The 144,179-nt window shown below is 39.0% G+C and overlaps 2 protein-coding genes and 1 non-coding gene across 3 annotated transcripts; 2 read left to right on the top strand and 1 right to left on the bottom strand.

Moving 5' to 3' along the window:
* Positions 1-22,801: 22,801 nt before the first annotated feature.
* LOC132492865 (U6 spliceosomal RNA) lies at positions 22,802-22,909 on the top strand. The gene has a single exon (XR_009532918.1). It is a non-coding gene; the product is annotated as a U6 spliceosomal RNA (small nuclear RNA).
* Positions 22,910-48,798: 25,889 nt separating this feature from the next.
* Positions 48,799-49,446, top strand: LOC132492432 (small ribosomal subunit protein bS6m). The gene has a single exon (XM_060101946.1). It carries the CDS (start codon positions 48,907-48,909, stop codon positions 49,279-49,281), a length of 375 nt encoding a protein of 124 aa, XP_059957929.1. The 5' UTR covers positions 48,799-48,906; the 3' UTR covers positions 49,282-49,446.
* An 8,282-nt stretch (positions 49,447-57,728) lies between these two features.
* On the bottom strand, positions 57,729-143,040 carry TMEM38B (transmembrane protein 38B). Its single transcript, XM_060101606.1, has 6 exons — positions 142,852-143,040; positions 121,796-121,952; positions 95,506-95,690; positions 94,597-94,684; positions 88,820-88,937; positions 57,729-58,016 (listed from the first exon to the last, which is right to left on the bottom strand). The coding sequence occupies exons 1-6, from the start codon at positions 142,961-142,963 to the stop codon at positions 57,801-57,803; spliced, it is 876 nt and encodes a 291-aa protein (XP_059957589.1). The 5' UTR covers positions 142,964-143,040; the 3' UTR covers positions 57,729-57,800.
* Between the last annotated feature and the right edge of the window lie 1,139 nt (positions 143,041-144,179).

The following is a 144,179-nucleotide window of genomic DNA, read 5'->3' as shown; positions in this document are numbered from 1 at the left end:
GCGGTAGCTGCTACAGAATAGGGCTGTTCATCTTCAGGATGGGAGTAACAGGCAGAAGGTTAGCCTCGGGACAAAGGTTCCTGACTCTGATTCACAGCCAGGACTAATAGCAATAACCATAATGCCCAACACTTACAAAATAAGGCTTCAGTACTCACCTCTAATAAATTACCGACTGCCTCTCTTTTCCCACCCCCAGCTTCCATTGCTCACTCTTATCTCCTCTGTGGATTCCCAGCACCTGAGGATTGTATAACACCACAGCGCCCAATTTCCCAAACCTGATTGCTGACATGAATCACCTGGAATGCTTGCTAAATGTAAGATTACCAGGCCTCTCCCCTGGAAATGCTAGTTCTGGGAAGAAGCCCAGCAAGCTGTATTTCTAAGCAGAGTTCCAGGTAATTCTTACCTTCGGGAAACGTTGAAAAACTCTGATAACACATAAGGCCATGATAAATAATTTCTGAAAGTTTCTCAGCTAGAAAACACAATTCTATGTAGCGTTTAATGCCACTGCCTTAGAGTTTTGTTAAACAGCTGATATTTGTGCATTACTTAGCAGCGATTTCATTTGACTCCTTTAATCACCAGGGGGGTTAACGGGACATTGGAAGCAAAGAAGGTAAGTGACTTACTTAAACTTGTCCAGGAGAAAATGATGAAGCTGATGACGAAGCCAGGCTTCCTGACTCCAAAGTCAGCCGTGCTCTTGCCCCTTCGTTTTCCTGCATTCCTTCATTCAGTGACTCTTCATCAAAGGCCTTCTATCTCCCAGCGGTGCACTGGGTAGAGACTACGGAAAGGATGGGAAGGCAGGCCACGCTGTCTAAAGCAGCGGGGAAGGTTCTTCACCGACTTCCCATCCTCCTGGGGCGGGGACGGGGCGGGGTCAGGAGAGGGGAGGACAAAGATGCAGCTGGGGTGGTGGTCGGGAGGCTGGGCAGAAGCTACCGGAGACTGTGACACCGGCCGCTTATCGGGAGGGGCTGGGGCCTGGACTCCAACCACACAGGGTGGCTTAGAAATGATTAAAGGTCGAAGAAGGCAAGCAACGAAGTTCACAGAGGTCAGCCAAAGTATTGGTGACCCCCGACCCCTCGACCAAACTCTTGGCTTCTGTCCGGTCTATGCTCCTGCTGGGTGTGAGGTGTCTGTTTCCCACCACCTGCCCCCCACCGCAGCTGCTGCCCCCTCCTCCTGAAAGCCTCCTTCCCCAGTCACCACCTTTCCCCGTTCTTCTTCATACCCCAGGCCGAATGCCTGCCCCTCCAGGAAGCAGGCATTTGTCTGCAGTTCCCTTGAAGTCGTTGGCATTGAACCCTTCATTAATGTTCTCTGCCACTTAGACTACGAGTCCCATGAGGGTGGGCGGGAGGCCAGACACAGCCCTGTAGCTCAGGACTGAGCAGTCAATGAAGTGGCAGCATATGCTCTCTTGACACCCGGGGCGAGGCCCACTCAGCCCCACGAGGCGGCCAGAGCACGGCTGGTCTTTACCTGCTTTCTGGATTGCGTGCTCTGGTTTGCATTCTCTTTCTCTCTCCCTCACTCTCACATGCTTTCTCTTCCTCCCACCTTCTCCTCTCTCCCTCCCCTCTCCCCTCCCCTCCTGACTCAAATCTCTTCCAGTGGGGTTTCTCTGAAGCACACTAGGTCTCAGCACGCACCCTCTCTCTCCATCCCTCCCCTCCACAGGCTCACGACCATCACAGGCTGAGGTTCCGGCAGGAGGTGAGACCAATCCCACCACTGTCCCGTCTCCAGGTGGCACACGCGTTGCCAGTCACCACAACCAGCTTTTGTCAGGAGCTGGTTTCCTCTTTATCGTGGGTTTATGGACCACAGTGGACAGCGGGCATCACTTTAATCCACCCCACACCCTTTCCATTCGATCGCTGCTCTCCACTGGTTTCCCTCCAGATCCTATGGCTCAAAATGTGCTGATAGAGACTCATCGCAGCTGCAGGAAGCAGCCCAGGACATAGCAGCTGCAGCGACAGGAGCTTCCCCGAGGAGTGAGGGAGTCTCGGTTCATGAACCTGAACAGTTCAAGTTCACACAGATGGGCCTATTCCTGTCTGGTACATTTTCTCAAATGAAACAGTCCACGGCGTGTCTCTGTTAAACGGGAACTTTGCTAGTGTCTCAGAATTTTCTTTGAAGCCTGAAGCTCACAGGTGGCCACAAATGGGTCCCGGGTCCCTTTGTTCATCACCCACCTTCAGCCTAGACGAGCTTAGGAGAGTCAGAGTAAAAGGGATTTTTGGACGAGAGTTGCCCATCTGGCAGGAAGTTGCCCATCCCCTCTGCATGAAGGAAGAAGCGGGGGGTGTGCTCACCCCACCTCAACCCCCAGGGAGCTGCCTGTGGCTGCAGAGTAGAGGGAGAGCCCCCTCCTCGGAAGGTGAGGCACGGGTGAGTGTAGGTTTCCCGTGGGTTACGTGGACTCCACCAAGAGTACGTAAGCAGGGGCCATCCTGCAAGGACCTCCGCAGGAGGACTGCCTGTAGGCTGAAGAGAGGCCTGCAGGAAGAGTCTGGAGGCGTTCCCTCTGAGCCAGAGACTACATCATCCATGCCAGAAACCCCTGGGGGTTGTGGGGTCAGGGCTGGGGCTTCAGGGGCTCACAGAATCTCTCCTTGAGCATTTGGGCATCTGCCACACTGAGAACATCAAGACCCAATTAGGCCAGCAGCTGTCAAACAAGAACTGATATTTCCCTCTAATTACCCCTCCCCAGAAGCAGTAGGTGAATGGACAGGAGAGAGCAAGAGCTGGGAGTCAGGGTGAAAGGACAGACCTCCCCTCTCTTCTCCAAGGCAGGAGGCTGAGCCTGAGTCTGCCCTGAGCTGGGGACTGGAGGGCAGAGAGAATTGGGTAAGAGAGTGAAATTTTAATTTAAATCAAAGTGAACTTTTTAATACTCTAAAAATGAGTCTGTTCTGATACCTGAAATTGCCAGAAAAGCTAATATCTCTTCTTGACATATTATCCACAGATAGGAAAGGGGTTCCTAATAGAGCTGGTTTAAAGAGTGCTGGCTGGGGAAAAAATGATGTGGGGATTTTACTCTACCACATCCAGCCCATTCAACATATAGGTAAGTTATACTTGTAGTTCAGTTGTGCTCAGATGTAAGGTATGCTAGAACTCTGCAAGAGATGGGGGTTAAATGCAGACTAAGAGTGGGGAGGAGAATCCAGAAGATGGGGCCAAAGAGAAGGGGTCTGGGGAAGCTAACCTGGCTCAGGACCAGGCTGGTGTGGACTGGTAGGTGGGCCCCAGCCCAGCTCCCAAAGTCTGGTTCTTCACATAGCTGTGTTGGGCAGTCTGACTGCTCGGGAAGATGAGGCAGCAATGGGAGCCCAAGGCTCAGAGGTCAAACACTCAGGAGGTAGTGAACCTGGCTCTGGAAGGTCCCAGGCAATGGGTGGGGCAGGCATGTTCCATCACCTGGAGGGGCGAGGAGTGCCAGTGGGAACTAAGCATGGTACCTGGGCTCTAACCAAATTCACTGAGGTTCAGGGAGGGACTTCCAGCCAGGGGTGGGACTGGAGAACCAGAAAGGGCAACCAGTAAAGTAAGTACAAGGCAGAGAACCAAGGCAGAAAAGAGTCCCATGGATGGAGGCAGAAGGGCTCCATCGTGCAGATGGTTCCATGAATTTGCTTCCAGGGAAATGTCTCCGTACAGCCCCCTCTCTGCTCTCTGCTCAGTCCCTGACTGGGTTAAAAATCTCTTCTTTGCTTCATAGCATTCTGTGCTTCCCTCTAATTTACGCTTTATCATACTATTGTGTAAATGTCCCATAACCTTTCTGTCTCCTTCACAGGGCCTGGGAGAGAGTCTGTCTGGAGCAGGAATCCAGCAAATGTTTCACAAGTGAATGAGTGAATGAATGAATGAATAAAGAGCTACCTTCATAGGTACCTTGAACTAGCTCCTGGTGGTGCATAGGTCTGAAATTTGGCTACCAAAGAGACTTTAGTAGGTGGGTTAGGGGGTGGGTCAGAGATGAAACTGAGAGTGGTGGCTAGCTGCTGGAGCCTGGATCTGGGGTAGAGGCTGAATTCCTTTTAAGGACCGTGGTTAAGGGAAAGGAGAACAGGAGCTTTCTCAACCATGGTGAGCTCAGGACTTGAGGAAGGGGAATCCTGTAGGTGGAAGATGTCAGGGAACCCAGTGGGAAATTGTTGAGGAAGGCAGAGGTCAGGGAAGCAAGATGGCACCTAATACTGCGGTCTTTCTAGAGTGCTTCACAACTGACCCTGAAGTGTGTACAGCATAGGGGCCATAACAATGTGAGTATATCTTCCGTATTAAATAACACAAGGACCACCATTCGTCACTGATGCCCTGCACTGTGGCACTACATCTTGTAGGTAGAGGAATCACATCCAAGGGGCAATGATCCAGCTCCTACTGAATCTAGTTCCCACTGAATTACAGCTACAGAAGAATAATGTCATTTGGGAACATATGCTAAGAACACCTTCCCAATAAAATTCTCTAAATTAAAAGGCAGTATTTAAATCAGAGTTAGCATATCAATATCAATGAGATGCAATTGGTTCCAACTGCCAGAGGGACACATCAAAACCCATATCACCATGTATATCCATATTATCACGGAGAGTAAAGCTGGACAGACAGGGAGAGGATGGTCAGACATCACACCCAACATAATTTCAGATCTCTGAGCTCCATGCCAAGATTCTGCCAAACCTTATGGCATCCAAGAGATGGGAGTTAGATAGAAAAAGCATATGGCTAGGGTGGGAGGGGGCTGGGGATAAATTGCACAAGAAACAGACTTGCTTTTCCAGAGGAGGTCTGCTTCAGCATCAGACTGTTGAGACAAAAATATGCTGTTTGAAATCCCCCCCAAAATGTCCTTAGTATTGCCTTTTAACACCAGGAATTTTGTCCTGGTGGATGGGGGCTGCATTCAGCCTACACCTTACATACTCAAAAAGTACAGACATGTGGACGGGTACACACAGGGAATGTAATTCCCAGAAATCTAGACCTTCTTGGGTGCTGTCAGAGGCATCTGGCAGGAGTAACTTGATTACTTGATTCAAGACCCACACTACATGTTTTGCAAGTATAATTTTTTTTTTTATTATTTCTTAGGGGGTAAAAAAAGTACACACATAAAATTAAGGTTTGGCATATTTTTAGTGTCTTTGCCAACTGTTACATGGGGGAGGGGTGTTAGCTTCGGTTCTTTAAATTATGTATAAAAAAACAAGTGGTCATAAGTAATTTGAAAAGAAAAAAAGGAAAAGTAAGCTATCACAGAAAGCCAAAAGGCTATTACTACTGAGTGAGGAAAAGCCACTGTAGAAATTTCAGAAGTGGATGAATATGGAGCTCAGAGAGAACTGGGTCAAGCATAGCACATCCAAGCAACAGCCTGTCTTTCCGTATTTAACATGAGACGAGGCCATAAATCTAACAACCGTTAGACATAGTGCCCAAGGGCATTCCTTGATTCAATAAGATATGTGACATTGAGCAATCACACTCTCTCAAAATTAATTAAGAGTTTTGGAGGACCTACAATACGTCTGGTACTATGCTAAATTTAGTAATCATGCACTTTTTAAAATCCTCATTACAACTGGAATGTAAAATTGTTATTCCCAACTTCCAAGTGAGGACACTGGAAGAAAGAAAAGAGTCATAACATTCCCAATGTCACACAGGGCCCTGACACATCAGGACTGGCCAGGGGATGGAATGTCTGAGTTAGGGGGAGTAATCCCAAGCCAGGAAACCAGCAGAGGGAGGAGAGGAACCAGAGCAGAACAGCAGCAGGGACATGTGATGTTCTGCCCAATCTGACCTCATTTCAGCTCATCCACCTAAGCTTCTGACCCTCAGAAAAGCTGACTGAGGATTCAAACACAGGTCATGATGATGATAAAGAAGATTGATGAGGATGGGGATGATGGTAATGATCCATGATGAGGATGATGACAATGAGGATGTCAGTGATGATAAATAAAACAGTACCATTTATTGAGCCCTTTCTATGTGCTAGGCATTGTTAGGTATTTTAAATCCTTTATCTCATCTTATTCTCACTACAATCTTGTGAGGTAGAGATGATCATTATACTCCATGTTACAGATGAAGAGACTGAGGCTCAGAGGGAAACGAGTTCCCCAAGGTAACACAGCTAGTAGGTAGTCAAGCTGAAAATCACACTCAGGCCTAGAGACTCCAAAGGCCATGCTCTTAACCAGTACACTTACCTGATGGCCTTCCCATAGTAAGTTAGCCACAAGTCCAGAATGGATCTACTATCCCACACTGTGCCTAGGGAGGAAGGTGACCAAAGTAATTCCAAAGGTTCCATGCAAATATGAAATGCTACGATCATGACTTTGTCATTATCAACACAAATACATTCAAAGTATGTTTGCCTTTTAAATTTTGGTTATTTTTGTTGATGGACAGAAGTTTTCATTTTGTGGACCCAAACTTGAAACTCTTTCTTTTATGATTATTTTTCTGTGACCTCAATGCTTGGTAAGGTATTCTGCTGCAGGGAAAAAAATGATAACAACTGTATTTTACTTTAGTCTGTTTTCTTACTATATATTCTTAAAACTCTTGAATCCATCTGGAATTCATTTTGAGTATGGTAGCAATCAAATTTTAGATCTACTGGTCTATGTAACCCTATTTCTGACAAAAGTCTTCTTATTGCTTCTTCCCGCAGTTACTATTGCAAGATAAGGCATTCTTCTCTCAACGTTGAAGTTTTCCAAATGCTCTTCCAATTATTTGAATTCCTACCAATACATCCATGACTCTCAATCTCCCTAAGTTATGTAGAGGTAACTCAATATCAAACTTTTTAGCAGATAAATTTGACCAGAAAGGGAACTGGCTAATATAGCAGATATTTGATATTTTATAGCAGATATTTGATATCCCCACTCCCAAATTTCCATGAAAATGGCAACAAACTTTAGTTAACATTCCATTAGCAATTTGTAGACTGACCCCAGCAAAGACCACTAAGACTGGCATTACCCCAGGGGTTGTACAACATTTAGCAAACAGCTAATTAGTGTTAATTGTGGAAGGACAGGCAGCGCTGAGTTTTGGAGATGGGATGCTCCAAGTGGAAACAGTAAAATCACATCTATGAAATAAATAATACTGAAGGTCAGAAGAAGAAAACATCTTTTTTAAAAAAATCCTTTTATGAAAGAGATTTACTCCAAGTAGCAGGAGAAATTTTAAAGCATTTATGTCATACTCTCAGCAAGATTCAAGAATGTATTGCATCTATGAAACTAAAGCGAAGAGTCATGAAGAAGTAATAATTTGACACCAAGAAAGACTAGATAGAGATAAAAACAAAACTGTGGAATTAAAGCTGTAATGGAAGCAAATAGATACTGCAGAAACTCAGATTGCTGAAGTGGAAGAGGAAAGTAGAAAAATAAACTTTTTTTTAAACATAAGAAGACATGGAGGATAGATTGAGGAGATTCAGACTATGTATGATCCTAATGTCTGCAATATTCTAACCTTTATAACAGATTTATTGAGATATAATTCACCTACCATGTAATTCACCAATTAAAGTGCACAACTCAGTGGTTTTTAGTATATGTGCAGAGATGTGCAGCCATTATCACAATCAATTTTAGACTATTTCATCAACCCAAAAAGAAACACCATACCACTTAGGAATCCCTAAGCTCCTCATCCCCCACCAGCCACTAGTATAGGCAACTAGTAATATTCTTTCTGTCTCTATGGATTTGCCTATTTGGATATTTTATATAAATGGAATCATAAAATATGTGGCATTTGTGGCTGGCTTCTTTCATATAGCATATTTTTGAGATTCATTTCATTCAATACTTTTCATGACCCAATAATGGACATTTGGATTGTTTCACCTTTTGGCTATTATGAATAATGTTGCTATGAACAGTCATGTACAAGTTTGGGGTTTTTTGTCTGTTTTTGGCAGAATTGCTGGGTCACATGATAACTCTATGTTTAAATTTTGAGGAATTGACAGGCTGTTTTCCAAGGCAACTGCACCATTTTACGTTCCTACTAGCAGTATATGAGTGTTCTAATTTCTTTACATCCCTGCCAACACTTGTTATTATCTGTTTTTTTAATTATAGCCATCCTAGTGGGTATAAAGTGGTGTTGCATTGTGATTTTGATTTGCATTTTCTTTAATCAACTAATGATGTTGAGCATCTTTTCCTGTGCTTATTGGCCACTGGTATATATTGTTTGGAGAAATACCTATTCAGCTCCTTTGTCCATTGTTGATTATGTTGTCTTTTTATTATTGAATTGTAAGAATTCTTTAAATATTTTAGATATAAATCCTTTATAAAATATATGATTTGCAAATATTTTCTTTGGCTCTGTGGATTATCTTTTCATTTTATTGATGGTGTTCTTTGAAAACTTTTGAAGGACAAAAGTTTTTAATTTTGATGAAGTCCAATTTACTATATTTTCTTTTGATGCTTGTGCTTCTGTTTCCATATATAAGAAACTATTCCCACATCTGAAATCATGAAGATTTATGCCTATGTTTTCTTTAAGAATCCTATAGTAGTTCCTCTTACATTTAGGTCATTAATACACTTTGAGTTAATTTTCCTATATTGAGTGCAATAGGGGTCAGCTTCATTATTTCACATTTGGATATCAAGTTGTCCCAGCACCACTTCTAGTCTTTTGAGTCACTGTGTTCTTTAATAGCAAGAGAAATAACTCAAAACCTCAACCTGCATAGCTGCACGAAGTTCAGTACTATCACCACTATTTTTAAGGATTCCTGCATGGAGAAATGTGTCATGCTTCAACATCTCTCTTTCTAAACTCTTGCTCCTGGGTTTTTTCTTTTCTTTTTTTTTTTTTTGCGGTACGCGGGCCTCTCACTGTTGTGGCCTCTCCCGCTGCAGAGCACAGGCTCCGGACGCGCAGGCTCAGCAGCCATGGCTCACGGGCCCAGCCGCTCTGCGGCATGTGGGATCTTCCCGGACCGGGGCACGAACCCGTGTCCCCTGCATCGGCAGGCGGACTCTCAACCACTGCGCCACCAGGGAAGCCCACTCCTGGGTTTTTTCTATCATAGATGCTGTATGGCTCAGAAAGTAAGTGCCCATGAACTGCACATATTGCAAAAGAAATCCAAAGAATGCCTTCCAGTTCACTTTCCTCCTGAGGAAAGGGATCCCAAGCAGGTCTCTCCCACAAGCATACCCTGGCTGGAACCATATGTGTCACATATACAACCTTGCCATTCCAGCCATAACTGATGGCACCAGGGAGCAGTTGCAAAGGTATGAAGAAGGCCACGAACTTTTAAGATGTCTTGATACAGACACTGATTTAGAGGTATATTCCACATGCGTGAGGGCAAACTGAACCAGGGAAGTCCTGAGCTATACTTTTATTTACATATTTTCTCTATTTCTTCTATTGTGACTAAAATTTTGAGAAGTTTGCCTTTTTTTAAAGAACCAGTTCTGATAATTATCGACAAATTCCACTGTCTTCTACTTTTAAGTGTATTTCTTTATAATTGCCCTATTTACGCTTTTTTAAAAGTAGTTTTTGTCCTTTTTCTAGCTTCTATTAATTAAAAAATTAATACTCGGGCTTTCCTGGTGGCACAGTGGTTAAGAATCCGCCTGCCAATGCAGGGGACACGGGTTCGAGCCCTGATCCAGGAAGATCCCTCATGCTGCAGAGCAACTAAACCCGTGTGCCACAACTACTGAGCCTGCGCTCTAGAGCCCGCAAGCCACAACTACTGAGCCCGTGTGCCACAGCTACTGAAGCCAGCACGCCTAGAGCCCATGCTCCGCAACAAGAGAAGCCACCGCAATGAGAAGCCTGCGCACCACAGCAAAGAGTAGCCCCCGCTCACCGCAACTAGAGAAAGCACAGGCGCAGCAACAAAGACCCAATACAATCAAAAATAAATAAAAATAATTTTTTAATTAATAATTTTTCCAAAAACTTTAATTATATATTTTTTGTATCTCAATCTTTATAAATGGATTATTTATAAAGGTACATTAATTTGTGGTTAAATCTACTATTCCATGGATCCTTGAAAGGACATGTTTTTTATTTGTATAGTATTAATATAATAATGTTAATTAAAATATTTAGATAAGCTCATCCCTTTTTAAATTACTTCTGTTTAAAATTAATAATGTGTTGAAATTTGTTGTTTTTTCTTATATTGCCAATGTTTTTTGCTCTGTATATTTTGATGCTTCCTTAGCACATACGTTCGCATTACTATTGAATCTCCACTCCCAGTCAGTGTTTCTCATCGACTGGCAGCACCAGCCTCACCTGGGAATTGGTCAGAAATGCAAATCCTCATGCCCCAACCCAAACTTAATGAATCAGAAACTCTGTGGGTGCAGCCCAGGGATCTGTTTATTAACAGACCCTCCAGGTGATTCTGATGCACCTTAGGCAGAGAACCACTAATCTATATCAGCTCTTCTAGCAGTACAAGATGATTCCAAATGACTCAGTTAATTACTATAACCACTCTGCTTTCTTTTTTGTTTCTGTTTTCCTGACATATTTTTGCCTTTTATTTTATTGTTGAACATAGCAAACCACTGGATTTTATTTTGTGATCAAATTTCAGAAATTTTAACTTTTTTTAAACAGGAAAGTTTAAACTATTTACATTTATTCTCATACTTACTATGTTTGGTCTATCTAATGCCATTTTATGCTTTCTGGGTTTTCTTTGGTATTTCCTTTCTATTCTAGTTTTCTATAGGTTAAACCTTATTTTACTCTTCTAAAAATATTTGAAATTCTAGTAGTAAAACTTCTAGCATGTAAAACTTCCAAAAGCACTCTCAAATCTGTATTTATTTATCAAATACAAAGACTGTAATTTTTACAGTAATTTATTAAAAACATGAAAATTAGCAGTTGCATTTTCCTTTGGCCTCTATTCTTTCTTTTCTGTTTTCTTTTATTTTGAATTCAGATAATATTATTTTCTCTTTTAAATGTATGTAATATGTATAATTTAATATACAGTCCTTTGCCTTCTGTGCAACTACATTTATCACTATTATTTAAATTAATATATTCAATATTCACCACAGTGAAATACCTGTCTCAATGATCTAGAACACCTTGTTACTAATTTGTTAAGCAATATTATGTGGGTGGTATATTTCTCCAGGTACCAAACATACCTGAAGTTGTCTTTCTATTCCCTTCATATGGGAGGCACAACATTTACCAGTAAGTTCTACATATACTACTACATTGTTTTCTGGCATTTAGTGTTGCCAAGAATTCTAACATCAACCTACTTTTCCCTCATTTTTCAGAATTGGGTTTTTTCCTTTCTTATCAGGATGCTTGCAGGATTATTTCTTTTTCTTTGAAATCCAATTTAAGAATTTTTTTAAGTTTTTTAAATCCAGAAATCCTTTTTTTCCATATTTTTCTTTATCTCATCTACTCCATTTATTCTGGATTCTTTTTCTAGAATGCCTATTAATCATGAAGTTAATTTCTGCTTTCTATTGCTTATAGCTGTCATCTTCTTTGATACTGTTTTAATATCTTTGTCCCTTTCCTCTGCATTCTAAGAACATCTAAAGTTTATCTTCCACCTCACTTAATTGCTTTTTCTTTATAGTATATGGTCTCTACTTTCTTGAGTCCTATAATGATTTTATTTTAGCTACTTTATTTGTTCATCTGTAGGCATCCTTTTATCTTCTTACTCCTTTCCTTCCCCGTAACAGCCTGGTCAGTTAAATAGAAGCAAGTACCTTGTGTATCTTGTTAGGAATTGATATTTTTTTAATGTATTTTCAGCTTCTTGTACGAAATCTATTTCAGAGGAAAGTGAATTTGCTTAGTCACAGTACATTACCATGCTTCTCTTGTTCTGAGAATTTTTACATAAACCTTATATTGATTTTTCTCTGTTTTCATCTTTATGAAGGAGGTATACACTTGTCCAGGATTGAAGCATTACCAAGAAAGAATTGCTTCGGGACTAGTCAGAGTTTGGGTAATGAGTAGTAAAAGAGGGTGCCCTTCCAACTCCTTCACTTTCCCAGGTTCAAATCCAAAGGAGAAAAAAGTTGCAACAGGTTATAAATGCAGACATTAAACAACCTAGAGATTAAACAGGGCCACCTGTAGAATTAACATCTGTAACATCAAAGACAGGAAAAGACCTCATGCTGTGCCCTCATTAGGTACATTCCTGATCCCACAATATTTCAGAACCAAAAGGAAACTAAGATCCAGAGAAGTCAAGCTATCTCCCCAGCTGTGACATAGTCTACACTTGAATCTTGGTGCCTGACCTCCAAACTCAGCTTTTCTTCTTTCCCTTGAATTATCCCTGTTTTCTCTGGGGTCAGTTCTGTTAGTTCATTCTCATTTTTTGCTTCTAGTCTTCATGAGTCTGGCAATCAGTAGTTGTCCATTCATATTGCTGAAGAAAAGACTAGGTTGATTAATGGAGAGATGGGTGTATCTTTGCTCAGCTATGACCAGCATCGCCCCTGAGTGAGAGGAGTGAATGTGGGCTCTCAGTCTGCAGGTGGAGTGTGTTCACTAGGAAGCATCTCTTTAGGGTGTGAGAGTGGGGACAGGCAGGCGGCATCACCCCCAGTGCCCGCTTACCCCAATGTCTATATAAAGAAGACTGTATTCTGGGTTACAATAGTCCTTTTGTGGGGCCTGACCTCTTGCATAGAGATTTCTTGATTTCTTTAGAAAATATTCCTCTCTCTTCAGCTTTAGATGGAAAGGACACCCACTCTTCAGGGGAATTTGAGGAGTAGAATAAAGAGGGAAGCTTGAGAAGTTAAGCAAGGCAGCCATCCCACAGGCAGTTTGTTCATTATCTCCATACTGTTGACTTTGGGAGATGGGGAGGCTCCCCTTCCAATGAAACCTGCCTATCCTCTGCTCTGCTGCTTTATCCAGGGCCAGACTGAGTCCTGGCCCTCTCCACTCTGGCTTGCCCACAAGTTTAAACTCAATCTGCCTTCTATATTCTCAAAATTCTTCAAAATATTTGATGCTCTAATGTGCCACACCACTTTCTCATTGTAACAAATCGATTAATTTTATTACTTCTTTACACTGAACTAACTTATTCATGTTGATACTCTTAAGGGTGAAAGAGGTTGAATGCTTGTGCTCAGTCTGCCTCTTGAACTGAAAGCTGGGTAGAAAATTTCCAACAATTAACGTAAGAGGTGGAGAGCTACAGAGAATATTAAGAATATTATTTTAATGTAACTTGGTGCAGCCACTATGGAGACCAGTATGGAGGTTCCTCAGAAAACTAAAAATAGTAGAGTTGCCATATGATCCAGCAATCCCACTCCTAGGCATATATCTAAATAAAACTATAATTCAAAAATATACTTCCACCCCTATGTTCATGGCAGCACTAATTACAATAGCCAAGACACAGAAATAACCTAAATGTCCACCGACAGAGGAATGGATAAACAAGATGTGGTACATATTTATAATGGAATACTACTCAGTCACAAAAAAGAATGAAATAATGCCATTTGCAGCAACATGGATGGACCTAGTGATTATCATACTAAGTGAAGTAAGTCAGAAAGAGAAAGACAAATACCATATGATATCACTTATATATGGAATCTAAAATATGACAGATGAACTTATCCACAAACTAGAAACAGATTCATATAGAGAACAGACTTGTGGTTGCCAAGGGGGAGGTGGGGTGGTGGAGGAATGGGTTGGGAGTCTGGGATTAGCAAATGCAAACCATTATATATAGAATGGATAAACAGCAAGGTCCTGTATAGCACAGGGAACTATATTCAATACCTGTAATAAACTATAATGGAAAAGAATATGAAAAATAATGTATATATATATGTATAATTGAATCACTTTGCTGTACAGCAGAAATTAACAACATTGTAAATCTACTTCAATAAAATAAATTTTTTTTAAAAATGAATCTTATTTTAAGATACTTTCCTTAAGTGCCTTAAAATAATATATTTTATCCTAAAATTTAAAAATTTATGTTTATGTGTCATAATCCTAAATAGTCTATACAATTCTATATGCTTGTTCTATAAATTCTATAAGTTTTATAATTTATACATTTTATACATTTATAATTTATATTTTATGTAAATTATTTAAAAGTCTATATTTTTTAAAGTATCATATATTTTTTCATAATGATAAAAGAATGTTTTAAGAGTGTGTTAGGAAAATATACTTATCAGAATAGTGGTTTAAAACTCTGTCCCCAAAATTCTGTAACTATGTATGGTGACAGATGTCAACTGGACTTATCGTAGTGATCATTTCATGATATATACAAATACTGAATCATTATGTTGTACACTTGAAACTAATATAATGTTGTATGTCAATTAAACCTCAATAAAAAATAAATTTTTATGTCAGACAGAGAAACACAAATACTGTATGATATCACTTACATGTAGAATCTAAAATAATACAACAAACTAGTGAATGTAACACAAAAGAGGCAGACTCAAAGATATGGAAAACAAACCAGTGGTTACCAGTGGAGGGGGGGAGGGGCAATATAGGGGTGGGGTAAAAAGAGGGTTATTATAGAATACATTTAATAGATATAACCTGTAATTTATGCAAATAACCTGAGATATTGACTGATCAAATTTAAATGAAGCTATTTTCTTACAAAGAACCATTTGGTAAAAAAAAATAAATAAATGTTTTAAATAATAATATAAAAAAATGAAACTCTGTCCCACGAAGCCCTGAGGTTCAGCAGAGGTGGCACAAGGATGAAAGAGGAGGATGAGGGAACAGACGCCCAGTGTCCCTGCTCTACTTCAGAAAGACTACCGCTCTTTCTGTCACTCTCATTTATTTCATGTATTTGAGGTTTTGTATAAGATTTCATCTGAAAAATGATTGCTGTTGCCTAAAAAACTGTTTGAAACACAGTTTTGTAAGCTTTATATTTGGTTTATTCAGGGACACTGTGATTTATAAATAAGCTTTTTTGTTTATTTAATTATCACTGAAGAGTTGGCTGCTCTTAACAATCACAATGTATTTCATTCTAGCTCTTGGAATGTTTTTCCTCCTTGATTGCATCACAGGTTTCTCCTGCCACCTGGTGGCCACACATGTCTATTGCAGGGGCAATTTTTAAATTTAGCTGGTATCTGCTGAAGTTGCAAATACAACTCACAAAGCAATGAAGATCCGTAGAGGGCTTTTTAAACACCCAATTACAGGTTACAGACAATTCTATTGTTACTTAGGTTCCTTAGGCTCCTAGAACTCTGGAGCTGGATGGGCTTATAATAATTATTTGTCTTCCATTTCAGATGTAATCTCTATGAGGACTCAATTAATATTTATGAAGCTGTTTATTAAATGATTTCTTAAATTAATTAATCAACAAATGGATGTGCAATGCTAACAAATGCACAAACTTCTCACTGTATTCCCTGCCACCATCTCTATCACCTGGATTTTTGTGATAATTCTTAACTGTTCTCCTTATATCTGCCTCCTTTTCCATCTTTCCTCCTTTTAAAACTTAAGACATAGTATTTATCACTCCTCTGATCAGAGCTCTCTGGAGTAAAGCCAGAGCTTTATAATGGTTTACAAGCTCCTGTATGGTCAGGGCCTCTGACCTCATGCACCACGCTCTGCCTCCATCACTCCACTCCAGCCACACTGCTCTCCTTGGTGTCCTGCAAACAAGCCCTAGCTCCAACTCTTCTGGGACTTTGCCCCAGACACCTGCCTGGCTCAACCCCTCACAGCCTTCCACTCTTTGTTCCCATGACATTTTCTCATGGAGGGTTTCCCTGACCACTGTATTTAAAATTGTTAACATGGAATTCCCTATCTCCCTCTCCAGCTTTACAATAGATGATGTGATTTACATAATGTATTTACTTTCTATGTCTTCTAATAAGCTCCATGAGGAGGAGTTTTTGGTCCATTTCATTCATTGCTGTATCCCCAGTAGTCAGCACTCAATATTTATGGAATGAAATCCCTGGTTCCCAAGTAGTTTGATTCCAGAGTGATGTCTCATTCAAGTAAGATAATCCAGCAGCCAAAAATAATTTGAACCTTTTACTGTGGTCTTAAAAAAAACTCTAAAGAAGATTGCAGTCATAATCCAAGCAAAATGTCTTAAAATTTTCCTTTCCACCCTTAATTCTTACATTCCAGCAGCTGCTTCCTCTAAAACCTTCCCTTCCACATCTCTCCCTGAAACTTCCCCAAGTGTCCTATCCATGTAGGTTTTTTATTTTCCTTCCTCATGGGCCAATTCGCCCACATCCTCAACAGGACTCACTGCCAGGACTTCTGCTTCCACCGCCTCTGAGGCACACTAGGATGACTCCCTATGGAGGGAAGTGGACCAAGTCCTCTAAGAAGCAAGGTTCCCTCACTCTGAGTGCTCTTCCCAAGGTAATTGTAATAAAGAAGTTTTTTGGTGATGATTTTGTCCATTTGTTACAAATGCAACCTCAGAGAGCAAACAGGCCAGGGATCCCAAAATTTTCCCAAGGAGTCACTATATGTGTTTGTTAGTTGAGGCACTTGTAATGCTGTTAACTTACCTATGACCAGTGGGGTAGAAGTTAGAGACTTCCCTTCCCTCTGAACTCTAGTCTGCGAATCTTGACTGTTCTGGAGAGTTTGGAGGCTGGGGGACTGGAGCACCAGGGGTCACTCTAGAAGAGAAACTGAGTCAATCCCTGACAGCCCCTCCTCCATGGTCAGGTGCTCAGCTCTCTGCTAGTAAAGTCTGGCTACCTAGAGAAGCATATTCCAGGGACATCCAGGCTACAAAGTTCTCAGTTCCAGGGACCTGGTTATCGCAGTTGGTGGCCAAGACCCTAGAGTTAAGAGAAAAGGCACTTATTTGGAGAAAAACCCAAGAGTGACAGGACCCCAGAGCTTCTGTCCTTGAATCAGGGGAACTAAAGAACGAGGACCAGAATTACCACCTGAGCCATCACCAGAAGGGAGAAGGAAGAGCTAGGACCAAAGGTGAGCCAAGCACCCAGGAATTCCCTTGGGAGCAAGTCTTATGAAGGAAAGGAGATCAGGGGAGCAATACTGGGATCAGTCAATGAGTCATGATGGGGTCACTTGGTCCCAATCTGGCCTGAGGGTCCTGACTCTAAGCACACGAGGCCCCTACAGCAAAGCCATCCGGGGTCGAAATGGGCACAAGATCTGGAGCAGAATGAAGCCTGCAAGTGGGGCCATCAGAGGACACAGAGTAGTCAGAAAAATCATTCATTCATTCATCCCACAAATATTTATTGAGTGCCTACCATTGCCAGGTACTCTTGGGGTTGACATCCTAGTCAAGTGACAAATCTCTATTTGGGACAAGTCACAACCACAGAATGTCCCCAGTAACCACTCAGCTGGCTCCCCCATGGACCCCACAGGTCCATGCCTGTGGTTAACTCTTACAACAAACTGCTTACACTAGATATTTATTTTAACCCTAGAAAAAGTTTAGCAACCAAACCAAAATCATCGTGCCTTGAAAAATAAAACAACGTCCATAGCTGATTTTATTATTGTTATTTCCTAGAGCTCTAGGCAGCCTACTCAGGATTCCAGGATTCCACAGAGCACAATTTAAAATCCTTTGTCCTCTGTCAGGCTGACCTTCCAAAAAACAGGTGGGCACACTCTCTATCCCCGAAGCAGCAATAGTAGGGAGATATATCAAAGTAGAGTGAGCCAGGCTTCATTACCGGAGCTCTGAGGACCGAACTGGGCCTCCCAGAGGGTCCACGTGGACTTATAAATAGATACAGTAAAAGACTAAGTAATGAATTTGTGCAATTGGAGGAAAAAGCTCTAAAGCAGTTCTGGCAATGTGGAGACAAACATTTAAAAAACAGTGCCTGTGCACGCATCTCACCTGGCAGATATAATGGCTTCATGTACATTCATGAGCTTTGGTCTCCCAGCTCTTCCTCTTTCTCAATCACAATCATAAAAGACAAAGGAAAAGTGAGAGGGGAGAGAAAGATAAACTTTAAGGGTCCAAACTGCAGACACAACCTACAGTTTGTAAATTGCTTGGAGACCTTTGGAGGGAGACTCAAGGAAATGAAAAGTAGAACATACAGGAATATTGCTGTTTAGGGGAAAGTCTCTGCTCTGGGCATAAAAGTCTTGTCTGGAGAATGGCTGAGAGGTGCAATACTGACTGAACGTGAGATTGCTTTGTATAAAGGACGGAACTCGTTCTTTACTCTGCATTCTTCTGCCTGTCTCCTGTGGCCACCTCCAAGGTCATTTACTTGTGGAAGAACCAAGGTTCTATGGTTTTTGCTATATTAAACAAGCAAGGGCCCAGGAGTCCTGGCTGTGCTTGTTGGCCCCTGCTACCCGCACCTTCCCAGGTAGATCTTTTTCTTAAGTGAGGTATAGTTGATTTACAATATTACATTAGTTTCAGGTGTACCAGGTAGATCTTCTGAGAGGTCCACCTGCCACAAAGCTGTGGGGGTCTCAGAGCTCAGACCATGGAGTCAGATTTCCTGAGTTTAAATCCCGGCTTGGCCACTTTTTGTTTAACCTGCACTTTCTTCCATAAAGGATTTAAGGTCATCTGCAAAAAGGCTTTTCAATTCTGTGCATTTGTGCACGTGTTGCCTGGTGATTTGGGTAGGGGAATTTGTTTTTAGAAATAAACATAAACACACACACACACACACACACACAGAGTGAGGAAGTCAGCTGCCAGTAACCTGAGGTCAATTTATTGTTATGTGCTGGGGTCTTGTGTCCTCAAAGCCAAGTGCATGTTCTAACTTAAGCTGGAAGGAATGCAGCAGTGCGGCGGAAAGGAATGAACGGGAGATCACAGGCCAGCTTCCGTTTCCACACCAGGCTCTGTGCTTAGACCAAAGGCAGCGGAGAGCCAAGCAGACAGTTCAGCGGGGTCATGGGGCTCGGCTGCCCCTTCCCTGTGAGTGAATCTGACCCCAGGCCCCGGCAAGCTGTTAGGGAGCTCGGGGCTGCCGGGGGAGCAGCTTTTCAGAAGGGATGTGAGATGAAGGTCGTACCCATTTGTGTTTCGCCCTGGCCTCGCTGCAGCGCTGAGAAGCCTTGGCCCAGGGCCAACTTGGATAATTACATTTCACCTGCCCGAACTCCCCCATGGCTTCCCCCAAGAGGTGTATTCCTCTTCCACGGCTGCAGTGATCCAGAACATAAATACTCTCTCAAAGGCAGTAGTCTATGACTGGGCAGCTGAGGTTTTGTTCCTTAAAAGGAAAATCCTCTTAAAACGACACACTTACTCTCATTCCTCCATTCCTTTGGCAAACATTTATTAAGCAGCTACTTAATAAGTGCTAAGCATGGTGCGGAGTGCTGGAGTGCAAAGATGAATAAGACAATAAATTCTCTGGCCCTGAGGAAGCTCACAGTCTAGTAGGAAAAGCATCAGTATGGGTGGTAAATGGCTTTTAAAATGGAGTATAGCTGGAGAACCGAAAAGAAAGATTCCAGATCTCCTTAGAAGAGTCAAGGATGATTTCCAGGGTTGGCAATGTGGGAACTGAGCTGTTAAATAGAAGCTCAATAAGCAAATAAGGAAGAAGAACATGCAAAGCAGGGGACAAATACATATGCAGAGCAAGGGGGTAGGAAAGAGCTTGGAATCGACAGAATAGAAGGCAGAGTGGTAAAAGTAGATGGTACCGGAGGGGTAGGAAGTGGAGGAGGCTGGAAACGTAGTCTCTGGTCAGACTGTGAAGAGCCTGGAATATCATGGTAAGGATGTGTCTGCAGTGTTTGAAGATTTTGAAACCTTGGAACAACCGGTCCATCTGTTTTTTAGTAAAGTCACACTGTGGCAGTGTGGAGAGGAGAGTGGGGAAACTAAAGAGCAAAGGTCAGAAACAAAAATATGGCACTATCATCCTAAACCCAAAAAGAGATAGTGGGAGAGAGGAGCAGACAGATACAAGCATTCAGGAAGGGGAATCAACAGGTTCCTAGTGCCTGGTTGGATGAAAAGTGAGAGTAAAAGAATCGAGAAGAGTGGGCAACTGGGTGGATGATGGGACTATTAACCAGGATGCCACAGGAGGAGGCAGGGCAGGGGGTGAAGGGCTAAGGCAGTGACCACAGAAGGCAGCTGCAAATGCAGGTCTGGGCTCATTAACTCTGGTAAGTTCTCTGCAAGCACTGCCAGCTGCATTTTATCAACAAATTTATCCCTGCCGGCTCTACGCCTGGGTCCACAAACCTGAGCTTACAAATCCCCTAGAGGGCTTGTTAAAACACAGATTTCTGGGCCCCGCCCCAGAGCTTCAGAGTGAGTAGGTCTGGGGTTCCCAGCCCAAGAATTTGTATTTCTAGCAAATTTCCTGTGACGCTGATGTGACTGACCTGGAGCTCACACCACGAAAACCTCTGCTCTAGACTTTTGTTTGGGCTGTTCTCCCCACTTGATCTGAGATTTTCTCTGAGTGGGTAACTAAAAGGACTGATACAGGTGGAGATGATCAAAAATGTTCCCTTTTACCAGGAGAATTTCAAGGATTCAGTTCTAACCATTAAAAACAAGTGTTTGTATTTGGTGGCTGATTTATCTCCCATTTTTTTCTTACTCAGATGACAGGTTTTTAAAAAACCTTAGCCTATAATATATGTTTTGAAGTAACATAATTTTTGAAGGCCAACTATATGCCAGGCATCATGCTAAGCATTTTTCCATACACTGTCTCATTTACTTAGTCCAATCAATAACCCTATGGAAGTCAGTACCATTAGAATTCTCATTTCTCAAGTGAGGATACTTAGGCCCTGAAGTAGTTTAAATTAGCCCAAGGTCAAGTTGCCATTAAATGGCAGATTAACTAGAATCTACGCTCAAATACTATAGTATACAGCATCCTTTACCATCCCATATTTTGTAGGCCAGCTATTTCATAGAACAAGACCAGAATTTTCCACATCCTATTATGTCATTAGTCTACAGTGGTTTCCAGAATCTGTTTTCAAAAATCTGCCAGCACATAGCTGGCAACCACGATGGAGTGTAATAATCATCTTTCAGCTTCTTAATAACCCTTGTGCATTGAACAATCAAGAGAACAGAAGGGTCAAGTGGAAGGCAACGCCCTGTAGTGCTATGAATGTGTTTGAGGATTTTCTGTGATGATGCCTGGGGGATACGTGGGTATTCTCAGCATATTAGAGTGTAAGAGCCTCTCACAACATCTGTTCCAACAACATCTCTAGACAGTACATGCAGTATCATCCTTAAAAGACAATGTTCAGAAAGCCCTGAGCAAATGTTAAGATTTTCTGCCCACCTCCAAAGAGGAAAGCAAACAAAGCAAGTAATTCATGTTCCAGCTCTCTATATACAATCATTTAGTATCTAGTAGTTATTTAGCCCCTAGGTTACATGCCTAAACTGTGAGACAGAATGTGTCCTGTGAGACCACAGGACATCAGAAATTTATGACCTGTGTCCCAGAGTTATTTTAATGTAAATTCCTAAAAGCTGGGGAGTAAGAGTATGGCTGCTTGAGGAAGCCACATGTACCAGGACACCTTTCTTCTGAGGATATGAAGCTCTTTGAAGGGCATATATGAGTGCCCTTCTGGAAAAGATGGTGCTAAAGAAAATCAGGAGGAGGGCTCTCCCCAAACTATCCAAGAACCAAGCCTGACCCAAACAGTCCAAACCCCAATAGCAGGGGGTACTTGGAATTAAGTTTTGCTGTCATAGGCAAAGAATCTGCAAGGTAAGCCCTCACACGTAAGCCTTCTCCCAAATCTCTGTCCATATTACTGGATTTTAATGTCACCACTAGAGCCTGGACTTGAATCTCAGTTCTTGCGGTTCAGGTCTGGGAATCTCACCCTACTTGATTCCTGGAGCCCCTTTTTTCCAGGGCCTGGACACTCACGTGCATAACTGTCCCAACACCAAAACCATCTCCACACCTGCAGCTGGCTAACATCTTACTTCAAACTGGGCAGAACAGTGCGAACAGCATGCTAGCTCCTGTCTAAATTCCAGCAAAATCTTGGCTTTAGCCCCTGCTGCCCTGCTCCAGACACCAGAACACTGTCCCTTGGATATAGATGCTGTGTCCAACATTGCTAGTCCTCACCAAATTTATTTCCTCTTCTTGGGCTCAGAGCCCAGTCTCTCTTGCAGTTAGATGTGACTATATGATTTAGTTTTACCAAAGGGAAGTAAGAAATGGTATTCCAAGTTTAGCCCATAAAAACCTCATATGTGCCTCTTTCCCCTTCCAGGGCAACCTTGAAAGTCGTTTATTAAAAATGGCAAAGTGGGGCTTCCTTGGTGGCACAGTGGTTAAGAATCCACCTGCCAACACAGGGGACACGGGTTCGAGCCCTGGTCCAGGAAGATCCCACATGCCGCAGAGCAACTAAGCCTGTGCACCACAACTACTGAGCCTGCGCTCTAGAGCCTGTGAGCCATAACTACTGAGCCTGTGCTCTAGAGCCTGTGAGCCACAACTACTGAGCCCACACGCCTAGAGCCCATGTTCCACAACAAGAGAAGCCTCCGCAATGAGAAGCCCACGCACCACAACGAAGAGTAGCCCCCGCTCGCTGCAACTGGAGAACACCCACGTGCAGCAACGAAGACCCAATGTGGCTAAAAATAAATAATAAAATAAAATAAATTAATTTAAAAAAAGGCAAAGTCGTGTTCACTTCAGCAGCACATATACTAAAATTGGACCAATACAGAGAAGATTAGCATGGACCCCTGCACAAAGATGCCATGCAAATTCATGAAGCATTCCATTTTTAAATAACCTATAATGGAATATAATCTGAAAAAATTAACTGAATCACTTTGCTGTACACCTGAAACTAACACAATATTGTAAATCAACTATACTTCAATTTCTTTAATTGCCAAGCCTTTCAGCCTGGCTCCCTGAATGCCTGTGCAGGGCATAGTTCCCCACCAACTTGAAATGTCTTGAACTCTTCTGTGAGTGAAAATAAACTTGAATGTATTTGAACCATGATACATTATGGAGACTTTGGTTACTACAGTTGGCCTATCCAACTAATACAAGTGGAGCAAGCCCCAATCCACAACACCCTTTAGAGAATCATCCACGAGGACCCTCCTCATTGATGAGTTAACTTCCTTGGCCCTGTACTCAGTCTTAGCTTGCTGGTTTCTCTCACCCTGCATGGCTGAGATCCCAGCTTCTTATCTGCCAATTCCATCTAAATAAGCACAGCACTCTATGAACTCAGGGATGGAAAAAGCTGGATTTATGGCAAGGAGATGCGGGAGTGTACACATGCACAGCCCTGAGCCTGTTTCTCTCAGCCTGCTCACCCAAGGGTGGCTTGAATGGCATCCCTCAGTGAGGGAATGTAAGCCTATAACTTCAGTGTCACTCTGTGAAGAGATGACAGGATCCAAAAGAATGCCAATCAATATATTACTCACTTTCCTTGCTTTTCTAGAGTAGATTTTTTTTTCATTCGTTCTTGTGATAGTAGATGTGGAAATACCTTCTTTGGGGTAATTAAGAACTTCTGAAACCAGGTGGAACTTCTGTTAACCCAGTTTATAAACAATGTAAGGGGTGTTCTGGGTCCCTATCTGATATGTGCTTTTCTTGCAATGCTTAAACGAGGCTTAGAACTTGAGCCCTTGAACCAGCAGAGGGCAGAGATGAGACACAAGAGAGAAGCTTGGGGAACATAGTAAGACCAGTGAATTATCATGAGCATGGGCCAACTGTTGCACTTTATTTGCTGTGAAGGGAGTTCCTTTATCAGAAGAAATGCTATGTGGAATACTATGATGATATATAAGGCATTCTGTAAACCCAAGGATGACAGTTTTAGCAGAAGCATTGCATTCAGGGAAATCAAATCTATGTCCAAAGTGTCTATTCCAATAAGAACAAAGTGCTGCCCCTTCCAAGATGGAAGCAGTCCAGTGTAATCAAACCAGTGCCATACTGGAGGCTCAGTATCGCTCTCTACTGCTGGCAGATTGGGCACTCAGCATCAGTATAGCTAAGTTGGCCTTGGTGAGAAGTCCATGTTGTTGAGCTCATAACCTCCATATGAATTTAGGACCAGCCTTTCCATTTTTTGCATAAAAAGGTTATTGGAACTTCTATAGGGACTGCATTGAATTTGTAGATTGCTTTGGGACATACTGCCATCTTAATATTAAGTCTTCTAATGCATGATATCTTTCCATTTATTTGGGTCTCCTTTAATTTCTTTCAGCAATGTTTTGTATCTTCTTAAACTTGTTGAGACTTGTTTTGTGGCCTAACATATGATCTATGATGGTGAATGTTCCATATGCTTTTGATGCTTTTGAGAAGGATGGTCTTCTGCTGTTAGATGGAATATTCTGTATACATCTGTTAGGCCCATTTTGTCTATAATGTTGTCCAAATCCACTGTTTTCTTATTGATTTTCTGTCTGGATGATCTATGCATTGTTGAAAGTACAGGATTGAAGTTCCTACTATTGTTGTAGTGTTTCTTACTCCGTTCAGATCTGTTAGTATTTGCTTCATATATCTTGGTGCTCTGATGTTGGGTGCATATATATTTACAACTGCTATATCCTCTTAATGAAGTGACCCCTTTATCATTAGTTAATGACCTTCTTTGTCTCTTGTTGCTGTTTTTGACTTAAAGCTTAAAGTCTATTTTGTCTGATATAAGTATAGTTACCTCTGCTCTCTTGGTTTCCACTTACATGAAATATCTTTTCCCATCTCTTCACTTTCAGCATATGTGTATCCTTAAAGTTTAAGTGAATCTCTTGTAGGCAGATATAGATGGGTCTTGTTTTCTTATCCACCTAGCCACTCTATGACTTTCCATTGGATAATTTAATCTATTTACAAGTAGAGTAATTTTGATGACTTACTAATAAAGTGAGGACTTACTAATGACATCTTATTGTTTTCTGACTGTTTTGTAGTTCCCTTATTCCCTTCCTCTTCTCTTACTACCTTCCTTTGTGAACCGATGATTTTTCATTTTGATATGCTTTCTCTTCTCTTTACCTTTTGTGTATCTACTGTAGGTTTCTGTTTTATGGTTACCATGAGGTTCACATAAAACATTTTATAGATATAGCAGTCTATTTTACACTGATAATGACTTATCTTCAATCACATACAAAAACTCCACCCTTTTACTTTCCCCCTTTTATGTTTCTGATACCACAATTTATCCCTTTTTATATTGTGTATTCATAAATTATTATAGCTACAATTATTTTTAATACTTTTGCCCTTTAACATTTATACTAGAGTAAAGTGGTTAGCACACCACTATATTATAGTATTAGAGTATATAATATATATATATTATATATATAGACTATATACTTTACTATATACTTACCTTTTCCTGTATATTTTCATGCTACTAATTAACATCTTTTCATGTTTTCATGTTATTCATTAGCATCTTTTCATTTCAGCTTGAATAACTTCTTTCAGCTTTTCTTACAAGGCAGGTCTAGGGGTGATCAACTCCATCCAGCTTTTGTTTGTCTGGGAAAATGTTTATATCTCCTTGATTTGTGAAAGACAGCTTTGCCAGTTAGACATTATTGGTTGGAAGTTTTTTCTTTCAGTTGTATATATCTCACTTTGAATATATCATTCTACTCTCTCCTAGCCTGCAAGGTTTCTGCTGAGAATTCTGCTGGCAGGCTTATGGGAGTTCCCTTGAAAGTTACAACTTTCTTCCCTCTTGCTGCTTTTAAGATTCTCTTTTTGTCTTTAATTTTTGACAGTTTTATTATAATGTGTCCTGGAGAATAATCACTTTTAATTTGAGATCATTTGATGACCTATGAGCTTCATGAACTTGAATATCCATATTTCTCCCCAGATTTGGGACATTCTCATCCATTATCTCCTTAAATGAACTTTCTTCCCTCTTCTACCTTTCTTCTTCTTTTGGGACTCCAATAATTCACAGATAGTTTCTTTTTATGGTTAATTTTGGTCAGTTTCAGCTCTTAGCACAGTAGCAGCTACCCATTCCCCCACCCCTAGCCCTCTGGCAAGCAGCTGTGCATGTACTGCAGGAACAACCTGCACATAACTTGCAGGAGCCAGGGTTGGCCAAAAAAAAAAAAAAAAAAAAAAAAAAGAGGGAGAGAGAGAGAGAGAGAGAGAGAGAGAGAGAGAGAGAGACCCTGTCCTCCAATTATCAGGGATATGTGCTTTGATTTCTGATTGATGCTTTTGATCACAAAGGTGCAGACAAAGAGGTAGGGAGCCATTTTTGTTGCACCACCCCCCATTGTTGGAAGTCCCTCCCCCTATGGATTAAATGACTTCTAGGGGATATGAAGGTCCAATGCCCTGTTTTCTAGGACATTCGAAAACAATTGCATCTGTGGAGGAAATGAGAAAGTGACTGTGCATGCCCAGGAAAGGGCACAGGCTCAAAATAGACATTAGAAGACATTACATTTATTCCTCAGGCTAATCCTTGACACAAAAATAATCTGCAACAAACAGAAGACAAAAAAAAGTAATAAAAACATTTTTTTATAAACCAGCAAACCCTAGGCAAGGGGGAGAACCTGATTTGCATTTACAACATTATTAGATTCAAACGACCAGCTGTCAACAAAATTCACAAAAGAAAAAGAAAAGTATGACTCATTCAAAGGAAAAAATAAATAAACAGAAATTGTCCCTGAAAAAGACCTGGTGGCAGATCTACTAGATGAAGACTTTAAAACAACAGTCTTAAAGATGCTCAAAAAACTAAAAGAAAATGTGGAGAAAGCCAAGACAACAATGTGTGAAAAAAATGGAAATATCAATAAAGAGACGGAAAACCTAAAAAACAGAAAAGAAATACTGGAGCAGAAAAGTACAATAAATGAAATTTTAAATTTACTAGAGAGGGTCAAAGACAAATTTGAGCAGGCAGAAGACATAATCAGCAAAACTGAAGATAGGACAATGAAATTATTAAACCAGAGGAACAAAAAGAAAAAAGATTGAAGAAAAGTGAACACTTACTTCAGGAAACAAGAAAAATCTCAAATAAAAACCTAACCTTACAACGAAAGCAACTAGAGAAAGAAGAACAAACAAAACCCAAAGTTAGTAGAAGGAAAGAAATCATAAAGATCAGAGCAGAAATAAATGAAATAGAGACAAAGAAAACAACAGAAAAGATCAAAGAAATTAAAAGCTAGTTCATTGAAAAGATAAAGAAAATTGATAAACCTTTAGCTAGACTCATCAGGAAAAAAAGGGAGAGGGCTCTCAATAAAACTAGAAATGAAAAAGGAGAAGTTAGAACTCACACCACAGATATACAAAGGATCATAAGAGACTACTACAGGCAACTATATGTCAATAGAATGTACAACCTAGAAGAAATGGACAAATACTTAGAAAAGTACAACCTTCCAAGAATGATCCAGGAAGAAATAGAAAATATGAACTGATCGCAAGTACTGAAATTGAAACTGTGATTTAAAAACTTCCAACAAACAAAAGTCCAGAACCAGATGGCCTCACAGGCAAATTCTATCAAACAGAGAAGAGTTACCACCTATCCTTCTAAAACTCTTCCAGGGACTTCCCTCTGGTGAAGTGGTTAAGAATCTGCCTGCCAATGCAGGGGACATGGGTTCAATCCCTGGCCCGGGAAGATCCCATATGCCACAGAGCAACTAAGACCGTGTGCCACAACTACTGAGCCTGAGCTCTAGAGCCCACGAACCACAACTACTGAGCCTGCATGCTCTAGGGCCTGCGTACCGCAACTGCTGAGCCAACTGCTTCTCCTGCAATGACAAGCCCACTTACGACAATGAACAGTAGCCCCTGCTCACCATAACCAGAGAAAGCCCGCACACAGCAACGAAGACCCAACAGAGCCAAAACAAACAAATAAAAAAACAAAAACAAAAAAAACTCTTCCAAAAAACTGCAGAGGAAGGAACACTCCCAAGCTCATTCTATGAGGCCACCATCACCCTGATACCAAAACCAGAGAAAGAAATCATAAAAAAGGAAACTTACAGGCCAGTATCACTGATGAACATAGACGCAAAAATCCTCAACAAAATACTAGCAAACCGAATCCAACAACACATTAAAAGGATCATACACCATGATCAAGTGGAATTTATCCCAGGGATGCAAGGATTCTTCAATATGTGCAGATCAATCAGTGTGATATACATCAACAAACTGAGGAATAAAAAACATATGATCATCTCAGTAGATGCAAAAAAAGCTTTTGAAAAAATTCAACACCCATTTATGACCCAAAGGAAAAAAAAACTCTCCAGAAAGTGGGCATAGAGGAAACCTACCTCAACATAATAAAGGCCATATATGACAAACCCACAGCTAACATCATTCTCAACTGTGAAAAACTGAAAGCATTTCCTCTAAGATCAGGAACAAGACAAGGATGTCCACTCTCGCCACTTTTATTCAACATAGTTTTGGAAGTTCTAGCCAATCAGAGAAGAAAAAGAAATAAAAGGAATGCAAATTTGAAAAGAAGAAGTAAAACTGTCACTGTTTGCAGATGACATGATACTAGGCATAGAAAATCCTAAAGATGATACCAGAAAATTATTAGAGCTCATCAATGAATTTAGTAGTTGCAGGATACAAAATTAATACACAAAAATCTCTTGCATTCCTATACACTAACAACAAAAGGTTAGAAAGAAAATGAAACAATCCCATTTACCATCACATCAAAAAGAATAAAATACCTAGGAATAAATGTACCTAAGGAGGCAAAAGATCTGTACTCAGAAAACTATAAGGTGCTGAAGAAAGAAATGAAAGATGACACAAACAGATGGAGAGATATACCATATTCTTGGATTGGAAGAATCAATATTGTGAAAATGACTATATTACCCAAAGCAATCTACAAATTCAATGCAATACCTATCAAATTACAAAGGCGTTTTTCATAGAATGTGAACAAAAAAATTTTACAACTTGTATGGAAACACAAAAGACCCCCAAATAGCCAAAGCAATCTTGTGAAGAAAAACGGAGCTGGAGGAATTGGGCTCCCTGACTTCAGACTATACTACAAAGCTACAGTAATCAAAACAGTTTGGTACTGGCACAAAAACAGAAATATGTATCAATGGAACAAGATAGAAAATCCAGAGATAAACCCACACACCTATGGTCAGCTAACCTATGATGAAGAAGGCAAGAATATATAATGGAGAAAAGACAGTCTCTGAAATAAGTGGTGCTGGGAAAACTGGATAGCTACATGTAAAAGAATGAAATTAGAACACTTTCTAACACCACACACAAAAATAAACTCAAAATGGATTAAACACCTAAATGTAAGGCTGATACTATAAAACTCCTAGAGAAAAATATAGATAGAACACTCTCTGACATAAATCACAGCAATATCATTTCTGATCCACCTTCTAGAGTAATGAAAGTAAAAACAAAAATAAACAAATGGGACCTAATTAAACTTAAAACCCTTTGCACAGCAAAGGAAACCATAAAGAAAATAAAAAGACAACCTACAGAATGGGAGAAAATATTTGCAAGTGAAATGACTGACAAAGGATTAATCTCCAAAATATACAAACAGCTCATGCAGCTCAATATCAAAAAAACAAACAACCCAATCAAAAAATGGGCAGAATATCTGAATAGACACTTCTCCGAAGAAGATATACAGATGGACAGGAAGCACATGAAGAGATGCTCAACGTCACTAATTATTAGAGAAATGCAGATCAAAACTACGAGGTGTCACCTTGCACTAGTCAGAATGGCCGTCATCAAAAATCTACACATAGTAAATGCTGGAGAAGGTGTGAAGAAAAGGGGACCCCTCTAAACTGTTGATGGGAATGTAAATTAGTACAGCTACTACAGAGAACAGTATGGAGCTTCCTTAAAAACCTAAAAATAGAGCCACTATATGGTCCAGCAATCACACTCCTGGGCATATACCTGCAGAAAACCATAATTCAAAAAGATACATGCACCCCAATGTTCATTGCAGCTCTATTTACAATAGCCAGGACATGGAAGCAACCTAAAGATCCATTGACAGAGGAATGGATAAAGAACATGTGGTACATATACACAACACAATGGAATATTACTCAGCCATAAAAAAGAATGAAATAATGCCATTTGCAGCAACATGGATGGACTTAGAGATTGTCATACTGAGTGAAGTAAGTCAGACAGAGAAGGACAAATATTGTATGATATCACTTATACGTGGAATCTAAAAAAAAATGGTACAAATGAATTTATTTACAAAACAGAGAGTCACAGATGTAGAAAACAATCTTATGGTTACTGGGGGGAAAGTGTGGGGGGGGATAAATTGGGAGATTGGGATTGACATATACACACGACTATATATAAAACAGATAACTAGTAAGGACCTACTGTATAGCACAGGGAACTCTACTCAGTACTCTGTAATGACCTACATGGAAAAAGAATCTAAAAAGGAGTGGATATATGTATATGTATAACTGATTCACTTTACTGTGCAGCAAAAACTAACACAGCACTGACGATCAACTATACTCTAATAAAAAAATTTTAAATAACATAAAATATATGCTCAAATAATTAATTAAATTTACTAGAGAGATTCAAAGACAAATTTGAGCAGGCAGAAGAAATAATCAGGAAAATTGAAGATAGGACAATGAAGTTATTAAGTCAGAGGAACAGAAAGAAAAAAGACTGAAGAAAAGTAAACAGAGCCTAAGGGATCTGAAGACTATCATGTAGCAGAACACCATGCACACTGTAGGAGTCCCTGAAGGAAAAGATAGCAAGAAAGAAGAAGAGAGAATATTTGAGGAAAAAATGGCTGAAAACTTCCCAAGTTTGATGAAAGACATAAATATAAACATCCAAGAAGCTTGATGAACTCCAAGTAAGATTAACTCAAAGAGACTCATACCAAGACACATTATAATCAAACTTTCAAAGACAAAGAGAATCTTGAAAGCAGCAAGAGAGAAGTGACACATCACATATAAGGGATAGTCAATTATATTATCAGCAGATTTCTCATCAGAAATTTTGGAGGCCAGAAGGAAGTAGGCCAACATATTCTGAGTACTAAAAAAAAAAAAACTGTCAACCAAGAATCTTACACCCAGCAAAACTGTCCTTCAAAAGTGAGGGAACCACTGGCATTTTTCACAGAACTAGAACAAAACATCTCACAATTTGCATGGAAACACAAAAGATCCTGAATAGCCAAAGCAATCTTCAGAACAAAAAATGGAGCTGGAGGAATCAGGCTCTGTGACTTCAGACTATACTACAAAGCTACAGGAATCAAGACAGTATGGTACTGGCACAAAAACAGAAGATAGATCAATGGAACAGGATAGAAAGCCCAGAGATAAACCCACGCACGTATGATCACCTTACCTTTGATAAAGGAGGCAAGAATATACAGTGGAGACAAGACAGCCTCTTCAATAAATGGTGCTGGGAAAACTAGATAGGTACATGTAAAAGTATGAAATTAGGACACTCCCTAACACCATATACAAAAATAAGCTCAAAATGGATTAAAGACCTAAATGTAAGGCCAGACACTATCAAACTCTTAGAGGAAAACATAGGCAGAACACTCTTTGACATAAATCACAGCAAGATCCTTTTTGATCCACCTCCTAGAGAAATGGAAATAAAAACAAAAATGAACAAATGGGACCTAATGAAACTTCAAAGCTTTTGCACAGCAAAGGAAACCATAAACAAGACGAAAAGACAACCCTCAGAATGAGAGAAAATATTTGCAAATGAAGCAACTGACAAAGGAGTAATCTCCAAGGTTTACAAGCAGCTCATGCAGCTCAATAACAACAACAACAAAAAACCCAATCCAAAAATGGGCAGAAGACCTAAAAAGACATTTCTCCAAAGAGGATATACAGATTGCCAACAAACACATGAAAGAATGCTCAACATCACTAGTCATTAGAGAAATGCAAATCAAAACTACAATGAGATATCATCTCACACCAGTCAGAATGGACATCATCAAAAAATCTAAAACAAGAAATGCTGGAGAGGGTGTGGAGAAAAGGGAACCCTTTTGCACTGTTGGTGGGAATGTCAATTGATACAGCCACTATGGAGAACAGTATGGAGGGTCCTTAAAAAACTAAAAATAGAAGAACTACCATATGACCCAGCAATCCCACTACTGGGCATATACCCTGAGAAAACCATAATTCAAAAAGAGTCATGTACTAAAATGTTCATTGCAGCTCTATTTACAATAACCAGGACATGGAAGCAACCTAAGTGTCCATCATCGGATGAATGGATAAAGAAGATGTGGCACATATATACAATGGAATATTACTCAGCCATAAAAAGAAACGAAATTGAGATATTTGTAGTGAGGTTGATGGACCTAGAGTCTGTTATGCAGAGTGAAGTCAGAAAGAGAAAAACAAATATCGTATGCTAACACATATATATGGAACCTACGAAAAAAAAAAGGTCATGAAGAACCTAGGGGTAAGATGGGAATAAAGACACAGACCTACTAGAGAATGGACTTGAGGATATGGGGAGGGGGAAGGGTAAGCTGGGACAAAGTGAGAGAGTGGCATGGACATGTATACACTACCAAACGTAAAATAGATAGCTAGTGGGAAGCAGCCGCATAGCACAGGGAGATCAGCTTGGTTGTCTGTGACCACCTAGAGGGGTGGGATAGGGAGGGTGGGAGGGAGGGAGAGGGAAGAGATATGGGAACATATGTATATGTATAACTGATTCACTTTGTTATAAAGCAGAAACTAACATACCATTGTAAAGCAATTATACTCCAATAAAGATGTTAAAAGAAAAAAAAAATGTGAGGGAGAGGGACTTCCCGGGTGGTTCAGTGGTTGAGACTTCACCTTCCAATGCAGGGAGTGCGGGTCCAATCCCTTGTCAGGGAGCTAGGACCCCACATGTCTTGTGGTCAAAAAAAGACCCCAAAACATAAAACAGAAACAATATTGTAACAAATTCAATAAAGACTTTAAAAATGTTCCACATCAAAAAAAAAAAATCTTAAATAAAAAAGTGAGGGAGAAATTAAGACATTCTCAAATAAACATAAGTTGGGAGAGTTCAACACCACTAAATATTCCCTAAAAGAAATCTCAAGGGAGTTGCTGTGTGAAATGAAAGGACACTATAAAGTAACTTGAAGCAATATAAAGAAATAAAGATTTAATAAAGGTAAATACATGTACAATTATAAAACCTGGTATTATTGTAACAATGGTTGATAACTCCACTTTTTGTTTTCCACATGATTTAAGAGACTAATACACTTTTTTAAAACAATTATTAGTTTAAAAGCTAGTATTACTGTAACTATGGTTTGTAACTCCACATTTTGTTTTCTTACATAACTTAAGAAGCTAATGCATTTAAAATAATTACTAGTTTACGTTTTGGGGCACACAATGTATAAAGATATAATCTTGTGACATCAACAACCAAAAGGGGTGGGAACAGAACTGTTAAAAGAACAGAATTTTTATGTCATTGAAGTTTAGATGGTATAAATTCAAATTAGAGTGTTATAACTTCAGGATGTTAAATGGAATTCTCATGATATACAGAAAGAAAATAGCTGTAGAATATATACAAAAGGAAATGAGAAAGGAATTTAAATGTTTCACTATAAAAAATCAACTAAACACAAAAGAAGACAGTAATGCAGGAAATGAGGGACAAAAAAGCTATGTGGCATAGAGGAAACAAATAGAAAGTGACAAGAGTAAGTCTCTTTATATCACTAAATACGAGCATACCTCATTTCATTGCACTTCATAGATACTGTATTTTTTTACAAATTGAAGTTTGGTGTTAACTCTGTATAAACAAGTCTGTCAGCACATTTTTCCAAGAGCATTTGCTCACTTTGTGTCTCTGTGTCACATTTTGGTAATTCTCACAATATTTCAAACTTTTTCACTTTTATGTTATGGCAATCTGTGATCAGTGATCTATGATGTTACTATTGCAAAAATATTACAAGTTCCTGAAGGTTCAGATGATGGTTAGCATTTTTTAGCAATAAAGTATTTTTTAATTAAAGTACGTTCATTATTTTTTAGACATAATGCTGTTGTACTTAATAGACTACAGTATACTGTAAACATAACTTTTATGTGCACTGGGAAAAGAAAAACTTCCTATGACTCACATTATTGCGATATTCACTTTATTGTGGTACTTTGGAACTGAACCCACAATATCTCTGGAGTATGCCTGTCCTTTAAATGTAAATGGATTAAATTTCCCAATAAAAAGACAGAGATTGGTAGAATGGATTTTAAAAATGATCCAACCATATGCTCTCTACAACAGAATCACTTTAGATCCAAAGACACAAACAGATTCAAAGTGAAAGGATGGAAAAATATATGTAATGCAAATAATAATCAAAACAGAGCATGACAAAATAACTTTAAATCAAAAAGGTTACAAGAGACAAAGAAGGGCATTATACATTAATAATTACACATTAATGCAAGATTCAATATAGAATGAAGATAAAACAATCATTATTGTGTTCATTATACTTACACACCTAATAACAGGCCATCAAAATACATAAAGTAAAAACTGACAAAATTGAAGGGAGACATAGACAGTTCTACAATAATTGTTGGAGACTTCAATACCCCACTCATAATAATAGATAGAAAAACCAAAAAGAAGGTAAGGAAGGAAATAGAAGAATTAAACAGCACAATAAACCAACTAGATCTAACAGACAATACAGAATACTCTACCCAAAAATAGCATACACATTCTTCTCAAGTGCACATAGGCCATCTTCCAGGATAGACCATATCTTAAGTCACAAATTAAGTCTCAATAGAGTGAAAAAGATAGATATGCAATGTATCTTTTCCAACTACAACAGGATGAAGTTAAAAATCTGTAACAGAATTAAATTGGAAAAACCATAAATTTGTGGAAATCAAACAACACATTCTTAAACAGCCAATGGATCAAAGACTAAACCACAAGAGAAATTAGAAAATACTTAGAAATAAATGAAAACAAAATATAACATACCAAAACTTATGGGACATATAGTGAAAGTCATGCAAAGGGAAAATTTTATAGCTATAAATGTTTACATTCAAAACAAGAAAGATTTCAAATCAACAACCTAACTTTACAATTTAAGACACTATAAAAAGAACAAACTAAATCCAAAGCTAGCAGAAGGAAATAATAAAGACTGTAGTAGCAATAAATGAAAGAGAACAGAAAAACAATAACAAAAAGCAATGAAAACAAATTGACAGGCCTTTAGCTAGATGAACTAAGAAAAAAAGAGGACTCAAATTACCAAAATCAGAAATGAAAGGGAGGACATTATCAATGATTCTAAAGGGATAAGAAAGAATTATAAGAGAGTACTATAAGCAACTGTATATCAACAAATCAGATAACCTAAATGAAATGGACTAATTCCTAGAAACACAAAACCTACCAAGACTAAATCACAAAAAAATATAAAATCTGAGAACACCTGTAACTAGAAGTAAAAAAAAAAAAAGAAAAAAAAATCCCCCAACAAAGAAAGCCCTAGATCCAATGACTTCATTGGTGAATTCTACCAAACATTAAAAAAGAACTAATACTAATCCTTTTCACACTTTTCCAAAAAACTAAAGAGGAGGGAACAGTTCCTAACTCATTCTATGAGGCCAGCATTATCCTGATACCAATGCTAGGCAACACTACCAGGAAAAAACGAAACAAAACAAAACTACAGACCAATATCCCTTATGAACACTGATGCAAAAATCTTCAATAAAATACTCCCAAACCAAATTCAACAGCATATTAAAATGATTATATACCATGACCAAGTGAGATTTATTCTTGGAATGCAAGGTGGTCGAACATATTGTAATTGATCAATGTAATACACCATATCAACAGAACGAAGGGAAAAAAATCCATATAATTACCTAAACTGATGCAGAAAAAGCATTTGACAAAATTCAACACACTTTCATGATAAAAAATTCAATAAACTAGGAATAGGAGGAAACTACCTCAAAATAATAAAAGCCATATATGAAAAACATACAGAGAACATCATACTCAATGGTGAAAGACTGAAAGTTTTTCCACCAAAGATCAGAAATGAGACAAAGACGTTTGCTTTTGACACTTCTTTCAAACATAGTACTAGAAGTCCTAGCCAAAGCAATTAGGAAAGAAAAAGAAATTCATAATGGAAAGAAGTAAAATTGTCTCTGTTTGCTGATGGCGTTATATGTAGAAAATTCTAAGTATTACAACAAAAAAAGTGAAAAATAATCAATGAATTCATCAAAATAGCAGGATACAAAGTAAACACACAAAAATCAGTAGCATTTCTACACACTAAAAAGGAACGATTTGAAAAGGAAATCATGAAAACAATTTTATTTACTATAGTTAATGTTTAGGAATTAGCTTAACCAGGAAGGTGAAAGACGTGCACAACAAAAACTATAATATATTGCTGAAAGGAGTTAAAGAAGACATAAATAAATGGAAACACAATCTCCTGTTCATGGATTAGAAGTTTTAGTATTGATGTCAATACTACCCAGTGATCCGCAAATTCAATGCAATCCCTGTCAAAATCTTGATTTTTTTTTTGAAAAAATAGAAAAACTCAGGACTTCCCTGGTGGTGCAGTGGTTAAGACTCCACACTCCCAATGCAGGGGGCCCAGGTTTGATCCCTGGTCAGGGAACTAGATCCCACATGCATGATGCAACTAAGAGTTCACATGCCAAAACTAAGGAGCCCACGTGCTGCAGCTAAGAAGCTGGTGAGCCACAACTAAGGAGCCAGCCTGCCACAACTAAGACCTGGTGCAACCAAATAAATAAATAAATATTAAAAAGAAAAAAGAAAAACTCATCCTAAAATTTATATGGAATCTCAAGCAACCCCAAACAACCAAAACAATTTTGAAAAAGAACAAAGCTGGAGTACTCACACTTACTGATTTCAAAACTTGCTACAAAGCTACAGTAATCAAAAGAGTGTGATACTAGCAGAAAGACAGACATATACACCAACTGGATAGAATTGAGAACCCAGAATTTAAAACTTACATATATGGTCAAATGATTTTTGACAAGGGTGCCAAGACCATTCAATGGGGAAGGAACAGTCTTCCCAACAAATGGTTCTGGGAAAACTGAATGGCCACATGCAATAAAAAAAAGCTGGGGCCTCCTAACCCTATATACAAATATTAACTCAAAGTGGATCCAAGGCCTAAATATAACACCTAAAACTATAAAATTCTTAAAAGAAAACATAGGGCAAAAACTTCATGACACTGAATTTGGCAATTATTTCTTTAATAGGACACCAAAGGCAAAGGCAACAAAAGAAAAAATAAACAAACTGGACTTCATGATAATTTTTAAATGTGTGCATCAAAATATGAACAGAGTAAAAAGGCAACACACAGAATGCAATAAAATACTTGCAAGTCATATATCTGATAAAGGATTAATACACCGAATATATAGAGAACTCCTAAAAACTCAATGATAGAAAAAAGAACAACCAAATTAAAACATGAACAAATGCCTTGAATAAATATTTCTGCAAAGATGACATACAAATGGCCAATAAGCTCAGGAAAAATATGTTCAACATCACTAATCATTTGGGAAATGCAAATCAAAGCTACAACGAGATGCTACGTCACACTGATTAGGATGGATACTATCAAAAAAAAAAATCTGTTGATGAGGGTGTGGAGAAATTGGAACACTTATGGACCATTGTTGGGGGTGTAAGGTGGTACAGGTAGTGTGGAAAACATTACAGCAGATCCTCAAAAAATTAAAAATAGAATTACCATATGACCCAGAAATTCCACTTCTGGGTATATACCCAAAATAACTGACAGCAGGATCTCAAAGAGATATTTGTGCATCCATGTTCACAGCAGCACTCTTCACAATAGCTAAGATGTGGAAGAAGCCCAAGTACCCACTGAGAGATGAATGGATAAGCAAACTGTGGTATGTACACGCAATGGAATATTATTCAGCCTTAGAAAGACAGGAAATTCTGATATGTGCTTCAACATAGATGAACGTTGAGGACATTACGCTAAGTGAAAGAAGCCAGTCACAAAAAGACAAATACTGTATGATTCCACTTATATAAGGTACTTAGAGTAATCAAAATCATAGAGACACAAAGTAGAGTCGTGGCTGCCAGGGGCTAGGAAAGAGGGGAATAGGGAGTTATTGTTTAACGGGTATAGAATTTCAATTTTACAGGTTATGAAGATGGATGGTGGTGATAACTGCACATTAATGTATTTAATACCACTGAACTGTACAATTAAAAATGACTAAGATGGTAAATACTGTTTTGTGTACTTTACCATAATTTTTTAAAATGAGGGAATTCCAATTTCCAGTTCCACATGTAAGGAGCTTGAAAGCCACCACTCTGTCCTAACAACAAGTAAAAAGCTGAATAGACTGAAAAACCAAAAACTCTTCTTGGATCCATGAGAAGGGAAGGCACAGGGTAAACCACTGCCCCCAAGAATGCAGAGACGGACAGGCGAATGGAGGGACTTGCAGTATACAGGAGCAGAGACTCACCAGCGGAAAACACCAATTAAACCAGTGCCAGTTGGGAAATCCTGAACGGTAACTGATGAATTGCCGAAGGCTGAGTGTAGACAACTCTGAGAGTTAAAAACTGCAGAGGGACCTAGTCATAAGTTGTCCCCCACAATATTGTGAGACTTAACCTGCAGAACCTCGATTAGGTTCCCATAGTAAATACTGGAGAAAAAATCCCCTTGGGCTTACAGCAAGGGGCTGGTGGGGGGGCAGGGAGGAACCATTTTGAAATAAGAGCACTCTTTCCTTAAAAAGATCTGCCCTAAGAGGAATGTAACCAGAGCCTAAACTTATGGGGTATCATCAGAGCCTAACTGACCTGGGGAAGGGAAATACCCAATTTCAGCCCCCTCTAGCCATCCTATCAAACTGAGAAACACTTATGAAGTTCACAGTCCTGAGGCACAGGCTCACTAAAAGACTGAGACCTAATCATAAATCTACAAAATGCTTCCCCCCACCCACCTCACCACCACATTCCTAAAAGCCAATTTACAGCAGTTCCTTTTACTCAATACATGATGTCTGGCTATCAAGAAAAAATTAGAAGGCATACCAAAAGTCAAAAAATACAATTTGAAGAAACAGAGCCAGCATAAAAATGAGACATGGAAGGGATGCAGGAATTATTAGACTGGGAATTTAAAATAACTATGATTAACATGCTAAGGGCTATAGTGGATAAAGCTGACAAAATGCCAGAACTGATGGGCAAGCAATGTAAGCAGAGATATAAAAATCCTAAGAAAGAACAACAACAACAAAATGCTACAGATCAAAAACACTATAACAGAAATGAAGACTGCCTTTGAAGAGCCTATTTAGAAGACTGGGCATGGCTGAGGAAGGAATCTCTTAGTGGATATATCAATAGAATCCTCAAAAACCAAAAAGCAAAGAGAATAAAGACTGAAAAAAAGGATCAGAATATCCAAGGACTGTGGGAAAACAACAAAAGGTATAACATACATGTAATGGGAATACCAGAAGGAGAAGAAAGAGAAAAAGGGACAGAAGAAATACTTGAAGTAATAATTACTGAGAATTTACCCAGGTTAATGTCAGATGCCAAACCATAGACTCAGGAAGCTCAGAGAATACCAGTTAAATGTAAAAAAAAAAAAAAAAAAAAAGCCCTCAAAAAAACAAACAAAAAAAATCCCCAGAGTTAGGCCTATCATTTTCAAAATAAAGAAAACCAAAGATAAAGAAAGAATCCTCAGAGAAGCCAGTGGGAAAAAACACTGTAACTATAGAGGAATAAAGATAAGAATTACATCTGACTTCTTAGAAACCATGTATGCAAGAGAGATGGAGTGAAATATCTAAATGTTGAGAGAGGAAAAAAAACAAAACACCAACCTGGACTTCTGTACCTTGAAAAATTTCCTTCAGAAGTAAAGGAAAATAATTTCTCAGATAAACAAAAATTGAGGAAATTTGTTGTCAGTAGATCTGCCTTGCAAGAAGTGTTAAGATAACTTGTCTAAGGAGAAGGAAATAATATAGGTCAGAAACTCAATCCATATAAAGAAAGGAAGAGCATTCAAGAAGGAATAGGTGAAAGTGAAATTTAAATCTTTAAAATTTAAATAAATTTGTTTAAATCCTAATTTTTTTAATTTCAATAAAGACTCCAGCAAGTTATTTTTGTAGAAATTGACAAGATAATGCCAAAATTTATATGGAAGCAAATGGGGACAAGGATAGACAAGAAAACTGTGAAAACAGATCAAAGTGGAAGGATTTACTCTACTGGATATTAAGATTTATACAGCTACTGTAGTTAAGCCAATAAATGTATAGCACATATGCAGATAGAATAATATAACAAACAGGGTCCAAAGCATTTTAATGCACATATGGATCTCTGATTTATGACAAAGTGGCACTTTTCAATAAATGATGGTGGACCAACTTGATATCCATAGAGAAAAAGAAAAAAGAAAGAAAAATTGACCCCTTGCTCACATCATACAAAAAAATAAATTTTCAGGTGGAATACGGATCTTAGAATAAGATAAATACAGCTTCTAGAATATAGGAAAATATGACCTTGGAATAGGGAAAGATTTCTTAAATAAGATAAAAAAGGCATTAATCAATCATAAAGGGAACATTGTTAAATTGGACATTAAAATTCATAATTTATGTTCATGGTACTAAACTATTGAGAGTGAAAATGCAAGCTGACAGAGTGGAAGAACATATTTGCAATCCAAGGAACTGCCAAGGAGTTCATATCCAAAGTACCCATTTACACACACACACAAGCACATACACATGACCCTATACCCAAACACAAGGACAGACAACCCAACAGAAAAAAATGGGCAAGAAACTGGAACAGACACTTTGCAGAAGAGTATATCCAAATAGCCAATAAGCTTATTCAAAAAGTGTTCAACTTCATTAGTTATCAGGGAAAAACAAATTTTAAAACACAAGATACTACTATACCCTCACCAGAATTGTTAAATTTAAAAGATAGAGAATACCTCACATTGGTAAGGAAGTGGGGGAACTGGAACTCTCATACACTGCTGGTGGGAGTGCAAATTAAGCCAATTATCTTGGAAAACTTTTTGGATCTACAACAGGTGAATGTGTTCATACCTCATGACCCAGCACTTTAACTCCTAAGAATGTAAGGAACAAAAATATGTGTACCTGGGCACCAAGACATGCAAAAGAATATTTTCATAGCCTCAAACTAAGAACAATCTAAATTTCTATCAACACAATGGATTGGTTACACAAATTGAGTATATATAGTCATACAATGCAATACTGGCAATGAAAATGAGTGAATTATAAGTTATACAAAGTACCTTGGATGAATCTCACAAACATAATATGTACAAAATAAGCCAGACACCAGGATAAACAGTCTAATTCCAATTATATAAAATTCAAAAACAGTCAAAACCAGCAACTAGTATTAGAAGTCAGGATATTGGTTACCTTTGAGAAGGGAAGAATAGTGATTAGAAAAGGAAAAATGCTAATGTTTCATTTCTTGAGCTGGGTTGTGGCTGCATGGCTATGTTCTCTTTGTGATCATTTAACAAGACAAACGCATCATTTGTGCACTTTTCTAAATGGTATATATCAATTAAAAAATTTAAATGCAAATCTGAGGTTATTTTGAGGAAATATTAGTTTCTAACAAAGGTTACTTGCCTTGCTAGTTCGCTTTCATCCCTGACTGAACTTCTGTCTCCTTTAGGTAATGGAGCTCCTTCTGAGGGAAGTATCCAGAGTTTAAATGTGTGTTTTCATTTCTCTTCTACAGTGGGTGTCAGCTGCATTTTGATACAGTCAAGGACTAAAAGTCACCTTGAAGCAAATCTTCCTTTTTCTGCAAGGAATCTCTTCAGTGGGCTCCTGTCCTTGGATAGAGGCTTAGCAAAACTACCAGTATTTTGAATGACATTAAATATAATCTCTTGTGGAGGCAGTCAGTCACCAAGAAGGAAGCAGGAATAAGGGGTTCCAGGTTTGTGTGCTACAAGGTAGTATTAAGTGAAACAAAGAGAATCGATTGCTAAGAGGTCTGTTAGAAATTAAAACACCTCAGTGGCATATGAAACAGGATGACTGTCCCTCTTTACACAACTGCCCTGAAAGAACTTCACATTGGCAGTCTTGCTGGCAGCTGAAAATTTAGCCTCTGCCACCTTACTTCAGACCTGATTCTTGTGGGTAACTGTGCCAGCACAAAAAGCACTTGTTCGCTCTGGAGACTTTTTTGAGGAGCCTCATCTTCCAAGGAAATACTCAGCCTTATTCCTGCTGCCCACACTTCCTGCCCCAGCGTTTTGCCCCAACCTACCACCTGTTCACTCAGATCATGGCCACCTCTGAGGGGCGACCATCAACTCAACCTGTGCCATTCCCACTGCCCTGGGCTGGCCTAGAATCCCATGGATTTGGTCCGGACAGGGATTGGAAATGAAAGATTCTGGACAGTTTTGGCTTCAAGTCTCCTTTACAAAGAGCAACACATTGCTCAAGATTAAGGAGGCAGGACCAAACCTGAAGCCTCCTGAACACATAACCACTTTAGAGGGAGAGAGAAGGGTTTTAAAAGATTGTGTTCAAATGGATTTAATTACCACAAAACTTATCATAATACAAACTCTCAATCAGAGGGAAATATAATGTGAGCTTCTGAAAACTTGTATTCAACTGAGAACATGAAAGATCAGACACAGGTGAATCCGATAATCGGCATAGTAGTGCGGTGATAGCAATGATACAATTACTTAAGTGCATGAGTCAGAATGCCATACAGAGTGACTCAGCTCCTCCATAATAATACCATTATAGCGGGCTTCCCTGGTGGCGCAGTGGTTGAGAGTCCGCCTGCCGACGCAGGGGACACGGGTTCGTGCCCCGGTCCGGGAAGATCCCACATGCCGCGGGGCGGCTGGGCCCGTGGGCCATGGCCGCTGAGCCTGCGCATCCAGAGCCTGTGCTCCGCAACAGGAGAGGACACAACAGTGAGAGCCCGCGTACCGCCAAAAAAAAAACCCCCCAAAACAAAAAAACATTATATCACCACAGCATAACAATAAAATAAAACACAGTAACAGTGTAATGAGGAGAGTAGACTTCTGAACTTCCTGTCTTACTGGCTTGTGGTATTTAAATATTATACCTAAGAAATGACTGGGGCACATTATTCTTCACTCCAAACTGCAGAACTCTGGTTTTATCTGTAAAATAACTAGACTCTTCTCTATAAAATCATGTGTCAAACACATTTTCATATACATTATCTTATTTTCAAAACAGTCCTTTAAGGTCATGGCAAAGACAGCAATGTGTCCTCTAACATGAATTGCTCTTTCCTCAGTAATATAACCCCCAAAATATCAGCTGCTCAAAATAAAGACTATAACATGCTAATGTTTCATTAATTTTTGTTATTCATATTTTTACAAAATGCATGCATTTTTCCTTAGGTTTGGGCGTTATATAATTCTCCCCAGCTGTATAATTCAACATTTTTTAACTGAATAAGTTGAATCATTTTCCAAGCATACCATTAGTCCTTTCCTGTCACTTACACAGGCTTTCATTATACCGAATGTCCTTTGCAAATTTAATCACGATATTATGTACTTCTTCTCACATCTCATTAAGATGTCAATATAACAACATTTCTTATCACCCACTGTACCCTATTCCTTTCACTTCATATTATTCTCAAGAAAGGTTTCAGTCTACAGTCCACTTTTACTGAGATTATACTGAATTTTTAAGTCAAACTTTACATTACGTAAAATATTTATAAAAATACAAATATTCATTATCAACTTTATTCTCTTTAGTAATACAACTCTACAGGGGTAAAACTACATCTGAAGTTACTTTGTCTGGCAGGAGTCTTCCCCACTTCCTCTTCCCCATAGCAAACCATAATCCCACCATACAAATTGTTTATTTTTTTATCCCAATTAAATCTTAATTCTCTTTATCAAATGTAGGAAGAAAGCAATAGTTTTCAACTTCAATTCAGTGTGCCACTTTGTATTGTCATGGAATATCGGACAATCAGCCATGTAAATTAAGCTGTACTCATTTTCATACCAGATCACTGGTCCACATTTTGTCACCACAAAGATGCACTTGGATTATATATTTCAATATGGACCACTACCTTCCCAACCAATCCCACACCTAGACTGAGCTTAGAAGATTTTTTATTTTGTTCTAAATATATTTTGTTGTCACATTCTTATTCACCATCTCTTTTAAATATCAGAGTTGTGATAAACCAAGGACAAGCCTACATACAGAAACTCCCTAAATAGACATACATTAAAAAAGTCTTCAATTCCTATAATGTATTACCTTTAGCACAAGCACAGAAAAAGTGACCACATATATAAGATGTGCAGTGATTTTTTGAGAGGCAGAACAAAAAATTAGGCCTGAGCGACTTGCTGAGTAACATAATCATTACTTTACATAGTAGCATAAAGTGTTTCTCTTTTAAGTGTTTCTCAGAATAAAACTAGGTACTCCTTTATTTGGGGTTCCTTGATGGGCAAATATATTTATGACTTGGAGGTAGGAAAACGTTTCTTAAGACACAGAAAACAATAACTGTAAAATAAAATCCTGGGAAATTAGACTTCTTAGAAATTAAAAATGTGTGCTCATTAAATGACGTCATTATAAAAATGAAGAGGTAGTCCACACCCCAGAAAGACAATATGTACAAAACACCTATTTAACAAAGAATGGATGTCCAAGATACATGAAGAACTCCTACTACTTAATAATAAAAAGACAAATCCAATATAATATGGGCAAAGGTCTGAAGAGACACTTTACTGAGGGAGATACACAAATGGCCAATAAGAACACACACAAAAAAGTGTTCTACACCACTCCTCATCAGGGAAATGCAAATTAAAACCGTAAAAACTACAAGCCACCCATTGGAAATGGACAAAATTAAAATGCTTCACAACGATAATCCTTGATAAGAATGTAGAGCAACTGGAACTCTCATACATTGTTGTGAAGTATAAAATGGTACAACTACTTTGGAAAAGAGGTCTAGTGGGTTTTTTTTTACAACTAAACATAGTTCTACTCCTAGGCATTTGCTCGAGAAATAAAAAACATATGTTCCCCAAAAGAACTGTACAAAAATGTTCATAGTAGCTTATTCAGAATATCCCAAACTAGAAACAGCCCTGATGTGCATCAATAGGATAAACACACTGCAACACATTCATATAGTACAATGCTACCAAGCAACTAAAAGGAATGAACTACTGATAAATACAACAAGATAAATTTCAAAAACATTATGTCATTTGAAAGAAGTCTTACGCCGAAGAGAATATATTGCATGATTTTATTTCTATTCAGTTGTGGGGGAGGGTGTGCATTAATTAGAAAGGAACTTCCTGAGGCACTGGCAATGTTCTATCTCTTTTTTTTTTTTGTGGTACGCGGGCCTCTCACTGCTGCGGCCTCTCCCATTGCAGAGCACAGGCTCCGGATGCTCCGCGGCATGTGGGATCCTCCCGGACCGGGGCACGAACCCGTGTCCCCTGCATCGGCAGGCGGACTCTCAACCACTGCGCCACTAGGGAAGCCCTGTTCTATCTCTTGATAGGAGTTTAGGCTGTATAGTTGTATGTATTTGCCAACTCTTTAAATATACACTTACAACTTATGCATTTCATTGTATGTGAATTTTACCTTAAAAAAAGAACGAACTGTAGAAACAAAAATAAATTCTCTCAAAGAAATATGTCTCTTAAAAACTACAAGTGTGAAACTATACTAAATAAGAAAAAGAAATTAAGTAAATTTTTGGAAAAAAGTACATAATCAAAGTCAAGTATATGAAGAAACAGAATGACCCTTGCACTTAACACAGATGTCTGCCAGGCCTGCCCCACCCACTTCCTTCAGGTCTCTGGTAAAATACAATTTTAACAGAAAGGCCTTTTCTAACTCCTAATTAACAAGTACCCCCAATTCTCACTTTCTATCCTTGTGTCCTGCTTAATATATATTCATAACCTTTAGTATTACCACAAGAACACATCTGTTTGCTCATTGTATGTCTCACCACCAGTAAAATGTAAACACCAAGAAAGCAGTGGGGGAGAGGGTATTCTTGTACACGTTATTCCATTTCTAACATATCACTCAATTGCAATCAACTTGTGATCTGAGGTAGATTTTAATGGAATGATGTAGGCCTCACAGGAATAAGACCAAAACAATACACTACAGAGGGAACGTCTCCCCTATTCTCTCCTTTTTGGTCTCTGCCTACAAGAAAGCTGGAATTTCCACTGAAATCCACTCACTCTACATTATCTGGTCCCTCTCCAGGCCCTGCACACTCAGCAAGGAAGAGTGACTAATCTGATAAATCAGTTTGATATTAATTGGGCCATATTATACTAGAGGGTGAGATCACTGAGTTAGCCAGCCCATGTTTTTGCCACCTTCTTCTCTCCTTCTATTTAACGAGACCTACCAGATCTTGACTTTCTCAGTGCCGCCTGTGACTGTGTGAAGCAGGCCCACAGGCTTCATTCATGCTACACGTTGGGTAAGGAGTCTAACAATCTGCTTTGCAAATCCAGTCAAGTCTCTGCAGGCAGCATGAATAGATTAAGGGTGGGAGGTTTCAAACCTAAGCTATGTACTCCAGTACAGCTTTTTCCTAAAAACCTTGAATTAAAGGTTATACGAGGGGCTTCCCTGTAGGCGCAGTGGTTGAGAGTCCACCTGCCGATGCAGGGGACATGGGTTCGTGCCCCGGTCCCGGAGGATCCCACATGCTGCGGAGTGGCTGGGCCCGTGAGCCATGGCTGCTGAGCCTGCGCAACCGGAGCCTGTGCTCCGCAACGGGAGAGGCCACAGCAGTGAGAGGCCCGCGTACCGCAAAAAAAAAAAAAAAAAGGTTATAGGATACTTGCACAGATTAATAAAAGTTTGTTCCATAAAGGTTGTACATCTCATTCGGGCAGTAATCACTGAACATATACCATATATCAGTCAAAAGGCCAAAGGAGTTATAAACTCCTAAATCAAGAAAAATAGAAAAAACATAAAAATGATAAAATATTCCATTGGTGCTAAATAACTTATTTTAATAAATTTGTCTTTAATACAAGTGTAAAATAAGATTCCTAACATTTCAACTACAGTTAAACCCAAACTTCAAAACTAAGTCAGTAATTAGCAACATGTTAACTGGGAAAAGTTTTTAACTACAAGAGTGTCAAATGCAATACAGAACTCTTAAATATTTCATGCCTTCTGTCAGAATATTAAAAATAAACTTCTTAGCATCCCAAGGCTATCAAAGGTCCTCCACCCCCCAAAATTTTTTTAACAAAAGTATAATCCCTGCTGGTGTTTATATTTGTTAAAAATTTTAAAAATCAAGACTTCTAACTTGAATATGATTTGAGTAGTTCTATACCATCCAAAGATGCCTGATACATACTAACTTTTTGCAGGCTCATGGTCTTGGTAGAAGAAATCATGTCAGTCACAAAGTTTTAAAATTATAACTGGGCTTTTAAACTACACAATAAAATAAGAAAATCTAACATGATTTAGTACCTTTTCTTCTTCTTCTTCTTTTAATTATTTTTGCCAATAAGGTACCAAATTTCACTTCATCATTCTTCATTCAAATAGACTACTACCATACAAGATTTTCGTTTGTTTCTTCTTAATTAGGTGGTTGTTATCAAATGCCCGAGGACAATTCTCATTAGAGCTGAGCATTTTTACATAAGGGTAACTAGTTTTAATTTAAAATAATACTAAAAATATATGTACATGTACATTAAAATATAACCTATGTAAACTAGTAAGAGACATTCAACTAGAAAACTGAAAAATACCCATTAAAAAGAAGACAAAGGTGAAATTTTTAAATTGAAATAATACTTAAGAATATATGAAATGCTGAGAAGAATAATTTCTCCTACAGTTAAAACAAATGTATTTTAAGGAGAGAGAAAAAAATCAGCTCCTCAAAACTTGCAAAGCAAAACATGGACTTAGTAACTTATTAAAAACTATACCTTTGATTTTCTTTTGAGAAAAAAGAAATAGTTTAAACAAGGGCATGAAACACACTTAAGATTAAGACTAATAATACTCTGCTCTCACTGAAAAATAATACTAGAAAAAAATTAAATAAAATTTCAGATATTTCCATTTAATGTGGGCAAAATATACAATGTTTATTTCTGAAATATAAGCTAATAATTTATTTTCATTCATAATATAAAGTGATTTAGGTAAAGTTTACTTTTCCTAGTACTCAAAATTAAACAGGAATTGTTTTCCATATCTAAGAATTATAATGGTAATGTGTAATAAAAGTTTAATTTTGCTAAACTAAAGCTCAAAGAGATTCAAATAAAAAACATGTATGGGCTTTCGCCGCCTGGGAGCCTTCCGGCCCAGCTGCCTGTCCGGTCCCCGCGGTCCCCGCCCTCCTGCGATCCGGGAGCCGGCTCGGTTCGGAGCCGAAAGCTGTGCGTTCGGGCATGCCCCGCTACGAGCTGGCTTTGATCCTGAAAGCCATGCAGCGGCCAGAGACCGCTGCTGCTTTGAAGCGTACGCTAGAAACCCTGATGGACAGAGGGGCTGTGGTGAGGAACTTGGAGAACCTGGGCGAGCGTGCACTTCCTTATAGGATCTCCGCCCACAGTCAGCAGCACACCAGGGGAGGGTATTTCTTGGTGGATTTTTATGCACCGACAACAACTGTTGAAGGCATAATGGAGCATTTGTCTCGAGACATTGATGTGGTTAGACCAAATATTGTAAAACACCCTCTGACCCAGGAAGTGAAAGAGTGTGAAGGGATCGTCCCAGTCCCACTTGAAGAAAAGCTGTATTCCACCAAGAAGAGGAAGTGAGAAGATTCACCAGATTTTAGCCTCCTATTTAATTCTCTCACTTTTGAGCACCATGGATTAATAACTGACCAGCTTGATCTTTATGTAAGAGGGTGCTTTCAGTGCCCTTTGATTTTTCTAAGGTACTTTTAGTTCTTGATCCCCTTTGCTGTGAGAAGTTGGGGAATGGCCTCCTTAGAGCCACTTTGTAATACATGGCATCAGCGCTCCCTGCTCGATTGCGTTTCACAAATGTAATTTGTCAGTGAGGGCTTTGCCCTACAGCAGCACTAATGCCGCTTAGAATAGCAGAGATTATAAAAACCACTTAGGATTGCACGCTAGTCATTGGGACTGTATACCACCATAAAAAATAAAATGTTAAGACCATCGTAAAAAAAAAAATGTATGAAAATATCTAGATTAAACAATAAAACTTTCATTTTTGTTATTTTGCAATGACAATAGGTTTACTTTTTCTTTTTTTTTATTATTAGTTTCTGCTTTATAACAAAGTGAATCAGTCATACATATACATCTGTTCCCACATCCCTTCCCTCATGCATCTCCCTCCCTCCCACCCTCCCCATCCCACCCCTCCAGGCGGTCACAAAGCACCGAGCTGATCTCCCTGTGCTCTGCGGCTGCTTCCCACTATCTATCTACCTTACGTTTGGTAGTGTATATATGTCCATGCCTCTCTTTCGCTTTGGCACAGCTTACCCTTCCCCCTCCCAATATCCTCAAGTCCATTCTCAAGTAGGTCTGTGTCTTTATTCCCGTTTTACCCCTAGGTTCTTCATGACATTTTTTTTTAAATTCCGTATATATGTGTTAGCATACGGTATTTGTCTTTCTCTTTCTGACTTACTTCACTCTGTATGACAGACTCTAGGTCTATCCACCTCATTACAAATAGCTCAGTTTCGTTTCTTTTTATGGCTGAGTAATATTCCATTGTATATATGTGCCACATCTTCTTTATCCATTCATCCGATGATGGACACTTAGGTTGTTTCCAGCTCCGGGCTATTGTGAATAGAGCTGCAATGAACATTGTGGTACATGTCTCTTTTTGAATTATGGTTTTCTCAGGGTATATGCCTAGTAGTGGGATTGCTGGGTCATATGGTAGTTCTATTTTTAGTTTTTTAAGGAACCTCCATACTGTTCTCCATAGTGGTTGTACCAATTCACATTCCCACAAGCACTGCAAGAGTGTTCCCTTTTCTCCACACCCTCTCCAGCATTTATTGTTTCTAGATTTCTTGATGATGGCCATTCTGACTGGTGTGAGATGATATCTCATTGTAGTTTTTTTTTTTTTTTTTTTTTTCTTTTTGCGGTATGTGGGCCTCTCACTGTTGTGGCCTCTCCCGTTGCGGAGCACAGGCTCCGGATGCGCAGGCCCAGAGGCCATGGCTCACGGGCCCAGCCGCTCCGCGGCATATGGGATCCTCCCAGACCGGGGCACGAACCCGTATCCCCTGCATCGGCAGGCGGACTCTCAACCACTGCGCCACCAGGGAGGCCCTCTCATTGTAGTTTTGATTTGCATTTCTCTAATGATGAATGATCTTGAGCATTCTTTCATGTGTTTGTTGGCAGTCTGTATATCTTCTTTGGAGAAATGTCAATTTAAGTCTTCTGCCCATTTTTGGATTGGGTTGTTTGATTTTTTGCTATTGAGCTGCATGAGCTGTTTATAAATTTTGGAGATTAATCCTTTGTCAGTTGCTTCATTTGCAAATATTTTCTCCCATTCTGAGGGTTGTCTTTTGGTCTTGTTTATGGTTTCCTTTGTTGTGCAAAAGCTTTGAAGTTTCATTAGGTCCCATTTGTTTATCTTTGTTTTTATTTCCATTTCTCTAGGAGGTGGGTCCAAAAGGATCTTGCTGTGATTTATGTCATAGAGTGTTCTACCTATGTTTTCCTCTAAGAGTGTGATAGTTTCTGGCCTTAAATTTAGGTCTTTAATCCATTTTGAGCTTATTTTTGTGTATGGTGTTAGGGAATGATCTAATCTCAAGCTTTTACATGTTCCTGTCCAGTTTTCCCAGCACCACTTATTGAAGAGGCTGTCCTTTCTCCACTGTACATTCCTGCCTCCTTTATCAAAGATAAGTTGGCCATATGTGCGTGGGTTTATCTCTGGGCTTTCTATCCTGATCCACTGATCTATCTTTCTGTTTTTATGCCAGTACCACACTGTCTTAATTACTGTAGCTTTGTAGTATAGTCTGAAGTCAGGGAGCCTGATTCCTCCAGCTCCGTTTTTCGTTCTCAAGATTGCTTTGGCTATTCGGGGACTTTTGTTTTTCCAAACAAATTTTGAAATGTTTTGTTCTAGTTCTGTGAAAAATGACAGTGGTAGTTTGATAGGGATTGCATTCAATCTGTAGATTGCTTTGGGTAGTAGAGTCATTTTCACAATATTGATTCTTCCAATCCAGGAGCATTGTATATCTCTCCATCTATTTGTATCATCTTTAATTTCTTTCATCAGTGTCTTATAATTTTCTGCATACAGGTCTTTTGTCTCCTTAGGCAGGTTTATTCCTAGATATTTTATTCTTTTTGTTGCGATGGTAAATGGGAGTGTTTTCTTGATTTCATTTTCAGATTTTTCATCATTAGTGTACAGGAATGCCAGAGATTTCTGTGCATTAATTTTGTATCCTGCTACTTTACCAAATTCATTGATTAACTCTAGTAGTTTTTCGGTAGCATCTTTAGGATTCTCTATGTATAGTATCATGTCATCTGCAAACAGTGACAGCTTTACTTCTTCTTTTCCAATTTGGATTCCTTTTATTTCCTTTTCTTCTCTGATTGCTGTGGCTAAAACTTCCAAAACTATGTTGAATAAGAGTGGTGAGAGTGGGCAGCCTTGTCTTGTTCCTGATCTTAGTGGAAATGGTTTCAGTTTCTCACCATTGAGGACAATGTTGGCTGTGGGTTTGTCATATATGGCCTTTATTATGTTGAGGAAAGATCCCTGTATGCCTACTTTCTGCAGGGTTTTTATCATAAATGGGTGTTGAATTTTGTCAAAAGCTTTCTCTGCATCTATTGAGATGATCATATGGTTTTTCTCCTTCAACTTGTTAATATGGTGTATCACATTGATTGATTTGCGTATATTGAAGAATCCTTGCATTCCTGGAATAAACCCCACTTGATCATGGTGTATGATCCTTTTAATGTGCTGTTGGATTCTGTTTGCTAGTATTTTGTTGAGGATTTTTGCATCTATGTTCATCAGTGGTATTGGCCTGTAGTTTTCTTTCTTTGTGACATCCTTGCCTGGTTTTGGTATCAAGGTGATGGTGGCCTCGTAGAATGATTTTGGGAGTGTTCCTTCCTCTGGTATTGTTTGGAAGAGTTTGAGAAGGATGGGTGTTAGCTCTTCTCTAAATGTTTGATAGAATTCGCCTGTGAAGCCATCTGGTCCTGGGCTTTTGTTTGATGGAAGATTTTTAATCACAGTTTCAATTTCAGTGCTTGTGATTGGTCTATTCATATTTTCTATTTCTTCCTGAGTCAGTCTTGGCAGGTTGTGCATTTCTAAGAATTTGTCCATTTCTTCCAGGTTGTCCATTTTATTGGCATAGAGTTGCTTATAGTAATCTCTCATGATCTTTTGTATTTCTGCAGTGTCAGTTGTTACTTCTCCTTTTTCATTTCTAATTCTATTGATTTGAGTCTTCGCCCTTCTTTTCTTGATGAGTCTGGCTAATGGTTTGTCAATTTTGTTTATCTTCTCAAAGAACCAGCTTTTAGTTTGGTTGATCTTTGCTATCGTTTCCTTCATTTCTTTTTCATTTATTTCTGATCTGATCTTTATGATTTCTTTCCTTCTGCTAGCTTTGGGGGTTTTTTGTTCTTCTTTCTATACTTGCTTTAGGTGCACGGTCAGGTTGTTTACTCGAAATGTTTCCTGTTTCTTAAGGTGGGATTGTATTGCTATAAACTTCCCCCTTAGAACTGCTTTTGCTGCGTCCCATAGGTTTTGTGTCGTCATGTCTCCATTGTCATTTGTTTCTAGGTATTTTTTAATTTCCTCTTTGATTTCTTCAGTGATCACTTCGTTATTGAGTAGTGTATTGTTTAGCCTCCATGTGTTTGTATTTTTTACAGACCTTTTCCTGTAATTGATGTCTAGTCTCATAGCATTGCGGTCGGAAAAGCAACTTGATAAAATTTCAATTTTCTTACAAGGCTTGATTTGTGACCCAAGATATGATCTGTCCTGGAGAATGTTCCATGAGCACTTGAGAAAAATGTGAATTCTGTTGTTTTTGGATGGAATGTCCTATAAATATCAACTAAGTCCATCTTGTTTAATGTATCATTTAAAGCTTGTGTTTCCTTATTTATTTTCATTTTGGATGATCTGTCCATTGGTGAAAGTGGGGTGTTAAAGTCCCCTACTGTGAGTGTGTTACTGTCGATTTCCCCTTTTATGGCTGTTAGTATTTGCCTTATGTATTGAGGTGCTCCTATGTTGGGTGCATATTTACAATTGTTATATCTTCTTCTTGGATTGATCCCTTTATCGTTATGTAGTGTCCTTCTTTGTCTCTTGTAATAGTCTTTATTTTAAAGTCTATTTTGTCTGATATAAGAATTGCTACTCCAGCTTTCTTTTGATTTCCATTTGCATGGAATATCTTTTTCCATCCCCTTACTTTCAATCTGTATGTGTCTCTAGGTCTGAAGTGGGTCTTTTGTAGACAGCATGTATATGGGTCTTGTTTTTGTATCTATTCAGCCACGCTGTGTCTTTTGGTGGGAGCATTTAGTCCATTTACATTTAAGGTAATTATTGATATGTATGTTCCTCTTCCCATTTCCTTAATTGCTTTGGGTTCGTTATTGCAGGTATATTCCTTCTGTTGTGTTTCCTGCCTAGAGAAGTTCCTTTAGCATTTGTTGTAAAGCTGGTTTGGTGGTGCTGAACTCTCTCAGCTTTTGCTTGTCTGTAAAGGTTTTAATTTCTCCATCAAATCTGAATGAGATCCTTGCTGGGTAGAGTAATCTTGGTTGCAGGTTTCTCTCCTTCATCTCTTTAATTATGTCCTGCCACTCCCTTCTGGCTTGTAGAGTTTCTGCTGAGAGATCAGCTGTTAACCTGATGGGGATTCCCTTGTGTGTTATTTGTTGTTTTTCCCTTGCTGCTTTTAATATGATTTCTTTGTGTTTAATTTTTGACAGTTTGATTAATATGTGTCTTGGTGTATTTCTCCTTGGATTTATTCTGTATGGGACTCTCTGTGCCTCCTGGACTTGATTAACTATTTCCTTTCCCATATTGGGGAAGGTTTCAACTATAATCTCTTCAAATATTTTCTCAGTCCCTTTCTTTTACTCTTCTTCTTCTGGAACTCCTATAATTCGAATGTTGGTGCATTTAATGTTGTCCCAGAGGTCTCTGAGACTGTCTTTTGTTCTTTTCATTCTTTTTTCTTTATTTTGCTCTGCAGCAGTTATTTCCACTATTTTATCTTCCACCTCACTTATCCGTTCTTCTGCCTCAGTAATTCTGCTATTGATCCCATCTAGAGTATTTTTCATTTCATTTGTTGTGTTTTTAATCGATGCTTGATTCATCTTTAGTTCTTCTAGGTCCTTGTTAACTGTTTCTTGCATTTTGTCTATTCTATTTCCAAGATTATGGATCTTGGAAATAGAATCTTGGATCAGCTTTACTATCATTATTCTGAATTCTTTTTCAGGTAGACTGCCTATTACCTCTTCATTTGTTAGGTCTGGTAGGTTTTTATCTTGCTCCTTCACCTGCTGTGTGTTTTTCTGTCTTCTCATTTTGCTATGTTACTGTGTTTGGGGTCTCCTTTTTGCAGGCTGCACATTCGTAGTTCCCGTTGTTTTTGGTGTCTGACCCCAGTGGCTAAGGTTGTTTCAGTAGGTTGTGTAGGCTTCCTGGTGGGGGGGACTAATGCCTGTGTTCTGGTGGTTGAGGCTCGATCTTGTCTTTCTGGTGGACAGGTCCACGTCTGGTGGTGTGTTTTGGGGTGCCTATGGCCTTATTATGTTTTTAGGCAGCCTCTCTGCTAATGGGTGGGGTTGTGTTCCTGCCTTGCTAGTTGCTTGGCATAGGGTGACCAGCACTGTAGCTTGCTGGTCGTTGACTGAAGCTGGGTGCTGGTGTTGGGATGGAGATCTCTGGGAGATTTTCGCTGCTTGATATTATGTGGAGCTGGGAGGTCTCTTGTGGACCCGTGTCCTGAAGTTGGCTCTCCCACTTCAGAGGCACAGCACTGGCTCCTGGCTGCAGCACCAAGAGCCTTTCATCCACCCGGCTCAGAATAACAGGGAGAAAAAGTAGAAAGAAAGAATTAGTAGAAGAAAGAAAGAGAGAGAGAAAGAAAGGAAGAAGGGAAGAAAGGAAGGAAGAAAGAAAGGGAGGGAGGGAGGAAGGATGGAAAGAAAGAAGGAAAGAAAGGAGGGAGGGAGGGAGGAAGGAAAGAAAGAAAGAAAGACAGGAGGGAGGGAGGGAGGAAGGAAAGAAAAAGAAAGTGGAAAGAAGAAGGGTGGGAGGGAGGGAGGGAGGAAAGAAAAAGAAAGAAGGAAAGGAGGAGCGGAGGGAGGGAGGGAGGAAGGGAAGGTAGGAAAAAAAGAAAGAGCAGGTAAAGTAAAATAAAGTATGAAATATAGTAGCGTTATTAAAATTAGAAAGTAATTATTGAAAAAAAAAACGGACCCATAGAACCCTGGGACATATGGTGGAAGCAAAGCTATACAGAGAGAATCTTACACAGAAGATTACACATACACATTCACAAAAAGAGAGCAGGGGGAAAAATCAAAAATCTTGCTCTCCAAGTCCACCTCCTCAATTTGGGATAATTCGTTGTAAAAAGAGGAAAAGGGCGAGAAGTCTGAAATCTTGCTCTCTAACTCCACCTCCTTAATTTGGGATAATTCGTTGTAAAAAGAGGAAAATGGGGGAAAGTCTTAAATCTTGTCCTTAAAGTCCACTTCCTCAATTTGGGATGATTCGCTGTCCATTCATGCACTCCACAGACGCAGGGCACATCAAATGGACCATGGAGCTTTAATCCGCTGCCTCCGAGGTTGCACAGAGAGATTTCCCTGTCTCTGCTCTCACAGCTCCCGGGTCTCAGCCTTGGACCTGGCCCCGCCTCTGCGCGTAGTTCGCCGGAGGGCGTCCGTTCTTCGCTCAGACAGGACGGGTTTAAAGGAGCCGCTGATTCGGGGGCTCTGGCTCACTCAGGCAGAGGGGAGGGAGGGGTGCGCAGTGTGGGGCGGGCCTGCGGCGGCAGAGGCCGGTGTGACGTTGCAGCAGCCCGTGGCGCTCCGTGCGCTTTCCCGGGAAAGCCGTCCCCGGGTCTCGGGACCCCAGCAGTGGCGGGGTGCACAGGCCCCCCGGAAGGCGGGGCGGACAGTGACCCGCGCTCGCACACAGGCCCCGCGGCGGCGGGCGGCAGCGGCCCGCGGCGGCGGCGGCGGCGGTGGCGGCGGCGGCCCGCGCCCGTCTCCGAGTTCCGCGCCTTACCCGCGGCTCGCGCCTGTCTCCGGCGCTTCCCCAAGCAGCCCTCTTAATGCCCTGTCCTCGCGCACCAGGAAAGAAAAGGCAAAAAAGTCTCTTGCCTCTTCAGCAGCTCCAGACCCTTTCCCCGGACTCCCTCTGGGCTAGCCGTGGTGCACTAACCCCTTCAGGCTCTCTTCCTGCCGCCAGCCCCAGTCCTCTCCCTGCGCTCCGACTGAAAGCTGATACCCGAGCCTCAGCTCCCAGCCCTGCCCGCCCCGGCGGCCGAGCAGACAAGCCTCTCGGGCTGGTGTGTGCCTGAGGGCACCGATCCTCTGTGCCAGAATCTCTCCGCTTTGCCCTCCACACCCCTGTTGCTGCGCTCTCCTCCGCTACTCTGAAGCTTTCCCCCTCCGCCACCTGCAGTCTCTGCCCGCGAAGGGGCTTGTAGTGTGTAGAAACCTTCCCTCCTTCACGGCTCCCTCCCACTGGTGCAGGTCCCATCCCTATCCTATTGTCTCTATTCTTTTTTTCTTTTGCCCTACCCAGGTATGTGGGGAGTTTCTTGCCTTTTGGGGGGCCTGAGGTCTTCTGTCAGCGTTCAGTAGGTGTTCTGTAGGAGTTGTTCCACGTGTAGATGAATTTCTGATGTATCTGTGGGGAGGAAGGTGATCTCCGTGTCCTACTCTTCCGCCATCTTCCTCCAATTTTTCTAACATTTCTTCCTCTACTTTTTCTAACATTCAAAAACACTAGCCTTTTATCAATATAAAACTATTTTAAAAATCACAGTTGAATCCTTTATATATAACTTAGAAAAACCATTTCACATACACTCATAACACTCAGGAAATTACAATCCAGAAAGGGAGAGTCTCCCTGAAACAGAAAGAAATTCTCTTTTGGTCACCTCTAATCCTTATATATAATCTTTATTTTATATCAGTTGCATAGAAGTATTTATCACAATCTGACAGGTAGATAAGAAAAAGAAAATTTTTTGCCTTCTAAAGCTCATCAAGTAAATTTAGTCAGTCTTCTTAGTATGTTTCTTTTGAACTTTATTTGAAGCATCAGCTATAGGTTTTGAGGTCGGTGAACCAGTACCACTGAGAGATGATTCTGTTTCACTTCTCTTTTCACATGACGAAAACCGCTGCTGCCAGCCAAACAGAATCCTAAACAATGTATCCTCAAAACAAGCAAAAGGCGTAACATCAGTCCCTGTAATCATCATGGTTATCTGAAAAAAAAAGTTCAATTTTGAATTTAAATACAAACGTTTTCTGTTTCCTAAAACTGAGAGGGGAAAGTGAAAAAGAAGAAAAGATTCAAAACACTTTTTTTTTTATTGAGGTGTAATTGACATATAACATTATACTAGTTTCAGGTGTACAAAATGATTCGATATCTGCATATATTATGAAATAACCACCACAATAAGTCTAGTTAACATCCGTCACCATTCACAGCACACAAAAATTTTTTTATGTGATGAGAATTTTTAAGATCTACTCTCTTAGCAACTTGCAAATATGCAATACAGTATTACAACAGTTACCATGCTATACGTTACAAACTGATGACTTATTTGTTTATAACTGGAAGTTTGAACTTTTTGACTCCTTTTAACCCATTTCACTGAGCCCCCAACTCCACTTCCGGCAACCACTAATCTGTTCTCTGTATCTATGAGCTCGCGTTTTTTTAAATTTTAGATTCCACACATAAATGAGATCATACTGTATTTGTCTTTGTCTCATTTTTTTCACCAGGCATAATGCCCTGGTTATGATGTTAGCAGTGGGCTTGTCATATATAGCCTCTATTATATTGAGGTATATTCCCTCTACACCCACTTTGTTAAGAGTTTTTATTGTAAATGGATGCTGAATTCTGTCAAATGCTTTTTCTGTATCTATTGAGATTATATGATTTTTATCCTTCATTTTGTTAATGTGATATAGCACACTGATTGATTTGCAGATGATGTACCATCCTTGCATCCCTGGAATCAATCCCACTTGATCACGATGTAAAATCTTTTTAATGTATTGTTGAATTTAGTTTCCTACTATTTTGTTGGGGGGGTTTTGCATCTATGCCCATCAGGGATATTGCCCTATAATTTTCTTTTCTTGTGGCATCCTTGTCTGGTTTTGGTTTCACGGTAATGTTGGCCTTGTAAAATGAGTTTGGAAGCATTCCCTCATCTTTTATTTTTGGAAGAGTTTGAGAAGGATTGGTATTAATTCTTGTAATGTTTGGTAGCATTCACCAGCAAAACTGTCTGGTCCTGAATTTTTATTTGTTGGGAGGTTTCTGATCACTGATACAATCTCCTTACTGGTAACTGGTCTATTCAGATTTTCTATTTCTTTGTGATTCAGTCTTGACAGGTTTTATGTTTCTAGAAGTATGTCTATTTCTTCTAGGTTGTCCACGTTGTTGGCATATAAGTGTTCATAGCAGTCTCAATCCCTTGTATTTTCATGGTGTCAGTTGTAACGTCTCCTCTTTCATTTCTGATTTTATCCACTTGAGTTCTCTCGTTTTCTTTCTTGGTGAGTCTAACTGAAGGTTTGTTAATTTTGTTTATCTTTTCAAAGAACCAACTCTTAGTTTGGTCTTTTCTATTGGCCTTTTAGTCTGTATTTCATTGATTTCTGCTCTATGTTATTTCCTTCCTTCCATTAACTTTGGGCTTCATTTGTTCTTATTCTAGTTCCTTAAGGTATAAAGTTAGGTTATTTGAGATTTTTCTCATTTCTTGAGGTAGGCATTTATTGCTATGAACTTCCCTCTTAAAACTACTTTTGCTGCATCCCATAAGATTGGAATGTTGTATTTCCATTTTTGTCTCAGGGTATTTTTTTGATTTCTCTGTTATTTCTTCACTGACCCACTGGTTGTTCTATAGCATTATGTTTAATTCCCACATGTTTGTGATTTTTCCAGTTTTCTTCCTAGTAAACAATTTCCAGTTTCATACTATTCTAGCTGGAAAAGATTCTTGATACGATTTTCATCTTCTTAAATTTATTAAGACTTGTTTTATGACCTAACATATGATGAATCCTGGAGAATATTCCATGTGTGCTTGAGAAGAATATGTATTCTGTTGCTTTTGGATGGAATGTCCTGTCTATATCTTTAGTTAAGTCTATCTAGTCTAATATGTCCTTTGGGGCAATGTTTCCTTCTTGATTCTCTGTCTAGTGATCTAACCATTGTTGTAAGTGAGGGGAGTTCAATAAGTCCCCTACTATTATTGTTTTGCTCTCTATTTCTCTCTTTAGGTCTGTTAACATTTGCTTTATATATTTATGTTGGTACATAAATATTTGCAAATGTTATATATCCTCTTATTAGAAATGACCCCTTTATCATTATGTAACGCCCTTCTTTCTAATTAGTCTTTGTTTTAAAGTCTATTTTGTTTGATATAAGTATAGCTATCCCAACTTTCTTTGGGCTTCCATTTGCATGGAATATATTTTTCCATCCCTTCACTTTCAGTCTATTTCTCTCCTCACATCTGCAGTGAGTCTCTTGCAGGCAGCATATAGATGGGTCTTATTTTTTTTTTATCCATTCAGCTACTCTATGTCTTCTGAATAGAGAATTCAGTCAAGTTACATTTAAAGTAATTAATAAGTATGTACTTATTGTCATTTTGTTAATTGTTTTCTGGCTGTTTTGTAGTTCCTCTCTGGTCCTTTCTTCTTCCCTTGCTCACTTCCATTATGGCTTGATGACCTTCTCTAGTGCTATGCTTAGATTACTTTCTTGTTATCTTTTGTGTATATACTACAGGGTTTTGCTCTGTAGTTATATTTTCATATAACAACATATGTTAGTGACAGTCTATTTTAGTTGATAATAACTTAAGTATAAATGCATTTTAATGTTCTACATTTTTACTCTCTCCCTCAATGTTTGTTGTTTTTGATGTTACATTTTACATCTTTTTATCTTGTGTGTATCCCTTAATTATTGTAGTTACAGTTATTTTGACTACTTTTGTCTTTCAACATTCGTACTAACTTTATAAGTGATTAATCCACTACCTTTCCTATATATTAACCCTTACCAGTGAGCTTTATATTTTCATGTTTTCTTGTTACTAATTAGCATCCTTTCCTTTCAGCCTAAAGAAGTCCCTTTAACATTTTGTGTAAGGTCAATTTAGTGGTGATAAGCTCTAGCTTTTGCTTGTCTGGAAAAATTCTTTCTCTCTCCTCTAACTCTGGATGTAACTGCCAGGTGGAGTAACTTAGGTTGGGAGTCTTTTTCCTTCAGTGCTTTGAATATATCATGCCACGCCATTCTGGCCTGCAAAGTTTCTACTGGAGATATCTGCTCATAGTCTTATGGGGGTTCCTTTATACCATAACACACTGTTTTTCCATTGCTACTTTTAAGAATCTCTCTTTGCCTTAAACTTTTGACATTTTAATTATAATGTGTCTTGGTGGGATCTCTTTGGGGTCCCCTTATGTGGAACTCTCTGGGCTTCCTGGATCTGCATGCTTGTTTCCTTCCCCCAGATTAGGGAAGTTTTCAGCCATTCTTTCTTCAAATAATTTTTCTGCCCCTTTCTCTCTCTTCTTTCCTTCTGGGAGCCCTGTTATGTGAACGTCAGTCCTCCTGATGTTGTCCCGTAAGTTCCTTAACCTATCTTCACTTTCTTTCATTCTTTTTCCTTTTTGCAGCTCTGATTGGGTGAGTTCCACTGCCTGGTCTTCAAGTTCACTGATGCTTTTTGCTTCTTCTAGTCTGCTGTTGAACCCCCCTAGTAAATTTTTTAGTTCAGTTATTATATTCTTCAGCTCTGTGACTTCTATCTAGTACTTTCTTATATTTCCTATTTTCTTTGTTGAAGTTCTCACTGTGTTCAATATGCATTCTTAATTTAATCTTCAGCAGAAGCAAATTAAGTTAGGTTCTGGAAAAAAAAATCTGTTCTCTATAAGTTTACACTTAATTAATGGAAAAGAACATAACTCATTAACAATAATACAAAATACCACATTCTTGAGTGCCAAATGAGCAGCATAAGCAAAAAAATACATTTAGTATTGAAAGGAAATAAGAAGATAAAATATCATTTACAGTCTACACCAAACGACCGAGAATACCTATTATTACTATGCACTTTAACATGTGCCAGAACTGTGATAAGTGTTTTGTATTACCTTATTCTCTTTAAATGTAATCCAAAAACTACTCTATTATTACTCTCATCATAGAGATGTGGAACTGAGGTTCTGACAGCTTAAGTAACTTGCTCAAAGTCACAGAGCTAATAAGTGGTTAAGCAGTTTGGAACACTCAGATTTTGAGTCTGATCACTAAATACACTGCAGTCTATCATTATCTAAAGTCACAGACTTCCAGTAAATTGTAGAATCCTGCCAGTATGAGGGACTGTAGTAAGTCTCTAGCCATCCAATTTTTTCCATATATATTTATATGTATAAGCAACTGAGACACTGAGAGACAGAATGGAGTGCCACCAATCTTTTATCTGGCAAAATGTACAGTGTTCAGAGATATTTAGATTTGCTCAAGAAATTATACTGGTGCCAAAATGAACTTGGGACAACGTTATGGACTAGAATGGTTCCCAAAAGCCCATGAATTTCCAAGAGGCAATTCCTCCAGCAGATCTCAGATCATGAATCAAACTAGATATTTTTGGAATTAAATTTTCACAAGAGGTCCCTATATAATCAGCTTTCCTGAGGACATTGGAAACAAGAGTAAATTCTTATTATCTGCAATATAGTCTAGGTAGTGGGGAGTTGGAGACAAAGTGGGTGTCCATCACAAGAGGATTGGATAAGTGAAATGTATACTGTGTAATTGTTTAAAATAATAAATTGTAAAGTTATATGGAAAAATTCTTAAAATATACTGTTAGGTGAAAATGAGACAAAGAACAAAAGCTATAACGTACTATCACTTATATAAATATAAAAATGCATGCACACAGCATTGTGAATGTACTAAACACCACTGAATTGCATAAACAGCTGATTTTGTTATGCCAATTTGACCACAATAAAAATAAACAAATAACAAATAAACCTTTTTTTAATGCATGCACATAAACTACAGGCCAGCCATGACTAAATAGCTTATATCAGACTCAGTATCTCAACAAAATCAATATAAAAGACACAAATACATAAAACAACTGTAAAAAGACACTGGAGAACAACCAATACGGGTATAACCTGGTGGGGTTATGATCCCTAAAAGAAAGGAAGTTGAACAAAGTGAACTCCACATTTATCCTGGCTTTTTCTTTTAAGGACATGTGTCAATTCACAGCATAGGGAAATGAAATGCAGAAGTCCCAAATGGGTTAAAGAGACAGAGGCTGGAGTCTGAGAAGGCCAAAGCATCTAGCACTTGAGAGCAATAACAGCTTAAAGAGGAGTGAACCACATTAAGTAAGCCCCCAAGTCCATGCGTAGTCTGTGCTGGAGGAGTTTACCAATGCTAAACTGTGCAAACATAGAAACAGATTTCAAAAACCTAGCATAGAACAACAGCTGGGAGGCCAAAGAGCTGAGCAGCCCACTGCTTGGTTCTGGGAAGACAGGTTGGAGTTCAAAGCCAGGCAAGGTGGACCTGCCCAGGGGTACACCTCGGGCTTAAATTGAGACCCCCAAAAGGGTCACATTCTAGAAGGGCAAATCTGAAACAGAATAGCACTAACAAAGCCTAAAATCCACAGGATTAAAATAATCTGCTTGTGCATTACACCTGACTGCCAAAAGAATGTTGAATGTAATCCCTGCCATCAAAAATCTTACAGACTAACCAGAGACAGCCAAGTAAATCAGTAATTACAAAACCATAAAGAGTAAGTGCAGTAATGGAGGTTTGCCCAGAAACGTTAAGTAAGGGATATGGATTTGGAAGTCATTACCATGCAAGTAAAAGGTAAAGGCATGAATTAGAATGTAATCACCTGGAGAGAATATAGAGTGAGAAGAGTCCAAATATAATGTTAACCTCCAATTTATACCATTACTGGTTAATATCTAAGAAGAATTTCTTTGGATTAAATTATTCTTTAGAATTAATAGTTACAATGAGATGTATTAGCATAATTATCCTGGTCATAGCTTGACTTCATGGACGGCCAACAAAAAACAAAAGAATTCAGGTCAAACAATGGTCCACTGTCAGGAAAACAGCAATGTCTTTTTACAAAATCCAAAAGAGATGAGTGTCAGGATCTAAAGTACTTCTGGAGAACATGAACTATACTAAGCATTTTTCAAGTTGAGTTTTAATAGAATCTCCACTCCCAGTAGATTCATCACTCAGCTAAGGAGTACTGCTGGCATCATAAATTACTGCTGAGATAGACTTATGAGGTCCATGGATGGATTTCTGTGAATTCAGCCTCTTCTTAGGGCTTAATTCAATAAGGTGACACAAATATAATGGTGACAAATGGAATGAACCCTTATTTTTCTATAAATAAAATATAAAACTGTCTCCCTACTTAGCAAACTATTAAAAGAAAAAGCATATTACCTAAATTAAACAGCATTTGACTTCATAGTCTCTTGCTTAAAAAGAGAAGTAAACCAAAGAATGTAGAAGCCCTAATCTGATATTTAAACATATCCTAAAATACAAATTAATTCCAGTAAAGAAACTGTTTGAGCTCTGCCACATTCTTTTTTTTTTAACATCTTTATTGGAGTATAATTGCTTTACATTGTTGTGTTAGTTGCTGCTGTATAACAAAATGAATCAGCTATACATATACTTATATCCCCATATCCCCTCCCTCTTGCGTCTCCTTCCCATCCTCCCTATCCAACCCCTCTAAGTGGTCACAAAGCACCAAGCTGATCTCCCTGTGCTGTGAGGCTGCTTCCCACTAGCTATCTATTTTATAGTTGGTAGTGTATATATGTCCATGCCACTCTCTCACTTCGTCCCAGCTTACCCCTCCCCTTCCCCGTGTCCTTAAGTCCATTCTCTATGTCTGGGTCTTTATTCCTGTCCTGCCCCTAGGTTCTTCAGAACCATTTTTTTTTAGATTCCATATATATGTGTTAGCATACAGTATTTGTTTTTCTCTTCCTGACTTACTTCACTCTATATGACAGACTCTAGGTCCATCCACCTCACTACAAATAACTCAATTTCATTTCTTTTTATGGCTGAGTAATATTCCATTGTATATATGTGCCACATCTTCTTTATCCATTCATCTGTCGATGGGACACTTAGGTTGCTTCCATGTCCTAGCTATTGTAAATAGTGCTGCAATGAACATTGTGGTACATGTCTCTTTTTGAATTATGGTTTTCTCAGGGTATATGCCCAGTAGTCGCATTGCTGGGTCGTATGATAGTTCTATCTTTAGTTTTTTAAGGAACCTGCATACTGTTCTCCATAGTGGCTGTATCAATTTACATTCCCACCAACAGTGCAAGAGGGTTCCCTTTTCTCCACACACTCTCCAGCATTTATTGTTTGTAGATTTTTTGATGATGGCCATTCTGACCCATGTGAGGTGAAACCTCATTGTAGTTTTGATTTGCATTTCTCTAATGATTAGTGATGTTGAGCATCCTTTCATGTGTTTGCTGGCAATCTGTGTATCTTCTTTGGAGAAATGTCTATTTAGGTCTTCTGCCCATTTTTGGATCGGGTTTTTTTTTTTTTTTTTTGATATTGAGCTGCATGAGCTGCTTGTATATTTTGGAGATTAATCCTGTGTCAGTTGTTTCATTTGCAAATATTTTCTCTCATTCTGAGGGTTGTCTTTTCGTCTTGTTTATGGTTTCCTTTGCTGTGCAAAAGCTTTGAAGTTTCATTAGGTCCCATTTGTTTATTTTTGTTTTTATTTCCATTTCTCTAGGAGGTGAGTCAAAAAAGGATCTTGCTGTGATTTATGTCAGAGTGTTCTGCCTTTGTTTTCCTCTAAGAGTTTTATAGTGTCTGGCCTTACATCTAGGTTTAAGCCCAGGTTTATCTCTGGGCTTTCTATCCTGTTTCATTGATCTATATTTCTGTTTTTGTGCCAGTACCATACTGTCTTGATTACTGTAGCTTTGTAGTATAGTCTGAAGTCAGGGAGCCTGATTCCTCCAGCTCCGTTTTTCTTTCTCAAGATTGCTTTGGCACATTCTTTATATAACATCTCATGTTATATCATTTCAAAATATGCCCAGAAAAATGTGACCTAAAATATAAGTTCCTCAAAGGCACAAACAGTACTCATGTACTTTTATATCCTCTATAGTGCATAGCAATGAGAGTATCATGAATGAACATAACTTCTACCTCATATGAATAATTCAAAGACTATTACAATATATCTATAGAAGCAAAATTTGCATAATTAATTTTTCTCTCCACCCAGAACATACTTCTTCCTGCCTCCATCTGCCCAAATCCAAACAATCCTTTGCAGGGCAACTGCAAAGTGTCTACTCCATTAAACCTCCCCCAATGCCCTCCAATAATTAACTTCTGGCACATGGCATATTCAGCCTGGTTTTCTGGTTACTCTATGCTTTCTTCATTGATGACATCACTCACTCAGACATTAATAATTATTAACCTAAATGACTGTCAAATAAATCTTCAGATCCCCATTTTTATAAATCTCTTCAATAAGTTGGTTAAATAAACTGTTCATCTGGTAGTACACTCTTAGATAAATAAGTATGAGAGAATTAAATACAGAGAGACCTATGAAAGAGCATTTTAGTCATTTATCACTCAGTCAACAAATATATATTAAAAATCTACTACATGCACCAGACACAATGCTAGGGATACAGTGCTGAATAAAAGTCCGTATCCTCATAAAGTTTAAAAGTACAATGCCTCATATTTCTTTTTAGACAATAACATATTGAAGACAGAGTCTGTGTCTTATTCAAAGTTTACATGTCCAATTGTATCCCCCAAAAGGGCCTAATACCATTGTCCCTCATTCATGTATTCAACAAAATACTCTACTATCTGAATACACCTCTCAACAGCATGCAGCATAACTGACCAGTCCATCCTTCTTAATACCATCTCCTTGTTTTTAGCAGCTTCTTTCCCGTTTCTCATTCTGGATCTTCCTTATCTAAATATTAGAAAATCTCATGACTCTGTCCTCTCTCCTGTCTCACTCTATGCTTTTGTCCCTATGTAATGGAACTGCCACCCTAAGTTAATTTATAAACTGAATATAATCTCAATAAAAATACCAACAAATTTTATTATGGAGTTAGACAAACTGCCATTAAAGTTCGTATCAATATGCAAAAAAAGCGGGGAAAAAAACTGAAAATAAACAAACATGCCAGAATATCCAGATAAGACTAAAAAAGTGCCCGATTCTCTCTCTAAATAGGATATGCAACCAGACTTTAATTTTTGCCAATCTGATGAGAAATGGTATCTGAGTGTAATTCTCATTAATATGTTCCCAAATGAGCGTCACATGTTTTCATATGTTTAAGGGACATCATATCTTTGTTGTGTGAATTGTCTGTTGATAAATTTCTTTCAATTTTTTATTAGGTTTTTAATCCTTTATCCCTTGATTTTTCTTAACAGTTCAAGAATGTTTATGAACTGCTGAATATTCAGGGTTCTACTAGAGATATTTTTTACTTTTTAAGGCTAAAATCTTGTTATGAAATATTTCTTAGAAATAAAAAGTATTTGGAATAGAGGAGTTTTTTTTCAATTTTTTTTAACTGAAGTATAGTTGATTTATTATGTCGTGTTAGCTTCAGGTGTACAGCACAGTGATTCAGTTTCTCATATTTATATATATATGTGTGTGTGTTTATATGTGTGTGTGTGTGTGTATATTCTTTTTCCGATTCTTTTCTCTTACAGGTATTACAAAGTATTGAGTATAGTTCCCTGATACATACAGTAGGTCCTTGATGGTTATCTTTTTTATATATAGCAGTGTGTATATGTTAAACTTAAAAGCTTTTGTGCAGCAAAGGAAACCATAAACAAAACAAAAAGACAACCTACAGAGAGAAAATATTTGCAAATGAGGCACTAAGAAGGGATTCATCTCCAAAATATACAAACAGCTCATACAGTTCAATATCAGAAAAACAAACAACCCAATCAAAAAATGGGTAGAAGTCTACATAGACATTTCTCCAAAGGAAACATACAGATGGCCAACAGGCATATGAAAAAATGCTCCATATTGCTAATTATCACAGAAATGCAAATCAAACCTACAATGAGGTATCATCTCACACCAGTCAGAATGGCCATCATCAAAAAGCCTATAAATAATAAATGCTGGAGAGGGTGTGGCAAAAAGGAACCATCCTACACTGTTGGTGGGAATGTAAATTGGTACAGCCACTATGGAGAGCAGTATGGAGGTGCCTTAAAAACTAAAAATAGAGAGGAGCTTCAAGATGGCAGAAGAGTAAGATGAAGAGATCACCTTCCTCCCCACAAATACATCAGAAATACATACACATGTGGAACAACTCTTACAGAACACCTACTGAATGCTGGCAGAAGACCTTAGACCTCCCAAAAGGCAAGAAACTCCCCACATACCTGAGTAGGCTAAAAGAAAAAAGAAAAAAACAGAGACAAAGAATAGGGACAGGACCTGCACCAGTGGGAGGGAGCTGTGAAGCAGTAAAGGTTTCCACACACTAGGAAGCCTGTTCGTAGGAGGAGACTGCCAGTGGCGGAGGAGGGGGGAGCTTCGGAGCCATGGAGGAGAGTGCAGCAACAGGGGTGCTGCGGGCAAAGCGGAGAGATTCCCGCACAGAGGATCGGTGCCAACCAGCACTCACCAGCCCGAGGGGCTTGTCTGCTCACCCGCCAGGACGGGTGGGGGCTGGGAGCTGAGGCTCGGACTTCGGAGGTCGGATCCCAGGGAGAGGGCTGTGGTTGCCCACGTGAACACACCCTGAAGGGGGCTAGTGCGCCACAGCTAGCCGGGAGGGAGTCCAGGAAAAAGTCTGGAGCTGCCGAAGAGGCAAGGGACTTTTTATTGCCTCTTTTGTTTCCTGGTGCATGAGGAGAGGGGATTAAGAGCGCCGCTTAAAGGAGCTCCAGAGATGGGCATGAGGCACGGGTATCAGCGCGGACCCCAGAGACGGGCATGAGACACTAAGGCTGCTGCTGCAGCGATCAAGAAGCCTGTGTGCAAGCACAGGTCACTATCCATACCTCCACCCCCCTCCGGGAGCCTGTGCAGCCCACCACGGCCAGGGTCCTGTGATCCAGGGACAGCTTTCCCGGGAGAACGCATGGAGCACCTGCTGGCCTCTGCCGCCACAAGCTTGCCCCACGTTCTGCACTGTTACCGCCGCCTCCCCCCCCACCGGCTGAGTGAGCCAGAGCCCCCGAATCAGCTGCTCCTTTAACCCCGTCCTGTCTGAGCGAAGAACAGACGCCCTCAGGCAACCTACACGCAGAGGCGGGTTCAAATCCAAAGCTGAACCCCAGGAGCTGTGCGAACAAAGAAGAGAAAGGGAAATCTCTCCCAGAAGCCTCAGGAGCAGCGGATTAGACCTCCACATCAACTTGATGTATCCTGCATCTGTGGAATACCTGAATAGACAACGAATCATCCCAAATTGAGAAGGTGGACTTTGGGAGCAAAGATATATATATAATTTTCCCTTTTTCTCTTTTTGTGAGTGTGTATGTGTATGCTTTTATGTGTGATTTTGTCTGTATAGCTTTGCTTTAACCATTTGTACTAGAGTTCTGTCTGTCCGTTTTTATTTTATTTCTTAAAAAAAATTCTATTCTTAATAATAATTTTTTTATTGTAATCACTTTATTTTATTTTATTTTATCTCCTTCCTTCCTTCCTCCCTCCCCCCCCCTTTCTTTCTTTTCTCCCTTTTATTCTGAGCCATGTGGAGGACAGGTTGTTGGTGCTCCAGCCAGGCGTCAGAGCTGTGCCACTGAGGTGGGAGAGCCAACTTCATGACACTGGTCCACAAGAGGCCTCCCAGATCCACGTAATATCAAATGGCAAAAATCTCCCAGAGATCTCCATCTCAACACCAACACCCAGCTTCATTCAACGACCAGCAAGCTACAGTGCAGGAAACCCAAGGCCAAACAACTGGCAAGACAGGAACACAACCCCATCCATTAGCACAGAGGCTGCCTAAAATCATAACAAGGTCACAGACACCCCAAAACACACCACCAAACGTGGAGCTGCCCAAGAGAAAGACAAGATCCAAACTCATCCACCAGAAGATAGGCACTAGTCCCCTCCACCAGGAAGCCTACACAACCCACTGAAACAACCTTAGCCACTGGGGACAGACACCAAAAAACAATGGAAACTACGAACCTGAAGCCTGTGAAAAGGAGACCCCAAACACAGTAAGTTAAGCAAACTGGGAAGACAGAGAAACAGAGCAGATGAAGGAGCAAGGCAAAAACCCAACAGACCCAAGAAATGAAGAGGAAATAGGCAGTCTACCTGAAAAAGAATTCAGAATAATGATAGTAAAGATGATCCAAAATCTTGGAAATAGAATGGAGAAAATAAAAAAAAACATTTAACAAGGACCTAAAAGAACTAAAGAGCAAACAAACAGAGATGAACAACACAATAAATGAAATTAAAATTCTCTAGAAGGGATCAATAGCAGAATAACTGAGGCAGAAGAACGGATAAGTGACCTGGAAGATGTAATAGTGGAAACAACTACTGCAGAGCAGAATAAAGAAAAAAGAATGAAAAGAACTGAGGACAGTCTCAGAGACCTCTGGGACAACATTAAACGCACCAACATTCGAATTATAGGGGTCCCAGAAGGAGAAGAGAAAAAGAAAGGGACTGAGAATATATTTGAAGAGATTATAGTTGAAAACTTCCCTGATATGGTAAAGGAAATAGTTAATGAAGTCCAGGAAGGACAGAGAGTCCCATATAGGATAAATCCAAGGAGAACCACGCCAAGACACATACCAATCAAACTATCAAAAATTAAATACAAAGAACAAATATTAAAAGGAGCAAGGGAAAAACAACAAGTAACACATAAGGGAATCCCCATAAGGCTAACAGCTGATCTTTCAGCAGAAACTCTGCAAGCCAGAAGGGAGTGGCAGGACATATTTAAAGTGATGAAAGGGAAGAACCTACACCCAAGATTACTCTACCCAGCAAGGATCTCATTCAGATTTGACAGAAAAATTGAAAGCTTTACAGACAAGCAAAAGCTAAGAGAATTCAGGACCACCAAACCAGCTTTACAACAAATGCTAAAGGAACTTCTCTAGGCAGGAAACACAAGAGAAGGAAAAGACCTACAATAACAAACCCAAAACAATTAAGAAAATGGGAATAGGAAGATACATATCAATAATTACCTTAAACATAAATGGATTAAATGCTCCAACCAAAAGACACAGACTGGCTGAATGGATACAAAAATAAGACCCATATATACGCTGTCTACAAGAGACCCACTTCAGACCTAGGGACACATACAGTCTGAAAGTGAGGGGATGGAGAAAGATATTCCATGCAAATGGAAATCAAAAGAAAGCTGGAATAGCAATTCTCATATCAGACAAAATGGACTTTAAAACAAAGACTATTACAAGAGACAAAGAAGGACACTACATAATGATCAATGGATCAATCCAAGAAGATATAACAATTGTAAATACTTATGCACACAACATAGGAGCACCTCAATACATAAGGCAAATACTAACAGCCATAAAAGGGGAAATCGACAGTAACACAATCATAGTAGGTTCACTCTGAAACCAAAACCAGACAAAGATGTCAGAAAGAAAGAAAACTACAGAGCAATATCATGGATAAACATAAATGCAAAAATCCTCAACAAAATACTAGCAAACAGAATTCAATAGCACATTAAAAGGATCATACATTATGATCAAGTGGGGTTTACCCCAGGAATGCAAGGATTCTTCAATATATGCAAATCAATCAATGTGACACCATATTAACAAATTGAAGGAGGAAAACCATATGATCATCTCAACAGATGCAGAGAAAGCTTTTGACAAAATTCAACACCCATTTATGATAAAAACCCTCCAGAAAGTAGGCACAGAGGGAACTTTCCTCAACATAATAAAGGCCATATATGCCAAACCCACAGCCAACATCGTCCTCCATGGTGAAAAACTGAAACCATATCCACTAAGATCAGGAACAAGACAAGGTTGCCCATTCTCACCACCATTATTCAACATAGTTTTGCAAGTTTTAGCCACAGCAATCAGAGAAGAGAAAGAAATAAAAGGAATCCAAATTGGAAAAGAAGAAGTTAAGCTGTCATTGTTTGCAGATGACATGATACTATACATATAGAATCTTAAACATGCTACCAGAAAACTACTAGAGCTAATCAATGAATTTGGTAAAGTAGCAGGATACAAACTTAATGCACAGAAATCTCTTGCATTCCTATACACGAATGATGAAAAATCTGAGAGTGAAATTAAGAAAACACTCCCATTTACCACTGCAACAAAAAGAATAAAACATCTAGGAATAAACCTACCTAAGGTGGGCTCCCCTGGTGGCGCAGTGGTTGAGAGTCCGCCTGCTGATGCAGGGGACACGGGTTTGTGCCCTGGTACAGGAAGATCCCACATGCCGTGGAGCGGCTGGGCCCATGAGCCATGGCTGCTGAGCCTGCGCGTCCGGAGCCTGTGCTCCGCACCGGGAGAGGCCACAACAGTGAGAGGCCCGCGTATCGCAAAAACAAAACAAACAAAAAAACCTACCTAAGGAGACAAAAGACCTGTATGCAGAAAATTATAAGACACTGATGAAAGAAATTAAACATGATACAGGGACCCCAGAGGAAGATGGTGGAAGAGTAAGACGCGGAGATCACCTTCCTCCCCACAGATACATCAGAAATTCATCTACACGTGGAACAACTCCTACAGAACACCTACTGAACGCTGACAGAAGACCTCAGACCCCCCAAAAGGCAAGAAACTCCCCACATACCTGGGTAGGGCAAAAGAAAAAAGAATAAACAGTGACAAAAGGATAGGGACGGGACCTGCACCAGTGGAAGGGAGCCGTGAAGGAGGAAAGGTTTCCACACACTAGAAGCCCCTTCGCGGGCGGAGACTGCAGGTGGCGGAGGGGGAAAGCTTCGGAGTAGCGGAGGAGAGCACAGCAACAGGGGTGTGGAGGGCAAAGCGGAGAGATTCCGGCACAGAGGATCAGTGCCCTCAGGCACACACCAGCCCGAGAGGCTTGTCTGCTCGGCCGCCGGGGCGGGCGGGGCTGGGAGCTGAGGCTCGGGTATCATCGGGTTTCAGTCGGAGCGCAGGGAGAGGACTGGGGCTGGCGGCAGGAAGAGAGCCTGAAGGGGTTAGTGCACCACGGCTAGCCCGGAGGGAGTCCGGGGAAAAAGTCTGGAGCTGCCGAAGAGGCAAGAGACTTTTTCTTCCCTTTTGTTTCCTGGTGCGCGAGGAGAGGGCATTAAGAGAGCTGCTTAAAGAAGCACCAGAGACGGGCGCGAGCTGCGGCTAAAGGCGCGGACCCCGGAGACGGGCGTGGGACGCTGGGGCTGCTGCTGCCGCCGCCACAAGGCCTGTGTGCGAGCACAGGTCACTGTCCACCCCGCCTTCTGGGGAGCCTGTGCATCCCGCCACTGCTGGGGTCCCGGGACCCAGGGACGGCTTTCCCGGGAAAGTGCACGGAGCGCCTCGGTCTGGTGCAATGTCACGCCGGCCTCTGCCGCTGCAGGCCCGCCCCACACTGCGCGCCCCTCCCTCCCCTCTGCCTGAGTGAGCCAGAGCCCCCGAATCAGCGGCTCCTTTAAACCCGTCCTGTCTGAGCGAAGAACGGACGCCCTCCGGCGAACTACGCGCAGAGGCGGGGCCAGGTCCAAGGCTGACACCCGGGAGCTGTAAGAGCAGAGAAGAGACAGGGAAATCTCTCTGTGCAGCCTCGGAGGCAGCGGATTAAAGCTCCACGGTCCACTTGATGTGCCCTGCGTCTGTGGAGTGCATGAATGGACAGCGAATCATCCCAAATTGAGGAAGTGGACTTCGAGGACAGGATTTAAGACTTTCCCCCCTTTTCCTCTTTTTACAACGAATTATCCCAAATTAAGGAGGTGGACTTAGAGAGCAAGATTTCAGACTTTTTGCCCTTTTCCTCTTTTTACAACGAATTATACCAAATTTAGGAGGTGGACTTGGAGAGCAAGATTTTTGATTTTTCCCCCTGCTCCCTTTTTCTGACTGTGTATGTGTATCCTTCTGTGTAAGATTTTCTCTGTATGGCTTTGCTTCCACCATATGTCCCAGGGTTCTATCTGTCCGTTTTTTTTCAATAATTACTTTTTAATTTTAATAACGTAATATATTTTATACTTTATTCTTTTATACTTTACCTGCTCTTTCTTTTTTTCCTACCTTCCCTTCCTCCCTCCCTCCCTCTGCCCCTCCTTTCCTTCTTTCTCTCTTTCCTTCCTCCCTCCCTCCCTTCTTCCATTCACTCTTCCTTTTTCTTTCATTCCTCCCTCCCTCCCTCCTTTCTTTCCTTCTTTCCATCCTTCCTCCCTCCCTCCCTTCTTTCTTTCTTTCTTCCTTCCTTCCTTTCTTTCCTTCTTCCTTTCTTTCTCTCTCTCTTTCTTTCTTCTACTAATTCTTTCTTTCTACTTTTTCTCCCTTTTATTCTGAGCCGGGTAGATGAAAGGCTCTTGGTGCTGCAGCCAGGAGTCAGTGCTGTGCCTCTGAAGTGGGAGAGCCAACTTCAGGACACGGGTGCACAAGAGACCTCCCAGCTCCACATAATATCAAGCAGCGAAAATCTCCCAGAGATCTCCATCTCAACACCAGCACCCAGCTTCAGTCAACGACCAGCAAGCTACAGTGCTCAACACCCTATGCCAAGCAACTAGCAAGGCAGGAACACAACCCCACCCATTAGCAGAGAGGCTGCCTAAAAACATAATAAGGACCCAGGCACCCCAAAACACACCACCAGATGTGGACCTGTCCACCAGAAAGACAAGATCGAGCCTCAACCACCAGAACACAGGCATTAGTCCCCCCCACCAGGAAGCCTACACAACCTACTGAAACAACCTTAGCCACTGGGAACAGATACCAAAAACAACGGGAACTACGAATCTGCAGCCAGCAAAAAGGAGACCCCAAACACAGTAAGATAACCAAAATGAGAAGACAGAAAAACACACAGCAGGTGAAGGAGCAAGATAAAAACCTACCAGACCTAACAAATGAAGAGGTAATAGGCAGTCTACCTGAAAAAGAATTCAGAATAATGATAGTAAAGATGATCCAAGATTCTATTCCCAAGATCCAAAATCTTGGAAATAGAATAGACAAAATGCAAGAAACAGTTAACAAGGACCTAGAAGAACTAAAGATGAATCAAGCATCGATTAAAAACACAACAAATGAAATGAAAAATACTCTAGATGGGATCAATAGCAGAATAACTGAGGCAGAAGAACGGATAAGTGAGGTGGAAGATAAAATAGTGGAAATAACTGCTGCAGAGCAAAATAAAGAAAAAAGAATGAAAAGAACAGAGGACAGTCTCAGAGACCTCTGGGACAACATTAAACGCACCAACGTTCGAATTATAGGGGTTCCAGAAGAAGAAGAGAAAAAGAAAGGGACTGAGAAAATATTTGAAGAGATTATAGTTGAAACCTTCCCCAATATGGGAAAGGAAATAGTTAATCAAGTCCAGGAGGCACAGAGAGTCCCATACAGAATAAATCCAAGGAGAAATACACCAAGACACATATTAATCAAACTGTCAAAAATTAAACACAAAGAAATCATATTAAAAGCAGCAAGGGAAAAACAACAAATAACACACAAGGGAATCCCCATCAGGTTAACAGCTGATCTCTCAGCAGAAACTCTACAAGCCAGAAGGGAGTGGCAGGACATAATTAAAGAGATGAAGGAGGGCCTCTCTGGTGGCGCAAGTGGTTGAGAGTCCGCCTGCCGATGCAGGGGACACGGGTTCATGCCCCGGTCTGGGAAGATCCCACGTGCCACGGAGCGGCTGGGCCCGTGAGCCATGGCCGCTGAGCCTGCGCGTCCGGAGCCTGCGCGTCCAGAGCCTGTGCTCCGCAACGGGGGAGGCCACAACAGTGAGAGGCCCGCATACCGCAAAAAAAAAAAAAAAAAAAAGAGATGAAGGAGAGAAACCTGCAACCAAGATTACTCTACCCAGCAAGGATCTCATTCAGATTTGATGGAGAAATTAAAACCTTTACAGACAAGCAAAAGCTGAGAGACTTCAGCACCACCAAACCAGCTTTACAACAAATGCTAAAGGAACTTCTCTAGGCAAGAAACACAACAAAAGGAATATACCTACAATAACGAACCCAAAGCAATTAAGGAAATGGGAAGAGGAACATACATATCAATAATTACCTTAAATGTAAATGGACTAAATGCTCCCACCAAAAGACACAGAGTGGCTGAATGGATACAAAAACAAGACCCATATACATGCTGTCTACAAGAGACCCACTTCAGACCTAGAGACACATACAGATTGAAAGTAAGGGGATGGAAAAAGATATTCCATGCAAATGGAAATCAAAAGAAAGCTGGAGTAGCAATTCTTATATCAGACAAAATAGACTTTAAAATAAAGACTATTAGAAGAGACAAAGAAGGACACTACATAATGATCAAGGGATCGATCCAAGAAGAAGATATAACAATTGTAAATATTTATGCACCCAACATAGGAGCACCTCAATACATAAGGCAAATACTAACAGCCATAAAAGGGGAAATCGACAGTAACACACTCATAGTAGGGGACTTTAACACCCCACTTTCACCAATGGACAGATCATCCAAAATGAAAATAAATAAGGAAACACAAGCTTTAAATGATACATTAAACAAGATGGACTTAATTGATATTTATAGGACATTCCATCCAAAAACAACAGAATACACATTCTTCTCAAGTGCTCCTGGAAGATTCTCCAGGACAGATCATATCTTGGGTCACAAATCAAGCCTGGGTAAATTTAAGAAAATTGAAATTGTATCAAGTATCTTTTCCGACCACAATGCTAAGAGATTAGATATCAATTACGAGAAAAAATCTGTAAGAAATACAAACACATGGAGGCTAAACAACACACTACTTAATAACCAAGTGATCACTGAAGAAATCAAAGAGGAAATCAAAAAATACCTGGAAACAAATGAGAATGAAAACACAACAACCCAAAACCTATGGGATGTAGCAAAAGCAGTTCTAAGGGGGAAGTTTATAGCTATACAAGCCCACCTTAAGAAACAGGAAACATCTCGAGTAAACAACCTGACCCTGCACCTAAAGCAATTATAGAAAGAAGAACAAAAAAAACCCAAAGTTAGCAGAAGGAAAGAAATCATAAAGATCGGATCAGAAATAAATGAAAAAGAAATGAAGGAAACAATAGCAAAGATCAATAAAACTAAAAGCTGGTTCTTTGTGAAGATAGACAAAATTGACAAACCATTAGCCAGACTCATCAAGAAAAAAAAGGGAGAAGAGAAATCAATAGAATTAGAAATGAAAAAGGAGACGAAACAACTGACACTGCAGAAATACAAAGGATCATGAGAGATTACTACAAGAAACTCTATGCCAATAAAATGGACAATCTGGAAGAAATGGACAAATTCTTAGAAATGCACAACCTGCCAAGACTGAATCAGGAAGAAATAGAAAATATGAATAGACCAATCACAAGCACTGAAATTGAAACTGTGACTAAAAATCTTCCAACAAACAAAAGCCCAGGACCAGATGGCTTCACAGGCAAATTCTATGAAACATTTAGAGAAGAGCTAACACCTATCCTTCTCAAACTCTTCCAAAATATAGCAGAGGGAGGAACACTCCCAAACTCATTCTACGAGGCCACCATCACCTTGATACCAAAACCAGGCAAGGATGTCACAAAGAAAGAAAACTACAGGCCAATATCACTGATGAACATAGATGCAAAAATCCTCAACAAAATACTAGCAAACAGAATCCAACAGCACATTAAAAGGATCATACACCATGATCAAGTGGGGTTTATTCCAGGAATGCAAGGATTCTTCAATATACGCAAATCAATCAATGTGATACACCATATTAACAAGTTGAAGGAGAAAAACCACATGATCATCTCAATAGATGCAGAGAAAGCTTTCGACAAAATTCAACACCCATTTATGATAAAAACCCTGCAGAAAGTAGGCATAGAGGGAACTTTCCTCAACATAATAAAGACCGTATATGACAAACCCACAGCCAACATTGTCCTCTATGGTGAAAAACTGAAACCATTTCCACTAAGATCAGGAACAAGACAAGGCTGCCCACTCTCACCACTCTTATTCAACTTAGTTTTGGAAGTTTTAGCCACAGCAATCAGAGAAGAAAAGGAAATAAAAGGAATCCAAATCGGAAAAGAAGAAGTAAAGCTGTCACTGTTTGCAGATGACATGATACTATACATAGAGAATCCTAAAGATGCTACCAGAAAACTACAAGAGCTAATCAATGAATTTGGTAAAGCAGCAGGATACAAAATTAATGCACAGAAATCTCTGGCATTCCTGTACACTAATGATGAAAAATCTGAAAATGAAATCAAGAAAACACTCCCATTTACCATTGCAAGAAAAAGAATAAAATATCTAGGAATAAACCTACCTAAGGAGACAAAAGACCTGTATGCAGAAAAGTATAAGACACTGATGAAAGAAATTAAAGATGATACAAATAGATGGAGAGATATACCATGCTCCTGGATTGGAAGAATCAATATGGTGAAAATGACTCTACTACCCAAAGCAATCTACAGATTCAATGCAATCCCTATCAAACTACCACCGTCATTTTTCACAGAACTAGAACAAAACATTTCAAAATTTGTTTGGAAAAACAAAAGACCCTGAATGGCCAAAGCAATCTTGAGAACGAAAAACGGAGCTGGAGGAATCAGGCACCCTGACTTCAGACTATACTACAAAGCTACAGTAATCAAGACAGTGTGGTACTGGCATAAAAACAGAAAGATAGATCAATGGAACAGGATAGAAAGCCCAGAGATAAACCCACGCACATATGGTCAACTTATCTTTGATAAAGGAGGCAGGAATGTACAGTGGAGAAAGGACAGCCTCTTCAATAAGTGGTGCTGGGAAAACTGGACAGGGACATGTAAAAGTATGAGATTAGATCATTCCCTAACACCATACACAAAAATAAGCTCAAAATGGATTAAAGACTTAAATGTAAGGCCAGAAACTATCAAACTCTTAGAGGAAAACATAGGTAGAACACTCTATGACATAATCACAGCAAGATCCTTTTGGACCCACCTCCTAGAGAAATGGAAATAAAAACAAAGATAAACACATGGGACCTAATGAAACTTCAAAGCTTTTGCACAGCAAAGGAAACCATAAACAAGACCAAAAGACAACCCTCAGAATGGGAGAAAATATTTGCAAATGAAACAACTGACAAAGGATTAATCTCCAAAATTTATAAACAGCTCATGCAGCTCAATAGCAAAAAAACAAACAACCCAATCCAAAAATGGGCAGAAGACTTAAATAGGCATTTCTCCAAAGAAGATACACAGACTGCCAACAAACACATGAAAGAATGCTCAACATCATTAATCATTAGAGAAATGCAAATCAAACTACAATGAGATATCATCTCACACCAGTCAGAATGGCCATCATCAAGAAATCTAGAAACAATAAATGCTGGAGAGGGTGTGGAGAAAAGGGAACACTCTTGCACTGCTGGTGGGAATGTGAATTGGTACAGCCACTATGGAGAACAGTATGGAGGTTCCTTAAAAAACTAAAAATAGAACTACCATATGATCCAGCAATCCCACTACTAGGCATATACCCTGAGAAAACCATAATTCAAAAAGAGACATGTACCACAATGTTCATTGCAGCTCTATTCACAATAGCCCGGAGCTGGAAACAACCTAAGTGTCCATCATCGGATGAATGGATAAAGAAGATGTGGCACATATATACAATGGAATATTACTCAGCCATAAAAAGAAACGAAACTGAGCTATTTGTAATGAGGTGGATAGACCTAGAGTCTGTCATACAGAGTGAAGTAAGTCAGAAAGAGAAAGACAAATACCGTATGCTAACACATATATACGGAATTTTAAAAAAATGTCGTGAGGAACCTAGGGGTAAAACGGGAATAAAGACACAGACCTACTTGAGAATGGAGTTGAGGATATGGGGAGGGGGAAGGGTAAGCTGTGACAAAGCGAAAGAGAGGCATAGACATATATACACTACCAAACGTAAGGTAGATAGATAGTGGGAAGCAGCCGCAGAGCACAGGGAGATCAGCTCGGTGCTTTGTGACCGCCTGGGGGGGGTGGGATGGGGAGGGTGGGAGGGAGGGAGATGCATGAGGGAAGGGATGTGGGAACAGATGTATATGTATGACTGATTCAGTTTGTTATAAAGCAGAAACTAATATAAATAAATAAATAAATAAATAAATAAATAACAACAACAACAACAAAGATGATACAAATAGCTAGGGAGATATATACCATGTTCTTGGATTGGAAGAATCAACATTGTAAAAATGACTCTACTACCCAAAGCAATCTACAGATTCAATGCAATCCCTGTCAACCTACCTGTGGCATTTTTCACAGAACTAGAACAAAAAATTTCACAATCTGTATGGAAACACAAAAGACCCCGAATAGCCAAAGTGATCTTGAGAAAGAAAACGGAGCTGGAGGAATCAGGCTCCCTGACTTCAGACTATACTACAAAGCTACAGTAATCAAGACACTATGGTACTGACACAAAAACAGATATATAGATCAATGGAACAGGATAGAAAGCCCAGAGCTAAACCCACGCACATATGGTCACCTTATCTTTGATAAAGGAGGCAAGAATATACTGTGGAGAAAAGACAGCCTCTTCAATAAGTGGTGCTGGGAAAACTGGACAGCTCCGTGTAGAAGAGTGAAATTAAAACACTCCCTAACACCATACACAAAAATAAACTCAAAATGGATTAAAGACCTAAACGTAAGGCCAGACACCATCAAACTCTTAGAGGAAAACATAGGCACAACACTCTACAACATAAATCACAGCAAGATCCTTTTTGAAAGAGAAAAACAAATACCATATGCTAACCCATATACATGGAATCAAAAAAAAAAAGAAAGAAAGAAAATGGTCAGAAGGACCTAGGAGCAAGACGGGAATAAAGATGCAGACCTACTAGAGAATGGACTTAAGGATACAGGGTGGGGGAAGGGTAAGCTGGGACAAAGTGAGACAGAGGCATGGACATATATACACTACCAAACGTAAAACAGAGAGCTAGTGGGAAGCAGCCACATAGCACGGTGATCAGCTCGGTGTTTTGTGACCACCTACAGGGGTGGGATACGGAGGGTGGGAGGAAGGGCGATGCAAGAGGGAAGAGATATGGGGACATATGTATATGTATAACTGATTCACTTTGTTATAAAGCAGAAACTAGCACACCATTGCAAAGCAATTATACTCTAATAAAAATGTTACCAAAAAAAAACAGCTAAAAATAGAGCTACCATATATGATCCTGCAATCCCACTCCAGGGCATATATCCAGAGAAAACCATAATTTGAAAAGATACATGCACCCCAATGTTCACTGCAGCACTATTTACAGTAGCCAAGACATGGAAGCAACCTAAATGTCCATCAACAGATGAATGAATAAAGAAGATGTGGTATGTGTGTGTGTATACACACACACACACACACACACACACTATAATATTATTCAGCCATAAAAAAGAATGAAATAATGCCATTTGAAGCAACATGGATGGACCTAGAGATTAATATATTAAGTGAAACAAGACAAAGACAAATATCACATGACATCGCTCATATGTGGAATCTAAAAAAAAAATGATACAAATGAACTTATATACAAAACAGAAACAGACCCACTTCTTTGTATCATTTTCAACTTTCTTCATCATTGTTATAAGAGTCTTTCACCTGCTTGGTTAAGTTATTCTTAGGTATTTTGTTCTTTTTGATGAGATTTTAAATGGGATTGATTTCTTACTTTCTCTTTCTGATAGTTCATTATTAGAGTACAGAAAAGCAATAGATTTCTGTATATTAAGCTTGTATCATGCAACATAAGCTTTCCATGTTACCCAACAATTCCACTCCTATTTATCCAAGAGAAATGAAAATATATGTGTACGCAAAGTAAACATGTTTATAGCAGCTTTATGCATAATAACCATATTCAAATAATCAAAAGCTGGAAATAATCCAAAATCCATTAACAGGTAATTACATAAACAAATTGTGGTATATAATGTTACTCAGCAATAAAAAGGAATATGCAACAACATGGATAAATCTCAAAAACATACTGAGCAAAAGAAGCCAGACAGAAAAAATATATACTATATGATCCCACTTACCTGGAAATGGGTGGTCCACCCTGGGGACATGGGTGGTGGTTGGGATTTACCTGATTAGAGCACAAGGAACTTCTTCAAGTAATGGAAATATTCCATATCTTGGTTGTGGTGGTGGTTACATAGGTACACAAATTTACTGAAACTCTAGAATGACTATATTTTATTATATGCAAATTATACTTCAGTAAAGTTGATTTTTTGGTTAATTTGAAAGGAGCTCATTCCTAAGTTTTTAGTAAATGAATATTAAATGCTAAAACATTTTTTAAGAGATCCTGATGAAGCTGGGTTCTGTATTACACCTTGGGAGACTGATATAGGTTATACCTAGAAACGGAATTACTAGTTCACAAGATACATAAATCTTTTTTTTATATATAAATTTATTTATTTATTTTTGGCTGAGCTGGGTCTTCGTTGCTGTGCACAAGCTTTCTCTAGTTACGGAGAGCAGGGGCTACTCTTTCGTTGCGGTGCACGGGCTTTTCACTGTGGTGGCTTCTCTTGTTGTGGAGCACGGGCTCTAGGCGCACGGGCTTCAGTAGTTGTGGCACGCGGGCGCAGTAGTTGTGGCTCACGGGCTCTAGAGCGCAGGCTCAGTAGCTGTGGAGCATGGGCTTAGTTGCTCCACGGCATGTGGAATCTTCCTGGACCAGGGCTCGAACCCGTGTCCCCTGCACTGGCAGGTGGATTCTTAACCACTGAGCCACCAGGGAAGTCCAAGATACATAAATCTTCAACTTTATCAGATATTGCCAAATTCCCCTCCCAAGTTGTTTTTCTTTAGACTCTAAATCCCTTTAAAGTAGTTTATACTCCTCATCTTTACTTCCTCTTTTTCATCTCAGTCTATCAAAAACTTTTTTCCATTCTCTAACAGTCCATTTGAAACTACTTTTACCAAGGTCTCCAAATACCTCAATTTCAAAATCCAACAGCCTCTTTTCGGTTTTAATCATTCTTGACCACTCAAGTCTCCCTTTGCTTTATTTATTTCACAATAACTTCTTACACTGAGGAGCCAAAAGATATTCCATGCTTCTGAAACTTTTCTCAAATCATCTCTGATGGGAGAGACTGACGTTAGGTGCAGCTAAACTAACTGGAATCCTCAGGCAGGGTGTCAGGAGGAAGATAGGCAGGCATGGGGCAGGGAGGAGACTTCAATGTCTACATGGGATGGTGCCACAAGTCCATAGCTAGGCTGCACATTTCAACAGTGAGAATACCTGAGTTTTACCACAGAGCAGCTTCTAGTGGGTGAGATGACAACCGAGATACTAGAGGTCGAGCAATACTGGTGGCACTTACTTTCTGTTACTATTTTTATACTTGTATTATAGATACCTGTGCCCTTGTCTTACTTGTGGGAGATATTCTCTTTGAAAGGAGAAATCATATTTATTAGCATCTCTGTATATGTCAAAACACTGGATTATTATCCAAAACAAACACACAATGCAAATTTCCTAACTATATAAATAATACAAGAAAAGCAAGGTAAAGAAAAATAATTAGTGCCAAATTTTTCTCTGTATATTCTGTCAATTCATTATTTTATACCTAAGAAATGAAAAACTATAGTAGCTACTCAAACAAATCACAAGCTATTTAAAAATCAGTATAAATCTAAAGGGAATCTGGGCAAAAGGATGAGCTAAAAATGAATATATGTTTAGAAGTTGGTGAATATTTAGTAAAATGTTGGGGAATATTATTCTAAATTATTAGAATATTATTAGAATATTATTCTAAAATGTTAGGGGAATAATAGTCTAATAAGGAAGATTTAAGGAATACTATGAGAAAAGTTCAATACTGTATGTTATTCTACTTTAAAATATCTTTTTATTATCACTTTGTGATATGGTATTTAAGTTTAGGTGCTATAATAAACAACTCTATGTCTGGCAGTAATTGTAAGAAAAGCTATCATTTTTATTCCACAAATTAGGCCTTCAACAAAAACTGATCCTTGCAATTCAAAAAATTTAACAGATACCAGTACCGGTTAATCTAACTAAACCCACAATACACATTCATTTTCTTTAAGGATTAAAGTTAGAAACTCTCAAAAATTATATAGCTCCCAACACTACTTCATGATAAAAACACTCAACAAACGAGGAGGAGAAGAGAACTAACTTACTCAATCTGATAAAGGGCATCTATAAAACATCCTCAGCTAATATCATACTTGTTAGTGAAAGACTGAATGCTTTCTCCCTAGGATCAAAAAGAAGATAAGGATGTTCATTCTCTCTGTTTCTATTCAACACTGTACTGGAAGTTCTAGACAGGGCAACTGGGCAAGAAAATGAGATAAAAGACATGGAGATTGAAAAGGAAGAAGGAAAATTATTTCTATGTGCAAATGACATGATCTTGTAGAAAACCCTAAGGAATCCATTTAAAAAAAAAACACTATTAGAGCTAATAAATAAGTTCAGCTAGGTTACAATACACAAAATCATATAAAAAATCAATTTCATTTCTACACATTTTCAAGGTACAATCTGAAAATAAAACAGTTAAAAAACAATCTCGGGCTTCCCTGGTGGCGCAGTGGTTGAGAGTCTGCCTGCTAACGCAGGGGACACGGGTTTGGGCCCTGGTCCGGGAGGATCCCACATGCTGCAGAGCAACTAAACCTGTGAGCCACGGCTACTGGGCCTGCGCGTCTGGAGCCTGTGCTCTGCAACGGGAGGGGCCGTAATAGTGAGAGGTCCGTGCACTGCGATGAAGAGTGGCCCCCACTTGCCACAACTAGAGAAAGCCCTCGCACGGAAATGAAGACCCAACACAGCCCTAAATAAATAAATAAATAAACAAACAAATAAATAAAAAGAATCCACTCTCTTCTAAGCCAGACATTAAATAGGATTGCAATAACACTCTAAAAAAAAAAAAAGAACAATCTCATTTACTACAGCATCAAAAAGAACAAAATACTTAGGAATAAAGTTAACAACAGAAGTGTAAGGCTTATATACTGAAAACATAATTGAAAACAATTAAAGAAGACCTAAATAAATTTTTAAAATCTATGTTGATGGATTATAAGACTTAACATTATTAAGATGACAGTACTCCCCAAACTGATTTGCAGATTCAATGTAATCCCTATGAAAACATAAGCTGGCCTTCTTTGCAGAAATTGTCAAGTTAATTCTAAAATTCATACGGAAATTCAAGTGACCTAGAGTGGTCAAAACAATCCTGAGAAAGAAGAACAAACCTGGAAGACTCACAGTTCCCAATTTCAAAACTTACTGCAAAGCTGAAATAATTAAGATAGCATGGTACAAGCATAAAAATAGGCATAGAGATGAATGGAATAAAAGTGAGAGTCCAGGGGCTTCCCTGGTGGCGCAGTGGTTGAGAGTCCACCTGCCGATGCAGGGGACACGGGTTCATGCCCCGGTCCAGGAGGATCCCACATGCCGCGAAGCAGCTGGGCCCGTGAGCCATGGCTGCTGAGCCTGCGTGTCCGGAGCCTGTGCTCCGCAATGGGAGAGGCCACAACAGTGAGAGGCCCATGTACCACACACACACACACACACACACACACACACACACACACACACACAAAAGTGAGAGTCCAGAAATAAACTCTTACATTTACAGTAAACTGATTTTCTACAAGGGTGCCAATACAATTCAATGAGGGAAAGAACAGTCTTTTCAATAAATGGTGCTTGAACAACTAGATATCCCATACACAAAAATTAACTCAAAACAGATCACAGAGCTAAATATAAGAGCTAAAACTATAAATCTCTTAGAAGAAAACATAGAGGTAAATCTTTTTGACCTTAGATTTGGCAATGGGTTCTTAGATATGACACCAGAAACATACACAACAAAAGAGAAAATATGCAAATTGGACTTTATCAAAATTTTAAAATTTTGTGCTTCCAAGGACACTATGAAGAAAGTGAAAAGACAACTCACAGAATAGGAGAAAACATTTACAAACTAGAAATCTAATAAGGGTCCAGTATCCAGAATACATAAAGAAATCTTACAACTCAACATTAAAAAGACAAAAGTCATGATTAAAAAAGGGCAAATGATATGAATAAATATTTTTCCAAAGAAAACATACAAATGGCCAAGAAGCACATAAAAAATGCTCGACATCACTAGTCATCAGGGAAATATAAATCAAAATCACAATGAACTGCTTCTTCACACTCTCTAGGATGGCTATAAAAAAGATAAGCATTGGTTAAGCATGTGGTGAAATGAGAACTCTCACATACATTGCTGGTGGGAATGTAAAATGATGAAGCCACTTTGGAAAACAGTCCGTTAGTTCCTCAAAAGATTAAACGTTGAATTACTATATGATTTAATAATTCCATTCCTACATGATACACCCAAGAGGAATGTAATATATGTCCACACAAAAACGTGTACCTGAATGTTCATAGCTCATTATTCATATTAGCCAAAAGGTAAAACAGCCCAAAGTCCATCAACTGAAAGAGAAATAAAATGTGGTATACCCATACAATGGAATATTATTTGGCAATTAAAAGGAATAACGTACTGATACATACTACAACATGGATGAACATCAAAAACATCATGCAAGTGAAAGAAACCAGTCACAGGCCACGTATTGCATGATTCCACTTACATGAAATGTCAGAATAGGCAAATTTATAGACAGAAAGTAGATCAGTGGTCGTCTACAGTTGAGGGGATTGAGGGAAAATGTGAAGTGACTGCTAACAGATATGAGGTTTATTTTGGGTAATGAAAATGTTCTAATATCAATTGTGGTAACAGCTGCACATCTCTGTGAATATACTAAAGACCACTGAATTGTACACTTTCAATGGATGAACTGTATGGTATGTAAAATATATCTCAGTAAAAATGTTACAAAAAAATGCAGCTCAAAAGTTGATGACTGTTAGAAGAAGGCACATATGAAGAAATTTTGCCTCAGATATCTGAAGTACAACAACCACACAATCACCTCCACTGCAGAGACTACTGGAATAAAAATAAATGATCCCTACAGTGATTTGGTTCTTTCTAAGATGTTAACTTATATAATATATATTGTTTTCCTTCTAAGCATCTCATAGGTAAGTTTTTGTTTTTTTTTTTGCGGTACACGGGCCTCTCACTGCTGTGGCCTCTCCCATTGCGGAGCACAGGCTCCGGATGCGCCGGCTCAGCGGCCATGGCTCACGGGCCCAGCCGCTCCGCGGCATGTGGGATCTTCCCGGACCGGGGCGCGAACCTGTGTCCCCTGCATCGGCAGGCGGACTCTCAGCCACTGCGCCACCAGGGAAGCCCCCTCATAGGTAAGTTTTTAGCCAAAACTATCTAGGCTGAGATACAGACATCTATAAAATTTCTCTAGGCTTAAATAATAATATTTTAAAATCAATTGTCTACTCATGAATAGTGAATATATAAAAATTGTAGGAAGAATAATAATCAGAATTAGTCTCATCATACAGCTGAAATAAAATTCATAAGATGTGTCAGAGGGCTTCCCTGGTGGCGCAGTGGTTAAGAGTCCGCCTGCCAATGCAAGGGACACGGGTTCGAGCCCTGGTCCAGGAAGATCCCACATGCTGCAGAGCAACTAAGCCTGTGCGCCACAACTACTGAGCCTGTGCGCCACAACTACTGAGCCTGTGCGCCACAACTACTGAGCCTGTGCTCTACAGCCCGCGAGCCACAACTACTGAAGCCTGCGCTCCACAACAAGAGAAGCCACCCCAATGAGAAGCCCGCGCACCACAACGAAGAGCAGCCCCCGCTTGCCGCAACTAGAGAAAGCCCATGTGCTGCAACGAAGACCCAACACAGCGAAAAATAAATAAATAAAAATAAAAAAGATGTGTCCGACACAGTCATAGAATGGTATATACGTCATCTCGAACCATATCAACAATCGGTACAATGAAGACGAGGAAATCAGGATTCAGAGACATTAAGTAACTTGCCTGTTCAGGGATTAGACAGCGAAGCTAGGATTTGAATTTAAGACTGCCTGTCTCTGAAACCTAGGATCTTATACCATCTTATACTATTTCCTAACTTCAAGAAGGGATAAAGCATCCAACCAGACAACAGTAATTAAAGAGACTGACCACAAATATGTCCTAATATAAAAATGTAAAAATTTTAAAGTTTAAAGGAACCTCAGAGAACATCTACTCCAAGAACCTCATTTTACAAATGACACAACACTTTGCAGTCTCTGATCAGCCTTGGCTATTTCCACTACTCTCTGGTGTCCAATGTAAATACTACAAGGTTATCTGCAGATCCTTCCTGATAGCCTCAGCATAAATCAAATGAGGAATCATGGAAGAGCTATGTTTCAGTAAGTCATGGATGTGCTGAATAACTCCCCAAAATTGATATTTTTAGACTATAATAAAAAATAATTTTTCCGTTACTTGCCTTATGCAGAATTTTGGTTACACAGAATTTGTAATACTGCTTTATTGCTACTTTGAACTCTTACCTTTGTGACCACAAGAAACATAGTATAGAGGAACATAAGAGCATGCCTTGGTATTGCCAGATTCTTGGTTTGCTGGAATGTGAAGATAACTGACCCCAGCAGGGTTACCTTGGCAGAGCTGAAAATAAAAAACATTTTAACTCAGTAAGTATTAAATATTACTTATCTCTATATTTCTCAAACAGTATTCTCAAAATATTAATTTAATGAGTTATTAATAGATGTAACACAAAAACGAGTTCTGTAAATATAAAGTTTTGGAAATGCTGAGTTACATAAAGTTAAATACCTTTCTTCACAGCATAAGGTATCAAAGTTTAGACTGTTCATACATACTGTGACTTTCTGATAAAGAGAGTACATTTCTATAGGTAATATTTCTGAATTGACTACATAACACTTTTTCACAAAGGATTTGAAAGTCCCACGTTCCACAGCATGATTTGGGAAAAGTATGTTAGCCCTGAAAAACCTTATAGTGCTAACCAAGCTTGGGTGGGATGGGGGATGGAAAAGAAAGCCCTGATTTGCAGCATTTCCTCATTTCCACGGTGTAAACACAGTCGCCCCATGGTATTCGCAGGGAATTTGTTCCAGGAGCCCCCACACTTACCAAAATCCACGGATGCCCAAGTCCGTGATATAAAATGATGTAGTATTTACGTATAACCTATGCACATCCTCCCACATACTTTAAATCATCTCTAGATTATTTACAATACCTAATATAATGTAACTGCTATGTAAATAGTTGTAATTACAGTATAAGTACAATGTAAACAGTTATCAGTACATGGCAAATTCAAGGTTTGCTTTCTGGAACTTTCTGGAACTTTTTTTCTAATAGTTTTGATCCACAGTTGGTTAATCCACAGATGCAGAAACCATGGATACAGAGGCCCAGCTGTACTCCCACAGCCCACTTCAGGCTGCTGGGTGGAATGGCTCTCATAAAACAGTGTGAGCCAGCTCCAGCACATCACTGAGCTAACTCCAGCACAAAATACTAGCATTAGCCAATACATTAAAATTTTAAGTCTATAATAAGATGTTTATCTATTAACATATATAACAAGCACTACTTTCATGTCATATATTTGCCACATAAAGTATATCTCAGTAACAGATCATTTTCTAGCTCTTTATGCTTAGAACTAGAAAAAGATAAATAATAAACTCTTAGAATGCCATAGTATAAAATATGACAAATTTAAAAGCCCCTATAAACCATTCTATGAAAAATAAGTAGCTTGTTTAATCAGTACAAGCTAAGGATTGAGTTCAAAACAGTTAGGTTTGGGTAACAGGGGTTTGGATCTTGCCTACCAATAACTGGGCAGCATTCCTGTTTTAGAACAGTGGTCCACAAACTTTCTGACTGTGCATCTCTAGTGGTAAAAGTGTTTTAAGACACTCCTTAATATATATCAATTAATTTATAAATTATGTACATGTACAACTGTATCATAAAATGTACACCAAACTGACTTTTAAAAGGATGAGATAAAAAATAAGTAGTTAACTCCATTAAGACATTGTCTTAATGACCTTTTGCTACTCTGTTTCTAATAGTTTGGTTTCTGAACAACAGTGCCTCATCACGGGCATCTTAGCATACACATATTCTACTTTGGATTGTGTTCTCGTACAGCATAAATTCAGAAGCAATGAATCTGAGGAGCAAGGATTTTGTAAACAATAAATTGAAGCAGGGGATTGGAGCAGGGCTGGGATTTAGGAAAAAGTCAATGAGATTGGTTACGAAGATCAGAATGCATTTAGAAAATTCTTATACTTATTATATTAGTTTCCTGTGAACGTAGTAAATAAGCTATCTGATTCCAAAATACAATGGTGGAATAAGCATAGGTAACAGCTATAAGCACTCCCATGCCAAAAGGGAGAAAATGGAAGGAAGAAAGTGATCACAGTCCTATGTAATTTCAAAATCCAGCAGGGCAAATCCCATTAGGTTTCAAGACCCAGGAATAATCTTCTGTGGCCTGAGGCTCCATCCTCTGAGTTTACAGCTCTAATCTCTGCATTCATGGCTCTGGCTTTTGCACCTGTGACTCCAGCCTATGGGTCTGGCCTCAGGTTTCTAGGCCCGCAGCTCCCACCTTAAAGCCATTCTTCCTTTTCCCTGAACGGTAGCACATATCAACGGCTAAAAATTTTATCAGTCTGTTTCTACCTGTAGAATTTTGGGAGTCTGACTTCTTTTACTTCATCTTGTCTCTGTCCCTTTCAGTCCAACCTGGCAGTGTTTCTGCCGATACAACACTTTCAAAAATCTTTTGGGTTTCCTATGCATGACACAGGGGATCCACGCCATCAGTCAAGATGGTCCTTCACAGATCTTTCCCGGATAATCTCATCTCTATTCCAGGCTTCTGCTATGATAGCTGAATGGATCCATGAATCACACGCCTAATCTCTTTTAACACTAGCAAAAGTTGTCCAGCCACACCCTTAACTTTCTCTCCACAGCAGGCGTTTCCTAAGAATGACTCTCCTAACTTTATCATCTTTTGCAATCTGGATAGGCTGAGAATTTCCCAAATCATCAAGTCTTGGTTTCTTTGTTTAGCAGTTATTCCCTCAATTCAACTCTTTCCTCTCACACTTCACTGTAAGAAGCAAGAGGAAACCAGCTCAGACCACCAACACTTTGCTTCTGAAACTCAACTAAATATCCAAGTTCGATCCTTACAGATTATGCTTTCCACACAACTGCAGCCATATAACTAAATCACCTTTCTTCCAGTTTCCAGTATCATGTTCTTCAATTCCTCTAAGACCTCACCAGCACCTCTAACATTCATATTTTTACCAACATTCTGTTTATTACAATATATGTATTCTCTAAGACCATACAGGCTTTTTCCACTATACAAAAGTATTTGGTAATAAATATATAAAAACATATATATATATGCATACACAAAATATCATAATGGATCCCAATGATCTCACCTGACAAATTGTTAATCATTCATTCATTCACATAATATTTGCTGTCTAATATGTGATAGGTGTTTAGGATATAAGAGCAATCAAAAAAGACAAAATCCCTATACTTCACCTCTTGTATTCTTTGAAGCACGGAGGAAAGCCAAAGGGAGAGAAAAATAAACATAATGAATAAGTAAATTATAAAATATGATAAATGCTGTGGGAGAAATAGAGGGAAGTGTTGCAATTTTAAGCAGGGTAGTCCTCATGGAGAAGGTAAGCTTTGAGAAAATCCTTTGAGCAAAGGAGATTAAGGGAGTTGGCCACCTGAGGAAGAAGATTCTAGGCAGAGAGAGAAGTTAGTTTTAAACCAGACAACACCTGGCTTGCTCAAGGACAGAGTGCAGTGAGCAAGGGAGAGAACAGTAAGAGCTGAAGTCAGAGGAAATTAGGTGTGGGAGAGACACAGACCTTGGAGGGTCTCACAGGCCATCTGGGGAGTCACTGCAAGGCTGTGAACACAGGAGAATCACAATTTGATTTCAGTTTTACAGTCCCAAGAAATGTTTCATGGAAGACGTTTCAAAGCACATACTTGAAATGAGAAAAATTTCCAGTGAATAACACTAATGCTTTATTTATAACTTATTATCGATCAAAGCTCCTTTGTTCTATTTCTAAACTACCTCATTCAAGCTTTAAGGGGTACATTCCAAGGTAAACATCCTGAAATCTACTGGTTCACTCAAACATAAACTTCATCATTCGCACTGCTTCTCAACCTTCATTTTTAATCCATTCCAATGAGTTTATTTTCACATGAAGACTTCCCTGCCTTGCTTATTATGGCCACTAAATCCTAAGGCTTTCCTTATTGAATTGCGGGAATAGTAACTGTATTTCTCTATTTCATTTTCAGGTGCATCGGGGATATATTTGTGACTTATTTAAGATTGGGTCAGTGTCTTTAGAGAACACCTAACGATTAGATTCTCTTAAATGGGTGCAAAAGGTAGTCTGCATCGTACAAGCATAGAATGGGTTATTTCCTCTAATCTTTTTCTTATTTTTATATGTAATGGGTTGGCCAAAAGGTTTGTTGAGTTTCTTCCGCAGATGGCTCTAGTAGCACTTAATTGTCTTTAACTTCATTTGAAACAATTTTGTTACATTGTATGTGACAGCTGTCACATCAGCATGCAGTTAAAAAAAGACATCAAAATTAGTGAATTTTTGTGTAGCCATTTTAACACTGAAGGTGGAAGAAAAAAAGCAACGTTTTTGGCATATTATGCTTTATTATTTCAAGAAAGGTAAAACGCAACTGAAACACAAAAAAAGATTTGTGCAGTATATGGAGAAGGTGCTGTGACTGACTGAACATGTCAAAAGTGGACCGTGAAATTTCATGCTGGAGATTTCTCACTGGATGATGCTCCACGGTTGGGCAGACCAGTTGAAGTTGATAGAGACCAAATCGAAATATTAACTGAGAACAATCAACATTATACCATGCCAGAGACAGCTGACATACTCAAAATATCCAAATCAAGTGCTGAAAATCATTTGCACCAGCTTGGTTATGTTAATTGCTTTGGTGTTTGGGTTCCACATAAGTTAAGCGAAAACAACCTTTTTGACCGTATTTCCGCATGCAATTCTCTACTAAACGTAATGAAAATGTTCCATTTTTAAATTGTGACGGGCGATGAAGAGTGGATACTGTACAATAATGTGGAACGGAAGAGGTCATGGGGCAAGTGAAATAAACCACCAACAACCACACCACAGGCCAGTCTTCATCCAAAGAGACTGATTCTGTGTATATGGTGGGATTGGAAGGGAGTCCTCTATTATGAGCTCCTTCCAGAAAACCAAAAGATTAATTCCAAGAAGTACTGCTCCCAATTAGACCAACTGAAAGCAGCACTCGATGAAGTGTCCAGAATTAATCAACAGAAAATGCATAATCTTCCATCAGGATAACGCAAGACCACATGTTTCTTTGATGACCAGGCAAAAACTGTTACAGCTTGCCTGGGAAGTTCTGATTCATCTGCCGTATTCACCAGACATTGCACCTTCGAATTTCCATTTACTTCGATCTTTACAAAATTCTTTTAATGGAAAAAAAATTCAATTCCCTGTAAGACTGTAAAAGGCACCTGGAACAGTTCTTTGCTCAAAAACATAAAAAGTTTTGGGAAGATGGAATTATGAAGTTGCCTGAAAAATGGCAGAAGGTAGTGGAACAAAAGGGTGAATACATTGTTCAATAAAGTTCTTGGTAAAAATGAAAAAAGTGTCTTTTTTTTTTTTACTTAAAAACTGAAGGCACTTTTTGGCCAACCTAATAGTTAAATTCAACTCTCACTTTTAAAGCAACTAATAGGGCTTTATGATAACGTATTGACTGTTACCATAAGCTTGACATTTTACTACCAGAAACTATGAATAATTTGAAATCTGGGTGAAAATGCCAAGAGCCTGCAATTGATTCCAGAGAATTCTGTTCCTATGTAGTTCTTGCTCCATAAATACACACTCTTCCCACAGTTCTACAATAATCCAAGAGTTTTTGTTTGGTTTTATTTTCTAAGAGGAGGAACCCACAGAAAAAGGAATCAATATTTATTTTAAAAGCTACATTTAAGAGAGCAGACTTCTTGAAAAACTTAGGTTTCCTGGTTTTCTTCCCATTATCCTTTTATTTATGTTTGTCTGTTTCATCCACACTTAGAGATCCCAAAATGTTTTTTAAAATAAATTGGTAAGATCTAAGGATAAAAGGCCAAGTCTCAGTACAGTCTATACCAACTCACTAGGACATCTTCGGCCATTCATCAGCTTCTGGTTTCCAACAGCCTTTTACCAACTGCGCAAACTTCACGATAATGCTACCACCTGCACCTAAAAAGAACAAGATAAAACAAGAATACTTAACCAAATTTTCTTGAGAAAATATATGAAATAAAGCCATAATTCTATCTTTTGACTTAAAATTCCAAGAGGATTTCCAAAATATGATTCTTGGGAGGGAGAAAAAAGTTGCCTTGTACATTTATGATACAGAGACAATTATAATTTTTTCATGGCAACTGTCTATTGTACTACAATTGAGGTTAAAATTGGGGCCTCGGACAGAGATGTGGCTAGAGGTTTGTTTCTGACCTGAAAAAATAAATTCCTCTGCTTTATCATTTCCTTTTCTGATTTTAGTTTTAGGTGCAGTACACTATAACAATAGACTGAGAAATTTATTCAGTTCCAACATAACAATAAAGGTAGGTAATGAAGACTGAACATGAACCCATAATCAATCACATTTACTATTTCAGGTTATACAGGATGAAAAAAGCGAGGAAAAAAAAAAACAGAGCAAAGTTTTTTTAATTACACGTGCCACATAATTTCTTATGTAAACTTGTTTTATTTATGGTGGTGGCTACACCTTAATTAACTACAAATCCCTCTGGCTATGGCTGCTAATCAAACCAATAATAAATATTCTATTTTTAAGACAATCAGGCTCAAAAGAATGGCTGATGACTAGTACTACTGAATAGTGCCAGTTCTGAATTAACTTTATCAGCCAACAGAAACAAGGCTTCCATCTTCCAAAAAAGACTGTTATTAAAGTATGTGGTCCCCATTAATTTAATTAGAGAATTGTTCAGTAGTTGTAGTACACCAATAACAGAATATTTATGAACACATATTGTTAATATTACCTCGGACCCATCCAATAGCTATCATGACCATCCAGCCATTTTTGTAATAGTGATTAGCATGGGTGACTCCATTTACTATTTTCCAAGTTCTGGTCACTTCCTTCATTCCCTCAGCGAGGAGTTGAACAGGTAGGAATGAATATCCCCGGGAAACAAGGTCACAGGGGCAAAAAAATATAACATACCTGAAATTAAAATTTAAATATTTTAATACATGAGTAGAATCCAAAGAACAAAAATAAAAATCCGGAATATCAGCAATAACAATTTGATAAAACACAACAAACGGAATTATCCATATTAACATGGAATTTGACTGCAAGAAGACCACAGATTGGGTGGAGTCAAAAAAAAATTTTTTTTTTTGGCTACTCCGTGCAGCATGTGGGATCTTAGCTCTCTGACCAGGGATCAAACCCGTGCCCCCTGCAGTGGAAGCACAGAATCTTAACCACTAGACCACCAGGGAAGTCCCAAAGTCAATTTTTAAAAATCACGTGAAGCACATAAAATAATCTGCCAAAAAGTCATAATCAAAGGGAAAATAAATTTTGTACTTCTGAGTACTCTATAAATGCAAAAAGTATTCACTGAGTTCCTAATTTGTGACTACACTAGTCTACAAGCTAAGTGCTGAATCCACCAACAAAATTAAGCAAGTGTATAATCACTTCTGGTTTGGGGCTTCTCTAGGTAGAGTGCCTTTGTCTTTGGAAAAGGAATTAGAAAAGGGACCTTAGTAGCTGAGCAAGAGACACCATTTCAACCCCACTTACATCTTCACCTGTACCCCTCTGTGCATAAACTGCAACCTATACAGAGAAAGGTCATTGTTCTCAAGGAGACAGATTCACTCGTGTTAAGGAAAAACTTATTTTCATACGGCTAAAAGAATATGAAGCTTGTTCTTCAATTTAGTTGAGTAAGTTTAAGTTTTAACCAATTAAATTGTGATGTTAGTTTAAGAATAATTCACTCCTCCTCAGGTGAATTATTATCATTATTATTATTATTTTATTTTTTTTGTTTGCGGTACGCGGGCCTCTCACTGTTGTGGCCTCTCCCGTTGCGGAGCACAGGCTCCGGACACGCAGGCCCAGCGGCCATGGCTCACGGGCCCAGCCGCTCCGCGGCATGTGGGATCCTCCCGGACTGGGGCACGAACCCTCGTCCCCTGCATCAGCAGGCGGACTCTCAACCACTGTGCCACCAGGGAAGCCCAGGTGAATTATTTTTTGAAGCCTCATTTGTTCTAAACACCAGTTCAACAATTTAACAGTAGTGTTGATTGGAAAACACAGCATTTTTTCCCCCCATTCCTAAAATACTCTCTGGCAGACAATTTTGTGCTTAAAGCAGAACATTTATCTTGATACAGAATACACTGCAAGAAAGAAGTACTCTATCTCTTCTAAAAGAAGTTGTTAACCTTATTGTAATTCATGGCTCATAGAGTCCGAATTCCTAAAAGTATTCATGGAATATGAAATCCTGTTTGCCAAAACACTGCTTCAGAGACCCAATATAAGATGAAATGGTTTGTTCAGCCTGAAGCACCCTCTCTTCTTCAACTCCACTTACCAATTCCTTCCTACTCTTCAAGATGTCATTTAAATACTACCATATACATTGACTTTGAGAGTTTTGTTTTATTTAATATTCCCAGTTCAGACTAAATTCTGATGGTTCTGTACAACTAAAACAATTGGTTCCTATACTTCAACATAGCTCTTTAGACATTTTTCTTTATAATATATAAAGGCTATAATACTCAAATTATAACAGTCCTTAGATGGCAGGAATCATTCATCTTGTTACCCCCTGAAACTCAGCATAATAAAAAGTAGCCCTGGACTTCCCTGGTGGCACAGTGGTTAAGAATCCACCTGCCAATGCAGGGGACACGGGTTCGAGCCCTGGTCCGGGAAGATCCCACATGCCACGGAGAAACTAAGCCCATGTGCCACAACTACTGAGCCTGCACTCTAGAGCCCGTGAGCCACAACTACGGAGCCCACATGCCGCAACTACTGAAGCCTGCGGGCCTAGAGGCTGTGCTCTGCAACAAGAGAAGCCACCACAATGAGAAGCCCACGCACCACAATGAAGAGTAGCCACTGCTCGCCACAACTAGAGAAAGCCCGTGCACAGCAATGAAGACCCAATGCAGCCAAAAATAAATAAATAAATAAATAAATTTATTAACAAAAAAACAGTAGGCCTGAGTTAAATCATTTATTAACAGTTAAAAAATTAGCAGGAGGCAACACACAAAATATATCAAATCAAAGAATCATTTGATAATTAAAGAGTTTGAGACAAAGGAATAAATTATCGAAAAGTAGTAAAAAGCTTTTCAAAAATGACTGGTATTATATAAAATCTTTAATGTTCATATAACATTTTGAAAGCCTCTATACAAATCTCTCTTTAAATACAGAACAAATTTCCAGGAAGTTGGCTAGGTGCCAGGGGAAAACAAAAGTTACACCTAAGCAATTTTTAAATGTATTTTTAAATAAAAAAAAAAAAAGTTTTGGTATCCACTCTAGATTAGATTAAGACAGGGAGATTTGGTTTCACTTTAGCAGTAATGAATACTCAAAATACTCAAACAAAAAAACAACAAAACAAAAATAATACAAACAACCTCATTTTCATTCTCTACACCAAGACTATCTTCAACATGAGTTAAAAGGCTACACTATTACAAGAGCAATCTTGGACTTTTTTTTTTTGGCTGTGTCACGGGGCATGCGGGATCTTATTTCTCCAACTAGGGATAAAACCCGTGCCCCCTGCAGTGGAAGCACAGAGTCTTAACCACTGGACCGCCGGGGAAGTCCCAATCTTGGACTTTTTATATTCAACTATGTGACATTATGGCGTATGGTCTAAAATTTGTAATTATTGCTATTTCTAATAAATAAGTCTTTATTGCATCAATCAGATACAGTAAGTCCCCTACATCTGAACCTTCAAGTTGCGAACTTTCAAAGATGTGAACGTGCGTTCCCATGTCCAATCACATGTTAGTTCACGTGTCTGGCATACACTGTCACACACATACGTCCTCTACAAGTGGCTGTGTTCTGTGTACTTTACTGCACAGTACTGTATAGAGTACAGTAGTACGGTATCTTTATTTCAAGCCCAGGATATCCGGGAGCAAGCATTAAAAGCAGCAGTGATGTGGCTGGTACTGCTAAGAAGAGCCAAGCGATAAGGACAGAAACAAAAGTAAAATAATTGAGTGGAGTGAGGCGAAAAGATGGCAGATGTCGCTCGTTCTTATAAAACGAATCGTTCAACCATCGGCACGATTCTAAAGAACAAGGACAAGATCATGTATCACGAAGTCTGCTATGCCGATGACGGCAACAATAATATTGAAGAAGCGTGGAAAAGTGATGGAGGAGATGGAGAAACTTCTCAGTGTGTGGATGCAGGATCAGCATCAGCGTCGAGTCCTGCTCAGCTTAATGCTGATTCAAGAGAAAGCTAAAAGCCTTTATGAAGACTTGAAGAAGAAACATGGCAAAGAATCAGAGGGCACACCTTTTAATGCCAGCCATGGCTGGTTTCATCAGTTTAAGGCAGAGCCAACCTTCACAACGTAAAAGTTAAGTGGCGAGGCAGCAAGTGCAGATATGGTAGCTGCCTGAGAATTTCCTGAAACACTTCAAGAAATTATTGATGAAGGTGCATATTTACCCAAGCAGGTTTTTAATGTGGATGAGACAGGATTGTACTGGAAGAGGATGCCAGACTGAAGTTACATCAGTAAGGAGGAAAAGGTGATGTCAGGCTATAAAGCAGCAAAGAATAGGCTAACTCTGTTGTTTGGTGGCAATGCTTCTGGAGATATGAAGCTGAAGCCTCTCTTAGTTTATCATTCAGAGAACCCAAGAACCCTTAAACACATAGCCAAGGGCTCTCTTCCTGTTGTGTGGAAGAGTAATAACCCCAAGCCTGAGTTACATAGGCCATTTTCCAGGACTGGTTTTTCTAGCACCTTATACCAGAGGTAGAGAAATATTGCTTGGCAAAGGACATCCCATTCAACATTCTTTTGCTACTCCGGGCCACCCTTCATTCATAGATGACTTTCATCCCAACCTCAAAGTAGTGCATCTGTCACCAAATACTATGTTGCTCATCCAACCTGTGGACCAGGAAGTTACACCAACTTTCAAGAAATATTATTTACATCACACTTTTCATCAGGCAGTAAAGGCGAGTGACGGATCAGGAACAACCTTGCAGCAATTTTGGAAGGACTATAACATCTGCAAGGTCATAAAAAATACGGACTTTGCTTGGCGTGAGGTTATGGCCATCACCATGACTGGGGTTTGGAAGAAGCTTTGCCCACAGTTTGTTCACGATTTTCGTGGATTTGAGAAGGTGGATGAGGAGCCCAAAGAGGTCTTCAGCAACTTAGTGACCCTCAGCAAGTAGCTGGCACTAGATCTGCAAGAGGATGACTTCATTGAATTCCTTGCTATGCAACACGAGGAGCTTACTAATGAAGACCTGATGGAACTGGAGGCCCAGAGAAAGGACGAAGAGACAAGAGGAAGAAGAAGTAACTGAAGGACTGAAGAGATTCATGACACAGGAAATTGCAAGGGGATTTTCTTTATTTGAGGAGGCACTGTTAGTTTTTGAGGCACAGGACCCGAATATAGAACGGTAAACAAAGGTTGCAGCAGCCATTCAGAATGCGATCCAGGGCTACAGAGTCATCTACGATGAGAAAAAAAAAAGAGCTACTACCCAGACATCACTGGATCGTTTTTTCAAGAGGGTAGATAGAATTAAATCCAGCAAGGAACCAGGACCTGTGGCATCCACGTCAGGCCTGAGTGAAATTGCAGCTTGCCCTCCATCTCCTGTTGCTGACGATCCTTCAACTCTGCCATCTCCCACCTCCTCTCCCTCCTCCAGTCAGTAACTCTTCTTGCCTGTTCACGTGACGCCAGCCCCTGTGTGCCAGCTGTTGTACTGTACTACTGTACTTTTCAAGGTACCGTACTGTAAGATTTTAAATGTTTTCTCTATTTTTTTTTTTTTTTTTTTTTTTTTTTTTTGCGGTATGCGGGCCTCTCACTGTTATGGCCTCCCCCGTTGCGGAGCAGAGGCTTCGGACGCGCAGGCTCAGCGGCCATGGCTCACGGGCCCAGCTGCTCCGCGGCATATGGGATCCTCCCAGACCGGGGCACGAACCCGTATCCCCTGCATCGGCAGGCGGACTCTCAACCATTTGCGCCACCAGAGAGGCCCTGTTTTCTCTATTTTTGCGTTTGTTTTTTATGTATTATTTGTGGAAAAGTAGTATACACCTATTACAGTACAGTACTACATAGCCAATTGTTAGTTAGGTACCTAGGCTAACTTTGTTGGACTTACCAACAAGTTGCACTTAAGAACGAGCTCTCAGAACTGAACTCATTTGTATGTAGGGGACTTACTGTATTTCTAAAGTGTACCTATAATACGCTAATATTTTAAACAGAAAACAGTTCTTGTTTCAATTGTTAAATAGCCACAGGGCAAGAGAACAACTGTTTATTGTGCTCAGTAGACTTACAAGTAAGCAGATCAGACCAGTGGTGCCCTAAATAGCCATTCCTGCTCTATAACACAAGTCACCTTTTTCAAATTCCTTCAATGAGTCACTCAACACTCATTAAGAAATCATCATGTCCCTCCTTCTGTAAAGATAATTTCACCTTTAACTAAAATTGTAACATCTATGGAACTTTTAACTTGTAAAGTGCTTAAAGAAAACATATCAGAAATGAAGGACTAGAACATATCAGACATGAAATGGAACGAGAAGGCAATTTACTTCTCATACATTTTTAAGTCTAAGTGACTTAATCTAAGTGATTAACATAGAGAAAAAAATGACAAAGCAGAGCGCTAAATAACAGAAGTTAGTCTAAAACAGGATACAGGAATTCAGCCTGGTGATTTGACAGGGACTGCTCAGTCCCAGCTCTGCCCCTTCCTCCTGCCATTTTCTTGTAAACAAGGTACCCTCGGGAAGCTCTGTGGGAAGCTTGCTTTAGGGTCTTGGTGCTCCGGCCAAGTGTCAGGCCTAAGCCTCTTAGGTGGGAGAGCCAAGTACAGGACACTGGACCACCAGACACCTCCCAGGCCGACGTAATAACAATCGGCAAAGGCTCTCCAAGAGATCTCCATCTCAACGCAAAGACCTGGCTCCACTCAAAGATCAGCAGCTCCAGGGCTGGACACCCCATGCCAAACAACTAGCAAGACAGGAACACATCCCCACCCATTAGCACAGTGGCTGCCTAAAATCATAATAAGTTCACAGACACCCCAAAACACAATACCGGACGTGGTCTTGCACACAAGAAAGACAAAATCCAGCCTCAACCATCAGAACACAGGCACCAGTCCCCTCCACCAGGAAGCCTACACAACCCACTAAACCAACCTTACCCACTGGAGGCAGACACCAAAAACAAGGGCAACTACAAACCCAGAGCCTGCTAAACGGAGACCCCAAAGACAGTAAGTTAAGCAAAATGAGAAGACAGAGAAATACTCAGCAGATGAAGGAGCAAAGTAAAAACCAACCAGACCAAACAAATGAAGATGACATAGGCAGTCTACCTGAAAAAGAATTCAGAATAATGATAGTAAAGATGATCCAAAATCTTGGAAACAGAATGGAAAAAATACAAGAAACATTTAACAAGGACCGAGAAGAACTAAAGAGCAAAAAAAAAAAAACCAATGATGAACAACACAATAAATGAAATTAAAAATTCTCTGGAACGAATCAATAGCAGAATAACTGAGGCAGAAGAATGGATAAGTGACCTGGAAGATAAAATAGTGGAAATAACTACCACAGAGCAGAATAAAGAAAAAAGAATGAAAAGAATTGAGGACATTCTCAGAGACCTCTGGGACAACATTAAATGTACCAACATTCGAATCATAGGGCTCGCAGAAGAAGAAGAGAAAAAGAAAGGGTCTGAGAAAATATTTGAAGAGATTATAGTTGAAAATTTCCCTGATATGGGAAAGGAAATAGTTAATCAAGTCCAGGAAGCACAGACAGTCCCATACAGGATAAATCCAAGGAGAAACACGCCAAGACACATATTAATCAAACTATCAAAAATTAAATACAAAGAAAAAATATTAAAAGCAGCAAGGGAAAAGCAACAAATAACATACAAGGGAATCCCCATAAGGTTAACAGCTGATCTTTTAGCAGAACCTCTGCAAGCCAGAAGGGAGTGGCAGGACATATTTAAAGTGATGAAAGGGAAAAACCTACAACCAACATTACTCTACCAGGCAAGGATCTCATTCAGATTCAATGGAGAAATTAAAACCTTTACAGACAAGCAAAAACTAACAGAATTAAGTACCACCAAACCAGCTTTACAACAAATGCTAAAGGAACTTCTCTAGGCAGAAAACACAAGAGACAGAAAAGACCGACAATAACAAACCCAAAACAATTAAGAAAATAGTAATAGGAACACACATAGATAATTACCTTAAATGTACATGGATTAAATGCTCCAAACAAAAGACACAGACTGGCTGAATGGATACAAAAACAAGACCCATATACATGCTGTCCACAAAAGACCCACTTCAGACCTAGGGACACATACAGACTGAGAGTGAGAGGATGGAAAAAGATATTCCATGCAACTGGAAATCAAAAGAATGCTGGAGTAACAATACTCATATCAGATAAAATAGACTTTAAAATAAAGACTATTAAAACAGACAAAGAAGGACACTACATAACGATCAAGAGATCAACCCAAGAAGAAGATATAACAATTGTAAATGTGTATGCATTCAGAATAGGAGCATCTCAATACATAAGGCAAATGCTAACAGCCACAAAAGGGGAAATCGACAGTAGCACAATAATAGTAGGAGACTTTAACACCCCCCGTTCAACAATGGACAGATCATCCAAAATGAAAATAAATAAGGAAATGCAAGCTTTAAATGACACATTAAACAAGGTGGACCTAACTGATATTTAAAGGACGTTCCATCCAAAAACAACAGAATACGCTTTCTTCTCAAGTGCTCATGGAACATTCTCCAGGATAGATCATATCTTGAGTCACAAATCAAGCCTTGGCAAACTCAAGAAAATTTAAATCATATCAAGAATCTTTTCTGACCACAATGCTATGAGACTAGATATCAATTACAGGAAAAATCCTGTAAAAAAATATAAACACATGGAGGCTAAACAATGCACTACTAAATAACCAAGAGATCACTGAAGAAATCAGAGGAAATCAAAAAATACCTTGAAACAAATGACAATGAAAACACAACGACCCAAAACCTATGGGATGTAGCAAAAGCAGTTCTAAGAGGGAAGCTTATAGCAATACAATCCTACCTCAAGAAGCAAGAAATATCTCAAATAAACAACCTAACCTTACACCTCCTAGAGAAATGGAAAGAAAAACAAAAATAAACAAATGGGACCTAATGAAACTTAAAAGCAATTAGAGAAAGAAGAACAAAAAAAAAAAAACAAAGTTAGCAGAAGGAAATAAATCGCAAAAATGAGATCAGAAATAAATGAAAAAGAAATGAAGGACATAAGAGCAAAGATCAGTAAAACTAAAAGCTGGTTCTTTGAGAAGATAAAATTGATAAACCATTAGCCAGACTCTTCAAGAAAAAAGGGAAAAGACTCAAATCAACACAATTACAAATGAAAAAGGAGAAGTAACAACTGACACTGCAGAAATACAAAGGACCATGAGAGATTACTACAAGTAACTGTATGCCAATAAAATGGACAACCTGGAAGAAATGGACAAACTCTTGGAAAAGCACAAGCTTCCGAGACTGAACCAAGAAGACAAAGAAAATATAAACAGACCAGTCACAAATACTGAAATTGAAACTGTGATTAAAAATCTTCCAACAAACAAAAGCCCAGGACCAGATGGCTTCACAGGCAAATTCTATCAAACATTTAGAGAAGAGCTAACACCTATCCTTCTCAAACTCTTCCAAAATATAGCAGAGGGAGGAACACTCCCAAACTCATTCTACAAGGCCACCATCACCTGATACCAAAACCAGACAAAGATGTCACAAAAAAAGAAAACTACAGGCCAATATCACTGATGAACATAGATGTAAAAATCCTCAACAAAAAACTAGCAATCAGAATCCAACAGCACATTAAAAGGATCATACACCATGATCAAGTGGGGTTAATCCAGGGAATGCAGGGATTCTTCAATATATGAAAATCAATCAACATGATACACCATATTAACAAACTGAAGGAGAAAAACCATATGATCATCTCAACAGATGCAGAAAAAGCTTTCAAGAAAATTCAACACCGATTTATGATAAAAACCCTCCAGAAAGTAGGCATAGAGGGAACTTACCTCAACATAATAAAGGCTATATATATGACAAACCTACAGCCAACATTGTTCTCAATGGTGAAAAACTGAAACCATTTCCACTAAGATCAGGAACAAGACAAGGTTGCCCACTCTCACCACTCTTATTCAACACAGTTTTGGAAGTTTTAGCCACAGCAATCCTAGAAGAAAAAGAAATAAAAGGAATCCAAATTGGAAAAGAAGAAGTACAACTGTCACTGTTTGCAGATGACATGATACTATACATACAGAATCATAATGATGCCACCAGAAAACTACTAGAGCTAATCAATGAATTTGGTAAAGTAGCAGGATACAAAATTAATGCACAGAAATCTCTTGCATTCCTGTACACTAATGACAAGAAATCTGAAAGAGAAATTAAGGAAACACTCCCATTTACCACTGCAATAAAAAGAGTAAAATACCTAAGAATAAACATACCTAAGGAGACAAAAAAACCTGCAGAAAACTATAAGACACTGATGAAAGAAGCAGATAGAGAGACATACCATGTTCTTGGAATGGAAGAATCAACATTGTGAAAATGACTGTACTACACAAAGCAATCTACAGATTCAATGCAATCCCTATCAAACTACCAATGGCATTTTTTACAGAATTAGAACAAAAAACTTCACAATTTGTATGGAAACACAAAAGACCCTGAATAGACAAAGCAATGTTGAGAAAGAAAAATGGAGCTGGAGGAATCAGGCTCCTTGACTTCAGACTATACTACAAACCTACAGTACCTTCAGTAATGGTACTGGCAGAAAAACAAAAATATAGATCAATGGAACAGGATAGAAAGCCCAGAGATAAACCCATGCACATATGGTCACCTTATCTTTGATAAACGGGGCAAGAATATACAATGGAAAAAAGACAGCCTCTTCAATAAGTGGTGCTGGGAAAACTGGACAGCTACATGTAAAAGAAAGAAATTAGAACACTCCCTAACACCACACACAAAAATAAACTCAAAATGGATTAAAGACCTAAATGTAAGGCCAGACACTATCAAACTCTTAGAGGAAAACATAGGCAGAACACTCTATGACATAAATCACAGCAAGATCCTTTTTTGGCCCACCTCCTAGAGAAATGGAAATAAAAACAAAAATAAACAAATGGGACCTAATGAAACTTAAAAGCTTTTGCACAGCAAAGGAAACCATAAACAAGATGAAAAGACAACCCTCAGAATGGGAAAAAATATTTGCAAACGAAGCAACTGAAAAAGGATTAATCTCCAAAATATATAAGCAGCTCATGCATCTCAGTATCAAAAAAACAAGGAACCCAACCCAAAAATGGGCAGAAGACCTAAACAGACATTTCTCCAAAGAAGATATACAGATTGCCAACAAACACATGAAAGAATGCTCAACATCACTAATCATTAGAGAAATGCAAATCAAAACTACAATGAGATATCACCTCACACCTGTCAGAATGGCCATCATCAAAAAATCTACAAACAGTAAATGCTGGAGAGGGTGTGGAGAAAAGGGAACCCTCTTTCACTGTTGGTGAGAATGTCACTTGATACAGCCACTATGGAGAACAGTATGCAGGTTCCTTAAGAAACTAAAAATAGAACAACCATACAAACCAACAATCCTACTACTGGGCATATATCTTGAGAAAACCATAATTCAAAGAGACACGTACCACAACGTTCACTGCAGCACTTTTTACAACAGCCAGGACATGGAAGCAATCTAAGTGCCCATCAACAGACAGATGGATAAAGAAGATGTGGCGCCCGCCGCCGCCCACCGCCCGACGCCGCCAGCCGCCGCCGCCGCCGCGGCCCCCCGCCGCCACCGCCGCCGCCGCCGCCGCCCCCGCGGCCCGCCACCACCGCCGCCTGCCGCCGCCCGCCGCCGCCGCAGCCACGGGGCCTGTGTGCGAGCGCGGGTCACTGTCCGCCCCACCTTCCGGGGGACCTGTGCACCCCGCCACTGCCGGGGTCCCGAGACCCGGGGACGGCTTTCCCGGGAAAGCGCACGGAGCGCCACGGGCTGCTGCAACGTCACGCCGGCCTCTGCCGCCGCAGGCCCGCCCCACACTGCGCGCCCCTCCCTCCCCTCTGCATGAATGAGCCAGAGCCCCCGAATCAGCGGCTCCTTTAAACCCCGTCCTGTCTGAGCGAAGAACGGACGCCCTCCGGCGACCTACGCACAGAGGCGGGGCCAGGTCCAAGGCTGAGACCCGGGAGCTGTGAGAGCAGAGAAGAGACAGGGAAATCTCTCTGTGCAGCCTCGGAGGCAGCGGATTAAAGCTCCACGGTCCATTTGATGTGCCCTGCGTCTGTGGAGTGCATGAATGGACAGCGAATCATCCCAAATTGAGGAAGTGGACTTTGAGGACAAGATTTAAGACTTTCCCCCCTTTTCCTCTTTTTACAACGAATTATTCCAAAGTAAGGAGGTGGACTTAGAGAGCAAGATTTCAGACTTCTTGCCCTTTTTCCTCTTTTTACAACGAATTATCCCAAATTGAGGAGGTGGGCTTGGAGAGCAAGATTTTTGATTTTTCCCCCTGCTCTCTTTTTGTGAATGTGTATGTGTAATCTTCTGTGTAAGATTCTCTCTGTATAGCTTTGCTTCCACCATATGTCCCAGGGTTCTATCGGTCCGTTTTTTTTTTTTTTTCTTTTTTCAATAATTACTTTCTAATTTTAATAACGCTACTATATTTCATACTTTATTCTATTTTACTTTACCTGCTCTTTCTTTTTTTCTACCTTCCCTTCCTCCCTCCCTCCCTCCGCTCTTCCTTTCCTTCTTTCTTTTTCTTTCCTCCCTCCCTCCCACCCTTCTTCTTTCCACTTTCTTTTTCTTTCCTTCCTCCCTCCCTCCCTCCTGTCTGTCTTTCTTTCTTTCCTTCCTCCCTCCCTCCCTCCCTTCTTCCATTCACTCTTCCTTTTGCTTTCATTGCTCCCTCCCTCCCTCCTTTCTTTCCTTCTTTCTTTCCATCCTTCCTCCCTCCCTCCCTCCTTTCTTTCTTTCTTCCTTCCTTCCTTCCTTTCTTCCCTTCTTCCTTTCTTTCCCTCTCTCTTTCTTTCTTCTACTAATTCTTTCTTTCTGCTTTTTCTCCCTGTTATTCTGAGCCGGGTGGATGAAAGGCTCTTGGTGCTGCAGCCAGGAGCCAGTGCTGTGCCTCTGAAGTGGGAGAGCCAACTTCAGGACACGGGTCCACAAGAGACCTCCCAGCTCCACATAATATCAAGCAGCGAAAATCTCCCAGAGATCTCCATCCCAACACCAGCACCCAGCTTCAGTCAACGACCAGCAAGCTACAGTGCTGGTCACCCTATGCCAAGCAACTAGCAAGGCAGGAACACAACCCCACCCATTAGCAGAGAAGCTACCTAAAAACATAATAAGGCCATAGGCACCCCAAAACACACCACCAGACGTGGACCTGTCCACCAGAAAGACAAGATCGAGCCTCAACCACCAGAACACAGGCATTAGTCCCCCCCACCAGGAAGCCTACACAACCTACTGAAACAACCTTAGCCACTGGGGTCAGACACGAAAAACAACGGGAACTACGAATCTGCAGCCTGCAAAAAGGAGACCCCAAACACAGTAACATAAGCAAAATGAGAAGACAGAAAAACACACAGCAGGTGAAGGAGCAAGATAAAAACCTACCAGACCTAACAAATGAAGAGGTAATAGGCAGTCTACCTGAAAAAGAATTCAGAATAATGATGGTAAAGATGATCCAAAATCTTGGAAATAGAATAGACAAAATGCAAGAAACAGTTAACAAGGACCTAGAAGAACTAAAGATGAATCAAGCATCGATTAAAAACACAATACATGAAATAAAAAATACTCTAGATGGGATCAATAGCAGAATAACTGAGGCAGAAGAACGGATAAGTGAGGTGGAAGATAAAATAGTGGAAATAACTGATGCAGAGCAAAATAAAGAAAAAAGAATGAAAAGAACAGAGGACAGTCTCAGAGACCTCTGGGACAACATTATACGCACCAACATTCGAATTATAGGGGTTCCAGAAGAAGAAGAGAAAAAGAAAGGGACTGAGAAAATATTTGAAGAGATTATAGTTGAAAACTTCCCCAATATGGGAAAGGAAATAGTTAATCAAGTCCAGGAGGCACAGAGAGTCCCATACAGAATAAATCCAAGGAGAAATACACCAAGACACATATTAATCAAACTGTCAAAAATTAAACACAAAGAAATCATATTAAAAGCAGCAAGGGAAAAACAACAAATAACACACAAGGGAATCCCCATCAGGTTAACAGCTGATCTCTCAGCAGAAACTCTACAAGCCAGAAGGGAGTGGCAGGACATAATTAAAGTGATGAAGGAGAGAAACCTGCAGCCAAGATTACTCTACCCAGCAAGGATCTCATTCAGATTTGATGGAGAAATTAAAACCTTTACAGACAAGCAAAAGCTGAGAGAGTTCAGCACCACCAAACCAGCTTTACAACAAATGCTAAAGGAACTTCTCTAGGCAAGAAACACAACAGAAGGAATATACCTACAATAACGAACCCAAAGCAATTAAGGAAATGGGAATAGGAACATACATATCAATAATTACCTTAAATGTAAATGGACTAAATGCTCCCACCAAAAGACACAGAGTGGCTGAATGGATACAAAAACAAGACCCATATATATGCTGTCTACAAGAGACCCACTTCAGACCTAAAGACACATACAGATTGAAAGTAAGGGGATGGAAAAAGATATTCCATGCAAATGGAAATCAAAAGAAAGCTGGAGTAGCAATTCTTATATCAGACAAAATAGACTTTAAAATAAAGACTATTACAAGAGACAAAGAAGGACACTACATAATGATCAAGGGATCGATCCAAGAAGAAGATATAACAATTGTAAATATTTATGCACCCAACATAGGAGCACCTCAATACATAAGGCAAATACTAACAGCCATAAAAGGGGAAATCAACAGTAACACACTCATAGTAGGGGAATTTAAAACCCCACTTTCACCAATGGACAGATCGTCCAAAATGAAAATAAATAAGGAAACACAAGCTTTAAATGATACATTAAACAAGATGGACTTAGTTGATATTTATAGGACATTTCATCCAAAAACAACAGAATACACATTTTTCTCAAGTGCTCATGGAACATTCTCCAGGATAGATCATATCTTGGGTCACAAATCAAGCCTTGGTAAATTTAAGAAAATTGAAATTGTATCAAGTATCTTTTCCGACCACAATGCTATGAGACTAGACATCAATTACAGGAAAAGATCTGTAAAAAATACAAACACATGGAGGCTAAACAATACACTACTCAATAACGAAGTGATCACTGAAGAAATCAGAGAGGAAATTAAAAAATACCTAGAAACAAATGACAATGGAGACACGACAACCCAAAACCTATGGGATGCAGCAAAAGCAGTTCTAAGGGGGAAGTTTATAGCAATACAATCCCACCTTAAGAAACAGGAAACATTTCGAGTAAACAACCTGACCGTGCACCTAAAGCAATTATAGAAAGAAGAACAAAAAACCCCCAAAGCTAGCAGAAGGAAAGAAATCATAAAGATCAGATCAGAAATAAATGAAAAAGAAATGAAGGAAACGATAGCAAAGATCAACCAAACTAAAAGCTGGTTCTTTGAGAAGATAAACAAAATTGACAAACCATTAGCCAGACTCATCAAGAAAAGAAGGGCGAAGACTCAAATCAATAGAATTAGAAATGAAAAAGGAGAAGTAACAACTGACACTGCAGAAATACAAAAGATCATGAGAGATTACTACAAGCAACTCTATGCCAATAAAATGGACAACCTGGAAGAAATGGACAAATTCTTAGAAATGCACAACCTGCCAAGACTGACTCAGGAAGAAATAGAAAATATGAATAGACCAATCACAAGCACTAAAATTGAAACTGTGATTAAAAATCTTCCATCAAACAAAAGCCCAGGACCAGATGGCTTCACAGGCGAATTCTATCAAACATTTAGAGAAGAGCTAACACCCATCCTTCTCAAACTCTTCCAAACAATTTCAGAGGAAGGAACACTCCCAAACTCATTCTACGAGGCCACCATCACCTTGATACCAAAACCAGGCAAGGATGTCACAAAGAAAGAAAACTACAGGCCAATATCACTGATGAACATAGATGCAAAAATCCTCAACAAAATACTAGCAAACAGAATCCAACAGCACATTAAAAGGATCATACACCATGATCAAGTGGGGTTTATTCCAGGAATGCAAGGATTCTTCAATATACGCAAATCAATCAATGTGATACACCATATTAACAAGTTGAAGGAGAAAAACCATATGATCATCTCAATAGATGCAGAGAAAGCTTTTGACAAAATTCAACACCCATTTATGATAAAAACCCTGCAGAAAGTAGGCATAGAGGGATCTTTCCTCAACATAATAAAGGCCATATATGACGAACCCACAGCCAACATTGTCCTCAATGGTGAGAAACTGAAACCATTTCCACTAAGATCAGGAACAAGACAAGGCTGCCCACTCTCACCACTCTTATTCAACCTAGTTTTGGAAGTTTTAGCCACAGCAATCAGAGAAGAAAAGGAAATAAAAGGAATCCAAATCGGAAAAGAAGAAGTAAAGCTGTCATTGTTTGCAGATGACATGATACTATACATAGAGAATCCTAAAGATGCTACCAAAAAACTACTAGAGCTAATCAATGAATTTGGTAAAGTAGCAGGTTACAAAATTAATGTACAGAAATCTCTGGCATTCCTGTACACTAATGATGAAAAATCTGAAAATGAAATCAAGAAAACACTCCCATTTACCATTGCAACAAAAAGAATAAAATATCTAGGAATAAACCTACCTAAGGAGACAAAAGACCTGTATGCAGAAAATTATAAGACACTGATGAAAGAAATTAAAGATGATACAAACAGATGGAGAGATATACCATGCTCCTGGATTGGAAGAATCAATATTGTGAAAATGACTCTACTACCCAAAGCAATCTACAGATTCAATGCAATCCCTATCAAACTACCACTGGCATTTTTCACAGAACTAGAACAAAAAATTTCAAAATTTGTTTGGAAAAACAGAAGACCCCGAATAGCCAAAGCAATCTTGAGAACGAAAAAAGGAGCTGGAGGAATCAGTCTCCCTGACTTCAGACTATACTACAAAACTACAGTAATTAAGACAGTGTGGTACTGGCATAAAAACAGAAAGATAGATCAGTGGATCAGGATAGAAAGCCCAGAGATAAACCCACGCACATATGGCCAACTTATCTTTGATAAAGGAGGCAGGGATGTACAGTGGAAAAAGGACAGCCTCTTCAATAAGTGGTGCTGGGAAAACTGGACAGGGACATGTAAAAGTATGAGATTAGATCATTCCCTAACACCATACACAAAAATAAGCTCAAAATGGATTAAAGACTTAAATGTAAGGCCAGAAACTATCAAACTCTTAGAGGAAAACATAGGTAGAACACTCTATGACATAATCACAGCAAGATCCTTTTGGACCCACCTCCTAGAGAAATGGAAATAAAAACAAAGATAAACACATGGGACCTAATGAAACTTCAAAGCTTTTGCACAGCAAAGGAAACCATAAACAAGACCAAAAGACAACCCTCAGAATGGGAGAAAATATTTGCAAATGAAACAACTGACAAAGGATTAATCTCCAAAATTTATAAACAGCTCATGCAGCTCAATAGCAAAAAAACAAACAACCCAATCCAAAAATGGGCAGAAGACTTAAATAGGCATTTCTCCAAAGAAGATACACAGACTGCCAACAAACACATGAAAGAATGCTCAACATCATTAATCATTAGAGAAATGCAAATCAAACTACAATGAGATATCATCTCACACCAGTCAGAATGGCCATCATCAAGAAATCTAGAAACAATAAATGCTGGAGAGGGTGTGGAGAAAAGGGAACACTCTTGCACTGCTGGTGGGAATGTGAATTGGTACAGCCACTATGGAGAACAGTATGGAGGTTCCTTAAAAAACTAAAAATAGAACTACCATATGATCCAGCAATCCCACTACTAGGCATATACCCTGAGAAAACCATAATTCAAAAAGAGACATGTACCACAATGTTCATTGCAGCTCTATTCACAATAGCCCGGAGCTGGAAACAACCTAAGTGTCCATCATCGGATGAATGGATAAAGAAGATGTGGCACATATATACAATGGAATATTACTCAGCCATAAAAAGAAACGAAACTGAGCTATTTGTAATGAGGTGGATAGACCTAGAGTCTGTCATACAGAGTGAAGTAAATCAGAAAGAGAAAGACAAATACCGTATGCTAACACATATATATGGAATATAAGAAAAAAAATGTCATGAAGAACCTAGGGGTAAAACGGGAATAAAGACACAGACCTACTTGAGAATGGACTTGAGGATATGGGGAGGGGGAAGGGTAAGCTGTGACAAAGCGAAAGAGAGGCATGGACATATATACACTACCAAACGTAGGGTAGATAGATAGTGGGAAGCAGCCGCAGAGCACAGGGAGATCAGCTCGGTGCTTTGTGACTGCCTGGAGGGGAGGGATGGGGAGGGTGGGAGGGAGGGAGATGCATGAGGGAGGGGATGTGGGAACAGATGTATATGTATGACTGATTCACTTTGTTATAAAGCAGAAACTAATAAAAAAAATGGAAAAAAAAAAAAGAAGAAGAAGATGTGGCAATATACAAATGGAATATTACTCAGCCATAAAAAGAAACGAAATTGAGGTATTTGTAGTGAGGTGGATGGACCCAGAGTCTGTCATACAGAATGAAGTAAGTCAGAAAGAGAAAAACAAATACTGTATGCTATCAGATATATATGGAATCTAAAAAAAAAAATGGTTCTGAAGAACCTAGGGGCAGGACAGGAATAAAGACGCAGACATAGAGAATGGACTTGAGGACATGGCAAGTGGTAATGGTAAGCTGGGATGAAGTGAGAGAGTGGCATGGACATATATACACACCAAATGTAAAATAGATAGCTAGTGGGAAGCAGCTGCATAGCACAGGGAGATCAGCTCGGTGCTTTGTGACCACCTAGAGGGGTGGGATAGGGAGGGTGGGAGGCAGACGCAAGAGCGAGGAGATATGGGGATATATGTATACGTACAGATGATTCACTCTGTTATACAGCAGCAACTAACACAGCATTGTAAATCAATTATACTCCAATAAAGATGTTAAAAATAAAATAAAATAAAACAGGATACAAGCAGGATGCGAGTTCACTGACAAATGAAAGCTAACCCAGTTTAAGTAGGAAAGACGAAAGTAGAATTTAGGTTAATACCAAGAGTTGAGCCTCCCACGGTTAGTCTCTGAGAACTGTTTTCACCCTCCCTTAATTTCCCGCTTCTGACTACCAAAACAGTATGACTTAACTAGGCCAAAACAGAACAGTAAGCTAAATACAGTTCATATTAGTCCAATACGAGAGCTTTGCTCTTGCTCTTACTACTCTAACAAATCAAAAATTTTATGTATATGCTTTGAAAAAGACTATTACAGAATGACAGACCTATAAAACTATACCTTTTGTTGTACTTTTCCTCATAAAAATGCAGTCTCAGTTATGCAAATGTGCAATATATAACTGATACTTGGAAGTTAAAGGAAAACAAAATGGGGCATAAAAATCAAAACACAGAGAAATTACAAAATATTATTTCCCCCCAGAAACAGTTTTCAAAAAGAAAAATCCTATGAAAGGGTACACTGTCTTCCAAAAAATATTAAACATACTATGACATACCAAGTTATTGTTTCCCTTTGCCAGTAGATGGTGCTAATCTCCAAAGGTGAGCACTATGAGCTACTGTACTAAAGATGACCTTGCCAATAAGTACATTCACATACTCCCTTAGTTTAGCTTGCTAGAGTTTAAAGTACATTACAAACATCATTTTAATTTCCCAAATTAAAATCAAATGAAGCAAAGATTACACATTTGTTCTCAACATTAAAACCTTAAAAAAGAAAACAGTAAAATATACTATGTCTTTAAGCAAGCATTTTTTATATTTAAGGGTCTGTGAGCACAAAGACAATGTCAGTATTTCCCAAGTCCAAAACAGTACACTGTATAAGTGCAGACTAAAGGACTAGGGAGCCTAGGTTTGAATGCTGGCTCCAGCTACTAGATATCAGTGATTCCTTGAGCAAGTTATTTTACCCTTCTTGCCTCAGATTCCTCATTTATTAAATGAAAATAATAGAGAGCCTACCTCACCAGTTTCTTGTGAGGTTAAATGAGATAATAAATGTAAAGCACTTAGAAAAGTGTCTGTACTACATCAGTGGCTGCTCTTGTTGTTTTGTAATGCCCAACAACTAGAATCAATAAAAATGCTCATCAGAATAAATAAAATACAGTTATTAATATAATAGATTATACAACAGTGAGAAGGAATGTACTACAGCTACTAGCAAAACACAGATGAATCTTAGTAACATAATGTTGAATGAAAAAAAGTCCTAGAGAACTATACAGAGTATAATACCCCATTTTAAAATAGGGCCCCAAACAAATAAAACTAAAAAAATCTATTGTTTAGATATTCATATATATGAATATCTAAAGATATTCATATATTCATATTCACAAAAAGATAAACACAGGGTAGAGGTTAACTGTGGAAAAAGTGCAGCAAGATGGGACTGGGGAGAGAAATGTAAGTATATAAGTTATTGGTAAAGTCCAGTTCTTAGATTAAGTGCAATACAGTAGAGATGTAAATTATTATAACCATTTTGGGAAATGATTTCTCATTATCTAGTAGAGCTTAAAAATCACTTTCCCTATAACTCAGTAAATCTACTCTTAAGCTATATCAAGAGAAAATCTTACCCATGTACATCATGTTCTTAGCAATACTGTAATAGAAAAAATACTAGAAACAACTCTATGTCAACAGAGAAATGGATGAATATATGATGACAATTCATTCTGATAAACTATACAGAAGCGACAAGTAATAAATTACAAGCATACACAATAAGACTGAATCTCAGGAACAGAGGCTGAACAAAAAAACCAAGTCACTGAAAAATACATACATATGATTCCATTTATAAAATTTTCAAAAACTATATTATTTAGAAAAATACACGTCAGACCTGCATAGAAAAGTAAAGGAATGAAAGGTACAAAATTAAGGGTAATGGTTACCTATGAGTAAGGAAGAGAGAAGATGGGATCGGGCTGAGGGTGGAGGGTCATACGGGGACATCAAAACTAATGGCAACTGTTCTGGGAAGATGGTGGCAGCAGTAGCTGCCTAGATTTTGATCTCTTCAAATTGCCTCATAAAAACAGGGCAACTGGATAGCAAAGCCAAAATCCCATCCATAGCACTTACAACAAAACTATGTGACAAGGTATCCCTTTAAATCCCAAAATGCAAATGGGTAAAGGCAAATCACCAGCATTCATAGAACTAAACTGCTTGGCAGGAAGAAGAAAGCAGCAAGGTGGCAACTAATGGACCTAAGAACAAAACAGCTTCAAAACAGCTAATGGGAATTCACTAGAAAGCACAGCAGGCCAATCTGGAAAACAACAACAGCTGAAACTGGAAGGATTCTGACATTTCCAATACCAGGTGAGACAAAGAGTCCATGATAACGTCTGAAGGGGTTGGACCAACGTAGTCCCTGTGAACTTTGAAAACTGATCCACCCAGGCTCCTTTCTAGAACAAGTCCAATAATAAGAAGAAACTGCTGATGTAGAATCAAAACTGAGCAGCATAGAACAACAAAAGAAGGGGAAGGTCCAGACCAAACTGGGGAAGGGACCCAGGAAATCTCAGAAAGCAGGTCATCATCTTTTGAACACTACATAAAAACAACAGACACAGGACAGGAGCTCTATGAAGTCAGAAAATCTTTCCTGAATTCCACTTTGTCTTGAAGGTTCAAGAAACCTGATTCCACATAAAAATTACCAACAGAAAAGTATCAAGGTCAAACCCCATACACATTTATTATAAGAGAAAAAAAATCCCTACAATGAAAGTACTCAGGAAAATGGGTCCACAAAACAGGTCAAAACTGCAACCTCCTATTTCAAAACAAGGTAAAGACATTAAGAAAAGCGATACAACACATAAAACAGTGTACATCAGAATTAGAAAAACTGAGAAGTGGAGATACAATACTCAGGAAGAATAAAAAGATAAAGAAAAAAAGTTATTTTAGTAATGAAGACCAAACTAGAAGGAAAACAAAGAGAAATAAAATAACAGTGCCTTCAAAGAAATAGAAGGTAAAAAAGAAAAATTTTTTAAAAATTTAAAAGATATAAAAAGGTTCATTGAAGCAGGGCAAAAAAACAGCCAATAGGACTTCCTGGAGAAAACCAAAGCAGAAGAGTACAAATACTAAAATAACTTTCTCAGTTTAAAAAAACACATGTAGCTACTAAAAAGAACAGACCATGTACCTAAGAAGACTGACCCCAAATGACCAACACCTAGAACTATTTAAATTACTAGATGTTAATAAAAAAAGAAAGAAAGAAAAGAAAAGAAACTTTTGGGCATCTAGAAAAGAAGAGCATGTGACTTATAAGGGAAAGAAAATTAAATGATCATCAGAGTTTTTCACAGCAATGCTTTATAACACAAGAAGACCGAGTAACATATTTAAAATACTCAAAGATAGAAAGTATGATCTTATGATTTTATATCCAATAAAACTGACTTTCAAGTAGAAAGACACAAACAAATTTATCAACACATGAGAATTCAGGGACTACTACTCCAAATGAACCTACTAGAGAAAAACCTTCAGAAAACCAAAATTACCAGAGACACAGACATAAGGACTGGTGATAAACATTAAGTATACAGTTAGCTATAAAACTAAGGCTGAATGGGAATAAAAAGGTAAGAGTATAGTACATAATAGCTATTACTATAACAGTGTAGAATAGTACATCTATTTAAAAAACAGGCAGAGAACGACAAGTGTATACACAAAAAAATTAATATTTTCAGTAATCGTATCAGTGGTGGTGTTCATACTATTACTTCAAAACTATTGTGTATTGCATGAACAATACAGAATAAATGAGCAGTGTTGGAAGATCCTAATTCTATCATGTCTTGTGCCCTTAAGAATCAAAATTCTTAGTGTGGGAGAAAGAAGATACATATGTAATGGAAAGAAGTTAAATAAAAGTTCTATGATCTTGAATTTGAATTAGAAATATCAAATGAACTCATGAGTTGTTTTATCCTTATTTTTCCTAGCTCTGTCCACTGAAAAGACCTAGAAACAACCAATTCAGGAATAATGAACATGTCTAGTGCTCAGATTGTGGTCTTCAAATACCATTTCTCACTAAAAGGAACCAGAGCTTCTTAGAGAAATGAGTAATTCCAGAAGAAAGTACAAGATGAATCCTATTTTAAGTAGCAAGGATGCTAATCAAAGTCTTAAGAGCCAATCTGAAGAAATTCCCACTGGCCAACAAAGGAACAATTTGAGCTTCAATAATGAGAAAATTCCAGTTTATTGAAATCCATAAAATATGCTTAAATTCATGAGTTCATATTTACTGGAAAAAAAAATTTTAACAAACAAACAAAAAAAAACTGGTCACCTTTGGAGAATAGCAGGGGACCAAATCATAATCTTAAAAACTGGTAAATAAAGGGAAAGAATCAAGTATTTATCCTGCCTTTCCTATATGAACTATACAACTGGGTAAACAAATAACAGATGATTAGTAGTAAGTATTTATTTATAATACTATTCCAACTAATACACAGGAAGAAAAGAGAGAATCCGACTATTGCCATTTTGTAATTCTCAGTTAACAGACGATAAGCATTAAGCATAAAAGAATGCTAATGTCAACAAAAAGAAAGCTAATCAGATATTTTGGGCCTCTTATGGTCTTGCTAAACAAAGGAATCTAACCTGAATCTGATTTGGATTCTGGATAAATCTGCCAATTGTCAGGAAACACAGAGAACAGAGGAATATAATGACCTGCACCATGAGAATGCAATCAACAAACTCATGACTACAGAAAAGTCTACATGTCAAATGACTGGTTCTTCAAGAGATAAACTGTAAGGGAAAAAAGGAATGGAAGGGGAACCTATAAAATAAGAGAGACGTTAGATTTTTTAATGAGCATAATGAAATTATAGTGTCTTGGGATGAACATCTGGATGATAAAATTATAAAAACATCCAAAGAAGTGATTACCATAAAAGTCAGGATAATAGCGTGTTATCGTCCTGATTAAGGTGGGAAGGGGGTTGTGATTGGAACATGACACCCAGAAGGAACTTCTGGGATAGATGGCAAAGCTTTATTTCTTGACTTGGGTCATGGTTTCAAGGATATACCTAACAATAATTCACTAGGCTATATATTTGGGTTTTGTGGTTTTTTGAATTTTCACTTTATAATAAAATATTTTTGTAAGTGGCCATTTTTTCCTTAATCTAAATGATGGATATACAAATCTTTATTATATCATAATTCTTTATACTCTGCATATTTTTATAAATGTTCCTTTGTACCTACCCAATATTAATTAAAACTTTTAAATTAAAAAACACATATTGTTCATAATGAAAACTCTTCTTGGTTAAGATCATGCTAAGTTGAAATCCAGACCCTGTCATTTACCAACTCTTCAAGCCTCAATTTCCTCTTATGTAAAATGGGCATAATAAAAGATCTCAAGTTAACAAATATTTAAATACTATAGTATTAATTCACTACATAAAAATGCATTTCTTATTTTCCATTTCTAACATATCTTTTTGTTTCAGCCAAGGAAGTATATATTTACAGACAAGCACTTTTATTTCATTTAGTGTATCACTAACCAAGATCTGTAATTTCTTGCTGTTAATTATATAACTCCCATATAACAGAACACAAGCCGTCCGTTCCTTTAGCAATGTACTTACTGAACTTAGAACAATACTTGGCACACAGTTAACAAAACAAAGTCCCTTCTCTGATAGGCTGTTATTCTAGTGGAGTGAGACAAACCAACATGAGAAGAAATAAACAGACAACACATCAGACAGTAATAAATCTAGGGGGAAAAAAAAGAAGTATGATGTGATAGTCATGGGAGAGGAGGTGTTTTTTTCAGAGAAGATCTCTCCAAGAAAAGAAAATATGAGCGTTCTGGGAGAAGAACATCACAGAGAAAAGAGAGCAAGCACAAAGGCGCTGAGGCAGAAGAACATCTTTGTGTTCAAGAAATGGCAATGCCAACGTGGCTAGCACAGACTGAGCAGGCATACAGTAGAAAGACATTACAACAAAGAGAGTGGAAGGGAAGATTTTATAGGGCCTTATAGGCTACGTTAAGAGTTTTGAATTTTCCTCTTAGTAAGATAAGAAACTATTGAGCACAGGAGTAATATGTTCTAACATTTTAAAATAATCACTTTATCTACTATGTGAAGAAAAGACTCAGGGGGATAATGAAAGAAGCAGCTAGAACACTTAGGAAGCTACTACAACTGTCCAAGCAATAGTGGTAGTTAGTATACAGGAGCAGAAGTGGAAGTGATGAAAAGTGTCAGATTCTGGATATCCTACTTTTCATATAGTTTAAGCATCTACACACATAAAAGAAATTCTCCAAAATGTTAATATCCTTTTAAAATATTGCTATAGAAATAAAAGTCCTTGAGAAAGTGTTTTAAAACACATAGCAACTGGAAGAATATACTTTAAGAGATGGTTAAACAAATCAATGAGAGGCAGTGGCTGTTAAGTGGCAAGGCTCTAAAGTCAAACTTACTGGGTTTGGATCCTAGCTCAATCACTTACTAAATACGAAAATTTCAGCAAAGTTCCTCTATGCCTCAGTTTTCTCATTTTTCAAATGGAAATAATAATAGCTACTTCATTGGACTCTGGTGATTAAACATGACAATGAATATAAATAATTTAGCTGACATATGGTAATAACTCAATAAATATTAGCTATCAAATTTATTGTTCTACTCTTAATAGTTTCTACTGCCACTAGTTCCCACTATTTGTCCCATTGCTACTACTATTTATAATATTCCCTTTTATGATTGGTTACATATTCATTTAAAATTATCACAATAAAAATTAACTTCAAGTGCTCCTAATGTTACGTATTTCATTGCTATGGTTTCTAATCAAAAGCACGGTTTTTGCTTTAGGTATAACAAAGCTCTCTGATTTGTATTACACTTTTTTTTAACTTGATGTATCATCCCTCTTAAAGATAACTGAAGCTGAATTTGCAAGAATCCAAAGCAATTCCTACTAACATTTTTTCTTCACTTCAAAACTAAATTCAAAATAAAATTAATGTTAAATTTCATAAGGCTCTGAAAAATCGAACAGAGTATGACAATTACCAAAAACAATTACCATAAATATCGTAATCACTTGGACTTTTTGTGTAGTTGGCCACATTCTTGATTATCATGTTGTATAACTGTGTGTATAGGTTAGGTTCACAAGATCAACTGTTGGGGGTCAAATATTTGATGTCCTTTCATATTTGAAATGCTTCCACTAAAGATACATAAGACAACAATACCTATCTCTGGGAGAGGATAAGGGAGAAGGGTGAGAAAGAGACATACTTTGCACTTAAAACATCTGACATTATTTGGGTTCCTTCCTTTGCACATGCATTAACTTTTAAGAACATAAAATATTTTTTAAAGAAAAACATTCCATTTACTAACAATTTACCGATTTTTCTGAATGTCTCATAGTTCACCACAATGGCAGCTTACCAGATTGAAGATGCCAGTAATATATTAGTGTTGTCTGCAAGAAACATCAATGGAGGCTCCGCAAGCAGTAGACGAGATAAAATTCCTCCACCAAAGCAGTGGAGCATAGCAGTAAACCAGCTTGACAGAGGATTCTTCCATGCCATCGCCACTTCTCCTGAAATGATGAAGTAAATATGTCATCTGAGGTACTGTATATTAAACAAGTCCTGAGGTACCAGTGGCACTAAAGAAACACACTTCTTAATTTCATAATTTTCTAGAACATACTCAGAAGTGTGACGATCATGATCGTCATAAAACCAATCTTTTGTTCTTTAAATCAACACTGGAAGTATTTTGGTAAGACGTGGGTGACTTGGGCAACTTTAAAATGCTCTGTTCAGGATCTTATTGCCAGTTTCCTAGTAGTACATTATTAGAGACAATCTCCCCAACTACTGTCTCCTTTCATTCCCAACCCTACTGTACGTATGCCCGTTAATATGTCAAAGTGATACACTAAGAAAAGTTTATAATCTTACGTACGTAAGAAAATAAAGCCTGAAATAAATAAACTAAAATTTCAATATGACAGGCTTGAAATAGAATAACAAACTAAACCCAGAGGTGAAAGGCTGATGAGGAACAGATATTTACATCATCTCAAATGTCTCCTAACAAATTAATTATTAATTACAGAGGGAAGTAATAACTTTACAGTGGACAAACCTTGCAGACATCACTGTAAACAAACAATATCAGGTGATTCCTGATATTATGCACTAAGACCACATCATCACTTCTATAGTATTTCTACCAAAAATGTATAACCAGAACTAATTTAATTATATACACTCAAATTGAGGGTTACTCTGAGAACAACAACAACAAACACCTAGCCTATATTTTAACAATGTCAAGGTCAAGGAACACACACAAAAGAGGCTGATGGAATGTTCCAGATTAAATGACATTAAAGAGACAAGTAAATGCAACGCATTTCCTAAATCATATCCCCAAGTGAGAAAGAACATCTATAAAAGACCTTTTTGGACAACTGATGAAATCTAAATATGGATTGTGGCTTTGATTACAGTATTGTATCACTGTTAAACTTCCTGATTTTGATAACTGTAATGTGGTTCTTAAAATTAACACACTTAAGTAATCAGAAGTAACTGGGCAAAATGTCTCCAATTCACACTCCAGTGGTTCTGAAAAAATACTATGCATAGACAAAAACATCCAGAGAAATGGTAAAGTACAAACTTCTAGTTATAAGATGAATAAGTTCTTGGGATCTGATGTACAGCATAATGACTGTAGTTAATAATATTGTACAATACTATCTTATATACCTAAAATTTGCTGAGTAGATTTTTAAGTGTTGTCACCACACACGCACACATGCGCGCGCACACACACAAAAGGTAACTGTGAGGTGATGAACGTGCTAATTAACTTGATTGTGGTAATCACAATGTATTTGTATATCAAATCATCACATTGCACACTTTAAATATATATAATTTTGTCAACTATATGTCAATAAAGCTGGGAAGAAAATAAAATAAATGGGGCAAAATGTCAGTAGTTGGTGATTCTGGGTAAAGTATATAGAAGTTCCTTGACCTAGTCTGGCAACTCTTCTGTAACTGAAATTATTAGAGGAAAAAGTACAAAAAAAAATTTTTTTTAACCCAGCCAGAGAAATAGAAGCAAACTGTAAAAATGAAAGTAGAAACTAATTAGATGCTAAAACAGGCAGATAGAGCTAGGCAATCAATAAAGCCAACCCAAAGCTTTTCTTGGAAAAGACCAATAAAACAGAACACTGTTCAGCAAGTCTGAAAAATGGAGGGGAGAGGGGAAGGAATGAAAATAATACATAATATTAGAAGCAAAAAAAAAAAAAAAAAAGGAAATAAAATTTTAGAGAGTGTTTTTATTATAAGAAAACATGCATTTAATCTACTAAATGTGAAGATATAGTTGAAATGGACAATTTTCCTAAAAAACGATATATTAGCAAAATTCCCTTACGAACAGGTAGAAACTTGAACATACAAATAACTATGGAAAAAAGTTAGAGGGTAATCCAAGATCTATCTATCCTAAGAAAGGTGCTAGACCCAGATAAATTTATGCAACACATTTACCAAATAATTTTTCATTACTCATTTTTATGTTATATAACCATTATAGAGTTTAGAAAAACTTAAATCAGTCTATAAACAACATAACTGCAGCATAAAAAATTATAGAGGGGCCTCCCTGGTGGCGCAAGTGGTTGAGAGTCCGCCTGCCGATGCAGGGGATACGGGTTCGTGCCCCGGTCTGGGAGGATCCCATATGCCGCGGAGCGGCTGGGCCCGTGAGCCATGGCCGCTGGGCCTGCGCATCCGGAGCCTGTGCTCCGCAACGGGAGAGGCCACAACAGTGAGAGGCCCACATACCGCAAAAAGAAAAAAAAAAAAAAAAAAAAAAAAAAAAAAAAAAAAAATTATAGAGAAAAGAAAGGAGAGAAGGAGAGGGGAAGGAGGAAGGGAAAGAGTCAGGGAGGAAGGGAGGAGGGAAAGGAGGGAGGGAAGAAAAAAGAGAGGAAGAAGATACATTATAATTCAAACTTATGAGTATAGTACACAAATACATCAATAACAAATTGAAATCTAGTTTTTCAAAAGGATAATATATCATAACCAAGTAGATTTTATCCAAAGAATTTAAGGAAGGTTCAATAGTTAGAAATTCATTAAAATCTTTCATTATAGGGCTTCCCTGGTGGCGCAGTGGTTAAGGGTCCGCCTGCCAGTGCAGGGGACATGGGTTCAAGCCCTGGTCTGGGAAGATCCCACATGTCGCGGAGCAACTAAGCCCGTGCGCCACAACTACTATGCCTGCGCTCTAGAGCCTGTGAGCCACAGCTACTGAGCCCACGCTCCATAACAAGAGAAGCCACCACAATGAGAAGCCCGCGCACCACAACGAAGAGCGGTCCCTGCTCACTGTGACCGGAGAAAGCCCGTGCAGCAATGAGGACCCAACACAGCCAAAAATAAATAAATTAAATACATTTTTTTTTAAAAAGACGCCATTTCCAAATAAAGTCACGTTAAAAAAAAAAAAAAAAGTACCTACCTCGGTATACAAGTTTGTTACCTTTAAAAAACAAATTATGCACTATACTAACAAATTATTATGATCACTCCTTTAGACAGAAAGTAAAAGGTCATTCGATAAAAATTCAACATTCCCCTTTAAAAAATCTAGCAATCTAAGAACAGAAAAAAGCCATAAAGGAAAAGATTTACAAGTTTGACATCATCAAAATTTAAAACTTCTACATAACAAAAGACTGGGATAAAATTTTTTTTAACCAATAAGGCAAATTCCAACAAATCAATAGAAAAAGACAACAAACACAACAGAAAAATGGGCAAGTCACAAAGCAGAAACTATAAATGACTAATAAATATACCAAAAAACTAAACAAAGGAAAGTCCTCAACTCATCAGTAATCAAGGAAAAAGAAATTTTTAAAATATGTTATTTCATATACCTTCAATTGGCAAAAAATTTACAGCTTAATATTAATAAATTATCAAAGGTGTGAAGAAATTCACATACTCTTGTGAGAATAAAAACAAGTATAGCCATTTTGAAAAACAATTTGGCAGTTATCAATTAAAATTTTATATTTAAAATTGACTCAAGTGCCTAAGGAGTGTCATACAAGAATATTAAAGCAGTGTTGTTCATAATGCTGTGAAAAAAATGAAAACAATCTAAACGACCATCATCAGAGGAACAGTTAAACCATGATCATTTGCACGATGGAATACTATACAAGAGCAATTCAAGAGTGTGGCAGATCAACATCAACATGGAAAGATCCCCAAGACATGCTGTTGAGTAAAAACAAGAAACCAAACACAATCATGTTGAAAAAAATTACAGCATGTAATTATTCATGGGCAAAAATGCAAACACTATTCATTTCCATAGGTACATACATTTACATGGAATGCACAGAAAAGGGTCTGCAATACACCAAAATGTTAACTGTTATTATCTCCTGAGAGAAGCTTAGGAGTAGGGAAGATGGTCAAAGGGGCTTTAAATTTATTTAATTATATTGATTATATTATTTAATTATATCTGAATTCTTTAAAATAAAGTGTTTGTTAATTGTATAATTAAATTAAAATTTAGCAAATTATGTCATAACCAATCTGAGGAATACAATGCATCGATTCAAAACAATGTAGCAGCTTTACACGCACTGACGTGACAAAAAGAAAACCATATTTATATGAATATGTACAGTAAGAAATCATTTACAGGGGAAAACAGAAAACTATATATTTCTATAGGTATGTACCCATGCAGCTAATGCATAAAAGAAGGTCTGCAAGAATACCCAACCAAACTGTTAACTGTTACTACCTCTTAGGGAGAGGCCCTTTTATGCAAAAACAAACAACAAAACAAACTATACAAATGTATGTGTGAATTCAGTAGGGTAATATCGTCATACTTGTACTAACATTGGAATTCATCTCTATGTGCTCATGGGAAAAAGAAAAAGAGGGAGATAAAAATTTAAATATTGCAACCCACCATTCCACACAATAAAATGTGCCCAGGAGTGAACATGAGTTGGAAGACGTAAATTTTCGATGGTGTGCATATATCATCAAATGAAGTGATGCCAAGGTTTAATGATACGCATCTGGTGATAACTCAAGAAATGGTGACCTGTATCAATATGGAAGAAAAACTAGTTTTGAAAAACTTACTAAAAAACAGGATGTCTATCTCCAGTGCAGCAATTTCCCCTAAACTTAAGAACTATTCAAGAGTTATGTTGATGATACATGGCCATGCTGTCTTTATAGAGCCAAACCCCTATGTAAGATGTGACACCACTATGTCTCTCTCTACACATATATATTGCTATCCATCAAAATATGTATACGGGCACTGTTCATTCAGTATTGCCCTGTACGATGATGACTGTTTAGAACACTGGCTAGTCAGCATAACATATGAATATGATCTCTTCTTTTAGTCAGTGGACACTAGCTACCTTACTGAGCCATTCTCACATTGAGAGGCAATACAGAGTGCTTAAGAATCCAGACTCTGGGGCTTCCCTGGTGGCGCAGTGGTTGAGAGTCCATCTGCCGATGCAGGGGACACGGGTTCGTGCCCTGGTCCGGGAAGATCCCACGTGCCGCGGAGCGGCTAGGCCCGTGAGCCATGGCCGCTGAGCCTGCGTGTCCGGAGCCTGTGCTCCGCAACGGGAGAGGCCACAACAGTGAGAGGCCCGTGTACCGCAAAAACAAAAAAAGAATCCAGACTCTGGAGCTTAATTGCCGAGGTATAAATCCTGGCTCCAGCACTTACTCTCTGTGTGAAGTGAACAAGGTAACTGCTTTCCCACATCTTAAAAAAAAAAAAAAAAAAAAAAAATAGTAAGCAACAACTATTAGCTATCACTATTATTATAGAAGTAAATAGAAAAAAAAGAGAAAATTACCCTTTCCTCTCTACTTCTACCCTTCAATCACACTCATTTCTGTAGGGTGACAACTTCCAGACTTCTTTTTCTGTGCTTATTTACACATGCACACCCCTCTTCCCCCTCAAGACCTTCTTCTCCCCCAACCTTGTTTGTCCTCGGGTGTGTTTGTCTGTGTGGGTGTGGGTGTGTCCCTCTCTCTCTCTCAGGCCATACCCTGGTTAGCTCTGCACACACATTCTGGAAATGGGAGCTCTAACTGAATAAGAGCTACAATGGGCCCACGGTTACACAGTTACTATGAAGACACATTCCAAAGTAATTGATTACTTCTGGTAAATATACAATTAGGGAATATGTCTGTATCCTCTGTATCCCTTAGGGTTGTTCTAATGGAAGATTTAGCATTACTATCATCCATCTGACACAACAATTTGGCTTAGGCAAATTCAAATATACCAAAAAAGTTTTCCTTTGACCACTAAAACAATCCAAATCAAATTTACTAAATTTGATGCTTTCACACAAATTATTCACTCATGTAATATGTATTTCTGATTAAGTTTGTCAAAATAACTTTCCTTTTCCCTCAACTTCCATGGTATTTTATCCTTTCCTCTGAAAATATATCACTTTCTAGTTTTTGTTCACAAGTGTTAGCTCCACCAGAAGACTGATACCCCTTGAGACTCTAAGAAGCTTTAGTATAAAGTAGATGCTCTACAAATGTTTATCGTACAACAGAAAAATATACGTGCAATATTTCAAGAGTGTAAGTATGACAATTTTACTACCATTAATTTCCCTTAGTTTTATCACAAGTCACAGAGATAACTGTGATTACGTACCAGTTTTGTGACTCTTTGTAGGACCTCTAACCTCTCTTGGCTTAAACTTCAAGTTTCATAAAATGAGAATAATACAGAACTTACAAGAACTTAAAATAAGAGAATATACATAAAAATACATATTTACTACCTAGTACATGTCAGACACTCTGTTGATTTGTGTGCTGAATGGACTGATCACTGACAAGAGAGAAAAGAGGCAAGGAGAATGCAACCCTTGGGCTGCTTCTGACTCAATTGTCTGAGCCCAAGATATAATTCTTTTGAGTCCTTACTGCAAAGCTGGGATGAGAATGACACATTATGGCACTGAAAATGTACTCATAACCCCAATAGTATTAAATCAATGAAACTAAGATTTTATTAGACCAAAAAAGAAAGGAAAAGAACAGAGTTGAAGGGAGGGTCTCTCTCATAATGGTCTTTTTTGTCGGATTTTCAAAACTATGTCAGCCAGAAATATTTCTCTAACTCAAACAGGCCTTCCTTTAAAGCTTCCTTCAGTACACACACTATCATAACACATTTTTCAGCATGACACAATCTTATGACAAAGTTCTTTGGGTATGATGTTCCTTTGTATGTATCATACTGGCACCAGCTAGTTTAATGTGAAGTTAAATTATGAAAACACAGGGACTCCCCTGGCAGTCCAGTGGTTAAGGCTCTGTGCTTCTACCACAGGGGGTGCGGGTTTAATCCCTGGTCAGGGAACTAAGATCCAGCATGCCATGAGACAGGGCCAAATAAATAAATAAATAAAAGTATGATGCTTTCAAAATTTGTATTAAAAAAAATACAGAAAGTTAACCAGAAACAGCTGTATATCTTTGGGGCATATAAATAATTTTCAGTAGGAAAAAAATAGTTAATACGATATCTTTAATTTCTTCTCAGTTTTAAACAAAGGTGTATTCCTTTAGCTAACGAATAAGCTGTGTTAATTTATACACATTATTTTTAACATACTGACATTTAAAAGAGAAAAAAAATTCTCCGTCCTACCTTGAGTTAAGATATTTGTTACACGTTATCAATAGCATTCTTTCCCCCAAAACCCTTAGCAAAATTTGTCACATCGAGACCTGGATCTAATTCAAAGTATAAGATATCTAAAGTACATATAATCACCTGGGGATTTTAACATCAAAATATTTTCATTAATCAAAATATTTTCATTATGAAATGAAAGCTGAGAAATAAAGTCACATTCTACTCCCTTAAATTCATTTAAAATCACATCCACAAAATAATCCCATTCTCTGGCCAAATGAATTATTAGACTATGTTTAACATACTTTTACTGACTTAGTTAAAACAAAGACTAGAAAGATATTCTTTAATGTACTGCACACATGACTTCTTTATTTTGATAGACTCAGTCTACTTTAGTTCCACAGTGTGTCTCCATTTTTAAGAACTAGTTACACTGTAGCTATTTCCAAACAGTTAGCATCCAGCTTGCTGGTGGTTAATATGACTTCCAGAAAGAAGCAGGGGAATGCTCTAGCCTTCTTAAAGCCTCATCTCCAGAGGTTAAGTATTTTTAAATTGCATATTAGTAAACTTTTGCCCTAGTCTTTCCCATTTATAGATTTATCTCTTTAAAGAGAAAAATTAACAACATCATCTAGCTCATATGCCTCAAGTATGCTTTTTCATCAAAATATTTTAAAATAATCATGTAGGCAACAATGGCTTAGAGATTATGTGTGACACAATTCAAGGAGCTTTATATCAAGTATGAATCACAGTGGGCCAAGTAAATCCACGGCTGTGGTTATTTCTCCAGTTGCTTAATGTATAACTAGACTAGACATACTTAGCAACTGGCACCCTCTGCATATTGATTCTCTGATCCTTGGAATAAGAATCATTCTGATAGGGGCCTCCCTGGTGGCGCAGTGGTTGAGAGTCCGCCTGCCGATGCAGGGGATACGGGTTCGTGCCCCGGTCTGGGAGGATCCCATATGCCGCGGAGCGGCTGGGCCCGTGAGCCGTGGCCGCTGGGCCTGCGTGTCCGGAGCCTGTGCTCCGCAACGGGAGAGGCCACAACAGTGAGAGGCCCGCATACCGCAAAAAGAAAAAAAAAAAAAAAAAAAAAAGAATCATTCTGATAGGAATGATCAGGTAGAAGCCCCTAGAGTTTCTTCTCCTCACCAAGATATTTTTACAAAGCAGTATTACAGAGATGAGTACCATAACCAAAAACATGAAAGAGGAAAGATGATGATAGCTATCACATTCCACTTAACTTGCTTGTTTGCACTATATGTAAAGCAGATGGATCTTGAAAAATAATTGTGAACTATCTTAAATGTAGACCGGTAATGACTCCAACTGCAGCTGGTATTCAAAATACAGTATTTTTACTAGAACAAATCAGCATTAACCTCTGTAACCTAGTAAAGAAATGCTTTTTTCTCCATATTAATTTTCAAAGAATCCCAGAAACACTTTGCTTTTACCTGGCAGGTTTAACAGTACACTATCACAGTCTTGCCTCAGATCTATGTCAACTCTCCTGCTCTCTAAAAAAGTCCACAGAAATTTTGATCATATTGAGAGTCCACAGAACATCACACTGGCCTGCCACACGGAAGGCATTATACTGACTAGATCTATGGACAGGAAATAGCCAGCACTTTAGATACCTTAATATTACATATGGAAACCAGAAAGCATGTAGTTAAACCCCACTCCTAGGTTTCTGTACCGGAGTCCAGTCAGGAAACAGAAAATACAAAGTTTTATTAACAGAAAGGATTTAATATAAAGAAGTAAGTAGGTATAAAATTGTTAACTAGATATTTGAAAAAGTAAATACTATGGTGTCACAGAAGTATCAACTGTAGAAAGCTGTTACCACTCCTGGGGGAACAAAGGATAGGCTGAAATTATTAAAACTTAGAAGCTTGGAGGAAGAGCTCTTTAGAGTCAAAACTGAAGACTCCTGGAGAGGGGACACTGCTCAGCTGGTGTTCTGGTCCACCTCACCCATGGCATAAATATTGAGTTTTAAGTTCTTAGCCCAAGCTACCTAGTTAGTGGCAGAGTTTGAACTAAACACTGGTCTTCTGACTTCTGACTTTATGAACGCTTTCTACTACAGCACACTCCCTGATCAATGTTTTGTCAGGTCACTCAAAGGTTCTAACTTTCCTTTAGGTTAAAAAATAGTAAAGAGAGGACCTTCAAGACGACAGAGGAGTAAGACATATAGATCACATTCCTCCCAACAAATACATTAAAAATACATGTACGTGTGGAACAACTCCTACAGAACACCTACTGAATGCTGGCGGAAGACCTCAGACCTCCCAAAAGGCAAGAAACTCCCCACCTGCCTGGGTAGGGAAAAGGAAAAAAGAAAAAACAGAGACAAAAGAATAGAGATAGGACCTGCAACTCGGGGAGGGAGCTGTGAAGGAGGAAAAGTTTCCACACACTAGGAAGGAAGCCCCTTCACTGGCGGAGATGGGGAGTGGGTGGGAGGGGGAAGCCTCAGAGCCACGGAGGAGAGCACAGCAACAGGGGTGCGGAGGGCAAAGCGGAGAGACTCCCACACAGAGGTCAGTGCTGACCAGCACTCAACAGCCTGAGAGGTTTGTCTGCTCACCGACCAGGGTGGATGGGGGCTGGGAGCTGAGGCTCGGGCTTCAGAGGTGAGATCCCAGGGAGACGACTGGGGTTGGCTGAGTGAACACAGCCTGAAGGGGGTTAATGCGCCACAGCTAACCAGGAGAGAGTCCGGGGAGAAGTATGGAACTGCCTAAGAGGCTAAGAGGCAGGCTAACTGCCTAAGAGGCTAACTGCCTAAGAGACCATTGTTTCGGGATGTGTGAGGAGAGGAGATTCAGAACGCGCTTCAGAAACAGGCGCAAGCTGCAGCTATCAGCATGGACAACAGAGACAGGCATGAAATGCTAAGCCTGCTGTAGCCACCAAGAAGCCTGTGTACAAGCACAGGTCACTATCCACACCTCCCCTCCAGGGAGCCTGTGTGGCGCGCCACTGCCAGGGTCCCGAGATCCAGAGGCAACTTCCCCGGGAGAACACACGGCACGCCTCAGGCTGTTACAACGTCATGCCAGCCTCTGCCGTCGCAGGCTCGCCCCACATTCTGTACCCCTCCCGACCCCCGGCCTGAGTGAGCCAAAGCCCCCTCATCAGCTGCTCCTTTAACCCCGTCCTGTCTGGGCGAAGAACAGACGCCAGAGGGTGACCTACACACAGAGGCGGGGCCAAATCCAAAGCTGAACCCCAGGAGCTGTGGGAACAAAGAAGAGAAAGGGAAATTTCTCCCAGCAGCCTCAGGAGCAGCGGATTAAATCTCCACAATCAACCTGATGTACCCTGCATTGTGAAATACCTGAATAGACAACGAATCATCCCAAAATTGAGACGGTGGACTTTGGGATCAACTGTACGCTTGGGGTCTGCTGAATGCAACACCGTGGTTACTAATTTCTATGATTATCATAGTATAGTTTTTAGTGCTTATCATCATTGGTGGATTTGTTTACTGGTTTGCTTGCTCTCTTTTTTATTTATTCTTAGTTTTTATTTTAATAACTACATTTATTTTATTTATTTATTTTTCTTTCTTTGTTTTTCGCCCTTGTCTTCTGAGCCGGGTAGCAGACAGGGTCTTGGTGCTCCAGCCAGGTGTTAGGCCTGAGCCTCTGAGGTGGGAGAGCAGAGTTCAGGACGTTAGACCACTGAGACCTCCTGGCCCCATGTAATATCAGTCAGCAAGAGCTCTCCAAGATATCTCCATCTCAACACTAAGACCCTGCTCCTCTCAACGACCAGCAAGCTCCAGTGCTGGACACCCCATGCCAAACAACTAACAAGACAAGAACACAACCCCACTCATTAGCAGAGAGGCTGCCTAAAATCATAAGTTCACAGACACCTCAAAACATAACACCGGACACGGTCCTGCCCACCAGAAAGACAAGATCCAGCCTCATCCACCAGAACACAGGCACCAGTGCCCTCCACCAGCAAACCTACACAACCAACTGAACCAACCTTACCCACTGGGGGCAGACTCCAAAAACAACGGGAACTACGAACCTGCAGCCTGCAAAAAGGAGACCCCAAACACAGTAAGTTAAGCAAACTGAGAATACAGAGAAATACTCAGCAGATGAAGGAGCAAAGTGAAAACCCAACAGACCAAACAAATGAAGATGACATAGGCAGTCTACCTGAAAAAGAATTCAAAGTAATGATAGTAAATATAATCCAAAATCTTGGAAATAGAATGGAGAAAATACAAGATACATTTGACAAAGAACTAGAAGAACTAAAGAGCAAACAAACAATGATGAACAACACAGTAAGTGAAATTTAAAATGCTCTAGAAGGAATCAATAGCAGAATAACTGAGGCAGAAGAACGGATAAGTGACCTGGCATATAAAATAGTGGAAATAACTACCAGAGAGCAGAATAAAGAAAAAAGAATGAAAAGAATTGAGGACAGTCTCAGAGACCTCTGGGACAACATTAAACGCACCAACATTTGAATTATAGGGCTCCCAGAAGAAGAAGAGAAAGAGAGTCTGAGAAAATATTTGAAGAGATTATAGTTGAAAACTTCCCTAATATGACAAAGGAAATAGTCAATCAACTCCAGGAAGTGTACAGTCCCCTAGAGAACAAATCCAAGGAGAAACATGCCAAGACACATATTGATCAAACTATCAAAAATTACATAAAAAGAAAAGTTATTAAAAGCAGCAAGGGAAAAGCAACAAATAACATACAAGGGGATCCCCAAAAGGTTAACAGCTGATCTTTCAGCAGAAACCCTGCAAGCCAGAGGGAGCGGCAGGACATATTTAAAGTGATGAAAGGGAAAAACCTACAACCAAGATTACTGTACCCAGCAAGGATCTCATTCAGATTCGACGGAGAAATTAAAACCTTTACAGACAAGCAAAAGCTAACAGAATTCAGCACCACCAAACCAGCTTTACAACAAATGCTAACGGAAATTCTCTACGCAGGAAACACAAGGGAAGGAAAAGACCTACAATAACAAACCTGAAACAATTAAGAAAACAGTAATAGGAACATACATATCGATAATTACCTTAAACGTAAATGGATTAAACACTCCAACCAAAAGACACAGACTGGCTGAATGGATACAAAAACAAGACCCATATATACGCTGTTTACAAGAGACCAACTTCAGACCTAGGGACACATACAGACTGAAAGTGAGAAGATGAAGAAAGATATTCCATGCCAATGGAAATCAAAAGAAAGCTGGAGTAGCAATACTCATATCAGATAAAATAGACTTTAAAATAAAGACTATTACAACAGACAAAGAAAGACACTACATAATGAACAAGGGATCAATCCAAGAAAAACATATAACAATTGTAAATGCTTATGCATCCAACATAGGAGCACCTCAATACATAAGGCAAATGTTAACAACCATGAAAGGGGAAATCAACAGTAACACAATAATAGCAGGGGACTTTAACACCCCACTTTCACCAATGGACAGGTCATCCAAAATGAAAATAAATAAGGAAATGCAAGCTTTAAATGACACATTAAACAAGATGGACTTAATTGACATTTATAGGACATCCAAAAACAACAGAATACACTTTCTTCTCAAGTGCTCATGGAACATTCTGCAGAAAGGATCGTATCTTGGGTCACACATCAAGCCTTGGTAAACTTAAGAAAACTGGAATCGTATCAAGTATGTTTTGTACCACAACGCTATGAGACTAGATACCAATTACAGGAAAAAACCTGTAAAAAATACAAACACATGGAGGCTAAACAATAAACTACTTAATAACCAAGAGACCACTGAGGAAACCAAAGAGGAAATCAAAAAATACCTAGAAACAAATGACAATAAAAATACGATGACCTAAGACCTATGGGATGCAGCAAAAGCAGTTCTAAGAGGAAAGATTATAGCAAAACAATCTTACCTCAAGAAACAAGAAACATCTCAAATGAACAATCAAACCTTACACCTAAAGCAATTAGAGAAAGAACAACAACAAAAAATATATTAGCAGAGAGAAAGAAATCATAAAAACCAGATCAGATATAAATGAAAAAGAAATGAAGGACACAATAGCAAAGACCAATAAGACTAAAAGCTGTTTTTTTTGAGAAGATAAGCAAAATTGATACACCATTAGCCAGACTCATCAAGAAAAAAAGGGAAAAGGCTCAAATCAAAAGAATTACAAGTGAAAAAGGAGAAGTAACAACTGACACTGAAGAAACACAAAGGACCATGAGAGATTACTACAAGCAACTCTATGCCAATAAAATGGACAACCTGGAAGAAATGGACAAACTCTTAGAAAAGCACAACCTTCCGAGACTGAACCAGGAAGAAATAGAAAATATAAGCAGACCAATCACAAGCACTGAAATTGAAGCTGTGATTAAATATCTTCCAACAGACAAAGCCCAGGACTAGATGGCTTCACAGGCAAATTCTATCAACATTTAGAGAAGAACTAACACCTATCCTTCTCAAACTCTTCCAAAATATAGCAGATGGAGGAACACTCCCAAATGCATTCTACAAGGCCACCATCACCTGATACCAAAACCAAAGAGGTCACAAAGAAAGAAAACAACAGGCCAATATCACTGATTAACATAAATGCAAAAATCCCCGACAAAATACTAGCAAACAGAATTCAACAGCACATTGAAAACATCATACACCATGATCTAGTGGGGTTTATCCCAGGAATGCATGGATTCTTCAATATAGGCAAATCAATCAATGTGATACACCATATTAACAAACTGAAGGAGAAAATCATATGATCATCTCAATAGATGCAGAAAAAGCTTTCAACAAAATTCAACACATATTTATGATAAAAACCCTCCAGAAAGCAGGCATAGAGGGAACTTACCTCAACATAATAAAGGCTATATATGACAAACCCACAGCCAACATCGTTCTCAATGGTGAACAACTAAAACCATTCCTACTAAGATCAGGAACAAGACAAGGTTGCACACTCTCTGGAAGTTTTAGCCACAGCAATCAGAGAAGAAAAAGGAAGAAAAGGAATCCAAATTGGAAAAGAAGAAGTAAAACTGTCACTCTTTGCAGCTGACATGATACTATACATAGAGAATTCTAAAGATGCTACCCGAAAACTACTAGAGCTAACCAATGAATCTGGTAAAATAGCAGTATACAAAATTAATGCACAGAAATCTCTTGCATTCCTATACACTAATGACGAAAAATCTGAGAGAGAAATTAAGGAAACACTCCCATTTACCACTGCAACAAAAAGAGTAAAATACCTAAGAATAAACCTACCTAAGGAGACAAAAGACCTGTATGCAGAAAACTATATGACACTGATGAAAGGAATTAAAGATGATAAAAAGAGGAGAGATATATCATATTCTTGGATTGGAAGGATCAACATTGTGAAAATGACTATACCACCCAAAGCAATCTATAGATTCAACGCAATTCCTATCAAACTACCTGTGGCATTTTTCACCGAACTAAAACAAAAAATTTCACAATTTGTATGGAAACAAAAAGACCCCAAATAGCCAAAGTAATCATGAGAAAGAAAAACAGAGCTGGAGGAACTGGGCTCCCTGACTTCAGACTACACTACAAAGCTACAGTAATCAAGACAATATGGTACTGGCACAAAAACAGAAATATAGATCAGTGGAACAGGACAGAAAGCCCAGAGATAAACCCACACACATACGGTCACCTTGTCTTTGATAAAGGAGGCAAGAATATACAGTGGAGAAAACACAGCCTCTTCAATAAGTGGTGCTGGGAAAACTGGACAGCTACATGTAAAAGAATAAAATTAGAACACTCCCTAACACCATACACAAAAATAAACTCTAAATGGATTAAAGACCTAAACGTAAGGCCAGACACTATCAAACTCTTAGAGGAAAACATAGGCAGAACACTCTATGACATAAATCACAGCAAGATCCTTTTTGACCCACCTCCTAGAGAAATGGAAGTAAAAACAAAAATAAACAAGTGGGACCTAATGAAACTTCAAAGCTTTTGCACTGCAAAGGAAACCATAAACAAGACGAAAAGACAACCCACCGAATAGGAGAAAATATTTGCAAATGAAGCAACCGACAAAGGATTAATGTCCAAAATATACAAGCAGCTCATGCAGCTCAGTATCAAAAAAACAAACAACCCAATCCAAAAATGGGCAGAAGACCTAAATAGACATTTCTCCAAGGATATACAGATTGCTAACACACACATGAAAAGATGCTCAACATCACTAATCATTAGAGAAATGCAAATCAAAACTACAATGAGGTATCACCTGACATCAGTCAGAATGGCCATTATCAAAAAATCTACAAACAATAACTGCCAGAGAGGGTGTGGAGAAAAGGGAACCCTTTTGCACTGTTGGTGGGAATGTCAATTGATACAGCCACTATGGAAAACAGTATGGAGGTTCCTTAAATAACTAAAATAGAACTACCATAGGACCCAGCAGTCGCACTCCTGGGCGTATACCCTGAGAAAACCATAATTCAAAAAGAGTCATGTACCATAATGTTCATTGCAGCACTATCTACAATAGCCAGGACATGGAAGCAACCTAAGTGTCCATCGACAGATGAATGGGTAAAGAAGATCTGGCACATGTATTCAATGGAATATTACTCAGCCATAAAAAGAAATGAAATTGAGGTATTTATAATGAGGTGGATGGACCTAGAGACTGTCATACAGAGTGAAGTATGTCAGAAAGATAAAAACAAACACTGTACGCTAACACATATATATGGAATCAAAAAAAAATGTTTCTGAAGAACCTAGGGGCAGGACAGGAATAAAGACGCAGATGTAGAGAATGGACTTGAGTACACGGGCAGGGGGAAGGGTAAACTGGGAGGAAGTGAGAGAGTGGCATGGACATACATACACTACCAAGTGTAAAACAGGTAGCTAGTGGGAAGCAGCCACATAGCACAGGGAGATCAGCTCGGTGCTTTGTGACCACCTAGAGGGGTGGGATAGGGAGGGTGAGAGGGAGACTCAAGAGGGAGGGGATATGGGGATACATGTGTAATATATGTATATGTATAGCTAATTCACTTTTTTATACAGCAGAAACTGACACAACATTGTAAAGCAATTATACTCCAATAAAGATGTTAAAAATATATATTAAAGATATTTAAGTAAGACTCTCTGTACTCACATAAGTTAATTATGGACTGTCATTTCTGAGACATCCTTTTCCACCCCACACTGGGCAGAATCTGCTCCTTTAAAAGCATGCTATAACAAAGAGGGCTTTGGGGGGATCATAGTTGTTCTATTTTTACCTGGATGTTGATTAACATAGTTGCGCTCATTCTGAAAATTCACTGAACTATACATTTACGATCACTTTTGCACTTTTCTGTATGTGTTTACGTCGGAATTCATAAAGATAGCAAAAGTACGCTGCCACCTTCCCAGGATCCCCAGAACTGATAAATTCATGTTTTATTAATCTTTTCATCTCCCACAGATTAGAGGAAGGAACAATGACAAACTTTATTCCCGGATTTAATTCCTGGAAACAAATGAGAAACTGAGTGATGATGTGGAAATGACCGAAATCATGGGAGAAAATAACGATGTCAAATGACAACTTATTGGGAAATTGCTAAATATTGAGAAACCTGGAACATTAAATGTATCTGCAAAGAGAGAGCACAGAATTGAGAACTCTGAAATTAGCCCAAGAACTAGCTCCATAATTTACTAAACTATGTGACTTAAGTAAGGTTATGTTATTCCTGTAAGACTACTCATCTGTAAAATGTGTTCAATAATACCTACCTAAAGAGATGTATGAGGACTAGAATGAAGATACTGAAATGTTTTGCATGTATCTGAAATGAATGAATATTATTATTGTATAAGAAAGGTAGTGCAACCTTATGTGCCACTGCAAGGAAAGAGAAGGAGGAGGAGGAGGAGGGGGAGGCAGAGGAGATTACAGTGACAACAGCACAGTTGACTTCTTTTAGAGCCGTAACAGTAACGTTCATCTTGGTATCCTCAACGTCTAATATAGTACCTAGTACAGTGAATATTTGCTTAATTGAACTACATATGATTTGAGGGAAGTTAGCAAAATAGTGGTCAGAGAATTAAGAGTAAAATAACAGATTTTGTGTGTAAAAATCAAGTGGAGATCATTGTAGATTAAATTTTCAGGATGTCTTACAGAAAATAGCAATGGGATATGAATGTAGGATTAAAGAAATGTGTTTATTTTAATGAACATTTAAATAAGAAAAAAACAGAGAACACAGATTAAAAGTGTAAGAGAGATTACAACTGATGACATAAACATTCTGTTAAAATGGTTTCTGAGCAACAATTCCCAAAGCCTCATTTTCCAACTTCCTAATAAAATGCCCAGGAAAACAGAAAAAACAAACCAAAAAACCCCCTACACTACTAGCCAAAACTTAAAGCTATAGACAATCAGATGCCAGAGTTCAGGAGGAACTAAGGTTAAGTATGAGGCAAATGGAAGTAAACTAAGAAATAAAAAAAAAAAATCCAACATATTAAATACCCCCTCATGCTGTGGTAATCTAAATGGGAGGGGATATCTGTATGTGTATGGCTGATCCACTTTGTTGTGCAGTGGAGGCTAACACAACATTATAAAGCAACCATACTCCAATAAAAATTTTATAATAAATAAACAATTTTTTTTTTTTTTTTTGCGGTATGCGGGCCTCTCACTGTTGTGGCCTCTCCCGTTGCGGAGCACAGGCTCCGGACGCGCAGGCTCAGCGGCCATGGCTCACGGGCCCAGCCGCTCCGTGGCATATGGGATCCTCCCAGACCGGGGCACGAACCCGTATCCCCTGCATCGGCAGGCGGACTCTCAACCACTGCACCACCAGGGAGGCCCATAAATAAACAATTTAAAAAATACCCCCTGATGGTTTCACTTATGAAGCGCAAGTCACATGGAAAAGGAAGGGGGTAGGGGGTATCTCTCCTTGGATTTGAAGGCCTACAACCTAAACCAAACAACAAAAAAGATGCCATCCTTATCAACAGCACAGATCGGAAGAGTTGATCCCCTTTACCCGCTTGCCCTCAGTAGTCTAGATCTAGGCATAGTCTGTAAGCCAAAAGATGTAAACTCCAGAAAGCGGGGAGTGGGGTACTGGCACTGATGGAGTGCATTCCAAAAGTCAAGAGTCTCAAGGAGTAACATGCTTGAGGAGACAAGGATAAGAAGAAGCCGGGGAGCAGTACACAGATGAATTGTGGTTTGACTGCACTACAGGTCTGTGTTCTACAGAATCAGTCTAGGGGGAACAGAAAAAAGTTGCCGATTAAGTAAAGTTTTATGCAAGTCTTGGCAAATGAAAATCCCTAATGAATTAAACTAATACATCAAACAGTTTATTCCAAAAATGTAAGGATAATTCATTTTTTAAATGTATTACATTTTTAAACAGGAAAAACAATATGAGCAACTCAATAGATTTATATAAGTATAAATACAAATGGCCAGCAAACATTAGTAACTATGACAGATGCAAATGAAAACTATGTTTTCTGATCATCAGAAAGACAAGATATTTAGGACTGATAACAGCCAATATGGTGGAAGGACAGTGTAACACAATTCTGGTAAAAGCAGGTTTACTCTTTTGTGTGAATTCTATAATTTTTACATGTTTACAAGTACTGGTACTGGAATATATTTTTACACCATGTGTAATACTGTACTAGTGTCCAATTAGTCCAGTGGTTCTCAAGGTTTTTGGTCTCAGGACTCCTCTGCATCCCCAAAATTAGTGAGCAGATGAATGGTTGCCAGGGGCTTGGGGAGGGCTGACTACGAAGGGGCAGGAGGGACTGGGGTGGGTGATGAAACTGTTCTCTATCTTGATTGTGGTGGTAGTTACATGACTGTATGTGTTTGTCCAAAACCACAGAACTTGATATTAGAAAGGGTGAATATAATACAGGTAAATTAAACCTTTAAAAAGGCTGACTCCAAAACAAAATTCTTGAAGACCCCCTAAAAAGCTTTTCTTTATGTGGGTTATCAATATTTAGCTTATTAGAAATTATAAATGAGACAATTTTTGAATAGTTCTTTTAAAAATGAATATTTTTAAAATGATAAATGCACTAAATGTTAACAAATAATGTACTCTTCATGAAAAATAACTATTTTCCAAAGCAAAAAATATTTGGTGAGAAAACTCACACTTTTTTAGTAAATCTCTTTCATGTCCGCTTCAAATAGAAAACAGATGGATTCTCCTATCTGCTTCTGCATTCAACCTGTTACAGTACGGCAGGTCATGTGGCCTCTGGAAAACTCCCACTGTATACTTGTGAGAAAATGAGTGTGAAAAAGATGACATCTGCATGTTATTATGAAAATAGTTTTGAGTTGGAAGTGTCAGGAACCCCAGCGGCTCCTGGACCACACTTTGAGATCCTCTGATTTAAGGTATACAAGAAAATACCAAATACTGAATATGGCATAATAATAAAATGTACTTATTTTCAAATCAAGGAAGCAGTCTCTTATGCAGATTATCTGTCCCGATTTAATACACTAATATTCCCCTTATCCAAGTCAAAACTGCTACCAAACAATGATTTAGGCTGAGCTACAAATTTCAATTTCAATGAAAAATATTTCTGAGGTCCAAGGGTTTTAAAGAAAACAAAAAAACCGAAAAAAAACAGACCATAAGAGGTACAGCATCATCCTTAATCCCTCACTCATTGACTGTAGGACAAGGCAGATTCAAGGCAGCATGAACACAGAGAAAGTAAGGCAAAGAAAATGCCTGACCTCAAAAAAAGAAGAAAGCATAAAATGAAAAGGCAGGTAGACTAACGGCAAATGTAAAGCAATACAGGAGCAAACGTATCCTGAATGTAAAATACAAGAAAAAACAAATATTGCTCCTTGTATGCATACTTGAAAGAACTCAAAACTCTGTATTAAGACCATATCCCCACTGTACAGAGAAGGGAAGCTACGCCAAATGGCTTTTCTTGTACAACGTCACTCATATGACCCAAAATGGGAATCCACTCCTCTCAGCAATCATTGTCTAACATGCTAAACAAGGTGGGAGACCTCTGCGTTAAGGGGAACTTGGGGGTGCCTACTTAAGGCTCTTTATTTCAGTGTTTACTCAACTTTCAAAACCGGAGAGCCGTCCAGAACCATTCACTACCCCAAGCGACGAAGTCAGACGTGCTGTCTCCGGGAGCTTTGTTCCCAGGTCATTTTAAAATACTTTCCAAGGAACTGGTGGCACCGCCGGGAGACGGCGCAGCCCCTGGGCGGCCGCGGGCAGTCCTGGGCTCCCAACAGCGGCTGCGGCCGCCCTGTCACCTGTTCCGGGAGTCCCGCCCGCGGCGGTGGAGCGCCCCCGCACTCCCCCCAACCCCGCGCCTCCTTTGGCGAGGACCGCCCGGGCCTCATTTTCCCCACCTGTACTCGAGGGGTCGGACAGGCCACCTCTCGGCGCCCCTCCAGCTCGACTACAGGACTCCGGGCAGGGGGCAGCTCGGCCGCTACCCTGCTCAGGCCGTCCTCGCGGTGAGGGGGATCCCGAGGGGGCCGGTCCTCGGCGCCCCGCACTCACCCGGCTGACGCTTCAGTGCCATCACCGACACCAGGTAGTGGGCGATGTCAAAAAAGGGAAACATGGAAGTACGAGAAAAGGCAAAGGTCAGCTCATCCCACTGAGAGTGCATCGCGGCGACTGGTTCCCGGCGTGCGCGACGAGAGGAGGGGGAAGAAACGGCCGCGGCCGCCCGCTCTTCGGTTGGGACTCTCGGAGCTCTGCGCGTGCGCCTTGGCACCCGGCGCCGGCGCGCGGAGGGGGCGGGCCGCCTGTCCCAGGAGCCTCGGACGCGCTGGCGGTTGGCCGCTGGGCGGGGTGAGGAGGGCCGGACCTTGTTCTCCTAATAAGAGTCCAGCGTCTTCTGCGTGCTGGGAGCTGTGCAAGACGCGGAGAATGGTCAGAGGAATACAACATAAATAATGAATATGCATTATTTCTCTTAACATTTAGTGCATTTATTATTTTTAGAACGAATACATAAAGAACTATTTTAAATGTTTCTCAGTTATTTCTAATATGCTAAGTATTGATACATGAAACCCATAAACGTCCTCAGGACTCTCTGGGATCCTAAAGAAAAAATTTTAAGTCGGCTTTTTTAAAGGTTTAATTTACATACATTTTATTCACCGTTTTTTAGTGTAAAGTTTTATGATTTTGGATAAACGCAGTCCACAAGGGGAGACGCTCAGAGTCGGATTTATTTCTGTGAATTGATTTCATTCACCTAACATTTCTCGAGGAACCACAGTATGTAAATCACACCGTCACTTATTGGAGATATAAAAAATAAAATATCCTGCCCTCAAGAAACGTGTTTTCCCAAGGGAGATTACAAAGAGGGTAATAATAAGTAGAGGTGCCGTGATAGGGCAAGTTCCAAGGAGAGGAAGGCTATTTCAGGGAAGTGGTAAGGCAAACTAGCCTCTAAAAGCTAAGGGAAAGATGGAGGGAAGTACTTTGGCTGGACTACGAAGTGAGAAATTGAATGGCAGACCAAAAACCAAGTGGTTTGGCCCCAGAGTCTAAGCTCTTGATCACTACATTTTATGCTCAGACAAATCCGAGCCAGAATCCAGTCTCTCAACCATTATGCTAAACTGCGCTCTTCTTTTTTGTGTGTGTGTGGGGGGGGGGGGGTGAGGTGGGAGGGAGGGTGGCAGTCGAGCAACAAGATTAGGAAAGTTTGGTAAAAAGAGACTACGGACAGGCAAAAATGGAGGATATTCACAGTTCCAAACAAAATGTAGTGGAGGCTGAGGACACTAGGAGCAGGGAACTGGATGGGGAAAGATGCAATAGAACCAGAATAGGCTGGGTGTCACCTCAACCTGTCAGAAAAGGAT

Source organism: Mesoplodon densirostris, chromosome 6 (assembly GCF_025265405.1).
Source record: "Mesoplodon densirostris isolate mMesDen1 chromosome 6, mMesDen1 primary haplotype, whole genome shotgun sequence".
NCBI classification, from domain to species: Eukaryota; Metazoa; Chordata; class Mammalia; order Artiodactyla; family Ziphiidae; genus Mesoplodon; species Mesoplodon densirostris.
The sequence above is the reverse complement of the archived record's forward strand: the minus strand, read 5'-3'. Positions and strand labels throughout refer to the sequence as shown.

Bases quoted from the DNA above. Each gene is read 5' to 3' on its own strand.
- LOC132492432 (XM_060101946.1), top strand. From the start codon at position 48,907: ATGCCCCGCTACGAGCTGGCTTTGATCCTGAAAGCCATGCAGCGGCCA.
- TMEM38B (XM_060101606.1), bottom strand. From the start codon at position 142,963: ATGCACTCTCAGTGGGATGAGCTGACCTTTGCCTTTTCTCGTACTTCC. The intron at 94,685-95,505 runs GTAATATTAACA...TGTTCTTTTTAG, and splicing joins AGCTATTGGATGGGTCCGAG to GTGCAGGTGGTAGCATTATC. The intron at 58,017-88,819 runs GTAAGAGTTCAA...TTTTTTTTTCAG, and splicing joins TGTTTCTTGTGGTCACAAAG to ATAACCATGATGATTACAGG.